Source organism: Barbus barbus (genome assembly GCF_936440315.1).
Source record: "Barbus barbus genome assembly, chromosome: 15".
In the NCBI taxonomy this organism is placed as follows: Eukaryota; Metazoa; Chordata; class Actinopteri; order Cypriniformes; family Cyprinidae; genus Barbus; species Barbus barbus.
This window is the reverse complement of record NC_136743.1, coordinates 9,357,824-9,502,002: the sequence shown is the minus strand read 5'-3', so window position 1 is coordinate 9,502,002 and position 144,179 is coordinate 9,357,824. Positions and strand designations below refer to the sequence as shown.

The 144,179-nt window shown below is 37.9% G+C and overlaps 4 protein-coding genes across 4 annotated transcripts in view; 2 read left to right on the top strand and 2 right to left on the bottom strand.

Moving 5' to 3' along the window:
- The window catches only part of LOC306880786 (calsyntenin-2-like), a 222,906-nt gene extending 202,381 nt beyond the window's left edge, over nt 1-20,525 (top strand). Inside the window, exons 9-17 of the mRNA XM_079434551.1 lie at nt 2,462-2,624; nt 7,351-7,517; nt 7,777-7,925; nt 12,729-12,937; nt 13,386-13,553; nt 15,387-15,532; nt 16,397-16,520; nt 18,070-18,257; nt 18,665-20,525. Of these exons, the coding sequence (XP_079290677.1) occupies nt 2,462-2,624; nt 7,351-7,517; nt 7,777-7,925; nt 12,729-12,937; nt 13,386-13,553; nt 15,387-15,532; nt 16,397-16,520; nt 18,070-18,257; nt 18,665-18,868 (1,518 nt within the window). The 3' untranslated portion in view covers nt 18,869-20,525. The remainder of the gene's footprint in view (nt 1-2,461; nt 2,625-7,350; nt 7,518-7,776; nt 7,926-12,728; nt 12,938-13,385; nt 13,554-15,386; nt 15,533-16,396; nt 16,521-18,069; nt 18,258-18,664) is intronic.
- A 23,415-nt stretch (nt 20,526-43,940) lies between these two features.
- Nucleotides 43,941-93,552, bottom strand: LOC306881283 (SPRY domain-containing SOCS box protein 4-like). Its single transcript, XM_079435295.1, has 3 exons — nt 93,137-93,552; nt 80,329-81,208; nt 43,941-45,074 (listed from the first exon to the last, which is right to left on the bottom strand). Exons 2-3 carry the CDS (start codon nt 81,032-81,034, stop codon nt 44,947-44,949), a joined length of 834 nt encoding a protein of 277 aa, XP_079291421.1. The 5' UTR covers nt 81,035-81,208; nt 93,137-93,552; the 3' UTR covers nt 43,941-44,946.
- LOC306881915 (GTPase IMAP family member 4-like) lies at nt 56,280-64,764 on the top strand (the record flags this gene model as incomplete). The annotated part of the gene is made up of 2 exons (XM_079436272.1): nt 56,280-56,403; nt 63,877-64,764. The coding sequence occupies 2 exons, from the start codon at nt 56,280-56,282 to the stop codon at nt 64,641-64,643; spliced, it is 891 nt and encodes a 296-aa protein (XP_079292398.1). The 3' UTR covers nt 64,644-64,764.
- A 28,232-nt stretch (nt 93,553-121,784) lies between the features above and the next one.
- On the bottom strand, nt 121,785-143,469 carry LOC306881222 (solute carrier family 25 member 36-A-like). The gene is made up of 7 exons (XM_079435206.1): nt 143,014-143,469; nt 136,354-136,518; nt 134,746-134,823; nt 132,076-132,176; nt 127,117-127,183; nt 126,475-126,764; nt 121,785-124,354 (listed from the first exon to the last, which is right to left on the bottom strand). The coding sequence occupies exons 1-7, from the start codon at nt 143,052-143,054 to the stop codon at nt 124,161-124,163; spliced, it is 936 nt and encodes a 311-aa protein (XP_079291332.1). The 5' UTR covers nt 143,055-143,469; the 3' UTR covers nt 121,785-124,160.
- Nucleotides 143,470-144,179: the final 710 nt, after the last annotated feature.

Below are 144,179 nucleotides of genomic sequence, written 5' to 3'. Positions count from 1 at the left end.
AGATTTTTTTTCAGTTATTATTACATTTACATTTACATTTATTCATTTAGCTGACGCTTTTATCCAAAGCGACTTACAATTGCTATATATGTCAGAGGTCGCACGCCTCTGGAGCAACTAGGGGTTAAGTGTCTTGCTCAGGGACACATTGGTGTCCCACAGTGGATTCGAACCCGGGTCTCTCACACCAAAGGCATGTGTCTTATCCACTGCGCCATCACCACCCTATTATTGGGGGTTTTTTTGTAAATTTTATTAATTTTGGTATATACTGTACTTTGTCATTTTTATATATATATTTATGTTTAGCTTTTTTATTTTTAGTTGTTTTAACTTCATCTTGACAATCCTAATGTGGTACTGATGCAAAACAAAGTAAGACACATTTCAATGGAAAGTGTCAATAATTTGGGTCTCTGTTCACACAGTGAGTTCACACATGGCACAGCACAGTGGAACAAAATGCCTCAGGAAAAGTAAAGTTGAATCATTTTTAACTTTGTCTTGACAGTCTTAATGTGACACTGATGAAAAAATAGTAAGACAGATAGTACTCTTCAAAGTTGTCTGTCTGTTGCCAGTGTTTTAGTATTGTTAATACTTTTATAGTATTTATTCATATTTTGTCATATTTTGGATAAAATCAAATGTATTTTCCAGTAGTTTTAGTCATTTTATGATGTTATTTTGATTATTTATTTTTAAGTATGTCTGTTTAGCTTTAGTTTGTTGCTCAGGCAACATTTCTAAGTTTTTCATGTAATATATACTTTATTTTTATTTCAGTCTTTTTAATGTAGCGTTTTAGATCATTTCGATTTTTAAGAGTTTAGTTAACTATAACAACACTGTCTAGCACATGTAATACAAATAAATAAATAACAAAAAGAGAACATGAATGCAATAAAGCATTGTGTAAATTGCCCCTTAATGACTAATTCATCAGTATTCCTGTTTGCTATAAAACTAGCTGACAGGTATTTCATTGTGTAAAAAGTTTCCTTAAAAATATGAATTCTTGTAGCAGCTAAGCAGTTACTGTGGTGTTCATGTGACCAATGCAAGTTCATATTCGGCTTGCGTTGTACACCAGTTCTCCTTCCCCTTCCTTTCCCCCGCAGTTCCTGTCTTCTTTCTGCTATTCTCACAAATAAAGTGCCAAAAGTTCAAAATACTACAACTTATTGCCTCTGCGGCTAGTAAAGCTTGAAAGAGTGAGGCAATTAAATGCACCTGAGATCTTTAAGACTGTTTCACCATTATGCTGAATTCTCAGATGCTATGACTCTCAAAGTAGCAGAAGGCAATTTATCCTCAACATTTACATATTTTTCTATAGGTTTGCTTTTGGTCCTTTCTTTAACAATGTGTACACATATACAGTTGTTAACTATGACCGTGTAAATGTCAGAAAAGATCAATTATGAATTGTAGAAGAACTTTAAACGACTCTGATTGGCTTGCTTTGATAAGTTTAAGTGATCTGATGTTTCTCATACTCGTAAATCTTTGTCCCTATAATTAGCCTCTGATTATAATTACACCTAATTAATGTAATAGGACAGATGACAAATGATGAATAGTATAGCTAATGATGGCAAATTAAGTTATATTTCTGTTTCATTAAGGGCATGTGAACGTGAACTGAAAACCTAATGATGATCATCTTAACCTATAGAAGCACTGATATTATTCAGATAAGAACGAAACCTGATGGACTGACTGGAATTGTTCCTTATATATAGCAACAATGTGTCCTATTTTTAGTTTGTACTTTAGACTGACCCAAAAATTGTTCTGGGAAAGTTTTACTGTGAATCTTAACTCACAGTGGATCAGTTAAGTTGCTGATTAGAGGTTGGTTCATTTATGAAGGTAGTTTTGTATTGTTTTGTTTCCGTGAGAGTTTTACTGTGGATTTTAACTTACAGTGGGTCAATTAAGTTAAATACTGGGTTAAATACAACCCAGTGCTGGGTAAATATTGGACAGAACACATGCTTGGTTGTTTTCAACCAACAGTTGGGTTACTGTAAATGTTTAACCCAACCTTCTGGGCAGTATCCCAACCGCTGGGTCTAAACAACCCAATCGCTAGGTTCGTCCATATTTCACCCAGCACTGGGTTGTATTTAACCCAGCATTTTTTAGAGTGTTCATTTATGAAGGTGTGTTTTGTTTTGTTTCTGGGAAAGTTTTACAGTGAATTTTAACTCGAAGTGGGTCACTTAAGTTGTTTAAAACTTTTAAGTTTAAAAATAACTTAAAACACACAGACACACACACATTTAGAATTCTACTTTCTTTTTGATTTTGTCCTGTATATGTATGCGAAAAAACATCTCTAAGAAGTGAATCCAGTTTGCAGATTGAACCTAAAATCAGTATTTGATAAACCAGCAATTTTGAAGATGTGTTGTTTTGCCCTGTTAACTAGATTTAAACTTATTCTTGTCTCCAGATCTGTGATAAAGAGTGGCATTACTATGTCATCAATGTGGAGTTTCCTTCAGTGACGCTTTTCGTAGACGGAGTGACATACGAACCCTACCTTGTGACGGACGACTGGCCCATCCACCCCTCTGAAATTGATGTACAGCTAACCGTAGGTGCCTGCTGGCAAGGTGAGACCATTAAGCAACTGTTTTTTTGATTATCCTTTGAAAAAGAGGATTGATAAAATGAAATGTTGGCATAACTGTGGTTTGGATGGCCCAGACACAGGAGATGATGAATCAGCATCCACCGGTTTTGAGATGTGATCAGATGACTAAGAGATATCTACATTATTGATATGACCATGTGAGCACGGCAGCAGTGGTTCGAATACCAAGAGAGAGGCAATGTGTTTGGCCCTAGGCTACCCTGATTCCTTATTACATCAAAGAGACTCAGGCGTGAAAACATCAAAAAAGAAACACGGCCTGTCAATTTCAGCCTTTTGAAATGGAGCTAATGATTGCATTTGAATGGGGAGACTGTCCTTAACATCGCTTTCATGAGCTAAATAATTAAACAAGCCTCTGAGAGAATGGAGTCACGGCTAAATCATTGTTTTAGGCGACAAAGTCCTAAATTCTAACTCTTCAGCACCATTTTACATTTCTTTTCATCCGTGCTGATTGAGGATTATTCTCTCTTTTTCACTGGCATTGAATTGTGATTTTTTTTCTTTTTTAGAAGAGGTCCATAGTAAGGATTAAGAGACCCTGAATGGGGGACAAGTTCACTTGCTATTACATCCCACTGAAGCTGGTCTAAGCTCCACTAAACCGCAACTGATAACTTTTCAAGCCATTAGCGGGCAAGATTGCTTCTCGCACCCTGTCCATTTTCACTCCGTGCAATCAACAACGTAGCGACAAACAACTTCATAATGGAAAGCGAGGATGATATTTGTTCAGGTCAAATTGAGATCCTTGTCTTCTCTGGGGTAGAAATGGGGTTTGGTGGCCATTGTCTTGACGAGACATCAAATAGGATTATCTGTTTTTTTTCTAAAGCTTTGTTAGCACATTAACTGATCCATTGTGCAATTTAAATGAGTTTAATGTTAAAATATACCAACCCTTTTATTTCTATGCAGTAGGAGTGAAATTCTACACTTCAAAAGTTCTGGATCGTAAAATTTATTTTTAAGCTGAATAATAATAATAATAATAATAGTATTGCAATTTAAAATAACTGTTTTCTATTTTAATATATTTTAAAATATATTTTATTCCTGTGAGTTTTCTGCAGCCATTATTCCTGTTTTCCGTCTCACATGATCCTTCAGAAATTATTCTAATATGTTAATTTTGGTGCTCAAATAACTTTTTTTTATTGTTATTATTATTAATTAAAAATGGTCGTTTGGCTTAATGAAGTGTGGGAACTGTCAAATAGTCTTTTTCAGGATTCTTTCATGAATGGAAGGTTAGAAAGAACAGCATTTATTTGCATTTATCTGTGATTATAAATTGATCCCCTTTGCTTAATAAAAGTATAACTTTCTTTACTCATAGTGATCCCAACATTTTGAATGGTACTTTGTTTTTAAATGAACTGTTAAAGAAATCAATAGGAATATATCTTCCAAAAGTGTAAATTCTGTCATCATTTGGTAAAAAAGAAATGAGCATAAAAGTGTCCTTAAAAATGATCAATTTACTAAATGATTCATGATCATTTTTTGGGGAACTGTTCCTTGAAGAATAAAAACAAAGAAAAACGTTTTAAAAAGGCTGCTCTATAATAAGTGTGTATAAAAAGAGATAAATAAGGCAATTACTGAGCTGCTTCTTCTCAGTAACAAATTACTACTATTTTTGGTTATAATGAGAAATCAGAGGTGCTAATCTAAATGTAAGGTCATGGCGGTGCCTTTTCCACAGGGCTCAGGATGTGTTCTGCTTGTTATTGTCTGTCATGCAGCTACTGATCGATACAGATGTGACGGTGACAGCTCTTATATGCCATGCAAAGACAGCAGTCTCATTAGTGCTTTTGTCCTTTAGGGGGAGCACGAACGAGAATGCAAATGTTCCTCTGCTGTTTCATCTGTGGAATAACATTTAATTGAAAACATCTGTCAACTAAATAATTTAAAAACAGAAGCAATTAAGCACTGGAAGCACAGACCCTTATTGTGAGGTTTTAGGAGTGACAGTTTTTGCTGCATCTGGAGCTATTAGACTCCCCAAATCTGCCAGCTCATCAGTCAGCGATGTATGGGAGGGAAAACAGCAGGTGTTATTGTGACAGGTATTGCTCTTACTCTAACTCCCTCACATTTTTTTTTTTTTATCAAGGCTCCTATTAAGAAGGTCAGTGTAACCAACTGTTCATTAATAAATAAATAAATACAAATAGATGATATAAAAGATGCTGTCATTCAAGAAAGAAAAGACAGGCGACAACAATGATCGATGAAAGTAAAGAAGACCAGTAGCAATTCACTGTGCAAATGTTACAAAAGATGTCACCTTAATTGGTTACATTTTGAATGAAGAACATGTTCTTCATCTAGAATAGTGAAATTTGTGGTGAAAAAAAATACAATACCCATAATGCATTACAGAAAATTCCACCAATCAGAGACGCAGTGAGCAAAGTGAGCTCCGCCCACTCCTATGAAAGCAACGTGAAATACACAACCGAGTCTCCCAATGATATAAAGCACTGTAAGTCATTAACCAAACCAATCAGCTACGATGTGATTCACAACAATACAAACTTTGATTTGAAGCAAAAAAGTATTTTAAAAACGTACAGAACTGGATACTTGAAATGAGAGAAAGAACTACAATCCCATGAAGAATTGTGACAATATAACTATATTATACTATACTATATATATAGTTCATTACAAAATATGCAAATTAAAGGGCTCATATGACGATGCTAAAAATAACATTATTTTGTGTATTTGGTGTAATGCAATGAGTTTATGCGGTTTTAGGTTAAAAAAATACATTATTTTCCACATACCGTACGTTATTGTTGCTTCTCTCTGCCCCTCTCCTCATTTTTACAAAGCTCATCAATCTGAAAAATGAGGTGTGCTCTGATTGGCCAACTATCTAGTGCGTTGTGAATGGCCGAATACCTCAAGTGTGTGATGGAAATGTTACGCTCCTTACTATATTTGGAAACACACAGCATCTCCACAACGTGGTAGGGGCAGCATAATACTATGAGAATAAAAGTTATGCCTTATTTCTTTGCCTAAACATTTGGGTGGTGTTATGCAAATCGTCCAACACAGTGATGTAGATATGTTGTGGCATGTTTAAATGAGGCATTTTAAGAAGGAGTCTTAACTTTTAGAAAGAATATATCTTTAGGTTTGAGACTTTAGTTTTTGCAACTTTACGGATCTTATCTATGCACAAACAGCTTGTTACTCTCCAAAGACAAAGTAAAACTTGAAATCGCATCATATGACCCCTTTAAAGGGTTAGTTCACCCCAAAAAATGAAAATCATGTCATTTATTACTCACCCTCATGTCATTCCAAACCCGTAAGATCTTCGTTCATCTTCGGAACACAAATTAAGATATTTTTGATGAAATCCGAGAGCTTTCTGACCCTCCATAGACAGCAACATAACTACCACGTTCAAGCTCCATAAATGTAGTAAGGACATCATTAAAATAGTCCATGTGACATCAGTGGTTCAACCGTAATTTTATGAAGCTACGAGAGTATGTTTTGTGTGCAAAAATGTATTTTTATTCAACAGTTCCTTATTATACGTGTTGGTTACGGTTGAACCACTGATGTCACACAGACAATTTATCGATGTCCTTACGACCTTTCTGGGCCTTGAACATGGTGCTTCTTCTGTTGCTGTCTATACAGTTATGCGACAATATAGTTATATTGTCGCAATTCTACAATGAGATTGTAGTTCTTTCCCTCATTGAAGTATTGAGTTCTGTATGGTTTTAAAATACTTGCAATGTTGTGACTCACTTCGTAGCTGGTTGGTTGGGTTCAAGACTTAGTGCTTTAACAAAGATCCAACTCGGCTGAAAAAGTGGACAGGCATTAATGCACAATTGGACACAGCTTGATTTTCAATCTGTGATTTAAAAAATTCTTTAAGTTGTGTTGTAACAGAAGTGTCATCCAATATTTTCTTCTGTGTTGTGATGTACATGTGAGTGAAACATTACGAAAAAGGAAAAAAAATAGGTGGTGGGGGCTTGGTTCTATCAATCAGTTGTTGATTGGATAGGGCTAGATCTGAATGGTTGTGAGAAACGGGCAGGGTTTAAGCAGAATAAATGTTTGGAGAAGTCTGGCGTAAGTCAATACTCTGCATTTAGAAAATAAATGAAAACTTTTAATAAAGTGTTGTTTATTTTAACATTATTTGATATTTGTATATAAGCAGAACAAATACAACACTTAAGGAATATCAATACAGCACTAGCATGCAAGAACTGTAAATTATAATAATAATATTAAAATTCATATGTATTCATATTCATTCATATTCAGTTTATAATTTAACTGACGTCTTGCCACTAGCACATCAGAGCCTGTTTAGTTCTTTGGATAAACGGCTGAATTGCACACACAGGATTGTGGGTTATCATAGCAAAGCAAAGCACAGCAAATAATACAAAAACATTTATTTTTAAAACCTAGCAGATGGAGGCATTTCAGTGGACGAGTTTGTCTTCCTACCTCTGAATAATGCCAGATAATTATTTTGACATTTTGACACACATGCACACAGAGTGTCACTTAGTTTCTAAATATCTTTAGCTTTTGTACAATATATTTTGTTGCTACTGACTGCAAGTATACGTGTGCATGCATAGTATATTCATGATTTGTAATGTGTTTGTTTACAGGAGGAGAGGTGACCACTCCACGGTTCACACAGTATTTCCGGGGAAGCCTCTCAGGCTTGACTATCCGACCTGGGAAGATTGCAACTCAAAAGGTGATCTCCTGCCTACAGGCTTGCAAGGAAGGCCTGGACATCAGCTCGCTTGAGAGTCTGGGAAAAGGCATAAAGGTACATGCGCACATGCATATTCATACATATGCAAAGCCTTTTATTGGAAGGATTATAGGCATTCCATTCTTTGTCCATCTCTTTAATATCATCTGAATATATTTGAGAATCCTTTGACATCAGTCATTCCCAGCCATCATTTATTCATCTATATGTAAATGTATTGACTCGTTCATTTGCTTCTTTGCTTTTAGGTTTTTTTCTCTCTCTCTCGATTATGAAAATTGGCTCTTTCTCACACTCTCTTGATCCCTCTCAGTTCCACTTCAACCCGGCTCAGTCAGTGCTGGTCATGGAGGCAGATGACTTGGAGAGCATCAACACAGCCATGACAAAAGTTTCCTACATTAACTCTCGGCAGTTTCCCACTCCCGGTCTGCGCAAACTCCACATAACAACTACAGTCCAGTGAGTACTGCACTAAAAGTCAAAAACATCCCATAAAACATCACAACATCAGCTCATAAAGGCCTTAATAGATAACCCTGCAATATCTCTACAGGATGAATACTAAGTATAGGAGTAAATATTCGAGTGAATGATTAAGTGTAATTAGCTTGCATCTTAGGGGTTCATTTAAAGTGCTTTGAATGTTTGATGATCATTTTATTTTTTTAATCCCACAAGCTAGTGTTGTTAATAAAAGCAAGACTAGATGTTTATGAGTGAAGGATGAGCAGCAGCAGAAGGCTTTCTCTGATCAATACTACAGAGCAAAGAGATGAGAATGTAGGGTTGCCTTGGTTACCGAAAACATCTGTCTTACATTGCATGACTCTCAAGTACCTGTATGCAATCTGGCTCTGCTCTTAACTCATATCCACATATCCCAAAGAAACTTACCCAGACAAATTTGAGTAGAGGTGAAGAGAAAATGTTTAGAGTTTTTCTCAAAAGAGTCAAAAGTGTTGGTCTACTGAAAAATATGTGATTAATTTGTCTTTGTAGTCAGGATCACGATCTCTGCTTGAATTCGCACCGAGGGACACGGGTGACGCGAATTGAGCGACACGATTGCCGTGATGCACGATATACACGTGTTCAGTACAAGTTGAAAAATTTCAACTTGGGTGGAAAATTTGCATGACGCATTGTCGCTTGAGGCAATCATCGAAGAGCTTATTGAAATGTCCAGTTGTATAAAAAAAAATGGTGTGTTTTTATTTGCATGAGTGACGTGAAAAACATCCCGCGAGTAAGATTGAGCAGGGCAATGCAAATACTCGCTTTGCGTTTAGTGTGCACACCATTACAGTATTTAACAGATGATTTTATCAATTTTATCCACATTCATATTTCAATTAAGGCATACAATTTATCAGTTCATGTATTCCCTAGTAATTGAACCCATGACCTTGGTGTTGCAAGTACCATGTAGTGTTTGAGCTATAGATTTGAGCAAAGCAACTTGGCTGAAGCTATTATTTTCAGCAGCATGCAGTGTTCTGGCAGTGGTCTTGTGTCTGTGGATAATAGACAGGCCTGCTGGTGGTGATGACTGTAGAGAGACCAGCTGAAGAGAACATGAATGGCCATGATGAAAGAAAATCTGCTGTGTCAGAGAGCTAGCCTTGTCAGTACAGCACAAAAAAAATAAAGATACTGTCGCACAGCACGGGTCAGAGAGTGACAACACTGCTCTGCACAACACATGGCTGAAAGGAAATCACACAAAAATGACTATTCTGTCATGATATATTGTTCCAAACCTGTATGACTGACTAGTACAATGTCCATGCTAGGAATAGTGACCATGATGCATCCACTTTCATTAAATTGAAAATGCAGTCTGGACATCCAGTCTAAACATTTTCTTTTGTGTTTCACACAAAGCCATTTGGAACAACATAAGGGTAAGTAAATGATGACAGAATTTTTATTTTTGGGTGAACTACACAACAGTGTGCAGTATATTGTATAAAAACACTGTACTATTACTGCACAGCAGAGCAGAAAATGGTGCAGAGCAGGACTTCCTGCTGTTAATGTGACATCTAAAGTACAGTAATAATATGCAAAGACTTCACAGGGGTTACTTCCTGTCTTATTTTAACAATGATCTAACATTGTTTTCTCTCTTTTATTTCTTTTCTCTCACTATATCGTGCTCTCTTGTCTTATCTCCACCAGCCTCTCACACAATAAAATGCTCAGAGGCTTTACTATCGAGCACTTCAGGTCAATAATTAACGAAGATGATGGTTTGATGGTTCTTGTTTATTGATCATTACTTGGACTTCCTTTCATGTCCAGCATTTTAGTCTCCAAAAATAAGAAAATTGATTTATTTTGTAGATTTCACTCTCCTCTAATAAATAATTGTGATTCAAGCTCCTGATTTAAATACCTACAATAGCTTAGTTATTGAGCTGGAAAACTTTTCCATGACAAACTCTTTTTTTTTTTTTTCTCTCTTTTTCTTTATTTTGTTTCGGATGCAGCTTGCAGCAGAGAGCTCTAGAAATGATAGTTAAACTCAACTCTGTCTCATATGAAACTTTGTCTGATTCAATAATATTGAGTCAGTATTTTCAGATGGTCTATTGAAATGAACAAATTAAAAAAATATTTATTTATTTAAGGCTATTCATTTTAGTAATTGTCCAAAATAATATATTTAGTTATTCAATATCTTCAAATAAATGCAGGATTTTCATAAACATAAATATCTTCTTCTTTTTTTTTTTATTAACCGTTTTCAACACTCATAATAATAAGAAATGTTTCTTTGAGCACCACATCAGCATATTAGAATGATTCTTGAAAGATCATGTGTCAGTAATGGCTGCTGAAAATTCAGCTCTGCCTTCTCAGAAATACGTTGTTTAAAAATATACTGAAATAGACAACAGTTTTTGGAAATTGCAATCAAATTTCAGAATATTACTATTTTACTATATTATTATTATTATTATTATTATTTTAATGCAGCCTTGGTGAGTGTAAGAGACTTTTAAAAGCACAAAAAAAATCTGACCAACCCCAAACTTTTGAAAGACTGCTAGCTACATTCCCAGTGTTTTGTGGGTGTCCTTTTCCCTTTGGAAACGCTCATTTGATTGTCAAGGGTGAAAGGATCGTGTCATCTGACAGCAGTCTAATGAAACCTACTGGATCCAATCACACTCGTCTGATACGTACCCAAATGAAACTTTACCGTTGAGAAAGCGAGACCAGGAGAGAATAAAAAGAAGAGAGAGGCTTCTACACTTGTCTAGTGTGCACTGGTGAAGAGCATTGCCTAAATAAGAACAGACTTCCCTGGTCGATAGTGGAGTGAGCCGTAGCTCTTGTAATAGCCATAGTCTGCCTTAGACCAGCTCCCAATATCCTTAAATCAGCCCTGTAAATAAACCAAGATTGTTGGCCTTTTTCACAAATCCTTTTTAATGAGTGAGCGTACTCTTGACTACTTTCTTTTAGTACGTAGCTCAAGTCAACCGAAGGGAGACACTTTTACACATCACAAACTTGCCACTGTCATTTTTACTGCAGTCATTAGACGTAATTGTTTTGTTGGTTCCACACAATTTTGCGCTCCCCTTCCTTCTCATTCGAGGCCATTCTCCGTGGCGACTTGAGGGAGAGCGTTTAGGCGAGCCGTGCGGAGGAATTACCTCAGGGAGATAGCGCACCATCGCTCGAGCACGGCTAAGCATCACTCCACCCGAGACGGTGGCAGAAAGCGTGTTGTTGTCTTGAACAAACAGATAGTTCTTAATTAGTGGGCGAGTATATAAATTAATTAGTAAACCAATGAGTGCTCTTTAGGGCTCACCCTTGAAAAAGAGTAATTACTGGGTGCATCGTGAGAAAGCACACCCTAAGACACTTTATTTCCCCCTTTCTCCTCACATACTAGCTTTAATGAAACTGGAGGGACTCCAGCAGGTCTGTGTGCGAGTCTGTTGCAGTCCACGCTTCAGCGCCTCGGTCTTAATCAACACTGCTTCTGACTGCCATACCAACTTCTTCAGCTGGCATCAGGAGGAGGTGGCACCAAGCTGAACACACCGCTCGTGTTCTCGCAAATATTTTTATCGACTCGCTGCTTTAAAACTAACTATGCTTTGGCATCATTAATTGGTCCCATGATTGATTTCACCTGTGAGGTGCAACTTTGCTGGAGTTGACGGAGACAGCCTGAAACAAAAGTTAGACACTGTAATCATCAACTGTCCAAACACTCAACTGAAAGAAAGTTTGTGAGTGTCAGTGCATTTTAATGGGCTCTTACTCAAAGTGAGATACAGAATTTATTTTGGGAAGCAAGAGTGTTTAATTATTTGTGGTGTTAAATAAAGTGTTTGAATGCATAAAGGGGGGAATTTTACTAATAACTTATTCAATTCCTATTTCATGTATTCCTCATAAATATTGTATGTGAGCCTCGCCAATGTTATTTACATAAACATCTGTTAATCATAGGTTCAGGGGAAAAATGTATTATCAACGCAAGTCTTACTAAAGGAAGACATTTTATTTTATTCATTTTTTTATTATTTTTATTATTTGTTTTAATTTTCCATTTATTACAGTAAGTGACCCTGTATGCATTAAGAACTCATTTAATTCCAATTTTCTAATTTAATAAATCTTGTACGTGAATCTCTATATTTGCTATAGGTTCAGAAGAAAAAAGAAACTTGTATTATTTCCCCAAGTCTTTCTAAAGGAAGCCAAATTGACACATATGCATTTCTTTAATTTTAATTTTAATTTTCCATTGATTACTCTTAATGACCGATATAAATTCCTTTTAATTTCAATTATTTTAGTTTTATTTCTTCATGTACTGTATTACTTAAAATGTTGGTTTGTAAATTGTTGAAAAAAATATTATCCTTGTAAAAAGCTTTAAGTAATTACTAAGTATGTTTGTTTGTTTGTTTTTATCATTATTGTCTGTCTTTATTCATGCGTACACTATAAAGTCAAAAGTTTGGACATCTGAATAAATGATAAATGATGAAAATCATGATCGGTAGGTGTGTCCATTCCCTCATAAATATGGGTAAATTAATTTTGCCGAAAAGCAATTTACAGAATGTTGTAGACAGGACAGAAACAGACATTTTGAACATGACTTATCCCATCAGAGCCTAAACTATGTTTTAAAAGTTATTTTCATGTCAGTCTGTGGCCCTATGCATCCGTTCTAGTCTTCCAATAAGTCTCTTGTTTCCCTTCTCTCTGTTTTGAAAATTGTAGGTGTTTCGGGGAAGATACGTGCATCTCCATTCCAGACATCAGAGCGATGGTGATGGTGCTGCCGCCCAGTGAACCTCGGATCACCATTGCTGGAGTGGAGCGGCTAGTTTGGCCCACGGCTCAGCTCCGAGCCCCTGTCGGGGTGGCCCTGTTCAAGGACATACACATCATTAGTACCGTCACCAAGACCGACGCCACCTTCAGCATAGGTGATAGATGACTCACTTTCACAGCTCATATATTAACATAATCTCACTCCTTTGCATTAATTTATTTCAGAGGTGCCACAGTTGCACATTTTGCCTGTAATGTAATCGTATAAACGTTTTAGAATATTTACAGAATTTTCTTCCCACGGATTCCTCTCAGCGTATTTTTATTTTTTTAATAAGGGTATAGTCTATTATTATGAAGATTATAAATGCCTTCTGCTGGTTATTACACTGACATTAAGTCAATTGTTTTTTATTAGTGTCCTTTTTCATTTAAAGTTCAACAAAAGTGTCTGGCTTCTTTTATAGAATGCAGAGCCAGGGGTAGTGAAACAATAAATCATCGAAATTAAATTCATACACAATCAATGGTTGTTTGTGGATACGGCAGAAGGTCATATATTTGCCACTGTGTATTTGTGCCTGTGTAACGGTGTGTGTGTAGTCCGCAGGCCTGGTGTGCTGGAGTTGATGCATAACCTGGATTATTGTGATGTGCTGGTGATCGGAGAAGAGCTGGACCCGGAGCAGGAGAGTCTGGAGATCCACCACAGCTCTCTCTTGGGCAAACATCTGGATGCCACTAACTCTACCTCTGGCATCTCCATCTATGGTATGGCCGACCACATGTCTCGATCTACTATACAGCCATCTGCTGCAGGAATGTTTCTCATAATCTCTTTTTCACTCTACTTTACAGTGACTCTTTCATTTATTGTTTATCCACAGCTGAAAGCTTCTTCCCTTTGTTTCACCTTTATATCGGTTCTCAATGTAGAAAGGATTTAAATCTAGAACTTTAATGTATCTGTAGATGTTTAAATTCTTCAAACAGACATTTATTTTATTACAGGAATCTTGTTCTCGTAATCAACCAAAAAACGGGAAATTTCTCATCAATTACATATCTGTGGAACACAAAGGAAGATGTGTTGAAAGCATGTGACAGCAAATAAGGATCATGTTCCAAAATGACAAATAAGTACCATAAAATCACCATTAAAAACTGTGTGCAATATTTCAAATGAACTGTGTGCTATATCCAAAGCCTTCTCCTGCCAAACAATAGATTTGTGTGAGGAACAGACACATTTATACCATTTTTCACTGAATATCTTACCCTCTGCTGTCAGTATACATTTGTACAGGGACTTTATTGTTTCTGACTATTCATGTGACTATTCATATCATGTGACTTACAGTTCTATCTGTTTTCAGTAATTATGCAAAGCTGTCATATGGCTTTAGAAGACTGGTGATACATTACGGTTCAAAAGTTTGGGCACAGTAAAATTTGAATGTTTTTAGAAAAAAGTCTTCACCAAGGCTGTATTTAATTGATCAAATACAATACAGTAAAAACAATAATATTGAGAAATATTATTGTTTTAAAATGTTTTCTGTTCTAATATAAGTCAGAATGTAATTTATTCCTGTGACTTACAAAGCAATGCTACATTTTCAGCAATCATTACTTCAGTCTTCAGTAGATGATCCTTCAGAAATCATTTTAATATGCTGATTTGGTGCTCAAGAAACATACTGTATTATTATCCATGTTGATAATGTTCACAGATGGACGCGGCTGTGATTTAGGTTAAAAACATATTCATATCAAATGATCTGTTTAAGACAAAGCAGTAGTGATCACATAATAAAAACAGTTACTCACACTTGTTTGTTGCGACATTATTGTTGGATACAATATAGTTGTCACAGCACCGTCTTTTAGTTTTAATCTTTCGGAAAATCCCGCGTCGAATTGAGCATTATTTGTAAACGAATCCACGGTAAAATAAAGTGAACAAAGGACCAAGTTCTTACTGACATGGTCTGGAACTTTATTAAAAATAAAGATGATCCATTCTTTCCTAATGTTGGTATAAGAAGGAAGGCAATGCAAAGACTGTGCATTTGCATTGCATTGTGGGGTTTTTTATCATTATTTTGACAACCCAGATTCCCACCAACTAGTTATCTGCAGAAAAGTGAAGTATTTCTTTAAAAACTATGAATTTATTAATAAAGTATATATTTTTTAAAATCCTTTTTCTAGCTCCCATCAGTGCTAAAGTAAGGTTGTGCATCCTTTGAACATTTAGGTTTTTTGGGGGGGTTTTTTCCCAAAAACGTTTAATCTTTTCCAAAAAAAAAAAAAAAAGTTTTGATCTTTTAAAAGTCACTCTTGATTGTACTCAAAAGCCTTTAACCTAGATCCTGCTCAAACTCTTGAACAGATTTTTGCCTTCTATCAATCATTCTGTACATTTGACTTTTTGCAAGCAAATTCAAATCACTCTGACATTTCATAAAGTGGTTTTAGAGTTATTACAAAAAAAGGTCTAAGACCTCCTACTTGTTCACAGACTCCATGTTGAGTGTCTCCTCTGTAGCTCTTTTGTCCGAGTAGACCGAGTTCCTGACACTGGTCTTTCTTTGGTCTCAGGTGTGGACTCCATGGCGCATTATGAACAGGCCGTCAGGCAGGTGAGGTACCGCAACTGGAAGCCTGGCGGTCTGTCTGAGAGAAGGTTCCGGCTCAGTTGCTCTGAACTGAATGGACGCTACACAAGCAATGAGTTCAACTTGGAGGTCAGAGACTGCCTTCATACTGGGCATGGCTTCTTATTCTTTTTAGCATCCATTCACTTAATCCCCTCTTTCAATTCCTGCTCTTCTTTTGGCTTTTTTCACTTTTGGACTCCTAGTACTTAAAAGTTAGCTGTGCACTGCTCTCACAGAGCCTTGACTTTTGACTGTTGATTTCTGATTAAGAACTGTCAATTAAGACAGAAAGAGACCATCTGACTGACATGTAAAGGTTTTTTTTTTTTTTTTTTTGCAATTTATGAATGCAATAATAAGCCGGGTGTTATTAAAATGCTAGCCTATTTAAAGAATGGCTCATCGGTCTTTCTTATTGATAATACAGACTATACCAAATAAATTAGAGGAAATTGGGACATCTGCATCAGTGGGAACACTTGAAATGAAACCAGCTACCATGACACAGTACTTCAAAAATATAGTGCAGTGTGCAATATCCTAAAATTCACAGGTTTAAATTTAAATGGTTATACTTCAGGTTTTTTTTTTTTTTTTTTTTTTTTTTTAATTACTACAGTATTGAATTGATATCATAATTAGTGTATTTTCAACTGTATAATATTTGTATGTATTATATATAATTTAGTATTGCATTTATAATTCATTTATATTAATTCATTTATATTTTTATATTTAGAATATTTTCTATTTATATTTGACATTTTATATTACTAAACAGGCTCACTAATTTACAGGTTCACTTGTAATCAGTCCAATAAATATTCATTCATTCATTCACTCATTCATTTATCCATCCATTCATTCATTCTTGATGTGGCCATAAGGTCAGATTTTCATTCTTCCTGTTGTCTCTGAACTGTGTTCTGTTCTGTTTGTCCCGCCTCTCAGATTGGAATAGTGCACAGCTCAGAGGCCGTGGAGCATGTCAATCACATGGCTGTCCAATCCCAGAATATGAGACCTGTGCATCATCCACTGGTTGTCCATACTGTCAACTCTGATCACATCTCAGGTAAAGTCAGCCTTGATGCCTCTTTATAAAGCTCATCCACTCCTGGTCATGCAGTCATTTTATCCTGTATGACACTATTGTGTTGGAAATGAAAATGAAATTATTTATTTTGTGAATAATATGTTGTTCCTTTGTTAAACAATCTAACTGAATTGAACTGTAAAACAGGCTTTGAGAGAACAGTAAATGTGTCACAAAAACTATTAATCGGAGAATTCAGCTTATAAAAAAGCAAATATGCACACACATGTGCATACAAAATCCGCACACTAGTCTAAGCGGACAACAAGCTCTGGAGACCGTATTGTTCGTTTGAAGAAGCTTGGGAAATTACACTTACTCTACCAGCTCACGCACACACCAGGGACACCAGCGATCTCCCCAAGGGCGCACAGAGCACAGCTGACTGCAGCGAGATGGAGCATTCTGCTCTCTGGACTGAAGAAAGAAAGAGGGAGAGAGATGACATGCTGCTTTAGGAGAGACATGGAAAAACAGCAGGTGGCACTGTGACCTCATGCTCCCAATCCTGCTCTTGCTGACTGCAAGGTCTCAGTAAACGACACTGTTCTTAAAGTGAACTGTGCGAAACTGTCTTCCGCTGTCAGCACGGCTAAATAAGCTTCACCTCAGCCACCTAGAACAGACCTCCCTTAGAAAAACACTAAACGACAGTAATCCGGAATTGTATTGATTTTTGTATGGCTGAGTGAATCATAACAATACTATGAATATACATAATTGCAAGACTAGAGCTATAAGTGGCTCAAGGTCATGCATTCCAGTTATTGTACTACAGTTAAAAGTAAAGCAGGGTGACTAAAACACCCATGCATCTCTCTCTCTATCTCTTTCTGTTTCTCTCTATATACTGTATAAACCACTGTTCAAAAGTTGTTGTTTTTTTAAAGAAATTAATAGTTTTATACAGCAAGGACACATTAAATTGATCCTAAGTGACTGTAAAGGTACAGTACTTAGGATGTAAAAAAAAAAAATCTGTTTAAAAAAACTAAATGCAGCATAACTGTTTTCAACATTGTTCAGAAATGTTTCTTGAGCAGCAAATCAGCATGTTAAAATGATTTCTGAAGCATCATGTGACACTTAATACTGAAATAATGATGCTGAAAATTCAGCTTTGCCATCACAGGAATAAATTAGGCTTTAAAATATATTTAAATTTTAAATAATATTCATATTTCATTCTATCACACAATATTACTGTTTCTACTGTATTTTTCGAATAAATAATGTAAATAAATGCAGCCTTGGAGAGTATGAGACTTGTACACATTGCTTGTATGAAACTCTGGCAATTTCAATATGATATAATACAATTATCAGTAAATAATTACATTATTATTATTATTATTAATCACAATAACAGTCTTAGTGGACTGAAGCAACTAATAGAATAATAGAATTCAACAGATTTGAGCATGTTTTATTAAATCTGGATTATAAATTGCTGTTTGTACAGTAAAATGCCACAGCTTGGCAGTTTGGCAGAACAAGATAAATGATGTCTTCACCCATGTGTCATTAGGTACTCCTCCTGCTGCGACAGTGGTAATCGTAATGTGCATCGCCGCCCTGGTGGTCATTGTGGTCTTTGGCATCTACCGCATCCACACCACACACCAGGACGGTTCAAAAGAGGACGAAGAGGGAAGAAAAGACCCAGAGATGGACTGGGACGACTCCAATCTTAACATCACTGTTAATCCCATGGAGGTCAGTATGTGCATCATTGGTAAAGACAACTGTTAGGGAAACTACTTTGAAACTCTAGGTTGTGAGTTTTGAATGAATAGAATGAATGCATTAGAGAGTCTAAAGCATAATATTTATTTTGAACACAAAGAATGTTCGTAACCAAACAGTTGATGGTAGACATTTACTTCCATAGTATAGAAAGTCAATGGTTACCCGTCAACTGTTTGATTCTTCTTTTGTGTTCATGAGAATAAAAAAACTCGTGCAGGTTTAAAACAACTTGAGGGTGAGTAAATGATGACAGAGTTTTCATTTTTTAATAAACTATTCCTTTTACAGTAACAACACTGCTCTATATTGTGTGGAGTTTGACTGTTTTAATCATGAAGATGATATAAATAGCATCATTCTGTTGTTGGTTATAGAGCATTGATGGGACTCAGATTGCTGAGGAGGTAAGGGAGGAGGAGCCAGAGGAAGAGGAGGATGAAGACGAAGAGGATGATGAACTGGCAGGAGATCTCTCTAGTGCTGAATCTGAGGACAGTGATGAAGAGGAAGAGACTAACATTCAGAGGGGAAAAGTGAAAGGAAAGCTTGAGTGGGACCCGTCAACGTTACCCTATTAAGACACGCACAAACACACACAGTCGCTCACACACACATGCATACACCTTCACACAAGCAAGATTCACATTCAGGCATAGACTTGTGCGCGCACACACGTACACATATATACATCAAACACTCGCATTTAATGCCCTCTCACACGTACAAAGGCCAGAATTTATTGCCTGAAAAGCTGTCACACATCAGCCTGATTTTGACTCTTTCCAACACCCACAAAAGGCATCCTATAACGCCATCTGCTGGTCAATATTGGGAATCGCACCCCTCAGTCCAAACGCTGCAAAGCCTGTATGTACTTCAGTAGTATAAGCTGCAGTGTCTCAGTAGATCCACGAAAAGGAAAGATAAATCGGCACAATGGAATAAATTGTGAATCAACATCTCTGGGATGGTTTTTATTTATTATTATTTACGTTTACTGTTTTTAATTTGTTTCATGTTGATTAATCAGATGAAAGTCTAGCATCATGATGCTTTCTCCCTTTCTGAAATACTAAACTCTAATATTTGACAGTGTGGCTTTGCCTTCACCATTTGTTGTCTTCAGAGTAACATTTAATATTGCATTGATGTGCAATAGTAAATACCCAAAAGTTGTTTTTGCAATGAAAGTATATAATAATTATATTTTCTTCATTTGAAATCTAGCAAATAGGTTTATTTTAGATTCTCAGAGAGATTTAGATTGAGACGGTTCTCTTTCAGCAAGTTATACATAGTAATGAGACATTTAAAAACAAAACAAAAAAAAAAATTCAAACTTTTTTCCTTTTGGGAGGGGGTCTGTACATTTTTATATGCTTGTCTTCTGTAAATAGGGAACTGTAGAGTAGTTGAATGGTGACTCCGATTCCTCGCGTTCTCCTGCATCCCTCACAGCCTGTTTGTGTCCACACTTGCTTGCTGAAGAGGAAGGTTCCTCCTCCTCCTCTCTCTGTCTGTGTTGATCTCTCTTTTATCGTTCATTGTGTCCTCACCTCAACCGCGGATGGGTTCTCCCTCACTTCAGCTCAAATAGATTTGTCTAAGTCTCTGTAGACAAAGGCACTTTTAAACTATTAAAAGAAAGAAAATTGATCAGTGGTGTTAGCCTGGGGCTATTTTGGTATATTGTGAAGGTTTTTGCTAACCTCCCCACAGAGTACAGTTCAATGAATTTTTTTAGGAAAATAAATGTATGAAAACTACCAACAAAAGCCAAATCTTGTGAAAACTGAGGCTTTTGACAGTTTTGATTTCCAATAGAAGAGTAAAACCAGAGCAACTGTTGATGATATTTATGTTTTTCCCCCCTTGACGTGCATATATGAATATGTGCATTTGGGTTTCATGTAATGTCTGTTACAGTGGTTAGGATTTCTCATGCCATCAGCCAAAACGTGCTTGTGATGTCAGCTTTGTGAGACATCCCGTTCCCCCTCCGTCCATCTCCCACACCTTTCATTCCTATATTTCACTAGTCCTTTTTACCATGTGTGTTATAGAACAGGAACAAAAAAAGAAACTTTTAAAAAGAGCAACCCTGTAAAATCACATAAGACTATTCTTTTGTATATGTTTCTCTCCTTTTGTTTTGTAAAGGGTTTTTGTTTAACTTCTTTGATGGTCACTGCAGCACTTTCTGTACATTGACCAATAAAGACTTTCCTTAGAATGAGTGAAAGTGTCTCTTTCCCATTCAAAAGTAGATTATTCTACTTTTATGTACAGTTTGAGGACAAAATGAGTGTGTATGTAAGTGTAGGTAACTATAGGTTGAAGTGTTTGCATGTTAATTGTTCACAGGTGAAGACAGAAAGGCTTAATATGAGCTGGTGTATCCAGTCGTTATGTGTGAAGGCTATATGATATCTAATAACTTGTAAAATTAATTGATTTACTTTCTCTATATCTCTCTGCAAAGACCTTTTTCTGCATACAAATTACTCAACCACAAAGCATGACATTTCAGAATCTAATGTGTCAGTTTCTTTTATTAACATTATGGAGAATATCAAATGCCAAATTCTGTGTAAAAAAGTATATTTAGGGAATATTTAAATTGATCAAAAGGTGTGCACATTACAAATACATCACAATACATTTAAATAGTAATACATACAATTTAAAAAGACCATCAAAGAGAAAAAAGTAAATGGCCACTAAATGAAGTGTGGTCATTTACATTATCAAAGACCCATGTATTTTTCCGGAGGCGCATGTAGACTTGATCTCCTTTCTCTAGAGTCAAAGAGATTGAGTTAGATCCTGTATCAAAGCGGTCACCTAAAGGATGATTGTAGACCGTTATCATCTGTTGTCCATTTTTAAAGAGTCTTAGACCCATAGGTTTAGATGAGCGGTTATGTCCAGAGAAAATGAAGAAATAGACGCCATTAACAGGTGCTATGAATATACCTGTAACGAACACAACAATTCACTGACATTTTTATTCTCGTATAAAAACACTTTTTATTTTTACAAAAATGTAGTTTTCAGAGTGTGATTTTACATATTGATACAGGTTCAATATAAGAACACATACCAGTGGTTGGGTTGTAAGCTCTTCCTTCATTGACAAAGACATCTTTGTAAACCAGAGTTATCTCAGTGTTGAAAGGTCCGAGGTTACCTATGGGTCCAAGTGTGGCAGCAAATGCCACTTTATATTCTGTGTGAATCAGAGATTATAGTTTGCTGAAGAATAATCATGTAAAATACTGTATAATATTACAATTAGCTACACGTCTCATAATAATCTAAATCTTTTCATTGGTTATACAGTAGTTTGAAAATGCTTATGCCAACTGCTTGCTAGTAGGCCTAAATGATAAATTTAATAAGCATGTGTTCTGTAATTTCTTGGCACTCTTATTATCAACAGTGGGGCAGTGTAATGGTGGTGAGTAAAAAAAACTCAATAGGTGTAACTAACAATTTTTTTTATCCATCTAAAGGAATTTTTTGCTCTATTTTTTATTTATTTATTTTTTCATTTTGTGAAAGGAGAACAGACAGGAAGTTACCTTTTCTCCTGAGCTGCTCCAGCTCTTCCTCAGTGGCCTGCAGTCTGTCCATCAGAAAATACACAGTGGATCTCAGCTCTGCCAGCTCAGAGTGGATTCCTGTTAGAAAGTATTGCTGAAACTCACCAGAGGCCAAAACAGCACCTCTTTCCTCTACATTCAAACGCTCAGTCCCCTCAGCCTGCACTTCGTTCTCTTGCTGCGGGACCTCAGACATACAGTCACAGCTGAATAGGAGAAGCAGCAGTGGATACAGAATGGTGTGGGACATCTTTACCTTAGGGTTTTGCAGTCACACCACTTGAAATCCTTCTCTTTTCTTATGCTGGCTACTTCCTCTAGCAATTACCAGAGGATACAAGTACTGCACTGCAAAGGTTAGTGAAGAAATGAATATTACTGGGTTTCTGTAGATGGTCCCCTACAGCCCTGCACAAGATTCTACAGGTGTTTCAGTTCCAGAAGTTCCTGCAGCTCCTGATATATCGCTGGTGGATTGATGTTTAACTCGTGACACACATTTCATGAGGAAATAAAGCAAAATATTTGTATGTATTGCAGGTAAAACGTGGTCATGTTTATAGGAAACGTATATAAACTGTTTTGCTGATAGATAGATGGATCAACCATTCAGTTCATTTATATGACTTACTGAATATATATAGTGCATTTTATTATACAAAAAGAGATTAAAATCAAACAATAGTTACTGGGTACAATGTGAAAAAAAAAACAAAGATCAAAGATCAGAATGATTTACAGTAGCACAACAAACGGAGGTTTAATATTTAAAGCCAGTAGTAGACTACAGAATAGGCTGTGAGTGACACCATTTGTTAATTATATTTAATCAAATTGTAATAAAAAGTTTTAGCTTCTGATGGAACTTTTGAAATAAAATAGGTGCTGTCACACCTACTAGCTGGAGTGCCCAAATGGCGATTGTAGCTCTGTGTAGCTTTGTTTTTCTGTTGGAATCTCTTATTATCATTCTCTGTTGTTTGAACTGCTAAATAACTTAATTATAACCATATTTCCGATATTATCTCTCAAACAAACTTGTAATTTTTTGCTTTTAATCTAAATCTACATAAATCACTAGTGCAGCGCGTTGGCATTTCATTAGCCTGTTAGATTGTCATTCGCGTTTCCATTTAGGGAATGGGGGAGCTGTGGTTGGGCGGACCCCCAGCTTTAGAGTCTTCAGTGGTTTATCACCTCCATCCGAATAGGCGATCTATTTCTGCATCCTCTCAGATTTCGCTGCCGAATAAAATGGAGCGGCTGACTGCGTCGATATATCAGAGGATGTATAAATACACGGGGCAGTCTGTGTGCTCGCTGAACGTGGTTACTTTACTGTCAGCGTATCAAGCAGAGATTTTGGAGGAAATGGGATGGCAGTTGGAACCCAGCACTCTGGGACGAAATTTGCATCATGAATGATCTGATTCTGCACTCTTCCTGCGGCGCAGTTCAGTGCTGTGGACTTATGATTGGCAGTGTCAGGTGATAGAGCGTTATGGCTAAACCTGTCAGGCTTGGGCGACACGCCGAAATTAGAGGTAATGGATGCTGCTTATGACCCTAATAAAGGGTTGTTTTACCCAGCCCTCGAGAAAATGAGGGAAAACAACACCCTCAGGAGACAGGAGGATGAAGCTTTTAAACTCTGTTTGCCATGCAAAGCAAGTGCCGCGACCACCCTCTAAACCACCACGACAGGGCTTCTCTTTTCTGCCCTTCTCTCTCCGCCCGCAAAGGGCTGGGGAGCAACTCTAATGGGCAGAGCTGTGAGCGGCGTGTGGCCTCTGCAGCTGACTCACAAACATATAAATTATTTAGAGTTGCTAGCAGTGTGGTTAGCCCTGAAACATTTTCTGAGCTTCATCAAAGGGCGGGGTGTGTTAGTGAAAACAGACAATTCCACAGTGGTTACTTGCATCAATTGACAGGGGCACACGCGCTCCCTTCAACTGCATCAGTTGGTGAGGCTGATCATGTGGAGTGACACAAGGCATTTATCTCTCAGAGCATCTCACCTTCTGGGAATTTTAAACAGAGGGGCAGATCTACTGTCCAGAGGAAACCCCTGTATGGGGAGTGGAAACTCCATCCTCAGGTGGTGAACCAGATATGGCAGAGGTATGGTCAGGCAGCCATAGATCTCAATGGGGGGGGGTGGAATTTACCACCCTCACCCAGATAGGATAGCTTTCTCGGCTTGGCCCGTGAGAGGTGGAATTTGAATGCAGCAGGTCTGCCTCCATCGATCATGCATACTATACAGAGTGCAAAAGCCTCCTCTACTCGCTCACTTTATAGCAATAAATGGCGAGTCTTTGAAGACTGGTTTGAATCATATTGTCCCTTTTCAATGCTCAGTGAGGGATATTTTATGCTTTCTTCAAGATTTTCTAGATAAGAGGAAGGCTTTCTCCATCATTAATGTGTATTCAGTAGCTATTTTGGGCGCTATGATTTTTCATTGACCTGGCCATTCGGATTGACAATCTTCTTCGCTCCCGACGTCAACTCGTTTCTCCTCGGCTCCAGTCGGCACTACAGATTCATTCTCTGATCCCGAACCCATGCAGATCGGATTCACTCACCTCAGTGAGGAGGAGAGAGAGAGACACATTCGTAAAAATCTGTGTCTGTATTGCGGACTCTCAGGACATATGAGGGCTACCTGTCCCACTTGTCCATCACGCAACCCCCCGGCGGTGAGTTCTAATTTGAATCCATCCACTGTACTAGAAATACCAGTCACTCTAACGATTGGCGGGCAAATCACGGAAACTTTGGCTTTGATTGATTCTGGAGCTGCGGGAAATTTCATTGATGCTAGTTTTGCAAAGACTCACAACATTCCTCTTGTCCCTTGTTTATCTCATCTGGCAGTGGCAGCACTAGACGGTCGCCCGCTGGGTTCTGGCCGAGTCCAATCCATCACGAGGACATCCAATTATGTGTTGGAGTTCTTCACACCGAATCCATCAAATTATTTGTTTTCCCATCACCGCAGACTCCAATCATCCTGGGATTACCCTGGCTAGAAAAACACAATCCTTCGATTTCCTGGTCCGAAAGACAAATTACTCAGTGGTCAGAATCCTGCCGACAGAATTGCCCCCTTTCTACCTCAACCAGAAAGGTGACGTACACGCCCAAATTACAACTCCCTCCTGAATACCACGATCTCGCAGAGGCCTTCAGTAAAACCAAAGCCACCCAGCTTCCACCGCACAGAACAGATGATTGTGCCATTGACCTTCAACCAGGTTCACAACCTCCCAGGGGGAGAATCTTCCCTCTATCCCAACCTGAAGCACAGTCTATGAAATCGTATATTGAAGAGGAACTCGCTAAAGGATTCATTAGACCATCCACCTCACCTGCCTCTGTCGGATTCTTTTTTTGTCAAGAAGAAGGATGGGGGACTTCGTCCTTGCATTGATTATCGAGGGCTCAACGACATAACCATCAAATTCCGCTATCCACTACCCCTGGTCCCAGCAGCTCTAGAACAATTCCGTGAAGCAAGATATTTCACCAAGCTAGACCTGCGCAGCGCCTACAATCTCATTTGCATTCAGGAGGGTGACGAGTGGAAAACTGCCTTCTCCAACACAACTGGGCATTATGAATATCTTATGCCGTTCGGGCTTGCAAGCAGTCCCTCTGTGTTCCAGTCATTAATTAACGATGTCTTCAGAGACATGCTTAATCGCTGGGTCATTGTCTATATCGACGACATTCTGTTTTACTCAAAGTCATTCTAAGATCATGTCAAACACGTCCGAGCAGTCTTACGTCACCTCATAGACTATCACTTATACGCCAAAGCCGAGAAATGTGAGTTTCATGAAGAATCTGTGTCTTTCCTCGGCTACATGACCAGTGCTGGAGGGGTAGCTATGGAGGATAAGAAGATACGAAATGTAGTCAACTGGCCTCAACCCGCCACACTGAAGGAACTTCAGCGCTTCTTAGGGTTTGCTAACTTCTACCGGAGGTTCATTCGTAATTTCAGCACAATAGCAGCTCCCCTGACTTCCATGACAAAGAAGGGGAGTCAACGCCTTACCTGGTCTCCGGCAGCTCATCAGGCCTTTCAATCCCTCAAGGAATGATTTACCACCGCACCCATTCTACATCATCCAGACCCAGAACGAGAATTCATTGTAGAAGTGGACGCCTCCAGCACAGGCATTGGAGCGGTCCTTTCACAACGTCAGGGCAATCCACCCAAACTTTATCCCTGTCCCTTTTTCTCTCGCAAACTCAATTCCACCGAACAGAATTACGTTCGAGGAGTGGCATCATTGGCTCGAGGGAGCCAAACACCCTTTCACTGTCCTCACGGATCATCGGAACCTTGAGTATCTGAAATCAGCCAAGAGACTCAATCATAGACAGGCGAGATGGGCACTCTTATTCACAAGATTCAACTTCAAAATTACTTACCGTCCAGGCTCACAGAATACCAAGGCAGACGCACTCTCACGACTCTACGAGTCCTCTACCTTTACTCCTAATCAAGAACTCATCATCCCATCCTCCATCATTCTCGCACCTATTCAATGGGATACCATGACTGAGATCACTACCGCCCACAACACTGAACCTCCACCAGCCGAGACTCCACCTAACCTCACATATGTGCCCCAATATCTGCGACAACAAGTCCTAAGTTTGGTCCATTCAACCCCCAGTTTTGGACACCCAGGTATAACAGCCACACTTCAACTAATGAACAACCGTTTTTGGTGGCCTTCTATTCAGACTGAGACGATCGCTTTCATAAAGAACTGTCACATGCAACATCTCCAAGTCACCTCACCAATTGGCCGCTGGTCTGCTCCATCCATTACCCATTCCTCAACGTCCATGGTCACACATAGCCGTCGATTTCATGACGGACCTACCAGCATCGCAGGGTCATACCACCATTCTCACTGTTATTGATCGCTTTTCCAAAACCTGCCGTCTGATCCCTTTACCCAAGCTGCCCACAGCCTTCGAAACCGCCAAGGCCCTGTGTAATTACGTCTTCAGGTTTTACGGTCTTCCCGAGGATGTGGTCTCGGATCGAGGTCCTCAATTCACCTCACGAGTATGGACAGCTTTCTGCCAGAAACTCAATATCAACATGAGTCTCACTTCCGGTTATCATCCCCAATCCAATGGCCAGGTGGAACGTCTCAATCAAGAACTCACTCGAGTCCTTCGATCATACTACCACCGAAATCAGTCCGATTGGAGCCGCTACCTATTCTGGGCCGAATATGCTCAAAATTCACTCTGCAAACCTGCTACTGATATTGTTACGAATCCTGGCCATGCACTTCAGTTTACTCACCACCAGAGGTCACCCGTTCACCACAGTGACTATTTTCACTCACAAGCACATTGGACTCCATTTCCCACCATCCATTGCACTCCCTAATCACGCACAGCTGTTCTCAATTATCACACCCACACCTGATCACCATTTCACAATCACCACCACTCTCTACTTAAGCCTGGGACTTGCTCTTGCTCACCGCCGAGTATTGTTAGCCTGCTACCTTACAAAGCGTTCCTAGTTTTCATAGTCTTGCCTTGCCTTGTTTTCCTTTCCGTGTCTGACCCTGCCCGTGTTTTCTGGATTTACCCCTTTGCCTTGCCGTTTGGACTGTGTTCGCTCCCCGTTTGGATTATTGCTTTCGTTTCTGGATTATCTCTCTGCCTTGCCCCTTTGGATACTGTTCGCCGATCGTTGACCCACGCTTGCTCCACGGATTGCTGTGTCTTGCCCTTGCCATACCTGTTTGCCACTGTCTGACCCTGCCTGTTTCTGACCATGTTTAATAATAAAGCTTTGCATATGGATCCGCATGTCTCACGTCTCGTCAGCCCCGTAACAGATATCACACCCTTCCAATGCACTCTGGGATTCCAACCCCCTCTCTTCCCCTGGTCGGGAGCCCCCTCAGAACTCCCTGCCGTCAACTCATGGTTACAAAATAGTGAGGAAACATGGAATGAGGCTCATACCCATCTCCCGAGAGCAGTTCGTTGATCAAGTGAACAAGCCAATCGTCGCCGGCACATCAATCCCAATTGGCTGTCCACTCGGGACCTTCGTCTATGGTTACCCTGCAAGAAGCTCAGTCCCAGGTACGTGGGTCCATTCAAAATCTTTAGACAAATAACTCCTGTTTCATTTCGTTTGGCTCTACCTGCCCATTACCGTATCTCACCCACTTTTCATGTCTCTCTGCTCAAGCCCGCTGGTGGTCCGAGAGGAGCGGAGGTCCATGAGGAGGCTGGTGACCAGAGGGCTCCTCCCATCATCATAGATGGCGAGGAGGCATATCAAGTTTGAGAGATTCTGGACTCTCATCCCCGGGGCAGGATACTGGAGTGTCTAGTGTCTATAGTGTCTAGTGGACTGGGAGGGGTACGGCCCGGAGGAACGGTCATGGGTCAATGCAGAGGACATCTTGGATCCATCTCTTACCGTAGACTTTCATCGAGATCACCCGGATAGGCCGGCTCCGAGACCCCGGAGTCGTTTGCCTCTTCGCGTCAGGAGCCGCTCACAGGGGAGGGGCTCTGTCACGAATTCAGCCTCTGTGGCTCCCTCCGATCACCACCAGAGGGAACCCTCACCTGAATATTAACTCTGTCATTCGGACTCCATTTCCCATCTTACCCCGTACCTGAGACTGATTACCTGCACAGGTGTTCCCTATTGACTGGTCTATTTAAACTGCTCCTCCCTTGCTCTCAGTGCGAAGTCTTGTTCTTGCCATGCAGACATTTCTGAGCGGTTTTCCTGTGTTTGTTTTCCTGTTGCCGACCTGGACTGTTTACCCATTGCTGAAAGAACTCTGCCTGCCTATTCTGACTCTGCCTGCCTTGTTGATCTGTCCTGTTATCTGTCTGCCGCCTACCCAGATCTCTAGTCTGAACTCTGTTGATGATTCTGTCCTGCCTACATGGTATCTGACGTCTGAGATTGACTTATGCTTGTATGACCATTCTTGTGAATTAATAAAGCTGCACATGGATCTTAACGACACTGCCTCTGCGTTACACATTGCACACTAAGTCTGAAATTTTCGCACATTTAAAAATAAATACGACCTCACGCTGTGTCAATCACGTTTACACACTGCCTCCAAAACGTTCATCTGTCATAAAACAAATTTGGATCGGGTTCGATTTTCTGCATTTTTCGCATACGTAGCATGCATTTTGAGAGGTGTTTTGACAATTCAGAGCCACCGTACAAGCGAACGGCAAAATCGAGAATGGGGACTGTCAAGTTCATCCACTTCATCTCGCAGTGCAAAGCACTGTAAAGATCCTTGCGCACCGAGTTCACAGAAATTACTGGTCTTCTTTTTAATATCTGGCTCTAGTATTGCTAGCAAAGCATCAAACTGAGCAGGTAATAATGTGTTAATATTTATAATGTTTTTAATACCATTATAATGTGCTTTATTGTTCTCAGTGGCATCTACGCTAATATTAGTCTGTTTTATTCTTATTCTGAGGTCACCGTAGCCACCAGATCCAGTTCCTATCCAGTCTAGATGGTGGGTCAGCACCTAGAGATGATCCCTACAGGCCAGAATGTCAGCCATGTCAGCTAGATGAGGCCCAGAGACCGATCCCCTCCGAAAACCTTCTTGGCCATCAGAACAAGACCACGGGAACCAGAGGTTGCCCTCAGCACAATCTGACCTGTGTTACAGGCTGGAATCAAACCTGCTGGTTTCGTCTGGCCAGAAGAGAACTGGCCCCCTGACTGAGCCTCGTTTCTCCCAAAGTTTTTTTTTTTTTTTTTTTTTGTCACCGATGGAATTTTGGATCCTTGCCACTGTCACCTTTGGCTTGCTTATTTGGGGACGCTTGACTGATTGCACAGACATTGGAAGAGAGCTGAACTGGATGATGACATCACTGAATCACCAATGAACTGACTTTAACTGGAAAAATGACTTGTTATTGTCCTCTTGCATTACTGACAAACTATTTTCCCGTTTGACTCTGTAAAGATGCTTTGACACAATCAGTATTGTATAAAGAGCTCTATAAATAAAGGTGACATGAATTTATACACTGTAACGCCTGTTTTTTTTTCTGCCAAATTTTAAATATGTAATTGTGAACTGTAGTAATATTTGTAAATGTTTGTTTGCAAACATTTTGTTTAGCTAGTTTAGTTTTTTTTAGTTTATTAAAGTTTTAACTGATTTTGGCAGTTGTATTACAGATGTATTATTTGTCAACTGGAGATTTAAAAGGACAGTTCACCCAAAAATGCAATTTACTGACCCTCCGGCCATCCAAGATGTAGATGACTTTTTTTTCTTCAAGCCTGTATGTTTAGTCTGTATGAAAAATGTTATAAATGCAGACTGTTATTAAATAAAGGCTATTATGTGTTGTAATGTGTGTTTTTAGTGACTGATAGACACCAGTTAATCATTTTTAATAATGTTCATGTTCACGTTTAATGATGTTCTTTGCAGAAACAACTTTGAAAACCAGAGCAATATCAGTGAAGGGTCCAATGTTTCTTGTATTGGTGGACAAGTAAAATATATTCTTTCCTCATTATGAGTTAAACATTAATTTTAATTAATCTGTTGCACTGCAATAACCAGACAAGACTCCAGACAATGCTTTTGATATGCTTTATTCATGACTGGGAGTATCTCACACAAGTCACAAAGAAAATACACCGGCAAAAAGATTTTAGAAGTTTATATAGGATAGGTACATGAGCAAAGATAGCATGATATGTTTAGGCCTATGTTATTTTTCTCTAATATAACTGGCTCCTAATATATGCAGTTTAGAAATTCACCTTCTTTGTTACTAGGCAGAAGTAAATTTTGAAATTTGATTTGCTCAGCTTGTTGCTTTAGTTAAAATGTTTAAATATTAAATATTCAGACAGCAGTCTAGTACTTGTTCCTTCTACATCAATTGTTTTACCACACTAACTTTAACCAGGACCTTTTAATTAAAATTGTATTTCTTATGCATATGAAAGAATAAGATTTTAGTCTTGCAAGCAAAAAGATATGTTAGTTATGACATTGAGCTTCATGAATTTAGTATGATTGTCAAAGAGAAAAAAGTAAATGGATAACAAATGAGTTGTGGTAAATGTAATTATCAAAGACTCATGAAGTCTCATGGAGATGCACATAGACACAATCTCCTTTCTCAAGAGTCAAAGAGATTGAATTAGCTGTTGATTCATAGCGGTTTTCAATTCCAGTCTAGTGTCCCCCCCCAGATTCCTCCCGGACCCTGCTCTGCACATTGTGTGTGTATCTCTTATCACTTCAGACGTTTGGTCTATTCGACCGTATGTGCCCTGCAAAGCGGACATAACAGGATATAGCGCCATGATTCCAGTTCGAAGCAAGCGTATACTGTATGTTCCATTTAAAGGGCATTAGTGTGCGAGTTGTGAATTTAATTTAATTAATTTTTTATTTATTTTTTCAGAGGTATATTATGTTACACTTCATACTTCTCTAGTACTTTTGTCTGTGTGTGATAGGATCCTTAGTCCTATTAACAACAGGGAAGTTCAGAGATATTTTTGATACCTGGGTTTCCGAGTTGGGCGAGCCATAAACTTTAAATATGGCAGAGGAGAGAAACATAGCAGTAGCACTGTAAAGTTTTTATTTTCTCATAAAATCTACATTGCTTTCTCCTGCCATTACAGTAATGTATATTTGCATACAGTATGTACTGAACACAGCGAAAATAGCATTTATTTGACCGAAATTTAGAAATCGTCAGCCAGCTGAATACCTATAGATATCGCTGAATGGGACGCTTAATTTGATTCAAAACCTGTTAGATATTGACTAAATACAAATCTATACCTTTTGGCTTAAATAAAATTTCCTCAAGAAACAGGCAAAAAATGAATTGAATTGAATGGTGGCTGTCCACTACTATTTCTGGGGGTTTTTTTGACAACAAAGCACTTGAACATTAAAAACTTGTATTACAACTTCAGAAGAGGGAAGTAAGTTTCCGATAGCACACGATCGCGGCATTACAATTTTGCAACTATGCAGAAATTTTTTTGGAGTGCTATTCGGTAAGGCTGGTTCACACATTGACAGTACACATTTTTCCATTCCACTACGTTACTTGTTTTTCTTGATTAAATTCACATCTTGCAACTTTTTTAAGGTATGTGTCACGAATCCGGTCTGTGGCCTTCCGCCCAATAGCCAGCAGAGGTCGCCTCTCCATCATATTGACTCTCACACCACACCGCACACTTAACTACAATCAGGGGTGTGAAGTAATGAATTACAAATACTCACGTTACAGTAATTAAGTAGTTTTTAATCAGTAATTGTACTTATTTTGAGTAGTTTAAAGTTTTTTTTTACTTTTACTTGAGTACATTTTAAGTGATGTATCGGTACTTTTACTCCTCTATTTTCCTCCGTGTGTGGTCATTACATGCTTATTTTAATTTTATTTTTATCCATTTATGTGATTGGATAGAGAGATAGTAATCAGTCTCGTGACTTTCGTCAAATCAATGTGCATAGAAAACTTTAACCACCAGCAGCTTCATCCAACAGTTTGAAGGGAAGGTGTTTTTAAAAATCCAATTTCTGAAGGCCCAAGCTCCAAATGCCAGTTCTGCAGCAAAATGTTGTAGCACATTATGCAAACCCACGAGAAGAAAGCTGTTAAACAAGGAGGTATCTGTTATTTGAAATAAATGTTGCAGATAAAAGTCAAATAAACAAATTGTAAAATTATTGCATTTGCTTGTAGGCTAGCCCTGGCTGACTGATGTTTAACTAATATAGGCTAGTCATTGATGTATACATGTATAAAGCCTTCTAGAGACCGCTTGATTTCAGCAATCCTATAAGATCAATGTGTGACATTGTATGAGTCTAATAAACTTGGTTACAACATGCTTGCAGACTGTTCGATGATGACACCATATTGACTCGTACACTATGACGCACGTTACTATAGAAAAATAAAACGTCATCGGCATGTGCTAGTAAACAAAAAGAGCATGATGATCACACTTTTGTAGTTTTTATGTGTGCTGAAAAAAGTGGAAGCAGCAAAAGAGGACGGAATATATAGCCTATATTTGCTTGTGCTTTGATGCTATTAAAATATTATTTTCTATTGTTTATGTCCAAAACGATAACAATAGAATACCAAAAGTCATAACAACCCAATGAACTACAAAAATAAGAAAATGTATTTAAAGCTCATACTTTCTTTGATTCTCTGTGCTTTGTTTTTATGAAAAAGAATGTTTTTGCGAGTTTTTGTTATGGACTAAATGCTCTAGACGGCTTGCATACAGCATTTCTTTTTGTTTCAGCGAAAAAGTGAATTTATTTATACTAAATATAGCACTGTCAGAAGTCTAAAATTAATAAAATAATATATATATATATATATATATATATATATATATATATATTTTTTTTTTTTTTTTTTTTTTTTTTAATTGGCACATGTTAGTTTTCTAATCCATTATACTTTTCCCAAAGCCTTAAACATGTATGATTAACTGACATTGTATATGACACCACTTGTAATGACTAATTTTAACTGGGAGATGGCGCCCTTTAACTTTCTTGTAAATATAGAGATGGTCCTCACTGCAGAACACAAGATCCAGGGGGTGAGGTTGGCTCCAGGTCCAACTCCTCTCACATTATATACACCTAAACCTACCCGTCTCCTCCCCCTGATCCCCAAACCCACCCATTTCCACCCCCTAGATCTTTGTTCTGCAGTGAGGGGCTACTGTAAATATAGGCAATTGTTTTTTTAGAGAGTATGTGTTGACTCTTGAATGCCTCTAGAGGTCTCTAAATAGCCTATTACAGTTTTTCTCAGTTGCTTTGGTGCATTTCTCAGATCAGAAATGAAATTTTGTTTTGAACTACTTGTTCAACCTCCACATCATCTAGTCACTTGTGCACATCATAAAAGCAGTTTCTCATTCTTTTGAACAAATTGCGATTGCTTTGGTACATTCATGCAACTGATTATGTACATTTGTCTGCTGTTTCCTACATTATCAGTTGCTATTGTCACGTTGCTCAAAATGTATTATATAGTTCTCTGTACTATTGTCTTACCCCTCAAAACATCTAGTCATTAGTTCATCGTATAAGTCATTAAATGCAAAATGGTTGATCTAGTTGTCATAAACTGTCAAGCATATTTTCTACACAACTTTTTGTAAATTTACCATGAATTGTGCAAGTGAATCTTGACTCTCTTATTAAGTAAGAGAATATAGGTCACCCATTTATAAACCAATTCTCTGAAATAGCTCAAAGGTGCATTTCATGACCCTTCAATTGGAAAGCACATATAGACAGAGGACAACACAAAAGTTACAAATTCTGACGATGGATGAACATCCAGAAAACGATCAGGGTCAACAGCCGACACATATGAAGGGTGCAGCTATTGGCTGCCCACTGCTCCAGGTGTGTGTTCACTACTGTGTGTGCACTTGGATGGGTTAAATGCAAGCACAAATTCCGAGTATGGGTCACCATACTTGGCCACACGTCACTTCAAGAAAAAAAAAATCTAAAAATTGGGAGATCGACCATAATAATTCAAACATTTTGAAACAGTCTCTTTCAATCAATATCCCACAAACAGTAATGTGTATATTTGTACTTTTGAAAGGAAATATGGCATACATAAGAAGTACAGCCTTCTGCATTTCAGTACACTAACTGTCATCCAAACTGTTGCCATAGTTTACATCAGGTAATACTACCGTAACAGAGTGCACTGTTACACTTCACACTACTTTACATGTAATACATTCGTACAAAAATAAATGTACTGTGTAAATACAAATGGTCATATACTTTTTTTTCTATGTACTATTGACTCTTCTCAACAAATATCAGATTTTTTAATAGAACCTTAATTTCCATGGTTGACTGTCATGGTGAAAAAACAACTAAACATTTTGACCAGTGTGGCTCACACAATGACAAAAATACTTTATATTTTGGTGGCCTTGGCCAAATTACTGACACGATAACTAGGTTTTGAAGCATATTAAATGTTTTGGGTGAGTAACGACATTTAGCAGACATGCAATAAAGTTCTGAAGTTCCAGCAAACAGTTGTGACATTTGCACTCACAGTTTAGAGAATTTTAAGACTGTTTCGAAAAATGTCCCAAAGCAATTGAGAAAAACTGTAAGAACCCTTAAAGCACAGCATATGAAAAAGCTCAAAGCAGGATCTCTTAGTCTAATAGCGCACAAACAAACAAAGAAATCAATGAATAAAAAAATAAATCATGGTGACAGTATATATAATGGTATATGCTGGAAATTGCAGAGTATATTAATTAATTCAATGCACTGAATTAAAGTGCTTTAAAAATAAAAGGTTATTTTTTCTTTTCCTTTTTTCTTTATTTTGTAATTGTATTTATTTATTTATTGAAACTAGATGGATGAAACCAAAGGGATTTTTTAGAAAGACTTTGGTATTCAGCTTGCTGTTATTTCATTTTATTTATCCATTTTTTATTATGTTTTTGTTTGTTTGTTTTTGAAGCATTTCATGGATATACTGCATTACAGTATTGCAGCACAGTATAAATTCAGACTGAGAGAGGAAAATGAGTGACAACTCCGCAGGTTCAAGTTCCACAGCAGTCTACATGAGTCAGAAGTGGAAATAATATCCCAGCATCATATTGAAAGAAAGGCACTCTGTTCTTCTAATGACAGCTTGTGATGCATGCTAATTATGGCATGTGATGTAAAATCATAGCTCTTGTGTCTTAACCCATGACGAGGAAGAAAAAGAGTGGTATAGCCCACCATAGGGTTGTCACGTTTTTTGCAGCATGCCAGTCCTGCTACTCTCCTGACCAAAGTCCAATCTGTCACGCTGTCTCAGCCTCCAGAGTACTGCCAGTCGTTTACAGCTCACAATTTATTACACTATTAACTTTTATTACCATTGCAGCACCACCATCCACTTCTTCATACAACGAGCAAGGCCACCAGAGTTTGAATCATAAAAACGAGATATGTCACCTTTTACAGTGCACATGTGTCTCGGGGTTCACGCTTGACACGCTGTATGCATCAAGTCTCATCACGATATAGGCCTACGCCGTGAAACCTTATACACTGTAAAAAAAAAAAAAAAAAAAATTAAGGCAACCAGCTTCAGCAGATGTGTGAGTTCTCTCAACTTATTTTTGTAGGAGATTCTCAACTTTTTGTTGTATAAACTTAAAACAACAAGTTGAGAAAACTCAAAAATCTGCTGAAGCTCGTTGCCTTAAAATTTTAAGTTGACTCGACTTCTTTTTTACAGTGTACATAAAAGCAAAAATTAAGCCAGGCTTTCTGAAGCTTTGAATCAAATGAACCGATCAAAATCTGAAGCGTTCAAAACCCCAGCGCGCTCTGAATCCGAATATTTTCAATGTCATGTTCCATAAAAAAATGTTTTCATTAAATCATTGACTTTTCGAAACAGAATGTAACAAAGCATCGTTTACTGATATCAAATAATTTGATTATTCTGTGCTCTGAAGCATGGATTCAAAACAGAAGATTCGAAGTGCCCATCACTACTTTTTGGTATAGGCTGTCTTCCTGTTTACAAAGAAAAAATGTTTTTGAATGCTTTTTCTACGCATGCGCATATGTGCTCAGCCAGAGTGTTTGGTAGGTTAGACCTCATTCAGAATTTCTCCTGGCTGTGAGAGCTAATTAATCTAATTTAAGCAGCACCAGCACAGACACAGATGAACCCAAGGGCCTGCTTTGTGTTTTTCAAATTAAGAGGACTTTTCTCTGTGTCTGCGTGGAGTCATTAGGGGAAGGGTTTTTTGGGAGAAAGAACTGAACAGCGAGCAAGTCATATCAAAGCACATCCCTAATTCAGTTGAATCTTGGACAACACGACAAATTGAATCTGCTGCACTAGCTTAATATGAATAATATTCCAATTCTTTAACTCTGAGGTCCAATCTGGTGCTGAATAATAAATGGTCACACACGGGCTAGTTTAACATTAGCACTCATTAGCAAATGGCAAAAATCATTAAAACAAAGCCATGATAACCTGTTATGTTTAATAGGGAATCATTTGGTGAGGTGACATGGAAGATTACGCCTGATGTATTTTTATAAAGTGGCTAGAATGTTTTAATGCATCGGATTTCATGAAGAGAAAGGAGGTGTAGATGGAGGAGATTCTCCACCCCTCCCTGGTTGTCCACTGGGCCATATTGCAGATGTCAGAAATCCACCAGACACCGTTCATCAATCTATTTTTTTATGTTGTCTCCCTATTTCTATGGCAACCCTTATTTTTATTTTATTTTTATTTACACATTCATTTATTTGTTGTCAAGTTTCTTAGTGGTTCTTCACTAAAGAACAAATCAGCATTTAGTTTTTTGTTATAGTTTACAAGCAAGCATGGATTTTTTTTCTAATTTTATTACACAATTCCCATACATTTATGAGCAAGTTAAGCATTAGGGTTATTAATAATATATTTTTTAAATTTGTCCACTATTATAATAGTGCACTTTTTAAACTAGAATCAATACCTACAAAAAATGATTATTATTAAAATAACTAATTATCATTTTAAAATAATAATAATTATTATTATTTCTGATTTATAGGTTTAACAAAGCACAATTAAAATCTTTCCAGTCCTTGCTATATCATGGCCCTAAACAATTGTCCTACATGGCTGCTTTGGACCAAGTCTGGAAGCACTAAATGAACTCAGACTAGAACGTAGACACTTCCAGAATACTCTTTAATGCTGCTTTTGCAACAGGGCTCTCAAGTAGAGCTGAGAAGCTAAACAGGATCCGGGGAGAGTGGAGAAGCACAGACATAATAGATGGATCACATGCTATTTATACAGGCTGGCTTGTAAAACCAAGCGTGAAAGGAGAGATAATGAAGGAGAGTGAAGGAGGAAGAGAACATGTTGACTCGCGCTAATCTGTTTCATCTCTCTGTACACTCCCTGTATGTTTTTCTCTTAAGATGAAGAGAAAACCACACAGACTCATTTTCAATCTGAAGATCAAATCCTTACATTCACCGGTTCAATATTGGGCCATGCTTAATCCAAATCCCCAATATCTCCTCAGCCAATAGGAAGCTAGCGCTGTAACTACCCTGACAAACAGATTTTGCAGTGTTAGCATAACAGCACAGAGCTGTTTAATCATGATGTTAGTTTTTAGGCCAACCAGAGAAGGCTAATGGTTTTTAGAGCAATGGTTTTGGGTTTATAACTGAAATAAGTCTATTGATTAGACACTTTCTCACTTACGACTACTGTACCACAAAGATGTGAATTTATATTCTATATTCAAGATTCAAGATTCAAGATTTGTATTCGTCACATACACAATTATACAGAGTATAACCAGCAGTGAAATGTAAGTCAGGTCCGCTCCAAGGAAAGAAATATGAAATACCATTCAAAAGTTTGGAGTCAATTAAATTTTTTTAAATTACAGAAAAATGTCAAATAAATGCTGTTCTTTTGAAGTTTATATTCATCAAAGAATCATTAAAAATGTAACATGGTTTCCACAAAAAGATTAAGCATCACAACTGATTTCAACATTGATAATAGGAATTCAGCATACTGTATTATAAAGGTAAGCATAAGAGACAAAAATGACTGACCCTAGACTTGAACAGTAGGCCTAGTGTACAGTATTAGATGAATAGCTATTTTAGTCCCTACTTGCAGTAGAATGTAACATGAAGCACGTCTGAGCTATGGCTATGTATATTTTATGTTGTAGTACAAAATAGAGACAGTGGGGTAAAGTGTGCTACCTCTTGTTTTAAATGTCCATATACAAAAGGAAGCAAATGGCAGAATTTTCCAGAAAAAAGCAAACATTTCATTAATTCTGTGGTGAATTTTGTAAATAATTTATGTGAATGTTTAGTATGAGAAATTTCAGATGTTGCTGTTTAGTTGGTGCTTTCACAATCACAACTAAAGAAGATATTTATGTTAGCATTACCCCATGAAGCATGTTTTCCTAAGGAGTTAACCTAAGGCTGATGATACATGGCAACTTTTTTGAGCAATTTTGCCTGGTAACTTTTTTTGAGCAATGTTTTTTGGGCACTTTCCCACTGAGAATGGGTAACAAATTTCTATCTGAACACTTTAGATCGGTCGTAGGCCCTGTGTCTCACCTGGGGCCTATTTCATAAAACAAGTTTACCAAATAAGCCAGGTTTATTTCAGTTAGTCTGATGTATTGTAAGATGATTTGGTTCTAAATAAGTCAGACTAACTGAAATAAGCCTGGCTTATTTGGTAAACTTAAAGGCCCCCGGTTACCTGTTTACGGCAACATTAACCAAAGTTGCCCAGTGAAACATCGGCCTAAAGGCTGTGACACCAAACTGACAAAAAACAACTCGATGAAAGCTGACTGTGTTTGGGCTAAAGGTTGTACTTGAACACACTGCAAAGACTGCAGCCAATGGCTAACTAGCACTTACTTTAGGTTCTGCATATACAAACTGTTAACAAAACAGTGTTTGCTTACCTTTTTGAATATGAATCATGTTGATCATTTGGTCTTTAATTTCCATGCTGTTATGACAATATTCACTTATTGGAATAAACCCTAATAATTATTTTATCAGTTTAGACACCATACTGAATTTAAAGTGCCCCTATTATGGGCATATTTTGGTTTTGGGAGTCCCCAACAACAGGTTGACATGCATGCAAGGTCAAAAAACACTTTCATTGTCTTATAATATGCATTTATTTTTTTACCTTACTTGCTCAATAACTCCCAAACGATTTGCTCAACGATTCATTTTTCCAAACCCCTCATTTGCGTGAAGCTAATCTGCGGTGATTGGTCGATTTCCATTTCATCATGCCTGTAATGCGGTTAAGGCTAGAAGGGATACGTATGGAGCTACTGGGCATGCGCACATTATTGTAAGGGGTAAGTTTAGGGTTGGAGTAGGTGTAGATGTTAATAAAACACAAACTAATAGGTAGAAAATGAATTTCATTGTTCGTTTCCGGTCGGAGCTGTATCCCTTCTAGCCACAACCAATGCAATGCCTGATAAAGCAGCATTTGTGAGCTGCAGTGCTGCTTTGTGTACAGCGTTACTGGGGAAACTGATATTTTATCGCTCCAAAAGCGGCACCCAGTGGCAAAGAATGAATTTGCATTTTCATTCAGACCAATGCGAAAAGACCAACAAGTGGGCGGGCAATATGCTAATGTTTCATGTTGACCTCAACATGAAACGGCTTGGGATTCGTTTTAAAAACGACTCGTTTCAATGATTCTTCGACTCTTTCATTTGAGAGACAATAATTTTATACACGGTGCACTTTCAGTGTATAAAAATTCTGTATGTTTAGAGCTGTTTTTTACACTGCATGAAAGGTAATTTTCAAAAATCCATAATAGGGGCACTTTAACACAGATGCGGCTGACAACACATCACGTCTTTACAATGTATGGTCCTATCCAACGCTATCTCACGACCAATTCGTACATATTTTACGAGATGGCTAATTCGTACGAATTTGTACGACCTCACTCATACGATTTTGTACGATTTGTCTAAACCCCAGTGACAGGTAGGTTTAGGGGCGGGGTTAGGTGTAGGTCATTCGTACAAATTCATACGAATTGGCAACTCGTAAAATACTTACGATTTTGCAAAATTGTATGAATTTGTATGAGTGAGGTCGTACGAATTCATACGAATTAGCCACCTCATAAAATATGTACGAATTGCCGTGAGATCCAAGTAGGGCTCGCTGCAGCCCACAAGATCCAGGGGGCGTGGTTGGATCCACATCTAGGGGGTGGAGATGGGTAGGTTTAGGGGTGGAGATGGGTGGGTTTAGGGATCAGGGGGTGGAGATGGGTAAGTTTAGGTATATGTAAGGTGGGAGGAGTTGGATCTGTATCCAACCACACCCCTGGATCTTGTGGGCTGCAGCGAGACGTTCCTCGTGAGATCGGGCTGTCCTATCATGTATTTATCACAACTCACAACTTTCAAAACTGTTTTATGGAGGATTTGTCTACTCCAAGTTGTTGTTGCTTGTTTGTTTTTTTGTTAAGCTGAGCCTATCAGCATCATCTCTCTGACCGTTTGCCAGATGCCATATCAACATGCTTACTCGGCCTAAAAAAATATTTTATTGATTGTACATTAATACACTGAAGGTTTTAAATATACATTTTTCACCCAGGCTGTCTCTCAAATAAATAATCTGTTTTTCTAGTCTTCCTCCTTTAACAGAGATCTGAGTTATGGCACGAGATGCAACGAGAACACCAGAACAAAAGGCGCCAGAGTTTTCTCAGCAGAACACATTTTCCCGCACCGTTTTCTTGTACCCTCAGTGATATTGTGACCAGCACAGGCCAGGATGCACCTGCGTGTGGAAGCTGAGGTCGTTTAGGACACGAAGATCTTTTCCCCAGACCATCACTGCCATCGGCTCCCTATTTATACCCTCATTCTCTCAGCCGCACACCTACAGGGAAGGAAGCACATCAAGGAAGTCTCGCTTTTTTTTTTTTTTTTACACCCGTCTCCCAAGGCCTCTCATTGGTGGATGAGCTCTCGCCCACCTATTTACACCCCGGTAAGTTAAGGAAATAGCCACTGGCCCATGTCTACACAGCATATTGAGAATCACACCGGGAGGAAGTCAGTACAATACCCATTTCCAAGTATTCCAACAATCGCCAGCTAATGATGAAGGACATAAAACATAAACAACCAGTGATTCCCAAGCCGTTTCGTGAGCATTTGTACACAAACGCAGACACTTTGGGCCATTCTCTGAAGGCTGGAACACACGGAACAGTCTGTTCCCTTTGGTTGAACATGTTTGTTAGTGATTTAAGACCAGATTGGAGGGAAACTGAGAATAGGGAGGATCAATGTCCTGGCTTAAACCACAGCCCCTCGTTCGCCATCCCGATGCTTTGAACGGGGCGCTATCTCTGTACCTGTGCTCTCGGATCTGTGTTATTCAATTACATTTGAGCTCATTCCAAATGTGAAAGAGAGAAGCCAAGAAAAAAAAAAGTCAATTTTTATGCTGGCGCGGAAGGACAGTGCCTTGCCGTCTAACATTGATTTCCAATAAGACAGTCCTAACATGTCTAGATTCACTAAAACGGGGTAAAATTAGTCCAAATCACCCTATTTCAAGCAAAGGATCAGTTTATACATTCTCCATTATCTAAAAAAAACACTTAGAGATTGTTATCCTTAATGGAAGAAGTGCAAAGGCAGTATGGAGTTTCTCTCCAACATTTGTACGCATTTAAGATTAGATTGAGTTGGATTACTAAGGTATTTTGCAGGGAGTTAAATTTTGCTGTATTTGGCCGCGTAGTCGTTCATGTGGCTCGCCAATGTATTAGATTACGCTAATACTGTACATAAAACAAGTAAGCTTCACCAAGATTCTTGTGGGGAGAAGAATTTCTTGAAGGTAGTAGTGTGGTGTGTTAGTCTTCAAATAATCTTTACCCAAAGTTCTGTATGTGGGACAGAAGTTTATACCTGCTATAAATAATACACGTTATACTGTTAGGACCTCCCAACTCATTAGATATTATAATTCTATGGGACATTTGGCCATATGGGCCAACTGTTACTGGCTGTATGAGCCAATTGATTCACACCTTTACAAACAGAGTTGATTGTGTCTGAGGGACAGTCACAGTGTAAATGCATTCAACTAAAGTTAACCCATATATATGTATAATCCACATCTAACATTTAATTCCCACTTATGCACTATATATTTAGTGTAAAATAATGTGATTACATAAAATAAAACTATCTTTAAAAACTCTGGTGTTTAAATGTATTTGAAACATTAAAACAGAAATAAAGTAAAACGGTAATATTGTGAAATGCTAAAATACAGTAATTGTAAAATAACAAATAAATGTAAAATCATTTTCAGTTTCTAAAGCTGCAGCATTGAGTGTCACGTGATCCTTCAGAATATATGATTTGATTGCTCAATGATTTGGTGCTCAAGAAACATTTCTTATTTTTATCAATGTCGAAAACAGTTGTGCTGCTTGATATTTTTGTGGAAAAGTTGATAGGTCCTTTTTTTGTCTTCTTTTAAAGAATTTTTAATTCTTAGATGAATAGAAAGTTCAAAAGAGCAAGATTTATATAACAGAAATATTTTGCAACATTATATTTTTAGTCATTTTTGATCGATTTAATACATCTTTGCTGAATATAAGCATTAGTTTCTTAAAAAAAAGAAATACTGACTTCAAACTTTTGAACGGTGTAGTTGTATATGTAAAAAAATAGCATTAGCAAATACCATAGAAAGAGCATGGTGTAATGTATAATTTCTTTCTATTTTGCATTCGACTACTAGATTGAATACTGATCTTTTATGGTCATATTTTGTCTATTTAATCGTTTACTTGTCCTACAGCATCTTTGAATCATCTTCATTCGAGGGCCTTTTGCAAAAATTGATATATGCTATAATTGTGACGAATGTGATTAATCAGCATATCATGTAGTTTTATTAATTTGAAAATGTTAAGGGTATTTTAGGTGAATGACTGAGTGATTAAGAACACAAGGTTGGTCTGGATTACTGAAAGCACCTGCGGTTAGTGGCTGTTTAAAAACCTCCCACGAACCTGAGCAGAGCGTGAGAAGAGTGATCCAATTCTTCACAGATTTAGGTTAGATAATACTTTTCAGCCTCAGACTGTGATAGAGTGGGAGTCAGACAGGAGAGAGAGAGAAAAGTGGGAAATGAGGGAACTCTCAGTGGAACGTTAGCAGAGAAAAAGAAGTGGTGTTATGTAAATAGGCCCTTCTGTGCTCAAGAATGCACATTTTTATTCAATGAGAACGCTGAAACACATCCGGGCATATTCTGACTCAGAAAACACTGTCGACAACATCCTTCTCATTCACTTGGCTTTTATTCACATTTCATATATGCTAACGCTAGCAAGATCTTTACATTCCACTGTGTGCCTCGGAAAAACCAGACTTCTATCTGAGCGTTCAGACAGAATCATAATAATATTAATAATAATAAAAGCAGCATCTCAGTTTAAAATAGAAAGCCATATGTGACGAGTGTATGATAGTGATTGATATCTATGTGCTCGCTCGCACATACTCAATTCATTAAAAAGGAACTAGAACCTGATAAATAAAATTAAAAGATAGCCAAACATCTTGATAAAATCATCATCATCAACTGAAATCTCACACGGACAATAAAATCAGATAGAAAAGTGACTCAAGCCCACAGAGAACAAAAAGAAGTGAAATCCGTATATGATTGTTGGTCGTTTTCGTGCATACGCGCATGTTGTCCTTGGGAATACACATACAACCCAGACAAAAAAAGGGAGAATGGTTGCTGTCAGTCATGTAACTGTCCCCTGGTGGTCCTATGCCAAGATACCTTCCAGGGTTTGTTTCTTCCGCTGAGGCTCCCGTGTGGAGGATTTTGACTCGGGAGGCGGCTGAGCCCGACCTGCGGCCGCCTCGGTCTCCTGTGTCCGATGACTGTGCTCTGCGGGCTTTACACCCAGGGAAAGAGGAACAATTATTACTGTGGGCTTTCAAAGGCATCCCAAGGTTAATGTGCTTTCTGTCGTATTCTCCAGGGCGAGGCGTACACCCTGAGGCGCTGCAGGTCTGTTGAGCTGCCGCCGCTCTAGCCCTGCGTCACACTGTCCCTCGAGCGTCTTCCAAAGCCATCAATAATTTAAACAACTCATAAAGAAGGGAAAAATAAAAACGGAAAAACAAACAAACAAAAAAAACTAACTTAAGATTCCACCAGTGAGCCACAATGTAAACATTTTCCCTCTGCAGCCTGATGGTGGCGCTATAGTAGCGCCTCAGGCTTCCTCTCTGTGTCCGTGTGTGCGTCTCTACGTGAGGGCCCGTGCTCTCACTGGTACTGGAGGTAATTCTTCAGAGACTGGGGCAAAGGTAATGTCTCGATCTCCTGTAGACGCTCTCGTCCCAGAGCCAGCCGTGCTGCACGTCGACACAGGTCCATCAGAGGGAGAGGCTCCGCTGGAGAGAAGAAAGCATCTGTTAGAACTGGATTCAAAAAGGGAAAATTCTAATGCACACAGAAAATTCTGTTATCATTAATTCCCCTCTTTTTGTTCCAAGCTTCAAAAATGACACTAAAGCACCATAAAAGTAACATAAAAGTGTCCAAACAAGTCAATGCAATACAATACAAATTGTGTGAGATGTTAATGCAAGATCTGCTTTGGGTCAACGAGTTAAATTTGAGAAGCAAATAAATGCAATTCATGAACAAATCATTTAGATTGATTCCTTGAACCAGCTCAGTTGATTCATTTCACAAGATCTCCAAAAAAAAAAGAAAGAAAAAAAGATAGCTTACATAGCTAATGCATATTCATATATTTTGAACGAATCATTCTTTTGAACTGGATATTTTCAATGAATCAGTTGATCTGGTTCGTTTAATTTTTTTTTTCACAAACTGGACCAATTTCACAAACAAATTATTCAAATGGAGTCTGTGAACTAGATCAGTTGATTAATTGAAAAGATACATTTAAAAGATTCCTTCCAAAAAAAAAAGATGCAAAATCCATAAACATAGATCCAACACAAAAACAGTTTACAAATGGGACCAATTTATGAATAAGGGTTACCCCGAATAATCGATGAATTGATGCTTCTATAGGAGCCACATTCAACTCCCAATCTCAGTCGAATATTCGCGGGTGTTATGATCATGCCATTTTGGCTAAATAGGGGTGCTCAAATCTTTGATTTCATATAAAACTACCAGTTTTCGCCCAATAAGTTCATATACAGCCTATTAAAATAATGGTGTAAATAAGAATCTGAAAAGAAAGAAGCTTCAAATAAATATTTTAACGTGCATGAATAAATCCAACCAACCCTACAGATTTAAGTTTCACTTTCCATAATCTGTGACCGACAGAGGATCTTGGCGGCAGGGATTTAAATCTTGAACAAGACTCAAATTGACAGGCATGTGAAAGACTGGATTTTTTCGATCAGGTAGGGTACAACTTACCGATTTCAAAACATTTCAGCTGGTTTATGTGTATATTGTGTATATATTATCTAGGGCTGCAACAACTAATCGATAAAATCGATTATTATTGATAATGAAAATCATCGACAACGATTCTCGTTATTGTTTAGTCGGGACTGCCCACATGCACGTCCAACTTCAGCCGGTCTCATCAATTTACAGCACTGAATAACGCATTTCTATGGGCAAAATGCAGAATGAGATTTTGCGGGAGAAGTACGTGATTCAAGCTGCCCAAAACATGAGAATTATTTATTTGAAGCTTTAAGCTAACTTAATGCATTAGCGTAATAGCTTGCCCTGTCAGGTGCTTTGACAGATGCGTGTGCGTCCTCAGCGCAAACACTTTCAGTTTACGGTCATATCTTAATCTGTAAATGTCACAAATTCACGCGAGCATTTCCGTTTTTGCATACAGTTCCGTCCTGACATTCGGGGTTAAGTTTAAATCTTTACTGAATGAGCGAATTTACTGAATTGTACTACCCACTGTTTTAATGGGAGGTAGCACAATCTCACAGGGTAGCACAAATCGACAGAACACGGGGTCGGCGCGGCGGGCGCGTGAACGCGCGTCAGAGAGGGAGACAATATTCAGCGCAAAAATATTCATTGTGATGAAATATCTGTTGTTGAACGTGCACGTATTTTATGAGAGTAGGAACTGTAAAGGGATAACAGCGTGTAATCTTCTGAATATAAATATCAGACGCTTCCTAACCGCCTTTTACAGGATAAAGAAATTACAGTATGTGACTGATCAAAAAGTGAACACGTGTTCCTGCAGAACATTACTCTTACCTGTTGGTTAACACTGAGTTTGTGTTTTTATTCTATATTTATTATTATCTTAATGTTTGATGAAGCGATTTAAACTATAGTCCTATATACAGTGCTTAACAAATTTATTAAAACAAATTTATGTAAGGTTTATAACAAATTATGTCAGGTTTGTGCCACTGCTGCTCTAAACTAACAGTATTGTTGTTTACTAAAATCATTGCTATCTGTATTGGTTAGTCCTTCAATATGCATAAGCTCTTTAGTAACAGTAGGCTATTTCTAATGCTGTAATATAATTATTGCTGTTATCTGAAAGAATGAAAGATCTATGAAAGATTTTTTCAGATACACAATTACAGTCAAAAATTACCTAAACAATGCCAGTAAGAATGCATGCTGTTATGAAAGGCAGGAGGCCATTTTCTTAGGGTTTGGCTGACGTTTAATATTAACTATCTTTTAATCAAAACATAAAACATTATTTCCCCCGCTTGTATCTGCGAGTTGTCCATTACACATTTTCCCTGTGTGTTAACGTCAGTAATTATGACTGTGACTGACTTGACTCTTGGTAATGTATTTTGACCACGCCTCCAAACATATGATTCGACCATCAGTCGAATATCGGCAAGATTCAAAAATTCCGATTCGACTATGAAAATCCTTTTCCCCGATTCTGTGAACCACATTGATTGATTTACTGAAAAAAGATTGAACCAATTCATGAACAAAACACTTCAATTCCAGATCAATTCCATGAACCAGATCAACTGATTCACAGAAATGTTTAGACTCAAAAGAATGATTCATTCATGATCGGATCAATTTGTGAAGAAATCACTCAGAATGATTTCATGAACTAGATCAACTGTTTCATTGAACGGATTCGACTCAAACGAATTTGTTCACAAACTGGACCAACTCATGAACAAAACATTAAAATGGATTCAGTGAACCAAATCGACTGATTCATTCACCAGATTCGACTCAAATGAATGATTCACAAATTGAACTCCCTTATGTTTCCCATACCAGATACACATTTTCAGTAAATAACAACTTCTTTTCACTTCATAACTTAGATGTAGAATGTCTCACATGATACTTCAGAACAGTTATAGTCATATGGACTACTTTTATGAAATGTTTATTAATTTTGTATCCGTTTTGAAAGTTTAGAACCTTTGTAAACTGAAATAAAAAAAATGAGCAGTGCAATTCTTTAAAATTTATCCTTTTGTGTTTCACAGAAAAATGAGTCATACAGGTTTGGAACAGCATGAAGGTGAGTAAATGGTGACTGGATTTTCATTTTACAGTAAGCTGTTCCTTTAAAAGCCTCAGTGTGTGATCGACCATGTGATTAAGTGTGTGTGTGTGTGTGTGTGTGTGTTTGGGCATCTTGCTCCTCTACATAAGCTGACAAAGCAGTTCAGTAATGCATGGATCTTGCCACTGGAGCTCGGTATCCATCAACAGAGCTGCTGCCTCACAGAGGAGTCTACCGCCACCCATCTGCTTTGAGTCAGCTGCTGCTCCAGCCAAGATTTCATACCGACAAACACAAAAACAGCCACGACTCCATCTGGACAAGATGCCACATCTCCTCTGTTGACCATTGGGTCTTTATCAGGACCTGGGCTGATATTACTAATCAGATCACAAGGATGGCTGCAAGAGTCAGAGCTCGTTCCCTCCCGCCGGCCAATCAGAGTAAGAGATTGTGACAGGCTAATGGTTAGTAGTAAGTGTATGTGTGGCTAACAGTCAAAAGAGGAATAGTTAAACAGCTGCACTGGCACAATGCAAGCACCCACATTGAATATTTATAGCTGTGTTGGAGTCCCACACAGAACATGTCGTGAGTTATGTCTTCCTCCGTCCTGGCAGCTGAACTGAAGGCATAAGCATTGTAATGCCCTCACATAATGCACATTTTCACCACAACAAGAAGTTAAAATGAAACAATGGATCCCTGTGGAGCCCTTCACAGACTGAAATGATTTAATGGCACAAAGCAATGGTTTTTCAAGCTTAAGTTGTTGTTTGTCAAATCAAAATTTTGTGTTGCACTCGGTGAGCGTGAATACTTTTAATGCACATTTCTGTGCCTCCAGCGTCACCAAACAGAATTGCAAAAATGTTTTCAGCTTTCCCACAAAAATCCCCATAAACACTGCCAACATCTAACACTTTCTTAAAGTTAATATTTAAATACAGGACTGTTACATCTTTAGTAAATCTCCAAATAAATGCATACATTCACTTTTTTATTCAGTATGTGTTATTGTTGTTGCATGATAATTGATACACAATATATCAATAATAACAATCATAATCACAATTAATATTACTATTATTGTTATAACTATTACTATTAAATTTTATTATATATTATTAAACACCATTATACCAAAATATAATTTTCTAAGGCCTACAATCGCTTTTAGTGTTACAAAATTATTGAATATTTAAATTTTACATATAAAATAAATTAATTTAATTTTATAATACAAATTATATGTGTAATTTATGCTGTTGTATAATGCCTGATAAACTGTAATAATAATAATATATATATTTTTTATAATATTAGAATTATTGCTATAATATAATTATTTTTTATTATACACATTACACAAATATTTCATGTGTCTGGCCAAAATCAAAATCAAGTATTTGAGAGAGTGGTAGAATATTAAAAATATTACTGTTGTCAAATCAATTGATCAAGTGATTAATGGCATTGTTGAAATAAAACGTTGCATTTACATAATATATATGTGTGTACTGTGCATATACAGCTGTATATATATGCATATATAAATACAAACGTGTGTGTGTGTATATTTATATACATATATAATATATATAATTTATATTAAATACATAAAATTATAAGTTACATGTTTCTTAAATAGATACATATGTGTGTGTATTTATACATATATACATATAAATATACACAGTTCTCACACATAATGGAAGCACAAAGCTTTATTTTGGATGCGATTAATCACGATTAATTAATTTAACAGCACTAAAAATATACATCTTTCATCAGTGTTGCCACCACAATAATGATGTATAATTCAGTAGCTAATGAATGATTTAATTAAATCAAAGCAGACTGAAAATATAACTTTCTGATAGCAGTAAAACACCCACTTCCTTCTAAATATATTCAGTAAGAGTCACATCAACAGTAAGTCCGGCATGTCTCATAAAGAGGCAGATGGCAAGTGTAGATGGGATCCAGCTGTACCCAGTGGGTGGGTGCGGGACGGGGATGAGAGAGAGAGAGAGAGAGAGAGAGAGAGGTGACTGACAGTCAGGGTCAGAAGTGACAGATGGATCAAAGCACGGACACAGAGCTCTACTGCAGTAAAACGGAATAATTTTTCATTTCCAGCCCACGTATAAACACCCAAAGGCCAGCGAGCTCAAGGTTAGTCTGAAGACTGTAATGACGTCAGTGAAATACACAACACACACGGTGACCTGTCACTCGCTGTGATCCTCAGGCTGCTCCCCGTCGCCACTCAATCCCATTAAAGCACTGCCTACAAGCCGCATACAGCAACAAATCATACTGATGTGAGTTATACACAATAAATGCGATTACATGGTTCGGATATGTCAATGTAATTCCATTGTGCGTGTTATCAGACTCTCGGAACAACCTAATAAAATGGCTGATAAAACCGACTACAGCAGTTCATGCCGGGAGATTTTGGTTTTCTTCCCACACAGCAGCAGTCAGATTGATCTCCACATGACACACACACACACACACACACACACAGGATAGCTCACACACATAAATCTATATAACTACAGTATATGGTTAAACTGTACTGCTAAAAACGTAAAATGATAAATGAGTTAGGAAAAAGCAAAAAGGTCTGACAGCACTAGTGAGTTTTTTTTCTAGTGCAAATTCACTCTCTACATATTTCTAATGTAAAGAATAGTTAATTACAAATAATTTAGCATAATTTGAGTAAAAAGTTGAAAAGGAAAAACTGAACTACAGACTACATGCCAGATGAACAAAAGATACTTGAGGAAAAACATAAAAAGTGATTTAAAGTCACCCAGGAAGTCAAGCAGATAGTCGCTAACAGAATTTACATGAAGGTCAGGTGAAAGATGAAGCCTATGGGAAAGTTTTTAGCATGTTTTTGTTACTTCTCAAATGTTTGTATTTATATTTGTTAAAGACCCAGACTATTAATCTTCAAATATATACATTTCCATCATAAAAAAACAGTTTAAAATAAAAATATTTAGTTAAAAAATATAATATATAGTTTTAAAAAATAAATAAATAGTTATTAATCAATCATTTGTGTTCCTATTTAATAAATAAATATTTTTTGTGTGTTTTTAAACAAAAGGTAATGCAATAAAATGAGCCTTAAAAAGATGTGACCTTTTATTAAAAATATTCTAATATCTTTAATATAAAAAAATAATTAAAATAATTTCCACCACAGAATGAAAGACGCCATTTCCCTTTTTTTCATGACAGTTCAGGGAGGGGGAAAAAAACGAGTGAATTATTCTATGATACATGCATATTAACTGTTCACATTGTTAGCAGACAAATCAAATAAATTGTCGAGAGTGTGAAAAGTGTTTTAAGAACAACTTCTAAAAGTAATGGACCAAAAGTGCCCATAGCGGAGAAACACACGTTCATTGTCTAAAACTACTGTGAGTGATGGCTCTCCGGTGACTGCGTCTACACAAACCATTCGGTTTCTCTACTACCACTAATAAAACACAATATGTGACACATTGGAGCCCTTTTTTGAACGTCCATGTTTAACAAATCGTCAAGCTCCAGCACATGCTAAGCTCCTGAACGTCTCCTAATAAATGAGTTCTGGTACAGATGAGGAGAGAGTACTGCATCTATTTCAGTCCAACACAGTTTTATGATCAGTATTATTGTTCCAAAAAGCAATTTCTTCTGGTTGCAAGACAAGCGGTGGGATTCATACGGTAAATATCAAAGCATCACATTTTGTAAAATCCAATTAATTCACCCTCCGTACTCACAAAAGGGGGTCTGACACTTTCTACGACCTGCGCCAGGGGGGTGGTGGCACGTGGAACCTTCTGGAAAAGCTTTGCGCCAGGCTACAGAAAGCAGCCTAAGAGCAAACATTCATAGAGATCAAACCCAATGGTGTAATTCGATTAAATCATTGTGAACTGATTAATGTCTATGGCTGATTAATTGAAAGATTTGCGGTGGTCATGTCGAGAGGCCTGTGATCCTCCCACAGAACGAGTGAGTACACAAGCATTCATTACAGCATAACACCCAAACCAACTGCAGCTCCGTCTGGATGAACTCTCTCTGATGTGGGTTTTGCGTTCCGGCTCAAACATCGACTCAATAATCATTCCACCCTGAGTGATTCATTACTAGCGTGAGATCTGGGATTTTTTATGAAGGCAGGCCGATCAAAAAACCCCTCGTTGCTTTGGTAATGATGACGCTCGACCATAAATGATCCACTTAGCTAAATCAGGTGAAACACCCAGGTAATTAGGTGTAGATGTACTCCCAACCTCGTATTAAAACACACTGTTGTGGCTGCGGTCATGATGGAAGCTTTACTGCCCTTGAACGTGGTGACTCATAAAACTCACGTTCATTAATAATTCAGTTATGTAACAGGGAATTTTATTATACTTAGGCAGGCCAAGTATATGACTAAGCCTAATGCTAGTGATACTTCAGAATATGAAGTTTAACAGCAAACAATAGAACCTGCATGTTTCCAGGAATGCACACGTGTCTGTATGAAGTTTTGTGCTGTACAGCATGTAATCTGTTTTACAGCAGAGAGTGGAATAAACAAACCTGTTTACTGTACTTGTATATAATGTAAATTTACTGTATCAAGGGATTACCTGGATGACCAACTAATGGTCCACAATGCAATGCAAAGCCTGAAATTACAAGCAATAAGATAAGTACAATGTAATAAAGATACAAATGAAATAAGCGGTGTTTTAACTTTTTCAGGTAGTTAACAGTAGTTCAAATAAGAAATTGAACAATCAAATGTAAAAATAAAAGACTTCTTAGTCTTCAATCTACAGACACTGATTATTATTATTAAAGCTACACAATTTATTCAGTCAAGAGCAGTGAGTGATTTTATCTTTGTCTTTCGTTGTACGATTAACATTTATGACATAGACAACGGCAGGAATATTAGACTGCTGTCACTTTAAGACCTAATGCACATATCTAATTTGTGTGTATTTGTGTGCCAAGATTCAAGATTTTTTTTCTACAGCTTATGGCACTTAACTTAAACATCAAGTATGCTTTATTTACTTATTCATGGATGTTTCTTTATTGCGATAATGTGTCAATAACTTTCAGCAAACCTAAGCTGCACAGTAATATTTAATATTTATATTCTGCTAAATACACAATGTAGCGATATCTCTATTGATACACAGCATTAGATTGTCGCCATGATATATATTATGTGACAGATGAACTGAAAACGATATCAACCATGATTTTTAATTAGCTCTTTGTTTTGTCAGAAAATACATTTTGAAAGAATACTGGATTAAAAATAATAAAGCATTTCTGAGATAATAGCTTGCCATGAACTGAACACGTAGGATGAGGTCATAAGTTCATTAGTCTCTGGTCCCAAAAGCTGTAATTTTCCATAGGAAGTACTCTTAGAAAGGTCAGTGATGATGCAGTGTTCATGAGATGCTGTGGGTTAGTCTTTTAAAGCGTAGTCTCACTCTCTCTGACTGTCTGTCTATAGTTCCTCCCCTGAGGCAGCGATCTGTACACAGATTCACACAGTGAGGTCAGCACGCCTGACCCCTGCAGCTTCAAAAGATATGAACACTCTATGGGCATGGCAGACAGCCAAAAGAGCAAATACCTCGAACCTAACATGTCCATGGACGCACAAAAGGTGACGATGACCAACATTTGCTCAGAAGCCACCTGATGACTGAGCCATTATGTTTCAATTAGTTGAATTAATCGACCAGCTCACTGCATCCAGTGATGGTGCCGTAGGGAATTTATATCAGCGTACAGAAATGAAAATGTTTCAGACACTCCCTCAGAGAGCTGCAGACCAGAATCTTCTGGAAGATAAGAATGTTAACATTTTACACTTCAAGAAATCCTCAGAAGTAACAGCCGACCGAGATTGGCTCCTTGTTTAAAACCTCAAAACAATTTTTAATTCTAAACATAAATTTAATTCTTATTAAAGAGATGCAGTCAAAAATGAAAATTCCGCCATCATTTACTCACCCTTATGCTGTTTCAAACATATATGACTTCTATTTCAAAAAATATTTTGATTAAAAACAAAAAAAACATGGCTTCAAAATATTCATTTTTGCCCATATAATTTAAGTTACTGGTTGTTTTGGACCCCATTGACTTTCACTGTATGGACAGCTGAAACATTCTTAAATATATTCAAATTTATCAGAATTGTAATTTTTGGGTGAACTATCCCTTTTAGTCATACAAAAAACAAAACTAAACCATCAGCCTGTTGTTCAAATCTGACAAGCATTATAAAGCTTTTAAGCAATATTAAAATTTCATTGTGAATCTGTTATTGCATTAGGTATTTTTTTTACTATTCACAATGTTTTACAGAGCTATTCGAGGCTAAGAAATCCAAGACACATCACTCGGATCCATTTCAGGCACTGCGGATCCCCATCTACATACATAATGACCACCGAGTTTTCACAGAGTCAGCAAAATTGGCTTATAGCCGAATATTGATCGTGGCAGATGCCAGGTAAACAGCTTTGTCATGATGACAGGGGGTTGCAGAGGGCACATGGGGAGGGAAACTCTCTAGCAGGAATGGATAGTTTTGTAATAGACGGATTCATCATAGACTGGACTCGTGTCCGGAAATGGGCTCCGATGGATGGCAGAGCCTCCTTTTTGGAAGCCCGATACAATATCCAGACAGGATGTAATGGAGCCAGATTTAGAAAACTGACAGGGCATTTTTATGAAATGTGTAATATGTGTTTCAGTCAGCATTGAATGCTAACACAGGGCCTGTTTAGTTTAAAACTGCAACTTTAATCAAAGACACACAGTATAAACAATACAACTGGGAGCAACTGAGATATACAAACACACACAGGCACACATGTAGGAACCAGATACACACCATCCACCCACAGATTCCCAACAGCACTCAGACAAAGTTGGAAGCACAAGTTTATATTTCCCAAGTCTCTGAGCAGCTGAGAAACGAAACTCAGATATAGAGATCCAAATGCGTCTTGAAGTTTCAATGACTAATCCACAACACTGTATGTAGATAATGGAAACGTAAGATGCAAAAAATCATTTGGAGCTAATTTAAAAAGATAGTTCATCCAGAAATTAAACTTCTGTCATCATTTACTCACCCTCATGTTGTCCCAAACCATTATGATTTATTTTTTCTGAGGGACACCAAAGAATATGTTTAGAGAAATGTCAGAGCTGCTTTTGCCCCCCAAGTCTTCTGAAGCTATATGATGGTTTTCTAAGAGGAACAGACTTAGAAGTCATTAATGGCTGAAAATCTTGCCTTTAAAAAAATAGCTTGACAACTGTGGTCACCATTACATTTCATTGAATGTAAAAGAGCAGCTTGGACAATCTTCTGTAAATTTTCTTGTATTCCTCAGAAGAAATTCATTCAGGTTTCAAAAGAAGTAAATAAGGATGAGTAAATAGCAGAATTTTCATTTTTGGCTTGTTTACTCCACTTAACTTGAAAAAAATAAGTGTACAATTAAACAGTAATGCATCAACCAGATGTGATCACACAAGGACAAATTAGCACCAAAGCCTATGACAGCCGTAATTCACATCTTCAAATATACCAGATCAGCAAACCGTTAATATGCTCCTGCAGGAGAATTGACTTTTAGACACTCAGATAATAGTCAATTTAAGACATAAATGAGTCACTACATGCTAATGTCTGCCGCAGGTAATGAATCACGGGGCGCAGCGAGAATAGCGGGCGTCCTTTCTCTGTAGACCTGTGGCTATAAATGAACAGAACCAGAAGCAAATTCAAAGCTTCCCACTTTCATTATTCTAAATCAGGAAACTCTGAATGATTCAGATATTAATTCTGCACCTTACTCATTAGCATTACAATTTTATTGCTTCCTTCCAGAGAGGGGTGGGCTAACTTAAAATAGCTTTTCCCTCTGAGCAACAAAGGTGAGTGTGGAACACCCTCTGTGTGTGAGCTTAGAGAGGGGAACAGAGAGATTCATGTTTGTTTGCTTTGGGATTATGTTTGAGTGTACGGATCAAGACGAATCACCTTCAGCGGATTATGAGTGTGCTGTTTCCCCTCAGTGTCACGGTGGGACAAATCCATATTCCAACACGTTCTCACTCCCAACTCGTCATACTGATGCTTGATCAGGACCACTTGGCGTCGCCTTTTGACAGTCAAGGTACCCCTTTAGCGTCATTTTTTGGCGTGCAGGGTCCTCTGTTGCTTTCAGTTGTTTGTCTTAATTTAATGGTTTGCATGTATTTGTAACAAATGGAAATAACTTTATATAAATTTATGCTTTCATTGGAGCACCTAACCGCACCCCTACCATACACCTACCCACTTCTGAACAATACAAAATTCGTAACAGGCAAATGTAAGTGCAGTCACAGGTATTTATTGCAAAAACGTACCAAAAACAAGCAGTATAAAAGCATTACAAACAAGTCGTGTTGCATTCCAAGTCTTCTAAAACTATACAATGTCTTTATGCGAAGAAGAGAGTAAAACATAAGTTTTTAAGGATCGCTGAAAATGATCCTGCTCCGTTAACGTGCTCACATCTCATTCAAAAAGATACTCCCGTCCCGTGGCATGATGCAATCGGTCACGAGACACAACGCTGACGTAAGGCTTCTTCTGGCGGCATTTTTTGAATTTGCGCACAGACTGCAGCACACAGGATGACCTTTACGGCGGACAGAGACGGCGTTCGTGTCTATTCCTCTCACAAATCAATCGTTTTGCCTCGGAAGACTTGGAATATTAATATTGTTTTAATAAATTATGATGGTAGTTGTATCTGCCTGTTATATCTTGTGTTTTATTGACAAATGGTAGGTTTAGGTGCAGGGGTTAGGTTACGTGCTCATAAATGTTTAAATACTGTAATATAAATAAAACCGTTGTGACTGTTTACATTGAAAAATCACAGCCCAATATATATGAAATACTGGCAATATCATTACCCAATATATAATTTAATCATGACGATAAAATTCCCAGTACCTTTCAGCATATCGACACTAAGGGTTTCTTAATAAAAGCAATGTAGGACCCTGCATCGAAAAATGATGCTAAAGGGGTATCCTGTGCATAAACAAAATTGACCCAAGGGGTCCTGACCAAGCGTCAATATGTGACGAGTTGGGAGTGAGAACATTTTTTATATTCAGTCTCTAATGTTTCCCATCAGCCTTGGACAATTCTGTATTACCCAAGGCCCAGTATTGAGTTTCTGAGAAATCAAACGATGGCTGCTTGAAATTCTCCAAAAATTATCAGGCCATTTTTATTGTTGTGCTCTTAACCATCCCTGGCATTAATAATAGACTACAATTGACCATTACTGTTTCCCGTTATGTTTTGCCACATTTGAGTGTTTCTTTCTGCATGATTAACCTTGGTAAACAATGTACATCAAATACCAAGGGAGAAAATCTTTAAAGCATTAAATTCAGATCGATACCAAAATAACTAAAGTTCTAGGTGGATTCTTCCACTTTGTACTGAATGCTTCACTTGCTCGCTTTCCTGAGCACTGCAAGCAATATCGCACAATAGCAATAACTTTGGATCATGAGAGAATGGGTAGCGTTTCGTGGAATCATGCATTATGCAGCACTAATGCAAGTTTTATGTGGTCGTTACACATGAAGGCCCATATGAGCCTCAGTGCAGTAATGGCTCCGGCTGAGATGGACAGAAAGGAGAGTGATACGGTCACCCTAGCCTTCAAATGCCTCATTTGGTGAGCCACACTATACATACAAGCAATTACATCTGCCATATGTACTGTTAGAATACTGTTTTATAAGGATCATCAAGTGACCAGTCATATTAACCTGATGCATGCATGAAAGTTTAAAGTTCAAATTGCAAACATGACTTCACTGTGATGAGTATTTAAGGCAAAATTGGTGATATTTGAAAAATCAAGACAATGACGCACCTTTAAAAGTGTGCGTTGTGCACTTAGAATATTGGTCTATCTCAAAATGTAGTGAATTGCCTACAGAGCATTTTTAAGCATCATAATCTGAAGTGTTTAGAAATAAAGCCCTTTAAAATTGCAATAAAGACCAAAGGTTTTTTGTATTATGCTTAACATAAAAAACAATAAAAGACAGAAAACAATCATAACATCATATCATACAATCATATGTGCACTCCTGACTCAAACGCTATTCTAAATCATAATTATGCAGCCTTTTAAGATAATTAAAAATCTTAGATTGACCTTAGATTGAATCTTAGATGATATTGTGGAAAAATATCAAAGACTGACAAATGACCTTTCATTCAATTCTAAACAATTTCAATTAAAATAGTTGAATGTAATTAAAAATGATTACATTTAAATGCTAATTGTAAACTGAAATAAGCTTAAGTTGAAGTACTAAAATTAGAAAGTTAAAAGTTAAATATAATAAAAAAAGACAAAATCACATAATAAAATGACCAACTTAAACTAAAATAATAATTAAAACTAAAGCGAACTCAAAATATTAATAAATATTACAATAGTATATAAATGATGAGTGAATGAGCGCTGCAAATCGCCCACAATTTCCCTTAAAAGTCAACTGCCTACCTAGGCAGCTCACTAAGCTTTGAAAAAGACCTTATGTCTGGTGCATAAAGTACACGGATGCATTAGAGATTAGACTAAATAACGCAGCAAAAGCCTGCTGGCACTGGCAGAGAAGGTCTGGGCAATATTAGACATTATAAATGAAGCGGCATACCCATACAAAACCCGGACAAGCTGTCAAGCGCTTACCACCTTGACATTTAGCAGCATTCACTGTGACAAATGGCTTACACTTTAAATCTTTGAGAGAGGTACTTCTAACCACACTAGTAGGGCTCTGTAGATGCAGCTGTTATCGGTGATCTTGCCATAGTAATGCCATTGATTTATGACAAATGTATATTTCAAATACAAGTGTATTCGGAAAAGGGATAATGCCCATGGGAGGGAGTACATTAGGGAGAGGAAGCTTTATGAAGGCCCATTAAATACCTTTACCCAAAAATGAAAATTCTGTCATTTTCTCACCCTCAAGTTGTAACCAAAAAGTTGACGGTAGCCATCGACTTCCTAAATATACTATGGAAGCCAATGGCTACCGTTGACTGTTTCATTACCAACATTCTTCAAAATATCTTCTTTTACGTTCCACAGAAGAAATAAAGCCACACAGATTTAGAATGACCTGAGAGAGAGTAAATGATGACAGAATTTTCATTTTTGGTTGACAATCCCTTTAAAAATACAGTGTAAAATGTGACATTTTCTAGAAGCTGTATTACTGTACATGATTCATTTTATTTTTAAGCCGTAGATAGCACACAAAGGCTAATGTGCATTTTGGCACAATGATTAGGTGGTAGGTAATCCTTTACTGGATAATTCAGAAACCATTAGAGTTCACACTACAAATGTGAACATTTTGAACTCTGTTTATACCTGTATTCAGCGCTGACCATTCATGATCTGATCATCTGAGACGGATGTTAATACCAGATGTTAACAGTCTGGGGAAATATCCAGGAAACTGCGCTGAAACATAGAGCCATGACACAAAACAGGACAGTGTGTGTGTTTATACATACTGTAAGTATGTGTGTGTTACTGGGGGAGGCGAGGAACACAAGGAGTGTGTGACTGTGAGAGCCATATTATTTTGAAGAGGCCTCTATAGGAGCAACACAAAGATGTGAAATTCAAGACACTCTGCACCACATATACCCAAGAAATTACATATTTGTCAGAACATACTGAGAAATACAAAACTCTAAAGTCAAGACCTGATGCACACTATACTCTCAGGAGAGGAACAACCTGAAACTGAACTGAACTGAAGCTGAAATTAAATAAAATACAAATATTAGATGAATAAATGTACATTTAAATGAAAATTAGAAACTGAAATAAGCTGAATTCTGAGTACTAAGATTGCCAACAATAAAAATGAAATAAAAATGAATAAATATATTTACGTGACAAAAGCCACATGACTACTAAAAGTAAAACTACAACAAAAACTGCAAATATAAAAATAAATCCAATTCAAAATATTACAAGAATACTATAATAGTATATAAATAATACTAAAATATAAGAAAACAAAGTCTGGGGTTGAATTTACTAAAGAGTTGTACCACTTCAGTGCTTATTTAAGAGCAAATGCATGCGTCTTATTTACAAAGCACACAACATTTGTTTCTGCGAGTTGCATTCAGTACCAAATTTTGAGGCATGTTTGTACCTTTATCCAATTTGTATAATTTCTCTGAGCTAAAACAATGCAGACAGTATGTCCAAATAAACCCCACTAATAGTGAATTGTGAACCTGAATTCCTCCCTCAGAGCTGAAGACACTGACTTTTGAATTATACAGAGATTAAATGTCTCGCTTTCTCACACACACACACACACACACACACACACAGCTGGAGGGTACAGCAACACTTTAGCACTGCAAAAAAGCAGCTCTCCTTTAAAGTTCATACAGTAAAAAAAAATAAAAATACTCTCCAAAGAGAGTGCGAAGTCAGAGCAGTGCATGCTGGGATATAGCTGCCATGTGTCTTGGCTCAGAGCTACAGCCCACAGATATTCCTTCCTTATTCCTCTCATATCTCTTTTCATCTGTTCTCTCCTCCCTCCTAAAGAAGCGAGTCATTCAAACTCAGATGCCATCGCTCCTCCGCCAGGCCTCTGTTTACATATCACTTCACTTTGTCTTTCACGTGGTGTTCAGATCCTCCTCTGGGGTGAGTTTAAATAAATTACCGCAGTACTGAGAGGCAAGTGACTGTAAAGAAACAGGGAAGTGAGCAGAGGAACAAAACAGCACTAAAACACATTTTTAATATCACAACAATGCCACGAGTTCTTAAAACAGGACAGCATGACTGTTAGCCAATCATTTACCAGCTACGATTTAGAAAACTCACTCATAGAGTGCTAAATTAATCCTAAAAACACAACACTGCAGTAAAACACAACATTTACTGTTCTTGGTAACAAATATGTGGTTCCAAGCTGTAAGTCTGGAACATAACTTCCTTAACACCAATGACTTCAGCAGTAAAGCACAATTACATCCGGACAAACAGAGTTAAAAGAGGTTTCAGAAAGCGATGGATACTTCAATGACTTCTTTATTTTTTTAGTAGTTTCTTGTGAATATTTCATTACACACAGTATGTGGCCACACTTGAACTTTTAAACTCCTAAATCTAAACCAAGATAAAAAATCTTATACCAATTTATTTTTTTACATTTTTATTTTCAATTGCTGTCCATGCAGTTTTAGGACATTATATAAATTTAGACACTAGATATTGTACTTGTAAACATTCTTTTGACACACCGCGGGGTGCTGGACTATTTAAATGAACTGCGAAATAAAGATGATTCAAAATGGTAAAAAAAATTACAAAAAATAGTGATCCGCTACAACACTTAAAATATATAAATATATTATTATAAATATATAAAAAAGGTTAACATATCATAGCATCATTAACAGTATCAAACACCTTAAAATTCTATATATTGTACAATTTTCTAAATGTTTATTGTTGTTAAGGTTAATAATCCTATTAATAATTAGTAATAAAATCAACAATCTGGTCTATTATAGGGCAAAGGACAACAGCAACCGGTCACGTTTTGCACAACCTTTAATATTTACACCCAGATGTAATGCAATATATTGCTTTTAATATTACTGTTATTGAATGTCCTTGTAGTGAAGGTAAAATATTCTCTCTGTGAGATTTCACCCACTGGACCTTGTTAAGGAAACATGAGCAGAATGAATTCCTGTGTAAATCCTTTACAAATCCATTCTTATATAAATTGTCTCACTCAATTGAATGTGACAATTTGCACAAAAACGGTGTTCTGTTGGTGTGTCATCATGAATAAGGCTCAGTGTTTATTTTGTTTGACTGGAGAGAGAGGAAGAAGACATTTCAGTCACGTTTTGCCACATTTCGTCTCGTGGCCTTGATATCAGTCATGTGACTCTACAACCAAAACACCCATTTCACTTCCAGTTAGTGTTGCTTTGGTCAACGAAAATTATGACTAAATATCGTCATCAACGAACCTTTATCACGTGACAAAAACGAGACGAAACGAAAATGCTGGTCATGTGACGATGACAATAACTAAATGTATAATGCAATATTGTTGACAAATAAAAACGAGACTAAATATGGTTTACAAAATAAAAACTATGCTAAAATGTCTCTTCATTTTCATTGACTAAAACGAGACGAAACTAAATGTTATAACGTTATCGTTTAGTCGCGTTATTATTATTATTTTGCAGTATTTCTGTTTCCGGTGTCTCACTTCAGGTTGCACTGCGCAGATGCAGACGACTTCACTTCCTCAAGCCCCACTCGCGGCATTATTTTGAAGACGACAACTAAGTTAAGTCTGACACAGAGAAAGGGACCGATGGTCGGCCAGCCGGGGTTCGTCTTTGGGAGATGTGTGTGTACTTCTAAAATGTTTGGTTAGTAAAATAAATGTAAATTCAAATCAGAGCGTCTTCCGTGTCTGGAATGAATGTATTCTTGAGTCTATAAGGTAACAATAATATAATAAGATAACCTTGTTTGAAATGGGTTTGTTTCGTCTATACTACTAGGTACTTAGACTAAAATACAATTTTCATTGACGAAAACTAGACTAAAATGTCATCAGTTTTCGTCGACTAAAACTAGACTAAAAAGAGTATGAACGTGACTAAAACTAATAAAAACTAAAATGACAGCTTCACACAAAGACTAGACTAAAACTAAAATTAAAACAGGCCTCCAAAAACACTACTTCGAGTCACTTCTGAAAAACACAACATTCAACTGACAAACAGCATCCAGCCTTTCCTGCTTTGTATGGCAATATAATAATAAACGTAAATACAACTTTCTTTAGTTTATAACATGTCCCTACCTATATATAGCTACAAATAACTCACACAATAAACCCCACTCCCGTGGGTGAGAGGAACTAAAAGCTTATCTGTAGTTGTGAAACCAGAAGTAGGAGGAGATTTCTGGTCCTTCCCTTTTCATGTAAATGACCAGATCAGTGACGAACCTGCACATACCGTACGCCTGTGACAACCTGTCAGATGGACTCGGACTGAATTACAAGTATACTGAAAACACTGCTATTAATGGACAACAGGAAGGAAAAAAATAATGGTAAGACTTAAGTCTGGACATTTTTATTTTTATATTTTATTTCTATTATATTTAAATTTATTTCATTTATACAATTTATATTTTACATTCTATTTTATTTTTCACATTAGGTAGAGCCAGGCTATGCAAAAACTCTGATGGCAGAAATACTAAATTTGAGTGAAATATGTTGTTTATGTGGTTGTAAACTGAATATGCAGGGTTTAAAAATAAATAAAAGTCTCTTTTACACAGGACTCAATCTGCCATGTTTTTAAAGTTGTTTTTCTTTTTAAACAGTCACTAAAACTGTATTTTTTTAAATTATTGTAACATTTTTTTTGTAAGTGCCTCATGCTATTAGTGCTCTGTTTTCTATTCAACATTGAAGAAAATCTAAATCTAATTAACCCACCAACACCTGTCTTCCAACAGGCAACGGCCAAGTTGCCCCTGCTCTGCGGTTGCTAATTATGGGGCAGAAGCGGACAGGAAAGAGTTCAGTGGGCAACACAATCCTGGGTCGGGATGCATTTAATACATGGGGTGGAGCAGACAATGCAGTAGCACATGGAGAATCTGGGGGCCGACAGCTGATGCTCGTGGATGCCTGTGGATGGGGCACAAATGAGAACCTGTTCCCTAAACAAGAAAAACTGGAGTTAATTAACGCCCTGTCACTGTGTGAGCCCGGACCCCACATTCTGCTTCTGGTCATTCCCTTACTGTACTTTAGCCACTCTGAGAAAGCGGCCCTACAGAAGCGCATGGAGATCCTCACAGAGGGCGTGTGGCGCCACACCATGGTCGTGTTCACCCTCGGGGACCGTCTGCGCAACTACAGCATACAGGACCACATACAGACAGCTGGGAAGGATCTCCAGTGGCTAATGGAGAAGTGCAGGTATAGGTACCACGTTCTTAACAACAAGATGCCCCAGGACAGACAGCAGGTCTCTGGTTTACTAGACCGTGCGGAAGACATGCTGATGGAGAACGGGGGATGGCACTTCTCTCTGCACATGTACTGCAGGCTGGAGGAGGAATGGAGTCGGAGAGAAAGGGAAATGAAAGAGAGAATACTAGAGAGACAAGATAGAGTGGGGAAAACCAGTCGAGGACTGGCTGTGGTTCCTAATCACAGTCAAAAAGGTGGTGTGCATGTGAACGATACTCTAGTGAAATTGGTTTACCACGGCTAACTGCTGCCAAACAAAGCTACATGCTACAAGTGAACTTCCGTAAATATGTTTCATCAACAAAGATTTTAAGTTAAAACATTTGTATGTATGCCTTCCTGCAACTGCTCACCACTTCTCTTAATTTATTTCTCATTTCACCAGCAACACCTTTTTGATTTAATCTTTTTTCAAGATCATTTTAAGTGATCCTGTGGTGTGACAAATTATTAAACATACAAATATATATATTTTTTTATTTATTAAGTTAATATTTATTTACAATTAAACAATTATTATTATTATTATTATTAACTTAACATTGAGGTCCAATAGTTGGGTCCATTGATATTTGTTACAGTATTTGCTCATATTTGTTAATATTAATTAAAAATAATAATAATAATTAAAATAAATAAAAAATACAACTGTTCTTTGTTAGTTCATGTTAACTTAATTCCATTAAATAATATTAACAGCTACAACTTTTGATTTGAATAATGAATTAGTAAATATTAAAACTAAGATTAATACTAAGATTGTTACCAATTATGTCATATCCACTACACACATTTTCACTCAAACACTGTTATTTAAAACTTAATGTGAGCCTGTATTTATATAACAACTCATTGTGGTTAAAGAAAAAAAAATATTGTAAATATTTTGTGCTTTACGATATAGATTACGAGTTATGTAATATCAGTATGGACACTCACCGGAGAGGGCAAATTCAAAGATGATACTTTACAACATCTTACATAATGATGTAGATTATAAAACAATGCAATAAGGGTAAATCATAGAATACAAAGGGCTCTCATTGCTTCCAATGATTTGTTTATGACAATTGTAAATAAAATTTGAATGTCTTAAGATGTTTTGTACTATTTGCTTGTTAGAACCCTTACAATTAATTTTACTTATCCATTCATATTTTGTTTGAATTTAAACTTTCTGCTTGCATTCTACAGGACAGTATTAAAAGGAATAGTACATTTTAATTGTTCACATTTTGTCATTATTAACCCACCCTCATGCCATTCCAAATCTAAGTTTCTTTCTTACGTTGAACACACAAGAATATGTTCTGAAGACTTTTGAAGAACCAAACAGTTGTTGGTCCCCATTGACTTCCATAGTAGGAAAACCATGGAAGTCAATGGGGACCATCAACTTTTTGATTACCAGCATTCTTCAAAATGTTATATTTTATGTTCAACATAAGAAAGAAACTCATACAGGTTTAATAACATGAGGGTGAGTAAATAATTATACAAATTTCATTTTTGGGTGAACTATTTCTTAAAGAAACCGAAAAGATATAGTGGACTAGACTAGAACATGATGAAGGCCAGAAAGATCCGGTGTCCTCATGAGCACAATTGCAACCTGGACAACATGATTCATTCATTTGATTAACTCAATTTACCATCTGATGTCTCTTATCTAGTCCCTGTTACTCTCTATGTGCATGCGCTCATATCTCTAACCTTTACCCCTCTGCGACGACACTTCTTCATTTGGTCATATCCAAAGACTCCCCACCCCTGGTGTATTAATACTCTTTAAAGTGACTGATGGTCATGTCATCACAGCGCAGTCGCTTTAATTGATATGCAATTTGCACGTTATCTTTATCTGAGGAGGTGAGTTCCTTTAATGTGCTACTCAGGATGAGGCATTTCATTTAACAGATCAAAGCCAGAGAGCGAGCGAAGCGTTAGAGGCCCTACTTTCAAAGTGAAATTCTCTCTCGTCGTCACACGGTGTCAAACATCATCTCGTTACGCTTGGGTAAACAAGCCTGAGTGCAATGATGAGAGAAACATAGAAAGCAGCGAGCTACAGTCACTGCTTGTCTCGACCGTACAAGCACCCGCCGCCACAGATTCTACCAGTCATTCTCATTTGCATATGCTGATAATTGCTAATTTATGCGTGCGAGTGTAATGCTCCTGCTGGCGAGGATGTTGTAATGTATGGGGACAGTGAAGAGACAGGTAAAAGTCTCTGTGGATGGACTGTCTTCATTTCAGGGCTCTCTTACAGACACTCTGCCCATTGAACCAGGTGATCTACTGACCCCTTTTCCAACCGCACGTCACTGACCTTGAACAACAGAACTGCCAGACCCAGTTACAACATGTAACAGAGCCAGACTGAGTAAGTCCCTTAAAACCCTCTAAATACAGTCAAAAGCCCAGTCTGGCCAGGGTGGGAGACCAGCTAACAAGCCAGTTTAGGTTGGTCTTTCTTCAGCAGGGTAGTCGGATTTGACTGAGAGCTAAGATAAATGATGACTCTGCATAGGTGAAGGAAGATAATGAAGCCATCATTAGAAAAAGGCCTTTCTCTCAGCATTTGAACCTTTGCCACCAGCTCTGCTCAAGAGCACTTTCCAGTTGGCAGCTTTTCTCACACTGTGGTCCAGGTAATCAACAGGTTCAGTTCAGTGATGATTATAAGGGGTTCTGTGCACTTGACAACACTGATAAATTGCATAGCTTGTACCCATGCAAAGCAAACAAAATGTGTACATGATGTACAAAAAGAGTTGGAGGAAAGGGTAATGGCTGTAAAGAGAGGCTCCCATGGATTTTAGATCATATAGCAGAAGAGAAGTGAGGAGACAGAGAGAGAATCGATAGATCAGAGAGCAAAATGGCAGTGAGAAAGAATATGGACACACTGTTAACGTGACCTGATGGAATAAAACTGGACTTTAAAAGATTGTATGAAGTATGGAGTTAAAGCTGAGACTTGCACTTTTTAAATGCAAAATAACATTTTCTGTAATTTGCATACACAGCTGAGTGCGAGTCATCAATCTTTCTCATTCAGTACATTTTGTTAGTATGCATTAGCTCATAGATTACCCTCAAAACTTACAGACATGGACAATACTGCCAAAAAATCCTGTTCTTAATGAGAATTTTGTGCAGTTGAAATACCTGAAAATCCCTGAAACAAGATAAATTTACGTTTACTTTATTTTTAATTAAATCTTACACCGAAATGTCTTACTGCATCTGGGAGATTTTTTAATTTGCTTTAAGCATAAATGAAGTTAAAAATCTGCCAGTGCTGCAAGACATATTACAACTACATGAAATAAACATTCTCTAAAAAGAAGTATAAATATTTACATATCCTACATATACTGTGCAGTGTCGCTTCAAGTACATTTTTCTCATTTAAAGGATTTTAAATCATTTTAAGTAGAAAATAAGTGATTAAAACTCATTAAAAAGGTTTAAAGGTCAAACAAATCCAATTTTTAATTTCACTGGGTGTTTAAACTTGCACAGTTTCTCATAGTTAATGAGGAAGATGCAAAAAAAGTACAGGCGGAGCTGAACTGCACCACTGATTCATCTATACATTTTATCCATGCAACATGTTGCCACCCGGGTCACCTTGAGCTTCTATATACAGACTTTGAGCAGAGTCAGCATTTGAAACAGCCACAGAATAGCAAACAGCTATAGTGTAGGTGTAAGATTAAGAGCATAATGATTTGCCTTTAAAGAAGAGTCCCGCTAATGATTGAACACATCTACAATAGCAATACACATGTCAAAAAGGTGCACTGCTACTGGAGTCAAGCCATTCTCTTCAAAGCTATTTTTTCAGCATAGACACAGAATACCTAGATTCTTCTTTTAAACTCTTCCAAATACATCAATAGTACTTCCACCTTGGAACAAATAACACAATGTAAAATATCTTCTTCTTTCATTCTGAAAGACTGCCACACACACACAGCGCAATGGAAGTCAAGGCCTGCATTTAAAACTGTGGATAATAACGCTTAATATAATCCAAATGTCTGCGGTCACCCTGTTCTCTCATTTGTGTGGTCAGGCTTACTGTTGGATAAGTGTAAGGATGAGAAATGGCCAGATATGATGAGCTGGAGTTAGTCAGGAACCAGCATGCGGTCTTATTAACAGAGCCCACTGCCTCCACAGCTCAATCACTGAACATACTGTCTCTCTTTACTTTGTCTTCTCTCACTCTCTGCTCTCCCTTTTGTCAGTGACCGAATGATGTCTGTTTCCACGGAAACTCCTTCAGGCAATTAGGTGTGCAAATATCGCAGAGTGGTGCAGAAAGGACAGAACGTGCTGAAAAATGGGCTGGGGAAGGAACAAAGCAAGAATCAGATTCCACTAGTGGGTTCAAATACAGGTTAGCGGTTACAAGCCAGTGTAGCCAAAGCTATTAAGCTATATAAACAACAGCACGTGACTGATAAAGTTATTGAGCAGTTGGTGGTGTAATAAATAATTGGCTGTCATTTGTTGGGTTTGATCCAGAAGTGTGCATGAATAACGCTTGACGTGTCGCAACAGCTTGGTTTAAGACCCTGCAACTATACACCAAACAAACAGCTTCTGTCTATCATTTGTTTTTCTCCAAAATAAGCCTTCAAGAAGATTACCCAAGATGCTTAGTAAGCCACCGGTGGAGTTGTTGTGTGCGCACAGGCAGATAAGTCCCACAAACTGCACGGTCAGCAATCGTGAAGGTAAGTCTCATTTCGAACCTGAGGTATTGAGCCAACCTTAGGTGCCCTATCACACAGTAATGATATGCTTTAATAACACACTTTCATAACTGTCACATTTCCAGGGCAGGGGAAAAAAAGACATCAAGTCACCACGACAGGCAGCTTGCCAGCTGTGAAAAAAACACTCAAGAGTTTCTAAACATCTCCTGCGCTTCTCTCATTGCATTACAGAGGTATTCTGTACATGTGCTTAACCTCCCCTTGACTTCACTGTATGTGTGTGTATGCGAGTGTGTGATTGTTGTACTGTAAGGATGAATGTAACAGCTGTGGGTGAGGCTGCGGCCTTATAGTGTTAGCTGAAACTTGATCCAGCAAACTAATCCTCTAATGACTGGCTCTCAATTAACATGGAGCCAAGCTGTTTGTCCTGAAAAGAGTAAGGACCACTTCTCTGTCCTCTCTTTACCTCTTTATCCATCTGTTTGTTTCCTCCCTACTTATGCCAGGTGCTCTCCATTTATGCCCAGTACCAGATGGTATTGTGGATAGACAATTATAGCATTGCCTAAAAAGGAAACCTTATTTTTCTCTTTGAACTAATTAACTAAAACTAAAGAACTAACTAACTAACAGACACTGACGGTAATTTACACTAAGACACTTGGCACTAACTAATTAACTAACTTACTAAAAAAACATACTGACATTAAATGCACATTGTAACATGAAACTAACTAACTAAGATACTGACAGCCATTTACATTCAAAGACACTTGGTACTAATTAACTAACAAATATACTGACATTCATTTACAAGCTATAACAAAATAACTAATTAACTAACATTCTGACATTTACATTCTAAGAGGGTTGGAACTAACTAATAGGTACAGTCATTTACATTCAAAGACACAACTAATTAACTAACAATTATACAGCCTACTGACATTCATTTACAATTGAAACTAATTAACAACTACAAACTGTCATTAATTTACATTCTAAAAGTCTTGGAACTAACTAAAACTAACAGAGACTTACAGTCATTTACATTCTAAAACCCTTGGCACTGATATACAATACAAATTAAACTCTAACTAACTAACTAACTAACTAACTGACTGACATTAATTTGCATTCTAAGAGTATTGCAATAAACTAACAGATACTTAGTCATCTACATACTAAGGTACTAACTAACTAATTGATACTGAAAGTCATTAAAGGGGTCATATGATGCGATTTCAAGTTTTCCTTTCTCTTTGGAGTGTTACAAGCTGTTCGTGCAAAGATACGATCCCTAAAGTTGCAAAGACTAAAGTCTCAAACCCAAAGAGATATTCTTTATAAAAGTTAAGACTTGTCCACGCCCTCCAAAAACGGCTCATTTAAACACGCCCTCACATGTCTATGTCATGGTGTGGGAAGATTTGCATAATACCGCCCAAATGTATACGCAAAGAAAGAGGGCGTGATTTTTATTCTCACTGTAGTATTGTTGCTGCCGCCGGCACCATGTCCTGAAGACGCTGTGTTTCATTGTGAAAGCGAAACTACTTTGTTTGGGCTTCCAAAAGAGGACACAACTAGAAATCAGTGGTTAAGTTGTATTTACAACACTGTTCCAGAACAGTTCAACCCAAATATTTGAGTGTGTGCAGCGCATTTTACGGAGGACTATTTCCTGAACCTGGGAGAGTAGCCTACAATGATAGCTGTGCACAAAGGCTGTTTCTCTAAAGTGGGGCAATTCCAACTTTGCAAGGACTGTCTGGCGCTTCTGACTCTCAGCCTGTAAGTATGTTTTCATATTTAAAGAATGTGCCACTGACTATTCAAACGCGAGGTTTGAGCAGTGTAGAGTAGTTTGTTGTTTGTCATTTCTCCGATCACAAATGCATACATGGGTTTACGTGGCGCGATGCAACGCAACGCGTAAAAAGACAGTACAAGTCATTATAATTAGTAATTATGTCCCCACTGGATGCAACAAGTGCCTCGTTTATAATGGGTTTTATTGTTTTTGTCTCGTTTTGCCGGGACACGTCATCACAATACGGTAAGGGGCGTAACATTTCTGTCACGCGCTTGAGGTATTCGGCTTATCACAACGCACTGGATAGCTGGCCAATCAGAGCACACCTCGCTTCTCAGAACGATGTGCTTTGTAAAAATCAACGCGTTTCAGAAAGGCGGAGCATAGAGGAGCAACAAAAATGTACAATATGTGGAAAATAATGTATTTTTTGAACCTTAAACACATTGCATTACACCAAATTCACAAAATAATGTTCTTTTTAGCAACGTCATATGACCCCTTTAACATTCTAAGACACTTTGTTTTAACTAGAATATTATGACAGTAATTTACTAGACACTTAAGACAATAATTAACTAACAAACATATACTGACATTCATTTACAATCGAAACTAAGTAACTAACTAGCATACTGTAAAACTTACAGATATTTAGTCGTTTACATTTTAAGACACTTGACACCAACTAACTAGCAAACTAAAAAACATACTGAAATACAATATAAATTAAACTAAGTCACATTAATTTACATTTTAGGAGCCTTGTAACTAACTAAAACAGATACTTACAGTCATGTACTTTTTAAGACACGTGAAACTAACTAACAATCTAACTAACTTATACATACTTACAAATATACTGACATTCAATTACATTTAAAGAGTCTTGACATTAACATACAAACCAACTAGGCTAACTAACTAACTGATATTGACATTCATTTACATATTCACATTTGCCTCGAAAATTGCATTATTTTTCACATAATTTACATCATTACAATACCTCTCTCCAAAGTCTGGCACAAACGGCTCGATTAGTTCCGGTTTGATGAAGGCACGCCTTCCGAAAAACAAAATGTGTTGTGATTGGTTAGATGTCCCAGTGCTTTGTGATTGGCGAACAGCTTAGATGGCGTTTCAGTACTGCCCCACCCCTTGCCAAAGCAGCAAGTTTATCAATGTGGCCATATCAATTCAGACCTCGAGAATATTGAACTAGAGGATCACACAGAACCTTAGCACGCACGGATATTGCAAGACATATTAAAGTGGTAACGTTATTCTTGTTTTTTTTTTTTGGCTAAATCATGTTTTAGATCCGATGTCAACAACAGCTTAAAAATAACTGCATTGACTATGTACAGATAAGTGCAACAGTAATATGTATTATGTTTATTGTTCTTTAATTCTAACATTATAACATGAATTGCAGTGAAACTGTTATACAGTTGAATTTATTTATACCATAGTCCCACAGACCGCATATATATGCAAATTAATTCTGTCAGCAGGAGGTGCTGTTGGAGTAGAGATCAAGGTTTCCCCGGTAACGCTGTACACAAAGCAGAGCTTCCCTCAAACACTGCTTTATCAGACATTTCATGCAAGATGAAATGAAAATTACATCCAAAATTTTCTGAAAACAGTCGGTTTCCTTCAGAAATAGAGTGATATAAAAACACCCGCACCGGGGTTATTTTGAAACGTGCAGTGCTCAACCAAGCGTTCTCCCCACCCCCTCAACCGTTCGAATTTCCATAGGCGGGATTTATTTTTGTGACATCACAAATACAGGAAAACAACTTTGTAGTCAAAATGAGCTGATCGTTGTAGTTCTTGAAAAGGGATTTTTTTAAAACGAAATATCTCCCTTTGGAGTGGACTTTGAGATTTGTAACTTTGTAGATCTTTTACACTGACTAAAATTCAAAAAGTGAAAAAGCATAATAGGACCCCTTTAAGACACCTGGCAGACTAACATACTAACATGTTATTTTTTTCTTTTACCTTATTACCTTTTATTTTTAATCATATAGGCCTACACAGCATGTTTTCCATTTCTGTGAAATACTTCAACTCAATTAATTAGTCAATTGTAATGAATTCTCCATATCAATATGTGTCATATTAAATAAATGTCATCACAACATTTTCATGGCGAACAAAAAGTTTTTGTTCAAACATTAAATGTAGTTATGCTGGGCGTGATGGCATTCCTTGAAGTACACTGGAGAACCATGTAAACTCCAGGGTACGGAATGACATAATGAATATAATAAGTGCCATGGTGTATATCAAAGTACAATACTATCATCTGATATCATAGCAGTACTATGGCAACATAGGCTATTCTTTTAGAGGAAAAGATAAGTACATCTGAGGTCACTATACTGTGTCTACAGAGACACTGAACCTGCAAATAGATAAGATTACACAAAGTTATGATGAAATGCTCGATAATAGATAAAAAGGGAAATTCATGACAGGATTACAAATATCTGGGGCATTTTTGGCACTTTCAGAGTCTTTTATTTATTTATGCCTGGTTTACAGTTGTTTATAATGTAGGATTCACACTGCATTCGTAAGCTCAGTTCATGTGTGACACAGCAGGTGTCCCCATCCCGCTGCTGACTGACAGATGCTGATGGGCCAATTAAAAGGCATGACAGCATTGCTCTGACTCCCTTATCCAAATGCTAATTTCCCACAAGCCTCTGGATTAACACACAAAATCTGAGCCAGCTGCTGTCATCTGCCGATTAGAGACAGAAGAGGAGAATAAACACACATGCAAACACACTTGGGCTGCTTTCCAATTTCCATGCTATCTGTCTTAAAACAATAAGCACGATTAGACTTAATATGTCTCGAGTTATAGTATCTTGAATACAGTGTTTGACGAATTCATGAGAGCTTTTTTTTGGCAAATATTGATCGCAATCCATTATTACTTTCTGGTGAACATCTTGACTATGCTGGTCCACCAGCTAGACCAGCACTACCTATCGGTACCAGCATGAAAATTCTGGTTTAAGCTGTTTTTAGCAGGGCATGACAGCCTAGCGTTTAGTGTAGGTGTTTTAAGAGACTCAAACATCAAAGGGAAGAATATAATACAGCTTAGCAAACATAGCTTAGGTTTTAAGGAACAGATGTGGCCCAAACAGCACTACTGAGTCACACACACACACACACACACCCCCAAGAGAGCCTGACGGTAATCTCTCCGATAAGATGCAGACGACCCTGCCAACTTATTAAGCGAGTGCCTCAGGCCAGCAACACCATGCAGCGCTAACCCACTGACCCATATAGCAGCCCTCTCCACTTAGCTAACACATCTCACACAGACAGAGAGACATCACACTGTCATACGAAAGAAGAAAAAAAAAAACTTTATTATAATGCTCATTTGTAACATTTTGAATTTATTGTTTGTTATTGTATAAAATATTATTAATATAAATACAAATAAATAACTAAATATGAAATAATTTTTTAATGTTGTAAAAGTATGTTATAAAGGGTCTTTACATTTTTTTTCATTAAATTATTATAGAAAATACATTATATAGGCCTATTATCAAAATAATTAGTTTTGCACATCCATCCCAGCGCTCCTACCACATTGTTGCATGTTCCTGTATGGGCAAGCAGATTCAAGGGGACAGTGGGACACTGCGCACATCTCAGGGATTGTGTTTACACAACAGTCGGCTTTTGTGTCTTTCCTTGTTCGTTTGATCACAGACTGACAGTAATTATCTATGTAGCACGCGTTCTACATTCTCTGTATACCTGCCCTCGTCTCGTCCTCTCTGTCTCTCTCTCTCTCTGATGCGGAGACTGAGAGAACATGCTATTGGAGTGGGAATGTGGATGAGACGCTATTGTGTGATGAATCATAGCTAGAGCTAATTGGTGTTTTAATCCCTGACAATACAGGGCACAGTGACAGCAGCCTTCTGCCAGTCAGAGAGCAAATGAGAGAGAGAGAGAGAGAGAAAGAGAAAACACAGACAGATAGAAGCTCTCCGCCATCTCTCAATTATATCTACTCTGTGTTACACATTCACAACGGGGCGATGCATGTCAATTTCCCGCTCATTTCTTGGTTGGACGCTGGCAATTAGTGTATGTTTATATACAGTCAAACGGTTCTCTGTTCATCTTCCTCATTACTAATGGCATAATGGCACTGGATGTGGAGAGACTGGTTGGCTGACCTCATAATCACAAAGACTTATGGGTCATAGACATAGCATTGAGCGATGCAGCATGTAATATGGTGAACAGTGTCACTGTCTAGTCCTTTCTGCTCACAATGTCAGGCATCCACATGTCACATGATCCTTCAGAAATCATTATTTGCTGATTGTGATTTTCAGGATATTTTGATGAATAGAAAGTATTAATGACAGAACAGCATTTATTTAAAATAGAATTTTTGCTAACATTAAAAATGTTTATACTGTCACTTTTTGGTCAATATAATGTGTTGAATAAAAGTATTATTATTATTATTATTATTATTAATCTTACTGACCCCATCGTTGAACTTATTCAGGTAATATGTTACCTGAAAACTGTAAAATGTACGACACAGGATTATTTTAATCAAGGCTGTCAAACAAGATTAAAATGTATCTTCATTTCAAGCCATTTTAATTCTACTTATTTAAATTTCGATTTACAGTTGGAGTTCCAGTTTGCTACTTCAATTCCAATAGAACTTGAATTAGACCTAGGGGGAAAACAAATCTAAAAATAATTCAGAATGGTGTCCAAACATACAGACAAAAACAACAAGACACAACACACCGGTCAGTAGCTATGTTTCCATCCAAAATTACGAACTAAACTTATGCGGAAAACTGGAATATCGCTTTAAAAATAGTGAATAAAGCACTGTTTCCATCCAGTGAGTTGAAGAGAACAAAATAGTCACTTCCTGATTAACTTGAGCTAAATATCACAAAGAAAATTTTAATTTGCTGCAGTAGGAGAAGGCGCTTTATATAATAATGTTTGCATACAAAACACTATGAACTTCAGAGCGTGCAGACCAAACGCGGTCATGTGATCTTATTTTCGGGGCCTGCTGTTTGGGAGCGCAGTCCTGGGAGTTAATTACAACGAAGCTGTCAGTCCTCTGTCGTGTGTGTCTTGTGTTCCTGCCTCTTGTGTCCTTATTTGGTTTGTTTCCTGTCCTCGTTGAGTGTGATTATTAGTTAATTCTTGTCAGCTGTGTTTTAGTCATTATCTGTAATTATCTTGTGTATTTAGTTCCTGTCTGTTCAGTTAGTTTTTGTCTGGTCTACTCCTTACTCCCCGGTGTTCCTGTGTGTCAGCCCTTCCTTGTCTTGCCCTGATGTCTACATTAAAGACTATTAATTTGAGTTTCATCCTCGTCTCGTGTTCCTCGTTCCTCCCCGTTGTGTGGATAGAAACTTAGCTAGTGAAGTCAATCTACATGTATAAAACAACAAAATAAAATGCAGAAAAAATGTGTAGTCAACTACACAGTCCTCTCAACAATGGAGATCTAAACAGAAATGTGTATTAGCTATTCACCACCACTAAAATAATGCTACAGCAGAAATTTAGTAACAATTCTAGATAAGCTAATCATCTAGTCACACAGGTGCACTAGTTGCCCATCCTGACCCATTCCAAGCATGTGTACCCAGTGTGCACAGTGGTGAGGCTTGTTCAGGGCCTGCCTGCTGCTTTTCATTTGCAGTGTGATGAATCATAGCGGAAGTGATAAACACTATTCCACTGCCATGCGGATAACTTCTCAGGGTGCTGTCACTCACACACACGGTACACAGACATGGGCTCCACCTAGGCAGAAATGTGTCTTACTTCTCACAGTTTCCTTGCTCTCCCTCTCTCTCACACAAAACCTGCACTCGCCTTCTCAGAATTTGTACGCACACACCCATAATCAGACACAAATAACATCTCTTTCCCACACTCACACTCGTCTGAGTTCCTGTTCTCACACAACCAGTGGTTTCAGGCTTCCCTCACAGATACTGAAGTATTCTTGCAGAGTTCCTCTCACTCACATACATGCTATTTTCACTCATATGAGTGTTATAGGTGTGGCGTCTCAACTTATTGAGCTGCCTACTATAATGTCTCATAACCTAGAGAGCTGTCTACCTAGAAAGCATTTCTAGACAATATAGATACAAGCCTATGATGCCCAAATGTTTGATTAAGCAGCTCACTAGGTTTTTAAAAACTGTGCACATGATGCCCCAAAATGCGGTCTCACTATAATTTATGAGACATCAAGCTTATTACCCAAAACTTCCGTCCAATTAGGAAGCTATTTATTTATTCCTTTAAAAATGATGTCTAAGTAGCTCACTGGGTACTGACACAGTCTCTCTCTTTCTCGTGTTTACATTATCTCTTTCTTTCTATCTCTCACAGTCTCTTACCCTAGACACTTTAAACTCATAAGTATCTATTCCAAGACCTATTTATCACAGAGGAGTCTGATTCAGTCAGACAGCTCTGAGTGTGTGTGTAATGAAACTAGTTTGCTATTGTCCGCTGAGATGTGTAATAAGTCAGTGTTGGAAGCATGCTTGCATATATATTAAAATTAAGCCTGGGGTTTAGACTGTGCTGCACATATCTAAAAATGTCACAGCTTACATTTTTTTCGACCTTACTGCATTCATTACCCATGTTTCTCTCTATCACAGTGGCTGCATTCCACAAGGAAAGGTGCTTAACAGCCTCCAGCACGTGACTTAAAACGTGCAAAACACCTAAAACGTGTATATAAACCCACAATCCTCACAGCAAATCTGAACACTACTTTGGAAACCGCAAGCGTCCAAGTGCAGCTCAGTGATCCGGTCCAAAGATGGCTTTGCCAAACACCTCTTGAGATTCACAGAATTCTCTCTCTTTCTCTCTTTCAAGCATTACACATTGCTTCGCTCATTTCATACAGTTTTCCAGCAAATAAATACATGCTTACTAGAAGCTTTGAAAAGATTTCAAACGGTCTTAGGACCACTTACTGAGTTGCTCTTTCCATCTGAAAGGGAGAAAGAGGGCTCTTTCAACTTCAGAAGAGGGGGCTTTGAGAGTGTCCCACTCTGCTCTCTGTCCCCTGATACGGAAACACACCAAGGAGGAGGAGACTCTGTAGAGCGACACCGAGGCCAAAGCAACCTAATCCATATAAACAGGGCTGAAATGACACTGATAGGATTCTGCTTATGGACTTACTGGGTTGCTTATTAAATTAATACTTTGAAGTCCTTTACAATGAAAAGTTTTATGAAGGGATATCGCGCTTTTATTCCTTCAGCATTGACAATTCAATCACCGAAGTCAAACGTCTACAGGGAATGAGGCATTTCATTTGTTGTGAAAATGAAATTGATTAACAAAAATTGTCAGTTCCCCAAAAAATAACAGGGAATTTTGTGATTGTAATTATCAAGAAGTTTATTTATTAATTAAACATTGTTGCCTTTTATCATACAGCTGTTGCTACTTTAAAAAAAAAAAAGCAAGTTACTCAGTATTTTACCATAAACATTCCAAATTTTATCATTTATTGAAAAAAATACTATTTTAAATGTCAAAATGTTTTTTTTTTGTACATACAAAGAAAGTCAATAAGATCCAATTTCATTTGGACCAGAACGTTCTTCACAATTTTTCTTCTTTTGTGTTGCACGGAAGAAATTAAGTCATGCAGGTTTTAGAACGACATGAAGCAGAGTAAGCTAAAAATAAAACATCCACAGGTATGGATGTTTGAACATGGAGTTTCTTTCATGGAGAAACAGCTAAATCTACCAGATGACTCTCTGAATCTCTGTTCACTAAGATGTGAGGAGAAAAAACACCTTGAGGTTGTGCTTTCAAATAAAGCTCAGAGGGTTACAAAAACATGCCTGTGGCTTTAAAATGCCGTTTTACACAAACTCTCTGGCTTATACACACACAGCGTCTGCCTGGCAGGAGCGGATTAGAAAAAAGTGTTTACACAACACATGCTGATGATGGGTGAAGGAGAGTTTCAAGCCTTTACAAACACAGAGGCTCAGTGTTTAGTCTTGTGAATGGTGTGATAGCTCTGAGTGCTTGAAACTAATACATAATCACTTGCACAAAACACACAATATGCAACCATACATACACCGAACTCATAAGCATGTTTCCTGAGAATATCAAAATGAGAGCTTCTACTCATTAACATTAATGCGACGTGAGTTGTAGAAAAGAGCTAAACTAACCAGCAATGTTTTGAGCCTTCCTGCCTCCACTGCCATTGTGTGTTTCATTGTTCCTGCACATTAATAATGAATACATGCCTGCAGCAATGCCCAAGCTTCCTGAGGGACATCGAGAGAGAAGAACTAGACTCCATCGCTTCACATTATGGTCTTGAACTAACAGGACAGAAGACAAGATGCAGTTCTCAGGCTCCCTTTACAGGCTAACTACATCTGTATGTTGAAATACCAACAATTCATGGCTACATGTTCTTGACACCGAACAGTGTTGTTGTAGCTGAACTAGTAGAGCATGGCACAACAAGGTCAGGGTTTTGATTGCAAGGGAAAAAAGAAGGCTGCCTTATGAGTACTCTCCAGGAGAACAAAACATCTTAAACCTGCCTGAGCTGGTTTGCTGGTCAAGCTGGTCTGTTGGCTGATTTTTTAAGGACTTCTGGTGCTTTCCAGCTGGTCACCCAGCTAAACACCAGCTTGGCCAGACTGGGAGACTGGATAGACCAGAGGTGTCTAATCCTGCTCCTGCTCCTGGAGGGCCACTGTACTGCAGAGTTTAGCTCCAATAGTAATTAAACACACCTGAAGCAGCTAATCAAAGTCTTCAGGATTACTAAAAACTTCCAGGAATGTGTGCTGGCTAGTTTGAAGCTGAAAATCTGCAGGACATTAACACTCCAGGAGCAGGACTGGACATCCCTTGGCCTAGACTATCTGAAAATCAGCTTGACCAGGCTGGATGACCAGTTGAAGACCAGCCTGGCCAGGCTGGGAGACCAGCAAACCAGCTTAGGATGGTTTAAGACATCTTTTTTTCAGCAGGGTAAATGTAATTCAGATTTTAAGTAGAACAACACCATGAGCTAATCCCCCTGGAGAAATTTGTGGTTAATGCTTTGCTCTGGAGTAAACAGGTGATGGAATTGAACAAGCAATCTTCAGGTTTCTGTGCCTTAACCACTACACCACACCAACCTAATTCAAGCAAGTTTACAAAACCTCCAAGCTGAAACAACCTTTTCAATTAAGATCTATCAAACAGTATCAAACAACTATTCAGATATAATACTGGAGAAAGTGTATACTTACGATCAAGGCCATTGATGTAGCGCATTGTGATCTCACAGTGGCCCCACACTGCACTGACAATGGGGTACAGCTTTTTGCCCTTAAGGCCTCTGAAGGCCACTCCGAGGTACTGTCCGTCCACCATGAAGCTCAACGTACCCTCATCCATGTCCAGCACCACCATCAAGGCATCTGGCAGCACAAAGGCCTCTTCTGGCTCCAGGAAGCTTGGGTATGTGGGTGCAGAAGAGACCGGCCGGTTCTTACTGTTATGGTAGAGCTTATTACGTCCCAGGTCCCAGCCCCAGGACTCGCCATCACTGCCAACTAAAGAAGTGTAGCCCACCGAGTGCAACGGGGCATCTGCCGTGGCCACGCCCACCACCGCATGTGTGCCCCTTTGCCTAGCAGGCCAATGGATCCTCCAAACGTGGAGTCCTCGCGTGTATCCCACCTTTCCGCGAATGCCATCGGTACTCTGGGCAACAGGGTGCCGATGGAAGGTGAGTTTGTCGTCATCCTTGATGAAGATATTAAGCGAGCGGTCATCTGGGTTCCAGGCGTGTCGGAGCTGCTGCTCATACGGAGCAGGGGGCATATCCAGGAGTAGGTCCAGCCGGGCTGGCTTGAAGAAATCCGGCCCTCTCAGTTCCCTCCTCAGGGGCCTGTAGGACGGCTCCCCACGCACATCTACGGACTTGATGCTCCCCGAGATCTTCTGGCCCATGGCTTGGCTAGTTGGAAAGGGTTAGGGAGGAGGGGAGAGGGAAGGGGTGGTGCAACACAGGGGCTGGGCTTCTGGGGTCCGCCGTTACCTCATCAAAGCACCAAGATGTCAGCCTGAGGCCCCCAAACTCACGTCAGCGTCAACGGTGGCGAAAGTGCCAGTCTTACTGAAGCCCTAGGAGAAAACACACCAACATACAATGTCATTAAAACAGCATCAAAGAGACTGCAGGCAGGCATTTAGAACTAAAAGTGTGAATCTCAAAAGTGTTAAGGATAAAAATGGTAACAGAAATAAAGGAAGCACAAAAATAAGAAGACATGAAGATGAGCAGAAAGCGAGAATCATGGCCAACCGCAGCCAGACAGCGTGTAAGAGACTGCCATGGGGAAGGATGTAATAATGAGTGCTGCAGGTGAGAAAGAGACACCTTCTGTATGACATACAGAAACACTGAAGACGCACATATTCACATGACAAGACATGTCACCTCTAGCTCAAAAACAGCCCAGCTTATGTCAACAAACAGCAATAGAGACCCACACATATTGCATTTAAAAAAATCTTATAAATTGTATTCATTCTAAAGAGCTATAGCCACTTCAAACAAACGGTTTGAAACTCTGACATTTCAAGACATTCAATCACTTAGCGACTTTTACAGCATCATTTTGCAATTGCTAGGGTCTTCTGGGTGGTTCCTTGTTGGTCTGCGTGATTGCAAGCAGGCTCAAGTCAAAAGAGCCCAAAATCCACATGATATTCTCATCTCTAAATATGGCTTGGAAGTTCAATGTCTCCACCAATGTAAGATTATTTTGATTGTTATTATTATTATTTTATGGGCTTTTTCTTTTTATAGATAGGACAGTAGAGAGACCACAAGAAAGCACTATGAGGAGAGAAGGGACGGGATCGGTAAAGGACCTCAAGACGGGAATGGAACTCTGGTCTCCATGCGTGAGTGCAGTTGCACTGTATGTCGAAACACACTAACTATGAGGCTAATGGTTATTGTGATTATTTTGATTGTAAATCTGATTGCATAAAAGAGTCATTATTGGTCTTTGCTCATTGAAATGCACATTTTCAGGCACCATTGAAGTCTGTAACAAAAATGGCATTGGATAAGTTACATGAAGAATATGTGCCTTAATACTGCCTGAATAACTCTTAGTATGAGAATCAGCACTAGGGAAAAAATGGAAGCCAAAATACAGCATTATTTATTTCTAGGTTCCTGTGAGAGAAGGAAAAAGAGAGAACAAAAGAGAGAGATTCAGTTCGCATCAGCCTCAATGTCACAAAAATACCTCCACATTAAAAGCCCATTTCAGAGTGTGCTGGAGATGCAATACTGATGTATGAAATGTTAGCAGGAACTTCCTGCTACAGTAAGTGATGCACGGTCTTTTCCTGGAATAAGAAAGTCTCAACCCACATAGCAGCTCTACAAAAAAGACAGTTAGGGGATGTTTACATAAACAGTCTTATTGTGTCCGTTGCATCTGACCATTGCAAAGTATCTAACTGTTTCTTCAGCGCCATGAATGCAGTGTTTCAAAGAAGTCAAAAAGTTCAACTTTGAAAAACAAAGCATGATGATAAACAGCAGTATTTAGCTGTTTCCATATGTCAACGTTTATTTCACTACAAAAAAAGCAAAATGCAGCATAGGGAATTTCAGGAATTTCAATTCAAATAAACCAGTGAATAGTTTATCCACTTCATTAATATGAACCATTAAACAAACTGACTCACTAAATGAATTGAATAAGACATAGAAGAGTGTGTTTGATTACTAGCACACTACTGTAGCTTTTTAGGCTGTTTGTGTGATACAATTAACACTAAACAGTGTCATGTTATACTACTACTTTCAGAGTACAGCTCATTATCGGACAATCTATGATAATGTAAAAACGCCTCAGCTACGATACTAAAGTATGTAGGTGAGTTAGAAGCAGGGCTCTGAACCGGTTCAAGGAAACGACAAAATTTTGATTGGAACAGAACCGGAAACAGAAACAAAGTCAAATTTTATAGTTCCGAACAGAATCGAAAATTTGAAATGGCCATTAACCAGTTAATAACGTTATTTTATCGTTCCATTTAATATTTAAAATTTGCTGTCAACCAATCAGGAATTCAAGTAGCACAGACTATGCAAATGCAGCGAGTGGGGAAGTCGTGGCCTAATGGTTAGAGAGTTGGACTCGTAATCCAAAGGTTGCAAGTTCGTGTCTCGGGCCAGCAGGAATTGTAGGTGGGGGGGAGTGAATGTCCAGCGCTCTCTCCACCCTCAATACCATGACTGAGGTGCCCTTGAGCAAGGCACCGAACCCCCAACTACTCCCCGGATGCCGCAGCATAAATGGCTGCCCACTGCTCTGGGTGTGTGTTCATGGTGTGTGTGTGTTCACTGCTGTGTGTGTGTGTGTGTGCACTTTGGATGGGTTAAATGCAGAGCACGAATTCTGAGTATGGGCCACCATACTTGGCCATATGTCACGTCACTTTTCACTTTAAATGCCCGCCCGCGCTCAGCTGTGAACTCTAGTCGCAACAGCAATGAATTCTGCTACCATCTGTTTTAATGGGAGGTAGCAAAATCTGACAGAGTAGCACAAATCGTCAGAACACCGGCGTTAAGAGTTTATCCGACGACAGTGTAAGATGGATTCAACAGATCTTATGCACCTGCGGTGCTTCTGTGAACGGAGAAAACACAATAAAACTATAGGCTTACATAAAAAGGAATATATGCGCCTATACATTAAATATATTTCACGTAAATCATTGACAGATTAAAAAAACGAAAGAGAAAAAAAAATATGCTGAGTTAGTCCTACGGTTCATTGTGACGCATTCCAACATTCTCGGAAAGGAAAACGAGACGGCAGAAAGTAGTTTATTTTGCAAAAGCTTTACAGTTTTATTTGTTTTGCTATAGCTTGACAGTTTTGAATGATGTCTTGCATCTGTATAACCAACCAGCGTTGGTATGGCCATATCGCGCTGGCGCCTCACGAGCACAAAGATACATATTTTTGTGACACTGCAGCCAGATCATTATCAAAATAAAATACAGTTAAAGGAACGTGTAAAAAGTTACAGTGCTCCATTGTCCAATCTGTTGCGTTCAGCGTGACCACCGCCTCACTGTGCTGTTATTGCCGATGTGAAGGGGATGATGTTTTACATCGATGAAGGTAAAAGCCAATAAATAATATTTTAGTATACGTTGAGAATATGGAAACATTTAGATTCATGCCGAGTGAGAGAGGTAGGCATCAGTTTCACCTTTAATTTGTTTTTGGAATAATGTTTTTATAGCCTATAGGCTATATGCTTAAGTTTAGAGGATTTGTTGTGGAGAGAAACTAATAACTGTGTTTATAATGTTTGTAAACATTTTTGATTTACCGGCATTTTAGCCTACATCATTTCTGAATAATAGAACCTAATTCTGAATAAACACCAAATTTTTTTCCTCAAAACACAATTTTATACAAGTGGCGTTTTTTTTTTAACAATTTGCAGCAAACATTTTTTACATCTTAAAAAAATATATTTTTTAAAAATTTAAAAATCTAGAAAAGATGATGCTGTATTGGCCGTGACTAAGAGCAGCGGGTTAAGATACCATTTCTTTCTGTATTTTTTTTATTTTGCTTTTGTGTAAAGAAAACACTGTACTTTATTATTGTTATTATTATTATTATTATTATAGGCAAAGACAATTTTAAAAATAACGGTATTAATCGTTATTCTTTCTACTCTAACCGGTTTCGGAACGGTAACAATACAGAGGAACGCAGGAACGGAAACATTAAATATCGATTCTGCTCGGAGTGAACCGATTGACTTTTTTTTTTGTTTTCAAGCCCTGGTTAGAAGTGTCGCTTCTTATAGCTTCTCCATATAGCAGTGCTGAATAACATATTCACACTCAGTCAGACGAATAGTCATCAACGTGGGTCACCAACATAAAGGAAAAAGGTCACACATATTGTACATGGGCAGAAACACATCTCAGACAGTCTCAACACATTAAGGGGACAGAGAAAGAGAGACAGGAAACGAGAGAGCTGAATTCAGACGACAGGAAGGAGGGTAGCCAGACAGCCAGACAGTCAGAGCCGGAATCCTGGGTAAGTGTTACCAATATTAAAGGAAAAATAAATGAGGTCATGAAAGAAGTAGGATAGAATGTGAATGTGTGTGTGTGCGAGAGAAAGAATGAATGAAAGAGAGAGGTTGCTGCCCTAACATGCCACTCACAGCTATCATAACGTGTGCTAGGAGTCGAGGTGTTAGGTTTTCCGTATCGTATTTCAGAGCTGGAGAGGCTCCCGCGGCAGGGCACAAAGGGTTTCACAGTCTTGCTGCCGTGCAGAAGCACAGTAATGTGTTTCATTCAGGTTGTGTTTGGTTCAGAGCGTACACGTCAGTTTAACAAAAATTCCCTCATTCAAATCGCTGTAGTCACTAATAACTGCAATAAACACCGACACAAACATAATTACGCTGTTAATCTGGGAGTTGTAGACAGACTTTTAAACACTGTTCTCACATTAGGTAATTACATGAAGGCTTGTAAAACAAGGTCTGAGAAAAAGAAACACAAAATACACTGACGAGAGAACAAAAAGCTTTTTGTGGATCAATTCATTCCCTTAAACACCAGATTGAGCCTGAAAATATATAAAACTGAAAGTCCACATCATACCCACTAATATTTCTATATTTATGTTTACATAAAACCAAGTATTATTCCTCCTGTATCAACCATCGCCCAAAATAGCTTGACTTTTAACTTCAACCGTGTTGACAGCTTACAATAAAAAGGAATAAATGAATAAACAGATGGATGGAAAGACAGACAGACTGGCAGATATAGATAGATCGAAAGATAGATAGATAGACAGACAGCTGGTGTATTTCAATGCGTCACAGTAGCGTGACTGAGTCACGCCGTAAGACGGTGACCGCATGGCATGATTGTACCATGCCTTTGGGCATTACACTGCTGATATAAAATGCCAACGTCAAGCTGAGAAGTGAAAAAACCCCCCCAAAAAACACGTCCACTACATCACACTCGCTCTCCTCAGGGGTAATGATCCCAAACCATATGAGACACAACTAATGTAACTATAACAACCTCATTCTAATGGACCGTTCATGTGCTGTCTCCATTTGCTTAGCCATGCGAGACAAGACTACATATAAAAGCAGTCTGCCAGGGCCGTACGTCTCCGCATGGGAAAATGCCCATTTGTGCTGACTTATCTATTAGAAAAACAAAAGCACTCGGCTGGTGAGCGTGTCGCTTGGATGGGGCTGCTATGGCTATAAGTCAATGAAAAGCGAAGCAGAAGTCAAAACAACCCTGGTGTAATTGTGCCCTGTGGCTCCTCTGTGGTGTGATGTTTTCAATCAAGCCAAATGTCTTTTTTTGGGTTATTGAAATTAAGAATAAAAATCGAAACTGGTCTTCAATCTGCAACATTTTTGGATAATAAACATCTTCCTCAATTTGCCATTCCACACTCAAGGCTGTATTTGTTTTGCTTGTCCCATCATAAATATAGCGTTCTTTGTTTTCAGGCCAGCATAACTGAATTTTCCAACGCTGCGTTGCGTGTTTGGCGAACTCCCCAGGACTCAAGAGCTTGTAGCTGTTCTGCATGACTAGAGGAATGATAATAACGCAGAGCCCAGGCTGCTCGCTTAAAAGGCCTGAATGCTGTTTTACACAATAGTTAGGTCTGTCCATGCAATCTGATTGGCCGAAAGGCATGTGTTGCATCTTGGAGGACATTTACAGTTGAAATAAAATGGCATGAAATTATCAAGTGTGAATATACCCATTTGACTTAGCAAAACTGACAGAACCAACAAAAATCACAGCGTGGGTGGATGGATGAATGGATGGACACTTGGTCATTTCATGTGGTTTTATTCCATGACGGATGAACAAAATTAACAAAAAAAAAATACTATGGATGTCTATGGGACCCAATACAGTTTGGTTCTTCAAAATATCTTATTTTGTGTTCCAAAGAACAAACAAAGTCATACAGTTTTCGAATGACATGAGGGGGAGTAAATAATGACAGAATTTTCATTTTTAAAGGATTATCTCTTTAAATAATACACATCTGAATCTGTGGAGCTGCCCTATGACATGTGTCTGTGTGTTCACACTGTTTAGTCTACTGGCCATTACTGTGTACATCCTCATCTGAATAAGTTTATGCTTCAGCACCCGTCAGACCCTCAGCAGGGCCTCTTTCTTGCACGCTGTGTGGCACACGGGGGCTTGCGTTTCCCTTCAGGAGGGTGGGGGGGGGTCTGTGATAAAGCAAGAGACTGGTGCCTGGCCCCTCGCCTGCGTTACCCTGGTCACCAGAGACGTGATGGACACGCACACCTCTAGCCACCGGTGGCTTTGATGAGTAGGAAGTCAGGAACACACATTCGCCATCTGTTGTTTATCTTTGCATCCTCTCGCTCTCTCTCTCTCTCTCCATTTCACCGGGAACATCTCTCTTTCCTCTGCAGCTAGTGTCATTCATTTGCTCACACTTTCTGTTTCTTGTTTCTTAACTCACTCCCAGCTGGATAATCAAGTTAAAACCAGTTTGAAAAGGCAGCTGGTCTAGACTGTTGATTAGCTAGACTGTCAGACCTCAGACCTGGTTTCTAGCTAACAAATCACCTCAGACTATCTTAAAGGATTAGGTCATCCAAAAATGAACATTTTCACTCATTCTCATGTCCTTCCAAACCCATATGACATTCTTTCTGCTGTGGAACGGGAACATACAAAGAGATATTTAGATTTTGTTGTACCTGGCTGTATTTTCCATACAATTACAATGAACGAGGGCTATAACTTTCAAGCTTCAAAAAAGCAGCATGAATGTGTCTCACTGCACTGCTATACTCACTGATATTCTGAACAGCTGCTCTAGTTCTCCTTGGCACAGTCATGAGAGTTCATTATAAGATCTGTGAATAAATTGTTCTTTTCATTCAGAGCTTTTTTTATGAATTGCTTGCATTTTTAGTTTGAATGATTAACTGCTCAAATCATTACTGACTGAATGATCTGGCTGCAGTAGTTAACACATCACTGGGGGACATTTTTCAAAGAATTTTCAGTGAATAACCACCTAAATTTTGTTATTATTGTATGGCTTTCAGAAAAAAAAAAGAATATTTTTATTCAGCAAGTGACAGTGAAGACATTCATAATGTTACAAAGGATATCTGTTTTAAAAATGCTGTCCTTTTAACTTTCCATCCTGAAAAAAAAAAAAGTTCCCACAGTCATGGTTACCATAAAAATATTAAGCAGCACTACTGTTTTCAACATTGATAGTAATGTTTCTTGACCAAATCAGCTTATTAGAATGATTTTGATTGACTATGTGACAGAAAACTGTCTGTAATGTCAGCTGAAAATTCAGCTCCGCCATGCCAGGAATTTCACTTTAAAACAGAAAGTAGTTTTTCTAAATAGCAATAATATTCCACAATATTACAGTTTTTACAGTATTTTTGAGTAAAAAAATGCATGAGGAAACAGAATTCTTTAAAAAAAATATCTTACCAACAAACTCCGGCAGTTTAGCGAATAATGAATCATATGGTTCAGTTTTATGGTGCTTTTGCAACCTATTGAAGCTTGAAAGTCTCATTCTATACAGTTCTCTTTTTTGTTTTATGCAAGACATTTGTTGAGCAATTAACATTTTTATTCAATTCATAGACCTGCAAAAACACCATCTACAAGTACCTGTTTTTTTCCAGCAGCGCTAACATTGTATTTTTGTCCATCTTTTCTCTCCGTCTTGTTTTCCTCCCCACCCCCACCCTTATCAATATCCCTGTCCCTCTCTCTTTGTCACTTACACAGATGGCAGATCAGTAAAGCCCATGTCCAGCGCTCTATCATTCAGAGGGCACAGGACAGACAGCCGTATGGCCACATGTCCCCCCTGCCTCGGTCCACCTACACAGTCCTAATTAAACAGACCTAGCCCATGGAGACACACTGCCAACATACACGCACGTGAAGTGAGAGAAATGCTCTCACACAGGCATCTGTCGAAGCAGGCCTTGCTGTTTTTCTGTTCAGAACATTCTGGAATAAAGTATAAGCCAACGGCCATGCTTAGTAATAAACATTATTAGACGTTCGCGCACACTGGGTATTAAGTGTGAGTATGTGAGAGAAAGTTCTCCATATGACATGTCCTGATGGGCAAGATGTGTTCTGAAGTGACACACAAGCAGATGAATCCAGCGATCGCCCTTGGAGCCTGTCACATCAAAGCGTAAATAGAGACTACGAATACAGCCGAGACAGGATAAATGTGAACCTTACGACATCGCTGCTTTCAATTAGAAGTTAGATATCGGTTTACAACGTATGCGCGGCTACTCATAGCAACAAAACCCCCTCACACGACACTTTACTAATTTTAATTTTAACCCACACCTCGTCTGCACACTAAAATACCAGTCACACAGAGCATAAAAATAAAATATTCTCAAACATTCAAGACATCAAATGTGACAATGTTTCCTAACCAAGGTAAGTAATTTTTCTGTCAACGCTAAGTGCATTTACAAGCACTTTAAAAAGACGATTTTAGTCAGTTCATCCTTTTAAAGTGTCATACAAACACTTTATCTGGACTGAAGTCGGAATAACAGACCTAGACAATGTAACATGTAAAAAACATGTAAACTTACTGAAATGTGTGATGTGACAATCACAGCCAATCAGAACATGGATTTGGAGGATTGGGATTTTCACAACGATACCCACAGTTTAGGAATAGGTACCCTGACAAAATGTCCTGTCTTCTGTTGAAGTTGCTGTTGGTTAATTCATAAACTCAGATTAGCATGTAAAAGATTGCTTTAATAGTTTTTAGCTTGATGTCATTGAGCCTGGCTAGGACATGCTGTGAGAGACAAAAATCTCATTCATACTTTACCAGAACAAAACAAGTCAACGTGAAACCTACCACAGACTTTTAACATTTAAAACATCCAAACCTATGTGACAAGGATGTGTTACTTTACATCTAATGGTTATTACTTGTGGCCATTTTGCCTTTATGTCCTGTTAATGTATGCCTTATTCCAGTTATCCCAATATAAACCCCTGTTCAATTTCTCTGTCTAGCAAAACAAGCTTGTATTACAAACTAACACAAAACTATTATATTGAATAAACTATGGCAGATTGTGTGCATTTGTCACCAAAAAAGCTATTAAACATCCAAACCTACACTACTATTGAAACACTCGGGTCGGTAAGATTTTTTTAAGTTTATTTACCATGTACGTACTTTATCCATGTGATGGCAAAACTGAATTTTCAACCATTATTTCAGTCTTCCGTGACACATGATCCTTTATAAATCCTAATATGCTGGTACGGTGCTCAAGAAACATTTCTTATTATAACCAATGCTGAAAACAGTTTGAATTTTTGTACAATTTTTGTAAAGCCGTTTCAAAAATCTCCCATACAAGATACAATTGTATTTCTTTCTGTCTAGCAAAACAAGTCCATATTATAAACTACCGCAAAATAACAATGATAAATATCACAATAAAACTCCATTTAATAAAACACTGTCGACTTCAAGCATCTATTTGTCACCAGAAAGCCAATGAAACATCCCAAACCTTTGTGACAGGGCCATGCTAAATCTGATTTTCATTAAATGTGACTTTTTCTGTACTTCCTGTTAATCTGTTCCAAATATCTCACAATATAATTTCCCATTCAATTTCCCTGTTCCTAGGAGCTCAAAAGTCTTCAGGCGCTGCAGCGAGAACATCAGATGCAGCTATGTGCAGGAAGAGTGTAAATATAAGACACAGCCATTGAAGTCCAGGCTTTCTGACAGCCCAAAAGCCATTTATCACTGTGACTAAATTGTCCACCCCCAACCCAAAACCGGTAATCACACACTCACACACATACAAACACACACACACATACAGCCTTGTGGCAGATGTGCTAGCCCACCTCCTGTCCTTTCAAACCCTTAAGCAGCCCGGACACACACACACACAAATGCTTCTGGCACTAATCCAGTGGCCCTCTCCAAAGGAGGGACATTGAATGTTTAGGCAAATGGTTGTGTAGCTCTTCACACGGCTAACAGCTGAGCTCTAAGCTCTCCCAGAAGAGCCTCTCCCCACAGAGCAGCTCCAGTCAGCTCTTTCCAGCCCACTGCTCTCAGACAACACACTCAGTGATTAAAGCAGTCTCACTGCCCTCCTCGTCCCACACACACACACACACACACACACACCCTGTGCCCCTGTCCCACACTGCTCGCAACACACACATGCCGAGATCACTCACAAAAAGGCACATGAAATCATCATGGTTTTTGGACTTGCACCATAAAAAATTAGCATAAGCTTTTGGTACTTTGGCTTATAAGGTAGTGTGGTAATTTAGGACATGTACAGTTGGTAATACCATATAAATATCACCTTTTGTTAATATGGTAATTGCTCAACACTGTGGAAAGTGGCATGACATTATCATGCTCTTTGGACATGGTACCACTGTACATTACTATGGTAATCTTTAAGCACTATGGAATATAACTATTAACATGGTGTTATATTATAAAATATAAGTATTAGATTAAAAAAAAGAAATGTTGCCTGGGCAACTGAAAAAAGTTTAATTACTAAAATGACTAAAACTGAAAAAAAAAAGATAAATAGAAATATAACTAGGACAAAAGCGCATAAAATTATTTAGACTAAAATGAAACTGAAAATATAAAAATAAAATCTAATGCAAAATAGTATGCATTTTAAAATAGTATATAAATAATACTGAAATAACACAGATAGAATTGTATTCCTGTGTATTTCAGGGCATTAAAATGCTTCTTTTTTTTTTTTTGAATGGTATGGACCATAGTAATATTAAGGTTTATATCTTTTTGAACTGTAGTATCCCTTACAAAAAAAGCACTGTGTTGGTACCACAGTTCAGTGATGGCATTCATTTCCCATGGTATTTTTCCAAGTATGTTTTGGTACTGTGATATATAAAAGTAGCATTACCATGATAACATCATGGTAAAATCTTTCAGAACTTTCAAAGCGCCACAGAATGACCGTGGCTTTGTAATATCATGACTTTTGTTTGTAAAATCTGTAAATGTAAAAAAATACAACGGCATTACTATCTGATATCACCACTGTACGATGACCCCACCACAGTACTTCTTTGTAAGAGATGCCCCACTGCCCTCAACACAAAAACACACACACAGTCTGTTCCATAAACATTTCCCCACTGGACACACAGCCACATGCGCGCAAACAGACACATGCAAATCCACAAGCCGCGTGTGCACACAAACATGAGGGACACAATGAAAAGCATTCAAATCCGCTCCCTGGGCTAAGAGTCAGCCAGCGCTGTGGGAACGCTTCCTCTGAACACCAAACCAGAGGAAAGAGAAAGACAAACGATAGCCGTGACGTGCAACTCTGGGAGGAGAAGATCCAGCCGTCCTCTAATCACCTTATCTGATCGTGCACGGCAGCTGAGAAAACACAAGCTGCGGGTTCAGGTGAAAATACTTCTCTTTCCAACCCACACAAGCACACTATCCTCAAGAGCAGGACCCGGGCGCTGTTCCTACAACCCCTCTGCTGCATTCAGGGGTCTCGAACCCACTCGCTAGAGTTCAGAAAGTATTAAATGTGTGGAAATCCCAAGTTTAGAAACATCACGGGCAGCTGTAACATCCAACACAAAGAAAAGACTGTATCCCTTCTGAGTATCCTTGCCAGGGTGGATCAAACCTCAATTAGAGGATCAAACCTCTATTAGAGGAGTAAAAGACAACAGGGAATGCCAGAGAGCGGGAGCTAGAAAGAAAGAGTGCACATGAGGTAACCCAAACAGCCTAAAGCAAGAAGGGAAGGAATGAAAGATCACAGGATAGTTTCCTCACACAAGTAAACACACATCAAGTTCTTAATTTTACACTCAAACACACACAAACACATGCCCCTTACACCGACCCGGTTGCGATGGTCTCGCTGGCAGAACTCCCCTGTTGTTGCCCGTTCAGGGAAAAAACCGCTGGAATAAAGGACGAAAGGAGCTCCTCTCTTTGTGAGGAGCGCACACTAGTTCTTTCTCTTTTCTCTGCGTTTCCCTGCTGAGGAAGGAGAAAAGAAGCTTCTCCCCAGAGACGTAACCCCCCCACCCCCTCCCTGAGGTTAATCCCAGCCGTGGCAGCCTCCGTCCCACTCTGCACTCCTTACTCCGTCCTGTGTTGCGGCTCCGGCTGCGAACTCCAGCTCGGCGGCCCGAAAGAGAGAGAATGGGAAGGAAAGAGAAAAAGAGGGAGGACAAAGAGAGAGAAAGAGGACAGACACCAGTGCGAGCAGCAGCATGAGAGCTGCCTCATGATGAAAGGCGATCCGCTGATCTCATCAAGCAGGGACACCAGGCAAACAGAGAGAGGGGAGGACACGCCTCTAACCCCACCCCCGACTCATGCATCCTCCTGCCTACAGTCTTTCACACTTTCGGCTCAGCCAATCAGCTGAGAGCTACTCATAAACACTCATGCTTTGAGTCTCCAGCCTGTTACCTCCAGTGCTCAGATATCTGTTTTGAAAGATAATCTGACTCCAGTTTGAGTGGCAACAACTTTTTGATGATTTACTCTGTTTATGTCTGACATGAGATATTCAATTTTAACATTGCTTTTAGGAAAAAAAATTGCCCTTTGGCCCAGGACCCGTCTTCCCTTGTTTCACAGATTTGCTTGGTGATTTTACTCCTGTTCAAATTGGAAAAACAAACAAATAAACAAACAAAGAAACACTGTAGAAATTATGGCACAAATTATATAAAAAACTCAAGGAAAGCGAACCCGTCCATTTAGGAATGTATGTAATTATGCTACTAATTTTCTGCGTAAAACTTGTTCAAAATGGTAGTACACTGCTAGTATGCAGTATAACCTAAAAATCAAATAAAATAATTTTAATTCAATAGTAAGAATAGGAAGAATCTCTCTTTCCTTAATCATATACGCAATGTTTTATTTATATCGCAGAGAACCCTGGTAATTATCAAATGGGTTTTTGATATACAGTAGTATGCACACATTCAGACAACAGATAATCTCACTATAATACATATAAATATAAAATAAGAATAAAAAGTAAAACACTAAATAAATGAATAAAAATACAATATAATAAAATACTAAATAAATTGAAATAAAAAAAATGCTAAAGTAACAGATAAAATAGAAATTCAATAAAATAAAATACTAAAATAAACCAAATGTGGGTTTCTTTAGTGATGCATGCTTTTCTCAAAAATACATCAAAATGATTTTCAGTAGGTATGTAGCATACATTTATTAATTCAGCAGATGCTTTTCTGCCAAATAGCAACCAAATAGCTATTCTAATACAATCAACTGGATGTGTACTGCTTGGAAAAAGAAAGAAAAACCCTAGACAAGTCTATTCTGGTCTGAATAACTCTTAGACAACATTTTGCTAACTAAACTTGATCTTTACCCACTGTGCTATACTAACCCCACATCTTTAGGTCAAACATTTAACAGGCACACTTCTCAGTCAAGCTCCAGATCTTGAATAAACAATCTCTCTCCGTCCTCCAAGCCCTTTCAAACGCGAAACACACTCAAATCCCTCTGAGACACCCTGAATGTACTCAGTCTTTCAGGGTGACGTGAGTTTCCTGACCATTTCCTCCAAGGCCACACACAAAACGAAAGGTCTGCAGCAGTAAAGAGAGAGAGTGAGTCACTCTTGCACTACCCCCTCTCACCTTCTAGCTGAAAACTCAATCAGCCTTTTCAAACATACTGACCTCCTCTCTGAGGAAGCTCAGTTGCCATGAAAACATACACAGTCGTGTAGGATCAACTGCACCAGACGTACTTTATGGTCATTTCCCTCTAAATATACAAGCCACCTAGTTGAACTAAAACACAACATTTTCTTCCAGCCAACTGGAATATGAACAAGGATGACTGAATATCCACAAAGGATGGGCCTGGTTCCTTTTTCCACCCTCAAGTTATGAGGTTCCCAAATGAATGAGGTGGGTTTCTCTCTTTTGCAAGTCTACATATCATCATCTGCAAAATGTAAATCTGCACTTTGAAAAGCCACTCATATTAACCAGCCTCATGATTTTAAATATCATTCATGTTTGAAGCACAAATTGTGCAAATAAGCTAAATGTGTATATATATATATATATATATATATATATATATATATATATATATATATATATATTTTTTTTTTTTTTTATGCACTTAGCAGACACTTTTGTCCAAAGCGAATTACATTGCATTCAAGTTACAGTTTTTACATTTTATCATCTCAGGATGAGTCATTAATCTATATATTAATGACTCATCCTGCACTCGCTCATTTTCACCAATCTAATGCGCTCTACAACAAGAAAACGCTTCCCACAAACACCATCTACTTATAACTAGCAATGGAGTGTAAAAGTCAGGTTCTGGAAGTAAAGATCCTATACATATTATCCATAGGAGAACAGAATTCGTAATAACTTATAGATGTTTAAAAACAGACTTACTATGTGCTTCAATGTTGTTCATCGAGGGTGTTTGTTTTGTTAAAGCCACCACCCAACATTTTTTCAACTTATTTTTTAAATAATCATGTTAAACAGTAGAATTCCTGGTGAAAAACTACATTACCCATGATTCCACCAAGAAATCTCCACCAATCAGAGAATTGAAACATCCAAATATGCTCTTAAACTACTCAAATATTTACATTTACAAGCATTTTGACGATAAATGTCATTTTTATATTGTTAATTGTTTTTTAAAAACATACTTATATTTAAATAAATAGTTTTATATTTATCCTTTTGTCAATTTGATCACGTCATTCACAATGCTTCTTGGAATGGGACTGCAGTTCTTTCTAGTTCTAAACTAATATATAATGGGCAATATATAATGCCCAAACTTCTTGTTTCAAAAGTAAACACAGGGACGAAAACTGCACTTATCAAGCATCTTGCCTCGAGCCTCTGGTGCAGCGGGGGTTTAATTTGTGAAGTGAAGTGTCGCTTCAAATTGCAGCTTCCAACCAAACTCCTACCCATTACTCCAGCTTTATCTTTCATTGTCTTTCTCCTCTCTCTTCTTTGACCCAGTGCTGTGGCCGATTGTGTAAATTGCCTCCTCGTTTTCTGCTTCAGGGCGTTTTAACACTTTTGGGCCAGCATGTGGTGGGGGAACAGGAGAGAAGGGAGGGACTTGTGTTAATCTATCGGACAACAGGGGAGACCCCCTTCCACAAAGAGATAATGGCCCAGCGGACCGGGAGGGGGGCTCCATCAGAGTGGTCTTTGTATAATAGAGGGATTTAGGAGTGTGGGGGGGTAGGCACACCCCCCGGCGACACACGTGTCACAAACAAAGCCCCGCAATTGTCCGAGCACTAGTGCTGGAGGACAGAGAGGTGAGGGGTGGAAAGGAGGGGACGAGAGGAGAGTCAAAAAGGAAAGGATGCTCCAAAACTGCCAGATGGCAAACACACAAGTGAAGAGAAACAAGAGAATGAGAATGATAGAAAGAGTGCGGGTCGTGTGGTGACAGATATGATGACACATATTCATAAAGCAGACATTAACAAGCACATAAACTTCAGATTAAAATTACAGATCACACGTACAGCACACACGCATACAGATGGATGAATCCAGGAGGAAGCAACTGTATCACCCTTCTCTTTGTGTATGACACAATAGCCGCTTACATCAGCATGTGGCGGCACATGGAAAACTCTGCCACCCCCCTCTATTCGGGCACTCGGTGCAAACAGACCAGCTGGATCCACACTGATATCATTCACTGCACCAAATACACACAAAATCATCTGCACACAGACATTTTACTCAGAACCCACACACAAATGTTTTTTTTTCCTGGTTACAATGTTTTGTACGTACTGTCAGAACATGTAGTACTACATTTAAATAGTTATTAAGTGTATTTTAAAATATATTATATTTAAAATATGTTATATATACAAATGTTTTTCATTGTTAGTTCATGACGCCTAATGCAACTATTGTTAAAAAAAAATCACAAACTCTTATCAACTGACTTTATTTCAATTTAAGCTGTTGACGCAACAATTAAAAATTGATGTTCTGTACCTTTCTGTTTCCATCAGCTGTATTGCTATTGAACATTGTGTGTTCTTTATGAGCACTTAGAAAGTCAGATTTTGATTCAAAGCTTTTTGGCTCAAATTGAGTCATTATTAGTGAGTCACTGAATCATTCATCAAACCAGTTAGTTAAAAGTGACCAAAAAGTTTGAATAATTTAAAAATAAAAAAAGCAGGACTAATAGAGAGAGAGAGAGAGAGAGAGAGAGAGGTTTTTTTTTTCAATCTTGTCTACTGCTGGGCATGACATTTATCTTCAGAAAAAAGACAACATAATAGCCTACTTGTATATAAATTATAAGTCTCACTAACATTTTCGCATCATTTGTTCAAAAACACATTTGTTCATGAAAAACTATTTTATATTAAAGCTAACTTGTTCTTTCAAAGTTCTTTCATATCATAGAACCACTTTGCACACACACACAAAACAAAACAGTTTTACTCTGAAAGCCCTCACTGAAATCTTTTATATCGAACTGGATCTCATACTGGGCATCTGTGAAGAGGTTGTTTTTCCTGATTTCCCAGAAATCCTACAGATACAGACATAAAGATTTGCACATTTGTCCACAAAAAAGCAAAAAATCAGACAGGATAAACATACACACCATAGACAGCCAACAAGACAAACCACCATACAAAACATGTACCTAAAAACACACTCCAGACAACAAACACAGGACATTCCAAATAAAAACCTCTCAGGACACAATCACAAAAACCAACGCGACAGACAAACTCAAACCACAGACACCACTAAAACACATGACATCACCTTCCAGTTGCGAGAAACAAGCTCATTTAAACGCTGCTCATACAGACACCGGTCTAGAGATCCGGAAACAAGCGTCAACGCTCCATTTGATGTCTCTCTTAGCTTCGATTCGGCTGTGATGATTCTGCAGCTTCTCATCAATATGACGTCTGAATGTTCAGAGTACAGCATCAGGCTATAAATTTGGGAAGTGAACAGAATCAATGCCTTAAGTGGTGGAGAAGTGGCGCAGAGCTTAGACGGCAGAATGGGGGATAAAATAAATGATACATTTGGCATGACAACCTTCCTCCCTGCCAAAATCTTTCAATCTCCTTCCTCTGTTCCTTATATTTCAGCCTCACTTTAATCTTCCATTTCAGGTACAGATTCCTTCCTTTATGAGTGTGTTCAATTTCAATTTCCCACCTCTACCGTCTGAGGTCTTATACAGCCTTCAAATGATGCCAGAATAAGATATTTACGAGACGAGGACAAATGAACATCTCAGTGGTATATTTAGTTGAGATACACTTCATGTTGTTATTTTTCTATTTCAAATAAATGCTTTTTATATTCATATAGGAATTTTGAATAAAATTCATCACAGTTTACCAAAAAAATCATTGAGCGCCGATCAGCATATTAGAATCATTTCTGAAAAATCATGCGACACTGAAGACTGGAGTAATTTGTGAGCACAATAACTGTAACATCTCAATGAATCAATCACCCACTGCCTGACTGAACAGAAGGGGGTATGTTTTTCGTTCAGTTCGCTGTGTGAGTCAATCTTGTTCACAAGGAGAGAAAGAAGGCAGAAGAATTATGAATATGTAAAACATTAATGATGACCCACACAATTATATTAAATGACGAAAGGACATAATTGAAACAGCAAATATTTAAGCTAGTATTATGTCGTTGTTGTTTTTTTTGTAGCATGATAAATGTCATGCCTAGCAGTTAATGGAGGGAAGAAATTACAGATCTGCTTTGTTGTGAGAATGCTAATGATGCTAAAACACTTTTTCGGAAGTCCATTAGCAGACTTGAAGACACACATTTGTAAAATAAAAAGATTGTTTCAGCCACAGACATGTTGTGAATAAATCAGCTGTGTGGAAAAACAGTTACTATGAATAAATGTGAACAAATTGGTGAACTGATTCAGAAGATTTGATTCTGTGATGAATCAAAAGTCACAACCTGTGTAGAGAATCGTAAGAGTTTACAGCATTTCCATGCCCTTTCATTTGAGGTCATGTCCTGTCTAATCTAAATCATAATGTCCTTGTCTCTTATTGAGGTCCACAATAGTGACAGTGGGGGTCTCTGTCTCCGAGACTGTTTGTGAGGTCAGGGGAGGGCTAAGAGGCCAGGGTTTAATCAGCTTTATGGCCTGTCATTTATCTCTTTTCCCCCGATGACCACTGTGACCCTCATGGCAGCTGTTGATCTGTGTGTGACCCTAAAACCACCCACAATAAGATGATCCACCCTGTCCCATTTCCACGCCCACTGGCCCTAATACCTCAAACACAAATTTGGGTTAATTATGAGGATAAAACTTACAAAGCCCCACATGCACTCAAGTGGAATGGATGAGATTGGTATACAGAAACAGTTGCACATTTAATTTATTCGAATGAAGGGAATATCACAAAAACAATTTGCAAATAAAGCAGCACTTCCATCTCATGTACTCAAGAGAACAAAAACAACTTTCAGGCAAATTGCCGTAAATTAGAAATAGAAATGGAAGCAGTGGCCACTAGAGAATTCACTTTGGGTCTTGTATTTCTAAACATAATAAAATACCTTAGACACATTAGAGCATGCAGAACATGCAAACATTTTGTCGAAATTCATGTTCGGTGGCAGATGTCTGGAGTGAGAATGTGCCAGACAGTTCTGGGAGATGCTATTAGCCGTCATTTTGGCCAATCAACTGCCAGTAATGACCAGATGCAATGTGTTTGCTTTTTTTATTGAGTGAATTCAGTCACTTTTCTTCCTAAACCATCACTGCCATATAAGCAGCAGCTTCATCAAACCTCTCATTTACAAGCTTTGTACCATTTTTAAATACTTTTTGTAGTATTGAATTAATTATAAGTACATACTCCTGTAAAAAAAAAAAAAAAAAAAAAAAAAAGATAAATGGTTGCTTTTTAAATTTCAAATAAATGCTTCTCTTTGAAATTTTTTTTTTATCAAAGAATCCTAAAAAAAATACATCATAGTTAAGCAGCACAACCATTTTCAACATTTATAATAAGAAATCAGCATTTTAGAATGATTTCTGAAGGACCATGTGATACTGAAAACTGAAATAATGGCTGCTGAAAATTCTACTTTTCTATCACAGAAATAAATTATATTTTAAAATATATTCAAATAGAAAAGTTATTTTAAATTGTATTAATATTTCATAATATATATGTATATATATATATATATATGTATATATATATATATATATATATATATATATATATATATATATATATATATATATATATTTTTTTTTTTTTTTTTTTTTTACTATATTTTAAATGTATTTTCTTGGAAGGCCTTTACCTTTTGGAATATGTTTTGTTCCAGAACCTCTGTAGGCAGCTCTTTAGGTTTTGGAACAAAGCAGCTCTGTGCCCTCTTCGTAACCTTGCAATAACATTAATTCAACTTAAGAACAGAAACAACTCTTCTGTTCCAGTCAGGCATTGTTAAGGGCTTATCAGGCCAATAAACAGAACCTGGCAGAATTTTTTAATTTGCAGAATGTGTGTGTTTGTGTTATTCCAGTCTCCTTTCTTTTAGTGTTATCACCACAAAGGCTCTGTTCTGTTTAAGCCAAATAGCCGGCATGTGTTGTGGGTGTCGGGACTTTGTAATTCAACCCTGGGCCCTGACATACAGAGAGTAGCGGATGGGATGGCTGATTTGCTAATTCTATCTGCTGCTATTTCTCTCGCTGAAATATTCAGAGACACAAGGGCTCCTGTTACCTGCCTGGCCAGCAGACGAGGGCCTGCGGATCCATTTTCCGACCACAGCATCTCCAAGGGCAACAAGTACGGAGTGTGTGTCGGCATGTAAGAGAGAGCTCACATTTGTTTGCAATGGTATATGCATATGCAGAAGGTGTAGTTTCCTCTCCTCTCGCTCTCTTACGAATGAGTGTGTGTGGTCACTGTTGGACATTCTCAGAGCCCTTTGCATTATTTATTCTGCTGCTTCAGGTCAATATAATCAAAAGGCGCCCGATATGTTCAGTTTACGCTACAAGCGACCATTTTGAGGCCTTATTTGGTCTCATCTGGCTTTTATAAAGCAACACTCCTCAAAGGGCACAAAGGGACGTACTTAAGGGTCTCCACAAACACGGGAGGGCCAAACTGCCTCTAAATATTACTATAGACACAAGATAAATAAACTCGTATTCAATTCTGATCGGTTACCTAGTTCCACCCAGATGTATTTCATTAATTATAAAATAATAAATCAGAAGTAATTCCCTTTTTTGAGGCCACATGTAAAAATTTACTTCAGGTTTTCACCTCTTACTAATAAGAAAATAAATGTTTAAAAGCACTTCTGAAAATCTGTATTCCCACCAGAAATCCATTAACCTCATGGTACCAAAACACAAAAGCATACCTCGATGATGCAATGATCTTTCTAACTCCTTCAGAACATCAAAAAAAAAAACACTGGAAAAATGTATAGCCAGCATGGAGATTAAATGTTATTCAAAAAGATTCTGATGAAAAGGCCAAAATGCTAATGATGCGCAAAAACATATTAAGGGCTGATCAATGAATACACATTTGTATGCTTATTGGACACAGTGAAGCACAAAAGGCCTGATTATAGACTGAGCTTGTCACCGTCAACCTTCACTTTCAATAATCTATATCGCTCTCATTGACTGTGTGAATGAACGTGCATCTGGGAATGGATGGAAGGTGATTGTCACTCCAAACAGCATGGCTGGAGCGTCTGCTGTGTCTGAGCAAGACACGTACTCCATCATGGTTAAAGGAATGCACATGTAAACAAACAAACACGGATCAGAGATCACCAAAGGTCACATGCCTTCTTCATGCAGGTCAGGTCGAAAAAATGAAGAGAAAACATTTATGCAGAAATTTTTGCATTTGCACCAGGAGGGAAATAAGTTTTCAGTGGTGTATGAGCATAAGCTGATACTTCTTAAAAATATAATTGTTTTATGGGAGGAAGTGAGTTTTATGATGACAAATTAGTGCTGTTATTGTTAACTAAAACTATTAAACATGTTCATTTACTGAAATAACACAGGTAATGCTTTATTTTAAGGACCAGTTCTCTCTATTGACTAATTGCTTATTAGCATGCATATTACTAGCATATTAACTTTTTATTAGTACTTAGAAAGCACTTATTAATGCCTTATTTTGCATGATCATATTTAGATCCCTTGATCCTACCCCATACCTACAGTAAACTTAACTACTTTATTAACTATTAATAGGGAGGAGTTTTTTAAGAAAAAACTCTTCGTTGATAGTGATGTGTTCCCTATTCTAAAGTGTTACCAAAACACAAATATTAGATGGAAAAATTAAAAGAACAAATAAGAACATAAAAAAATGTTGCTTTGAGAACAAAAATTAAAGTAAGAAGTTAATCTGCTAAAACCAAAACTAAACTAAATTAAACTCTTTAAAAAAAATATACAAATGACAAAAGCACAAAACAAAATTAACACTACAATTAAAATGAAAATTGAACATACAAATAAAAGCTAATCCCAAATATTAATACTATAATGTTATCTATATTGCCGTGCAAAGGCAAAAGACCGTAACTTTGATTTTTGTCGAAAATTAGTTATTGATTTTTTGGGACATTCAGGACATCCTTTATCATGTACATAAGTATCTTGAGTAAATTTCGTTGTTTTTCTGAGAAAATAATGGGTCGTCACAACTGTAACTTGAAAAAGCCCCGGAGAAACCAAGGCAGAACACCGTATAACACCAGTAACGGCTCTTTCGCTTTGTTTGGAACGCTCAAATTGAGTTACGCCATTCTGCCTTTGTTTAACTGCGCGTCAAAATGAAGTTACGGTGCCGCTTGGAGTTATACGGTGTTCTGCCTTTTTTTTACTGTCCATTAACGTCTGCCCCATTTTGATTACAGTGTAGACAAACGAATAGGATCGCAATCTACCAAACAGCTCCATATAACAAAGCACTGTAAAGAGCAGACACCTTGGCAGCAATACATAATCGTGAATAAGCTTTAAAGATTTTTTTTCTTCCCTTTTTGTAATGCAGATTATTCACCAGGCTGTCACTTCTAGTTGGATGCACGTGTACTTGAATGCCGTAGCATGTAGCATGATCGGTCATAAAATCAGTAGCCTAACAGTTCGCAATTTAATCCATATAAAGGTAGGCCTTTTCTTGTAACCCGATAAAATCAATCCATAGCGCTGAACGTCGTCGGAGATGTTTAATCCACAAGCATTTCTGAGCATGCCTGCTTGCTGGCGTCCATATAAATCCACAAGTCGTTCTTTTAGGTTAAGCTATTTAATTCAAGTCAATATAAGCAATTATGCTATGTCTAGAATTATTTTACGTTACTGAGCATAGCAAATAAATTGGTTGCAAAACGGTATCCACTCACATGTTTAACTTTTAGTCTGCTTGTTACGATAAAAAACCCCCCAAAAAACATTAAAGGATTAGTTCACTTTTAAAAAAACTTTTGTTGATAATTTACTCACCCCCATGTCATCCAAGATGTCCATGTCTTTCTTTCTTCAGTCGAAAAGAAATTAAGGTTTTTGATGAAAACATTTCTCCATAAAATGGACTTCATTGGGACCCAAACGGTTCAAGGTCCAAATTACAGTTTCAGTGCAGCTTCAAAGGGCTTTAAACGATACCAGACAATGAATAAGGGTGTTATCTAGCGAAACGATCGGTCATTTCAAAAATAAATAAAGCGGGCGTTCGTGACGTCACGTAATACGCAATTACGTGGAAAAGGTCACGGTTGAGGTAGGCGGAAGTACCGAGTCAGTAGGCTTTTTAATATTAAAACACCCAGGATACGCACACGAAATGGGCATTTTAAACGATAAACTGACACAAAGACACTTGAATATGTGTATATGGTCCTCCTTCCACACATTTGTAAACACTGACTCGGTACTTCCGCCTAAGTCAACCGTGACCTTTTCAACGTCATTGCGTATTACTGTCAGGGAACTGTTGTGTGTCTGTCATGTGTTCCTGCCCCTTGTGCCCATATTTGGTTTGTTTCCTGTCCTTGTCATATGTAATCATCAGTTAATTCTTGTCTAGCCGTGTTCGTCTCATTAGCGTGTGTATTTAAGTTCCTGCCTGTTGAGTTTCGTGCTGTCTGGTCTACTCGTTACTCCCCGGTGTTCCTGTCTGTGTTTTGGCCCTGCCTTGTCTTGCCCTGCCTTGATGTTCTTCAGTAAAGTATGTTCTTTGAGTTTATATCCTCGTCTGCGTGTTCCTGGTTCCTCCCTCGTGTGTGCACCGTGACAGAAGACCAGACCTAAACAGTAAGCGGCGCCCCTTCACCTCGTTTTGTTTTCCGTTTTTTAAAAGTCTTTTGTTTGTTCCTGTTTTTGGTCTGTCTCTCGTGGCATGGAAGTCGCCACTCGACATCCCGCCTTAGCCCACTGCAAGTCGGCGTGGGAGTTCGGCGGGATCGCCGCGAGTGTCGCGAGTCCGCTGGCCGCGAGCCCTGCAGTCTGCCGTTCGCGGGAGAAGTTCGCCGTTGTCCGCGGCTCATCCTACCCGCCGATCGCAGGAGATATCCGCCGCCGTCCGCGGCTCCCAACCTCGCCGCTCACACCGAGCCCGCCGTTCGCGGGAGTTCACGCCGCCGTCCGCGGCACACCGAGCCCGCCGTCCGCGGCACACCGAGCCCGCCGTTCGCGGGAGATCACGCCGCTACCTGCGGTTCACCCAAGTCCGCCGTCCGTGGGGAAAGCCAACCCACCGTCGGCGGCTTCACCGAGCCCGCCGTTCGCGGGAGATCAACACTGCCGTCCGTGGGGAAGTTCACGCCACCGTCGGCGGCTTCACCGAGCCCGCCGTTCGCGGGAGATCAACACCGCCGTCCGTGGGGAAAGCCAACCCACCGTCGGCGGCTCCCCCTATGCATGCCGCCGGTCCGCCTCTGACTCAATGCCCGCCGGTCCGCCTCTGACTCAATGCCCGCCGGATTGCCGCTGACTCAAGCCCACCGGATTGCCGCTGACTCAAGCCCACCGGATTGCCGCTGACTCAAGCCTGCCGGCCGCCGCCTCTAACCCTCTCCGTGGATCTAGTCCACACGTCACGGCCAGGAGAGCCGTGTTTGTGTTCGTTGTGCCCACAGGAACATTTTAAACTTACCTTGTCGTGTCATGTCTTGTCCATGGAGACTCGTTTGGGGCAGGCGGCTCCTTGAGTTGTGGCCATGGAGGCCAGTCGCAGCCGCTTGCCCCCCCTGTCGCAGAAGTGGAGGAGGTTGCTGAGGGACCCTGTGAGGGCCCCTGACTCCTCGTCATGCCCAGAGGAAGCCTCAGCTTCCTAGCCAGCCCAGGAGGGCTTCTGGTTCCTGTGGGATGTCTTGTTGTGTTTGTCTGACCCTGGAGGGTTTCATGTCGTGTCTTGTACTGTTTTGTTTGTCTAGCCCCGGAGGGCTCCTGATACCCCCTGGATTCCTCATGGAAATTTTGGGGGGGGGTAGTAGAGCTCTGGGTGGAGTGGGTGGGCCGAAGAAGGATGTCATGGCCACAGTTACCACCTGCCATGGCCTCCTGAGCTCCCTGCTCCGCCATGGGTCCTGTCTGTCTGTTCCGCTCTGGAGGTCCCCGTCCTGTGGTCCGTGTCTGTCCTGAGAGGCCTCCAGAGCGCCCACCCCCCCTCCCCGATGGAACTGTTAAGGCTCGGGACGAGCCTTTCGGGAGGGGGGAGTTATGTCAGGGAACTGTTGTGTGTCTGTCATGTGTTCCTGCCCCTTGTGCCCATATTTGGTTTGTTTCCTGTCCTTGTCATATGTAATCATCAGTTAATTCTTGTCTAGCCGTGTTCGTCTCATTAGCGTGTGTATTTAAGTTCCTGCCTGTTGAGTTTCGTGCTGTCTGGTCTACTCGTTACTCCCCGGTGTTCCTGTCTGTGTTTTGGCCCTGCCTTGTCTTGCCCTGCCTTGATGTTCTTCAGTAAAGTATGTTCTTTGAGTTTATATCCTCGTCTGCGTGTTCCTGGTTCCTCCCTCGTGTGTGCACCGTGACAATTACGTGACGTCATGAACACGCATCACAGAACAGAGCAAGGCGAGCATTTGTGCTTATAAAACTTAAACTTTTTCATTTATTTTTGAAATGACCGATCGTTTCGCTAGATAAGACCCTTATTCATCGTCTGGTATCGTTTAAAGCCCTTTGAAGCTGCACTGAAACTGTCATTTGGACCTTGAACCGTTTGGGTCCCATTGAAGTCCATTATATGGAGAAATGTTTTCATCAAAAACCTTAATTTCTTTTCGACTGAAGAAAGACATGGACATCTTGGATGACATGGGGGTGAGTAAATTATCAGCAAAAGTTTTTTTAAAAGTGAACTAATCCTTTAATACAGTCACATTACTATATGCAACAGCCAATTTGAGTAGTAGATTTTATACAGGTGTTACTATAACGATTTTGTAAATGGTGATCAGCAATCAGATATTTATAATGTAGAAGTTACTGCCTTTTGCCTTGGCCTTTTGCCTTCTCACTTTTTGCAGATAATGCAAAGGCGGAGTACATTAACTTCAAAATAGGGGTAATAATCAAGTTTTAATGTAGATAATTGTCATTACTAAAACATCCAGTGTCCTACCTATAATTAATTTGGCTGGACAAGTAAAAAACTTTAAAATACTTTTTCTCAGTTTCACACTCTAGCGAGTTAAGGTCTTTTGCCTTTGTAGGACAGTATACAAATACTAATATAACACTGTTAAAATAACACTGCTTTTTAATTAAAATAAATACACTGATTTTCATTTTGTGATTTCAATAAGGTACTTAAATTTGCCTCAGACTAGATGGAAAGATAATATTTAATATTCTGAAGCTTTGTTTAGCAGTGGTAAGGACAGAATTTAAAGCACAACTGCTGATTTGTACATTCATAAAAGGGAGCGTATTGTAAATCTATGTGAAGGTAAAAGCATCAATATGAAATGGCTCCACAGAATTTTATGGCTTAATTTTAATGCAATTGACATTGATATGTTATTGAGCTATTCATCTATAATTTGTTTTGTAAACCAGATGGGCATTTGCAAGGAAATGTGTGTTCAGGTAACAAAACAAATTCATTAGGCTCATAAGTTAGGGCTAATCAATGTTCAAAAATCATTCAAAATTTCACACTGAAGAGAAAGGAAAGGAAATAAAGGATCTCGTTTTCATCATGACCCTGAAACCTTTGTGCAAAGAATTTTTATGTTTCCATGACAACTGTAAAATGATGGCATGGAAAGATAGTAGCAATATGCACGGTGAGAATGGCTTCCATGATATGGAAAGATAAGTGTGGTGGAGACAGCAGTGAGGGAAAAGTATGAAGACCAGAGGCAAAAAAAGTAGGGCAAATAAAGAGCTAGGTATAATAAGTGCACTACAGATGTCTCATGTCACCTCACAATGGCAGCACTCACCGATGAACAGGTCTGTCAATTCACTGCTAAATTTCCCAAGGGGCTCTGCAACAGTGCTCGGCTCTTCCAGGCCCCTGGTGTGTGGAGCGCTGGGGGTTTGTGTGTCGCCTGCTCTACCTGAATTTACCAGTGACGAGCACTGCGCAAACTAGGTCACGGGGTACGGTCAGCGACATAGAAGTGCTGATGACTCCCCTGATAGTACGACTGGGATAAAAATGCAGGTTTGTGGCAGCTTGATAGCTGTGTTTCTAACCTCTTGTCATCTCATTGTAAGAGCTTCCTATTTTTCTGTGCACTGTATACTCAAGAGGTGTCAAACGCAGCATAATGCTGAAATATAAGTAGGCTCTTTCAAAGTGTCACAGACTTAAAAAATGCAACAGAAATTTAGCACAAAAGGACATTTGGTTCAGATTTTTAAGTTTACTCACGACGAAGGGTTACTTTAAAAATGTATGCAAAGGTTCAGAAATTTGGGGTCAGTATTTATGTGAATACTTTTATTCAGCAAGGATGCATTAAATTGATCACAACTTTCCATTTAACAAAAAATCCTACAAATAAAATTATTTGATTTCTCCAAAAAATATTAAGCAGCACTAATTTTTCAACATTGATAATAAATAAATGTTTACTGAGCACCAAATCAGCATTTTAGAATGATTTCTGAAGAATCATGTGACACTAAAGACTGAAGTAATGGCTGCCAAAAATTCAGCTTTGCTACCATAGTATAAATTATATATATATATATATATATATATATATATATATAAGAACACATTTAAATAATAAAAAAAAAAATTACACATTTGAACAGGAGTACATTAGAAAATTATTATTATTACTACCCTATAAAAATACTTAAAAAAAATTAAACGGTTTATGTTTTACAAACTACTATTTCAGTTTTTTTTACATTTTTACACATAATTGTTTAAATGTCATTTCTTTGTAATTATTTGTCAAATTTACTAGCAATTTCTGAATGAAAACAGTTTCAAATTTTCTTCCATTAATCATTTTAAGTTATTAAGAAATCACTCTGTAAATATGCAAGTACCCAAATTCAAATATGAAATTAACATAATTCACCTGCTTTTAATTTAATTATGGATTACTTCAAGGCGAGATTAATTTGACAATGTATGTAATTTTCTTAATTGCAAGCACTCCTTAGACAATAAGTGTGTTTACACGTACAACAAAACACCGATGACTATCAAAAATCAGCCCATTGTAATTCAGAAAATAGTTAACATAAGATTATGAAATTGTCTAGGGTTTTCTTGGTTTTGGCATCAACAATATGTTTACTGTACATGACACATTGTTAGGCTATTAAGGATAAGCAAAGTATAATCGTGCATGTAAACACTAGTGTTGCCGCTCAAACAAGCAGTGCGCCACAGACAGCAAGTATACTTTTTGAGAAAAATATCATATGGCTTACTTGATTAAACTCAAATAGGAGAAAACAATACCTGCCAAGTCACAATTCATTTCAAAGAGCATTGCAGGCATAAAGGTATGTGTGTAATTTGGTGGAAAAGTAGGGAACAATAGACAAAAGTGCTGCCTATGCAGTTCCCATGTCACATTTGGCAAGCACCTACATTGGTGAGAGCACTTCATTTCTTTCCTATAGCAATTCCCATTTTCAGGAAATGTACAGGTAACCTGATTGAATCTTTTTTCAAATCTTAAATGGAATACTGTAACCTTTTTAAAATTACATTACGACATTCCAAGTATCCTGTTACTTCTCAAGTATGGGTTTATCACATTGTTGCATGTATCAAATAACACCTTCCTGAGAACTGTAAATGCATGACCATAATAGCTAAGATAACGCATTACGCATGAACTAGCAGGTGGGCTAACAGAGAACCATTATAACTGCTTGAAGACCATTCCCCAGGTCATTTCCACATCCACCGCAGGTGAAAAGGACTTGATGAGGGTTATTCAGCAATGAAATGACACAGCCTGGCAGTTTTCTTTTGAGAGAGTGGATAGAACTGGTCCTGTTTGTTCTCACCTGCTACAAGCGTATCATTTTAGATTAGCCTTGACTTGAACTGTACTGACTTGACTCTTGTGTTTTTTAAGGAGCACTATGTGAATTGTTTAACTCATAGGAACATGTATACTTAATTAAAATGAATTCAGTGACTGAAAGTAAGAGGAAATGTCTGTATGTACAGAGAACAGACCGTGAAATCCTGGTTTTACCTTTCTTTCGATAGCTTTTACATTCTCTCCATATCCCTATCTCAAGCTCTTCTCAATCTCTTTTACTTGCTTGATCTTCACACGAACTGACAGCTATCGTCTCTTTCTCTCTCTTCCCTGAAGCACAGTGGCATGTTGCTAAAGGTGACCCAGCCTGAAATCAATAGGTGCTGCCTGAATTAGTCAGAGACATATGAGGTGGACTGTAAGCCGAGATTCAGCAAAGCTATCGGCACAAACAAATGCTGTGATCGTTCTCTCATCCTCTCATTTTCTGTGTGCGGGAAACCACTGAATGATGCCACCAAAAAGTTAAGCTTAAAGGGATATTCCATACAAAAATAAAAATTATGCCATCATTTTCTCACCCTCAAAGCCATCCCAAACCTGTAGTGCTTTCTTTTGTGAAACAAAAAAAGAAGATATTTTGAAGAACGTTGGAAACCAAGCAGCATTAGAGCTCACTGATATTCATATGGACAAAAAAGAATTTCTCAAAATATTTTCTTTTACATGTAGCTATGTTGTAAAGATAGAAAGTCCTACAGGATTGGAATGACATGAGGGTATTAAATGACGACAAAATTTATCAATACCAAAGTCGGATTGGGATTATGTGTGTATGTACAGTGCTCTCCATAAGTAGTGGAACAGTAAAGACAAAATTGCTCTGTTGGCTGTGGAGTCAAGGCATTTACAGATATGATTAAAAGATGAATATGAGACAAAACTACAGAATGTCACATTTTATTATTAGCCATTTCAACACATACATGTTTTACCAAATAAAAAGAACAGCACTTTTAGAATTCATTCCACTCATTGATGTGAGCATAAGTATTGGGACAGTTGAACATAAGGCAGATATAAAAGATTAAAAGCTATTATTTAGTTGCAGATCCCTTGCGCACAATCACAGCAGTGAGTCTGTGACCCATAGAATCACCAGACTCTTGGTCTCATCCTTTGAAATGATTTTCCCAGCCTTTAATGCAGCCAATTCCAATTGTTGCTTGTTTTGGGGAATTTCTGCCTTTCCTCTCCAGCTGGTGAAATTCATGTTCAATCAGATTTAAATCTGGAGATTGATTTGGGCAATCTAAGACTTTCCATTTCTTTACCCTTATAAATTCCTTGACTGAACTGGCAGGGTGTTTTGGGTCATTGTCCTGATACAATATGAAGCACTTCCCAATTAATCTGGTGGCATTTTCTTAAATATTGGTAGGCAAGATGGTTTTGTACCCTTCTAAATTCATTCCGCTATTGTCATCATCCATTAAGTCATCAGTAAAGTTGAGAGGGCCTGTTCCAGAGACAGCCATACATGCCCATGCCACGACACCACCTCCACCATGCTTTACAGATGAGGCTGTATGCTTGGGATCATTTGCAGTTCCCTTTTTTCTCCACATTTTCGCTTTCCCATCACTTAGATAAAGGTTCATCCTTGTCTCATCGGTCCATAAACACAGTTCCAAAACTCTTCTGGCTCACCTTTGTGCTTTTTTGCAAACTCTAATCTTGCCTTTCTATTTTTGGTGCTGGTCAGAGGTTTGCATCTTGCTGTGTAGCATCTGTAATTCTGTGTCAAAGTCTCCTGAGGACAGTATATTGTCAGAGCATCACCCCAGCTTTCTGCAAGTTGTTGGTGATTTTACAGACACGTCTTTTAGGATTCATTTTCACAGCTTTTATGATTTGTCTGTCATCAACTACTGTTGTTTTCTCAGCCGATCAGGTAGTTGTTGGTTGCTGGTGGTTTCCAAACTCTTGATTTCTCCATGCCCTTTGTTTTGCTAGAGCTCTAACTGACTTCCTCTTTTCTTTTAGCATCCAAATTGCTTGCTTTTCTCCCAAAGTCAGCTCCCTCGTCTTCATCCTGGTTTGTGTGTCATCATCAAATGCAAGATTCAGAATGCAGAAGTAATGATATAACTGATACAACACATTCCCTGCTTTTAATATCTGAAGAATTAATGCAACAGGACACAGCTGATCACTTAGAAAGACCTGTGAGGCAACTGTTCCAATACTTATGCTCACATCAGATAGAGGGATGAAACTCTAAAAGTGCTGAACTTCTTAGCTGGTAAAACATCAATGTGTTGAATCACCCAGTAATAAAATGTGATATTCTGTATTTGTCTCATATTCATCTTTTAATAATTTGTAAATGTCTTGACTCCACAGCCAACAGAGCAATTTTGTTTTTGATAGAACAAAAACAATGCATGATAGAATGATAAAACAATTCAGGAATATATGTATGGATGGGCGGATGGATGGATGGATGGGTGGAATAGGAGTGGGATGGGATGGGATTGGAGTGGGATGGATGGATCGATGGAGAGGGATGGATGGATGGAGTGGGATAGATGGGGTGGGGTGGAATGGATTGGATGGATGGATGGAGTGGAATGGATGGGGTGGGATGGATGGATGGGGTGGGATGGATGGATGGACAAAATGAAAGATAGAACAAAAATAATGCATTATAGAATGATAAAACAATGTAGGAATAGATGGATGGATAGACGGATGGATGGATGGACGGATGGGGTGGGTGGGATGTACTGGATGGGGGTGGATGGATGGATGGGGTGGGATGGATGGATGGATGGATGGACAAAATGAAAGACAGAACAAAAGACAGAATGCATGATATAATGATAAAACAATGCAGGAATAGATGAATGGATGGGCGGATGGATGATGGGTGGAATAGGAGTGGGATGGGATGGGATTGGAGTGGGATTGGCTTGGAATGGGACGGATGGATCGATGGAGAGGGATGGATGGGGTGGATGGATCGATGGATGGAGTGGGATAGATGGGGTGGGGTGGAATGGATTGGATGGATGGAGTGTAATGGATGGGGTGGGATGGATTGGATTGGATTGGATGGGATGGATGGATGGGGTGGGATGGATTGGATTGGATGGAGTGGAATGGATGGGGGTGGATGGATGGGGTGGGGTGGGATGGATGGATGGATGTACGGATGGGCAGATGGATGGGTGGAATTGGAGTGGGATTGGATTGGGATGGATGGATGGAGTGGGATTGGATTGGGGTGGATGGATGGATGGATGGATGGATGGATGGATTGGATGGGGTGGGGTGGGGTGGGATGGATTGGATGGATGGAGTGGAATGGATGGGGTGGGATGGATTGGATTGGATGGCATGGATGGATGGGGTGGGGTGGGATGGATTGGATTGGATGGAGTGGAATGGATGGGGGTGGGATGGATTGGATTGGATGGATGGACAAAATGAAAGATAGAACAAAAGACAGAATGCATGATAGAATGATAAAACAATGTAGGAATAGATGGATGAATGGACAGACGGATGGAGTGGGTGGGATGGATTGGATTGGATGGGATGGATGGGGGTGGGTGGATGGATGGATGGATGGATGGATGGATGGGGTGGATGGATGGATGGATGGAGTGGAATGGATGGGGTGGGATGGATGGATGGATGGACAAAATGAAAGATAGAACAAAAGATGGATAGACGGACAGATGGATGGGCAGATAGAAAACAAATAGAACAATATACAGTAACTATAGATAGAATATTACCTACAAACATCAGAGGGAAGAGATATTTGTGCTGACATACATCTATGTAGTGACTTCCATTGAACCTGTTCAAAGTTTAATTTAGCATATGATTTATTATGAAAATAGCTTGAATCTGAATCGCAACAGTTTATTTACCACAAATTATCAGCTGCAGGTGCATCTGAATGAACACACACACATAGACAGGTTCCTAATTGGGAGGGAAGGTTTTAATCCTTCTTACTCTCACACAAAATGTTAAAAATTTAGGAGTCAAATTCACCCCAGTCTGCCAGGTGAATGAGGGCCTAATAAGTTTAATAAATTTAGACCTAGTTTGCAGACACAACACAAGACAATACCTTCAGATATCTACTTTGAGTAGCTGCAAAAAGATCACATCAGTCAGTACTGGCGTATAGGCAAAAGGGGTTTTGACCCAGTTTTGTTCCCCCAAACGTGAACAAAATGAATGAATAAATAAATGAGAGGAATGTGCTGCGTTTGGTGAACTCTGCTCACGGCATTGTTAATGATTAATGCCTCTCCTCTTAAGGGCAGCTGCTTCCTGAGTGTGATATCACTCCAGTGCTGGATACAAGTGACGTAAGTGCAACTCAATCACACAGCACAACAAACTCTCAAACACACACACAACATCCATTCGCTGATATAAAATCAAGATCTGTCTACAAATAAATAAATTGGAGCAGTCAATAACACAAACCGACAAGAATGCACATATAAAGATGCTCAAAGACATCTAAGCAGTGAGCCATCAATAAGGCAAGCAATCACTTGTGACCTTGCAGCAAATGAAAGCTTTGCTGTCTTTATTTGAAAGAACACAGGCTCAGGCATCACAAACGCATCTCTTGCCCAAAATAGATGAATGATTTAGGTATACACACACAGACACACCTCATTTAACAGCCATCACGCAAAAACATCTCAAATTAGCCTTTCTTTCAGCAACACACTGACTTGCTATGTTACAATACGTATATCATGATAAACTATATTTATCTGGACACCAACATTAAAACCTAATTCCTTTGTCATCTAAATGTAAATAAGAACACATCTGGCAGCACTGGAAATAGTATGCCTTTATGCGTAATAAATGAACAGCACTAAAGAGGTCATATCATGGAAAATCTATTTTTTTTTAGCTTGATAAATAGATTTTTTATCTTTTGAAATTGAAAGCTTGCACATTAACAAAAGATCGACCACATGTCAACACCGCCTATTTGGTGTTTGGCGTGAAATGTGGCTCGCTCAGACACATGGCAGTAACAAGGAAGCAGGATGAATGCTTCCTAAACATCAGAAGAAGAAAACTGCTTTTATTCCACATTCCATATACAGTAGCCTAATTAACGATAAGGGTATCCTTCTGAATTATCCCAATATTAAAATTCAATTTAACACAAGTTGCGCAAAGAGAAACACAACCTGTGAATAATCACTGTTACTCATTTCACATTTTACATACTACTTCAAGGTAGGGATGCTCACTATATAAATATTCTGGCCAATAATTATTTTCATCTAGTGGCCAAAAACCAATAAATGGCCAATATTTAATTCCATCCCATTACAGAAAAAACAAACATGAACTTCACATGTGCAATTTCTGTAAGGGATACTATTTTGTCTAAATAAATGAAGGAAAAACATTCAAATAAAACACTAAAAATGTTTAAAAAAAATCTAAAACATTCTATTAAATTAATATTTTAAATGTAAAATAAAACACTAAAATCAGCCAATAATTTAAGCACCACAACATCATAATGCTCAGAGTGAAAAATAAATAATTATTTTGATATTTGCTAAAGATTACATTGTGTTTTAAAAGATTAACTTTCTTAATGAACATGAGGGAATGAGCATGCACAATAAAATAATACAATAAAAGCCAAAACATATCCAAAATTGACTGATACAAAAAAAGATAAAGATAATAACATCAGCAGATAACCAACATGGTACCAATATGTCAGACATGCCTAAAAGGTACAGTAGCAAAAATATCTCTGTTAAAAAGGGTGGAAATCACGAGTTTGACCCACCTTGTCGATTGAGCCACCAATGACCACCCCGACCTTCCAACCCACCCTGATCGACCTATATGGCCCTTCATATGGCATGGTGGAAGTTCTATAAAATTAAGCCCACAGCTATTGCAAGAAACGTTGAATAACTTTATAAGTGGACCCTGAGGAAAAAAATCTAAGACAGACCACTTAAAATTCTGAAAGTTATTACATGGTGGTTAGGCCACAATGACTCCTGGGTAGTATGTAAATTAAATCATAAGGTGTGGTCACATTTACCCAATGCTCTGTAAAATTTTCAAGCAAAATATAGTCATTTCAACAGAAAAATGCAGGTTTGGGCTTTTTTGCATGAGGGAGAAAAGTTCACACGAAATTTCCGCGCCAAAAAACTGAATGTATTGAAAGAGACTTCAGTGTGAGCAGTGCTTAATAAATTGGTATACTATAGCCAATGAAATTTTGCTGAAATATTGTTCCTATGACTGCACCTTCAAAGTGCTCTAATGAAGACAAATAACCCCAAAACATAGAAAACAAACAAAAGAACAAATCAGATCTGTTTCTGAGGCAGCTCGCTCTCATTAAGGTGTATGACCCAGTGATTTAAATATAGTTTAGTGGAGCCTGTGCCATGTCGTGGCGGATGTGGACAGGTTCTGTCAGGCGTGCTCTGTTATGTGCCTGGCACTTTCTGAGCGTCAGAACCACAATGTATGTCAGCATTGGGCTCCCAGGGGGTGAGGCTGCAGAGTGCTGAATGGTGCTGTTTGTGAGACTGGATGGGTGGGATTGGAGTGTGAATGTGTGTGTGCTCAGGGCTGTGTGGTGGCGTGGACTCTTGCTGAGCTTGCATCCCTCACTGTGCCTGACAGCGGTAGCTCAAACTATGCCTGCCTGATGAGGGAAAACAGTGAGCTGAAAAAGCACAGAAAGCTAAAACCAGAGAGGGAAAAACTGAAGCGAATAAAAAAATATCCAGCCCTTTCTAGCTGGCAAGGTTAAATGTTAAATAAAGAGAGTGTACTGCATTGTTAGGCACTACATAAGCAGCTATCTAAAACACATGTATGACAATAGCGTAACATATGATCTGAGAAGCGCAGAACAGGCCGGTGAGCGCTTTGTTTTCATCACAAAGACCATCCATCCTCTGACCCATCCTTTTCTGCCGTTACGCCTCAGACATATTTAGCACCGCCGGAAGAAAAAAGAGCCAGCAGTATCATTTTCCAACCAGTGTGTAATTCAGAGACCCTTTTATGCATTCTGCTTTGCTTTACTCTACCAGAGAGAGAGAGAGAGAAAGGGAGAGACTTTATATTGAGAGCCCATCTGTCAGTCTCTTTTCTGAATATATCCATATAATTCTACGTTATTACTCCCAAAGGGAAAATAGGATGAAAGAGGAAAAGAAAATGGAAAATGAACTGAAAGGAAATCGGCGCAAGTGTGAAACCTCAGTATGAAATTAAAGAAAGAGATAAAGAGAGGCATGTTTGCTAATAAGTACTTGGATAACTGACAACCTAAAGAGAGAAAGAAAGGAACAATTGTAAAGACATGGATTAAAAGAGAACATGTACATTGTCTAGCAAAATTGAAAATGGTCCTTAGTCACTGCCTAGCAGCACACATTATTATTAACTAAAAAATAATAATAAAAAAAAATAGATGAAAACATTTTCGAAACCTGAAATCAAATTACAATAAAACACAACTGAAACTGAAATATATTTTCATTACTCCAAAATTAATATTAAATTAGAAAGGCCAAAACTATTATTTATGAAACATGTAATTATCATTTTTCAAGACTAAAATACATTTTAGTACTCCAACGCTGAAATAAAAAATATAAAAGACCACATAATTCATGTTTATTTTTAATATTTTAAAATGAAACTCTCTCTCTCTCTCTCTCTCTCTCTATATATATATATATATATATAAATAAAAGACCAAAAATAATCATGATTATTTTTTTATATTTTTAAATTAAACATATACATATATATATATATATATATATATATATATATATATAAACTAATAATAAACTTTTTAAATGAGACAATAGAAATGTAAAACTACATGATTGAAATGAACAAAAATAAAGTATATTGAAAAGACAAATTAGCAATAAAATAAATTAAATAAAAAAATTATTAAACTGTTTTGAATTTACTTTAGTAATTCAAATTCAATTACTTTTTCGAAACTTTAAAAACACTCGTGCCCTGGTGCTTATGCAGTGATTCAAGTTCGAGCCTGTTTCATAACATTTCCAATCCTTCACATCATTTCCTGTCCTCTCTCCTCTGATACCAAAAGGCCTCTCTCTATACCAAAAGGCCAAGATGAAAATTGTAAAAAATCAAATGAAAGCTCAGAGAAACAGCATCAGCAGCTGTCCTAAGATCACCGGACTCCGACCGGTAGTGACTAGTCGGTCTGTTCAGGCAGACAGATAAATGGGCATTGTCACAATGGTGCAGCCTCCCTCCACCCCTTATGACAGCGCATCCGTCGGTCTCGCAGAGACAACATCAAATTATCCAAATTAAAACGGGTTTAACGCAGCATCTGGCCCCATCCCTAAGGACCCCAAAACAGCTGAGCTCAAAGCAGACTTCTTCAAAAAGATGTCCCCCTCGTAAAACGTAGACCACATCACATGGTACGATGCCAGCCAAAAGGTTCATATGGCTCATTCAGATCAGTTTGTAATATAGGCCTATTATGCTGGCCCATATCAGGGCTATCAAGGTACATCTGGTCCAAGATCATTGTAAGACGATCTATGTGCAGGAGATGAGGTGAGATAGAGGAAATCAGCTCTGAAAGCATAAAATTGACTTTTTGTGCTCACTTTCCCTTGAACGTCTCATAATTCACACTGTATTTGTACATAAGGTGACAACAGCCAGTCACCATAATAATCTAACATGTCAGCGATCTCTGTATATTACATTCAGCTCTTGGTATCGGTTATGTGTTGGTACTACATGTTTATCTCTAATCTAACTTTGTAATGTGACCTCTGAGTCTGAATACTTCTTTCAGCATTTGGTATGTGTTCTGTCCTTTGATGTTTATTTGTTTCTGTTCCTTAAACCTGACTTTTAAAGCAACCTTGGGTGTTGGAAAGACGATAAATAAAAATTATAATTAATAACAATGGTTTTAAAATACTTTTTTTTACACAGAACATCAGAAGTCATGATCTATTCAAAGAAGAAATGTGCATAGACAGACTTAGGTAGATAGATAATCCTCAGTTTCTCAGCACAACAAACTCATATTTAAAAAATAATTAAAAATTCTAAAAATATAACTTATTTTATTTGAAGACGAGCCTTTTCTCATAAAGAAAGTACATTTCAAAGGACTCTTACCTCACTGAAACAGCTTGCTCCCAACATGATGGAGTCTTGAATGACAAAAGACTTTTAACAAAGTAACAAATGAATGCGAGGAATCCCCTTCATCTCAGTGAAATCCCACCAGCGGCACATTCTCCTGAAGGGAAAAACATTTGCATTTTCATAAGGACTCGATAGTCATCCAGCCGACACAATGATGAAGCGTTTATCTGCAAATGGAGAAGCGACACAGATAACATGAAGGGAGGAATGAAACTATTTAAACTTACGGGGCTGTCTGCGTCCCTCTGAATATGATAAAGAGGATACATGGAGAAACTGAAGTAGCCTATATTTCAGCCATTCCGTGTAAAATAACAATGGGTCAAAATTATAAGTGAAATTAGATTTCACAATCGACTATGGGAACCGATGCTTGACGCAAACACAGCGCAAGGAAGGAAATAATCCACATCTAAACGTTTTGTGAGGAAATCAAACAAAACCACGTGCACGCGCGAACGTAGCCATAAGAGATAAAGAAAGCGCGTGTGGCGAGTGAACAGGCCTTCTATTATTAATTTGTTATAATAAATAATTATTATACACAGTTTAACTGTATGATAATAATTATTTTAAATTAATAGGAATTAATTTATCAGAAATTAATTAAATTAAAATAGATTAATAGAAAATATATTGCTATTCCCAACACAATAAAGATAGACGTTACATTTGATCTCCCATCATGATATTAACATGTAAAATATATCACCATTAGGTCCCTTCTCACGGCATACCCATACTAGATGGCGAATCAAGGCCACGTTTTTAGAACAATTAATAAAATGTGCTTATAGTCTGGCTTTGGAGACTGCACCTTCAGTGGCTGGTATCCGACCTTACAAATGAATTTAAAATAGACCTTTCTGTGGAGACAAGAAAGTGGAAATCAATCATGATGTTATGAAGTGAATGGAGGATTTTCAGTGTATTGATCTACATGAACTGTCATACTATAAGTGGATTGTACCGACACATTCTATACTTGTCTTTTTGCATAATGTACAGTGACTTTGCAGTGTGTCTTAATGGCGAGCAGTCACGTGCTTGTCATGTAAGGTGATTTACAGTACAGTCATTAGAAACATTTCTCCTGGAGCAACACGACTTTGAAGGCTTTGCCTGTTGTGAACACAAAGAGCCATAATATTAGTAACTCAGGTCATTAGTCACTCCTACATGGATTAAAGCAACACACACACACACACACGATTTTCTCTCACTGTTCTCAGCGCACATACATACACCTATACACAACATAAGAGCCTTCATGTCAAGGTGTTCTGCAGTCATGTTTGCACAGCTGTTTGCCAGTCTGTTGTGGCAACTTAAGGTTTTTATTTGCACGATGTTGGAGTGTATTCTCCAATATACATCGACTGAGTAACCTGGGAAGTTCAACAGGGACATTTTTAATTGTGATGTGAACTGATTTGTAACAGTCCTGAAATGTAACAAGTATTAGCTTTGGGATTATTTTGCTCTTTTTCATGAAAAAGAACACACAAATAAATAAATAAAACCGAACAAACAGCAGTTTTGGCCATGGTCATGTGAACATACTTTATGTTTGGGCTTTGCTGCCATCGTCTGGCAGCTCCGACGAATAACCTTTATATTTGAACCCATACACTGCCGTTTGGAGTCAGTAATAATAATAATAATAATTTTATTCAGCATGGATACATTAAACTGATGCATCAAAATTGAGAGTTAATATATTTTCAATAATATGTAAGATTTCTATGTCAAATCTGCTCATTTTATTCATCAAAGAAACCTGATTTTTTTTATTTATTATGGTTTCCACACAATATATATTATGTTGAAACCATATATATGTCTGCATAATAAAATAATGTTTCTCATATTCAAATAATTTCTGAAGGATCATGTGACACTGAAGACTAAAATCATGACTGCTGAAATTCTGCTTTCCCATCACAGGGGGAAAAATACATGAATACAGAAATATTTTCAAATATTAAAGTCATTTTAAATAATACAAATATTTCCAAAATATCGGTTTTACTGCATTTACTTTCAAATAAATACAGTCTTGGTGAGCTTAAGAGACTTTTAAGAGACATACAGTAGATTAAACTGTGATTTCTGGTCCTTTGATGTATTCAAAGAATAGAAAGAAAAAGATACTCCCTCAGTGTTTGTTGGTCACCATAATACCTTCATCTGATATCAACAAACCCAGTTTGGATTTTTATTTTGGTCTATTAAAACTCTTTAGCCTTTAAAAGACACTAGAGACAACATGGGTTTTCCATTGTTTTTATTGACAGTTTGTACAAAAAGAGGTATGATAAAAATCACATAACCAGCAAAGAATAGGCCACATTTACCATAAAAAACAACTAGACTTAAAAAAATAAAATAAAAAAAATGCAAAAGAACAAAATGAAATGTTAGTGTTGGTCATGTTAGACTGTGCAATACAGACACCACACATGAAAATCGCTGAATATGCCATTAAAAGTTAAATGAAGATGAAATTATTATTCTAGACCACTGTGTTCAATATTTCTGTCAATCGGTTAGGCTCAGTTAATAGAATGTTCAAATCTGTCCATTCAGTCCAAAATCGACACCTGAATATTCCAACATCACTTTCTGAAAATGCCTTTTTGAATTTCTTCGTAATGCCATTAAAGTCTCTGTGAGACTGTGAAGTGCATTTATTGAATGCAAACTTAGAGCATCATGCATGCATGTTTGCAAGAGATCACTTTCTAACACAAGGGCATTACGACTTCAGATACAACACAACTATTTTACACGCTAATTTTACGAATCCAACAATAGTCTAACTATTCTAATTACACTAAAACATCACGCCCGTTTTCCAAAAACAAAAGCTTTAATCAATTAGAGCAATATTTAGCAAATCGCTGACTGAGATCACATTAGCTGTGACGAGAGTCCAGCATTAATTGCATAATATCTGAAGATGTTGTGTGTATTATGAATAACAAAATCCAATGTGTGGTGATGAGCATTACAGCACTCCAGAGCTTCATTAGCAGCATTATAGATACCGATGACTTAGAAAACTAAATGGACTTGAACTGGACAGAAAAGACATTGAAATGCATGAAAACGCAAAAACACATCACTTCTGCTTATGAATGATGGATGCTACCAAAACTATGTATTTGCTGCTTGAAGAAAAAAAAAATATATATATTCAAAGATACTTACAGGACCATAAGAGGCTTTGTATGGGATCTACCAACGTGAGGTTTAATATAATTACCTTAAATCATAATTTTAAGCCCACATGTTGGTAACAAACTGTCTGCGGAAATGTGGATAATGTCTAAATCATTAACATGAACAGTTTGAGATCCTTCATATCATGAGGGTGTGAAAGTACAGACAACAGTAATGTAAACAAACAAGCGAGATGAAAACACTTGGAAAGAAAAAAAGAAAAAAGAAAAAAATGTGACTCCTTTTCAAGCAATGAGTCCAGGGCCAGAATGAGGAGTGATTAAAAAAAAAAAAAAAAAAAAAAATTAAGATATATAAAAACAAAGATAACATTCAACCAAACGAGTTTCACGACATCCTTCTATGATAAACAAATGCAGTTATTCAAATAATACTACTGCATAATCAGAGGACTTAAGTTATGAACACTGGATATTTGATCTGCATACATACTGCATACACATACAAGAATATCCTTCACTAAAAGTTTAGTACACTGAACTGTACAATAACTTCCAAAGGAAACTGTTCAGCAAAATACTGTCTTGCTTACATAGTAATACAATACAAGATCGAAATTGTTCCAAACAGAAAAAAAATAAAAAAGTTTTGCGCAAGCCCAGACAGGCCACAAAGTGCATAAACGGTCAGTCAGAAGCCACTGTTAGAGGAATCCGTAGGGTGGGAAACAATTCTGCAGCTTATATTTCCACTCAAAAGTGGAAAAATGACTATTGCCTTACGACGAATAATGTCGCCACGACGTGGCATGTTGTTTGTAGGCAACATGCTCAGGGTTAGCATTAGCCACTACCATTTAGCCATCAGTTAATTCATCTCTGGCTCTTGCTGACACCTGGGATTCAAGTAGAGGCTTTGCAGCAGTGAACGGTGGCGATAAACTCGAGAACGCTCCATCTCAGTTAAAATAGGCCCAGTGACGCAAGCAGGACAACATCTCCCAATTCAAAAATACCACCCCAAAGTATATACTATACTGATATTAGGACTAGGGTATGATCATCGAAAAAACACACACAAAATAAGTATGGTTAAACTTAACATGAACCTAACGAAGAAACACTTCAGTTTGAAGCACATGAGGGGCCACGGATCACGTGACCATCAATTTAACAACAGCAAATGACCATTTGTGTGCGGACAACCATCTGCCAGTTTGGAAAGAGTGGAAGGTGACCTCTAGAGGAGAATGCTTGCACTAACAAATTCTGGAAAGGCAAAGCGTCATCTTTATGAAATGGTGAACTAAGAAAAACATCATTTATAGTAGTGCTATTGTGCCTCATCTGAAAAACACTTTCTTGTGCTTCCTTTTTTTTTTTCCTTCAAAGACCTTGAGTCATTTCAGATCTTGACAGGTTTGTTTTTCTTTTATTAAAACAATGGCTCAGATAAAATGATTTTTGGAAGAGCTTTTTTTTCCCAGCCAATTCAGGCTTTTGTTTTTTCTTCAAGCATTCTCCTCTTTGATTGTCCTTTCAAAAAGGACTTTTCGTAAAACATTTTGAAGCACATGGACAGACAGCTTTAGCGTATCTGTTCACCATCGCTCATACTTTTTTGAAATGCTCTCCAGTCTGACAGGCTTGAATCCCTCTGGTTCTTGGAGACCATAGCCCCCCTTTGGGGGGTCTGGGTTGACAATGCGTTTCTAGGATTTGTTCTACTTCCTTTGGTCTAAGCCTGGGACAATCTCTCTCTCGGTCTCCATCTAGCATTTGCTTTCTCACCCTGTTCGTCTCTCTCGCTCGGTCTCTCTCCCTCTCTTTCCTATTCTCTCTCCGTCTGTTAACCATTGAGCAGGTAGACCACCAGCTCATAGGTGCACATCATTATAGCAGTGTTAGGGATCTGTCGGACCAAGTGAGTAGTGAGGCCTCGGTACAGTGCTCTGTAACCCTCCTCCCGGACCACCATATTTAGAGTTTGGAAGAACGAACGATACTTGCAGCCCTCCTCACGTAGTCTGGTACGAATAACCTCTGTCATGGGAGAGAGAAAGAGAGAGAGAAAGTAAAAAAAAAAAAAAAAAAAAAAAGTGTATTTCTTCGTTTTTTTTTTTATTTAATACAAACCTTTTTATTCCATATTAAATTTAAAAAAATTTGGAAAATTCAACTGAAAAATACATTTATACAATTACTTGCATAAAAAAATGTATATTTACAAATCAGGACTTAGAGGATATTAATGGATTGAGGTTCAACATGACTGTTCAAGAATATACATGTTAGAGCTGCACAATTTTGGATAAATTGAGAATCACGATTGTTTTAGTTTCAAACAGAGATCACGATTCTTCCACGATTCTGAACTAAGCAAAATAACATGTAATTTACTAGAAGCTATGACAAAATAGTCTCATTCTATCCAAAAAAAGTTAAATTAATTTTAACTATTTAAATAATATTATTTATGAATAAATGACTCAATGACTCGCACATAAATGCTTCACTTGTTCCATTACTAAATGAATCAGCATTTTTAAATGAATCTCTTGAATGAATGACTCAATGACAAACACATTTTTTAACAGTAATTTGTCGCCACCTAGTGGCGAACAAAATATAATCAAACATTTTTTGGCCAGCTTGAAGTGAAAATTACTTTCAAATGATTTGCTATATTTTGATCACCGCCATAGACATCAGTGTTTATATCCAAACTAAACATTTATTCCAGTACTTCTGTGACAATATGAATGACAGTAAGACAGTAAGAAATAATACTATGTGTGGAAGAAAAAACGTGTTTGTGAAGCCGTTTCATACCTAAACATGGTAACTGTTCTCCCTGTGTAAGCGACAGCACAAATGCAGATTTGAATGTTCTGATATGACTTTGTCAAAGGTTTAATAAACTAATCGTTGTCATTTAGGAATAAGACCGCATGGCTGTTTGAATCGAGATCGCAATCTTTTAATGATTCATCGTGCAGCTCTAGAACATGTAGAACAAAATAACCAACAAAGAAACAATGAAACAAAAATAAAGGGGTCATATGACGCTGCTAAAAAGAACATTATTTTGTGTATTTGTTGTAATGCAATGTGTCTATGTGGTTTAAGGTAAAAAAAAAACACATTATTGTCCACATACTGTACATTATTGTTGCTCCTTTATGCCCTGAGAAGCGAGGTGTGCTCTGATTGGCCAGCTATCCAGTGCGTTGTGATTGACCGAATACCTCAAGCGTGTGACGGAAATGTTACGTCCCTTACCGTATTGTGATGCCGTGTCCCGGCGCGACGAGACAAAAACAATAAAACCCATTATAAACCAGGCATTTGTTGCATCCAGTGCGGACATAATTTCTGATTATAATGACTTGTACTGTCTTTTTATGTGCTGCGTTGCGTAAACATTACCATGTCTGCATTTGTGATCGGAGAAACAACAAACAACAAGCACTACTCTACACTGCTCAAAACTAGTGTTTGAGTAATCAGTGGCACATTCTTTGAATATGAAAACATACTTACAGGCTGAGAGTCAGAAGCACCAGACAGTCCTTGCAAAGTTGGAATTGCCCCACTTTAGAGTAACAGCATTTGCGCACGGCTATCATTGTAGGCTACTCTCCCAGGTTCAGGAAATAGTCCTCCGTAAAATGTGCTGCACACACTCAAATATTTGGGTTGAACTGTTCTGGAACAGTGTTGTAAATACAACTTAACCACTGATTTCTAGTTGTGTCCTCTTTTGGAAGCCCAAACAAAGTAGTTTCGCTTTCACAATGAAACACAGCGTCTTCAGGACATGGTGCCGGCGGCAGCAACAATACTACAGTGAGAATAAAAATCACGCCCTCTTTCTTTGCGTACACATTTGTGCGGTGTTATGCAAATCTTACCACAACGTGACAGACTTGTGGGGGCATGTTTAAACGAGATGTTTTAGGAGGGTGTGGACAAGTCTTTACTTTTATAAAAAAAAAAAAAAAATCTCTCTTTGGGTTTGAGACTTTAGTCTTTGCAACTTTAGGGATCGTATCTATGCACGAATAGCTTGTAACACTCCAAAGAGAAAGGAAAACTTGAAATCGCATCATATGACCCCTTTAACATAACGTTTACAAAAAAAAACAAAAAAGAAACCTCACCGTGAGGATAAGCAATTGAGGTGGCACAAGTCTTGGATGTGGCAGCAGCCAGCATCATTCCGACAAAGTCCGAAGCATCTTTTACAGATTCATCTTCATCATCCATGTTAGCGTTGGCCTTGGACTCAGTGAGTTTGCGTTTAATGCTTTCATAGATGACAAAGTGGATGACAGTCTCTGATATGCCAGCATAAGAAGCAGACATGCCCCTGTAGAATCCCCGTAACCCATCCGACCGATAAACCCGCCGGACACACTCAAATGCACTCATGCGCCGTTCTCCTCGGTTCCTGGAGAAAGACAAACACGTGTGGTAAATGTCAGAAATCTGGTTATAATCTTCCATAAAATATATTTTACATCAAACATTTTGAATGATCATGTGACACTGAACAATGGAGTAATGGCTGCTATAAATTCAGCATTGCCACAACAGGAATAAATTATATTTTCAATTAGACATTCAATTAGAAAACCGTAATTTTAAATAAAAAATAAATAATATTTCATTTTTTTTTGTATTTTTTTTTTTTTACTGTATTTTTGACCAGCCTTTATGAGTCTAATAAACTTCTTTCAATAACATGACAAAAATCAACCCTACACTTTTGAATATAGTGTACAGCATATAGTACTACTTACCTGGCATCAAGCTGCAATCGAGTCTTTATAAGCCAGATCGGGTTGGTAGCTGTGATGGCAGTGAACCCTGGGAAAAAGAGGTGTTCCAGATCAGGCTTGGAAGTGATATTGTAAGAGTAACTCAGAGCACAGGACATTCAGCAGGTCTAATGACTCTAAAACAGACAAACTTTCCCTAAAGAAACTCCACACTTCAGAGAAGTGCCGTGGACATCTGTAAAATATGCTTATGGCCTGTTTGTTCCAGTTTAAAATCTGAAATCGTTTACCTCCTTTCAGCACATCATATCAATCTCAAACACCAACAGTGTTATATGGACTACATGTTCTCTTTAGGAATGCCCAGCATTATTAACAGCGATTATTATTTGATGTCAGGGAAACCATTACAGATCCACTAGGCACTTATTTAATATTTTAGGGTAAGCCATAAGCACATCTTAGAGTGACCTCAGCAGTAAATAAGGCCTTTTAGCTAAAGCATTAAACAGCTTTTAATCTATAACAGGACTCTGAAACCAATGTAGCTTTACTTCTTAAATATTTAGACCTATCCTCACTGAATTAAATAGTATTTTATGGATCAATGAGCTAAATGAGATAAACATCTTTAGAAAAGAGTCTTAAGTAAAAAAAAAACACTATTCAGTTACATAACTGTAGCCAAATCACAAAAAAAAAAAAAAAAAAAAAAAGTATTTACGTTAGTCAAATGGTTGTTTTTCACAGCATGGGCACTGAATTATACCACCGCTGTGATTGTTGAAATGCATGCCATGTGAATCACCGCTGTGATTGTTGAAATGCACGCATGCCACAGTCTGGCAAGACTGTGTGATGTGACAAAATATTAGTAAATGACATTAGTACAACAATGGCTGAATTTATTTTATGTTTGCTATCAATGTATGTGTATGCAAATTAAGATTGTGTGTTTTAAGAGATTTAAAGAAATAGTTAATGCAAAAATAAACTAAATATACTCACCCTCAGCCCATCCAAGATACAGAATTTCATTCTTCATCAGAACAGATTTGGAGAAATTTAGCATTACATCACTTGCTCACCAATGGATTCTTTGCGGCAAATGGGTGCCGTCAGAATGAGAGTTCAAACAGCTGATAAAAATATCACAATAATCCACACAACTCCAATCCATCAATTAACATCTTGTAAATATAGACATATGTTTACTCTTGCTAATGGTGCTTGATCTGCAATATTATGGATGGAGAACTCAAACTCACAACAAACAATGGTTTGAAGTTTAAAAAAAAGTCTTGATATGGATTTCTTTCTTACAAACATGCAGCTTTTCACTCCACAAGATGTTAACTCGTGGACTGGAGTTGTGTGGAATATTGTGATGTTTTTATCAGCTGTTTGAACTCTTAATTCTGACGGCACCCATTCACTGCAGAGGATTTATTGGTGAGCAAGATGTAATGCTAATTTTTTACAAATTTGTTCCAATGAAAAACTAAATCATCTTCATCTTGGATGGCCTGAGGGAGAGTAAATTTTCAGAAAATTTTCATTTTTGGTGAACTATTTCTAATATGTGTGCTAGCAATGTATGAACAAGATTAAAAGCAACAGCAAAATATTCTGCCTGATGTTGGTGCGAACAACTGGTTTATCTATTCAACTGCAGCAAAATGAAGCACAAAGCCTGTGCTCGGTGTTGTGGGTGCACAAAATATCCCAGAACAAAAAAAGAAAAAGCATAAGACAACGGCAATTGAGGATGAAAATATTCATGTGCGTTTCTAACAGTACATTGTAAAACGTCAGTGTTTTCTTAGGCTAAACAAACCAAAAGAAGTCTATTGAGCTAGGGTAGAAGCTCTAGAGAGGGTAAGAGGCCTAAGGCAACTGACTGGTGTAGGGAGGGGGGGGATGACAGATCGGTACAAGAGAGTAAGAGAGAGAGAGAGAGAGAGAGTGTCTCTGACGAGTACTCACAGGGGAGGGGCAAAGCTCCTCTCCTCACAGCTGCAGGACGAAGCCTGCAGATATGGGGGGCAGAGCAGGCTGGCTCACAGACCCTCACGCAGGGTGAAAGCTACAGTAAAGGCCTAAAATAGACACAGGCTTTTCTGTACCACAGTCACAAGCAGCAGTCCACATGCCCCTCAGAGTCAAGTCAAACCCATGAGGGAGTGGAACACGACAATAAATTCTGCCCACCTCCCATTAAATCCCTCCCACCTCCCAACAAAGCCCCGCCCACCAAATACATCAAACAATGACCATTCCATCCCAAACATTTAAGAGAGTGCTTTCATTTTCCTTTCTTTTGGAATGGATAGACGTAGAAAGATGGTAAGCGAGGTAGAGAGAGACAGAGCAAGACAGAGCGAGATGAAAGTGAATTTTTGAGTTTTAAAGGACATCATTAGACCAGTGTTTTTCATTTAAAATGTAAAGGTACAGAACAGAGCTGATCTTGCTGAAGTAACACTATTTCTCTTGATTATATCTGAGCTTTAGCAATGCTGGGTCATATAAACAGCTACAAAAATCAAACTAGGATCAAAGTTTATATCAACAATAACTTTAAGGAGGGTCAGAGGCAGTGCATGTAAGAGTCCAATGCTAACCTTGTCGTTCCTGTTAGCAAAATCATTGCGGAGCACAATTTTAAAGCGGGAATTCTGGTAAGATTCAATCAAGGTTTTGCTATTTGAAAAATACTACTTGCACAAAATTACATGTCGAATATGTTGATGCATATTAGAGAGATTTTTTTTCAACATAAAAAAAATAAATATAGCTGAAAAACATTTAAATCACAAATTATATTATTAGGATAACAATTTTCAAAACAAGTTTTGAAAAGTATCTTACATTCAAACTAAAAAAAAAAAAAAAAAAAAAAAAAAATTCAGTAAAAACAGCAGCATTGTAAAATATTATTATATAAAAATATAATTAAATATTTAAAACTTAGAATTTAAAATAGTTTTTCTATGCAGTTTATTCCTGTGATGGCAAAGGTGAATTCTCAGCAACCATTACTCCAGTGCCACATCCTTCAGAACATTATTCATTCTAATATGCTGATTTTGTGCTTAAGAAACATCTCATCAATAGAAATGTTGAAAATAGTTAACAATTTTGTGGCATACATGATAAATTTTTTTCCAAAACTCTTTGCTTAATATAAAGTAAAAAAAAACAACAGCATTTATTTAAAACAGAAATCGGTGAAAATGCCATTTTTGATCAAATTAATGCATCCTTTGCTGAATAAAAGAATTAAAAAAAAGTTTGAATGTTAGTTCATTTCTAATATCATTCGCTTTAACATTTTTTCACAAATTTAATGTTCAGGTTTAAACTAAATTGATTTTCATATGCAGAGTTTGGACTGGTCTGTATGATTGCATCATTTGATTCTTTAGCGGACTAAAGTGGTTAATAGAGGCCTTGCTGTGACTTTTGTGATTTATATGATCCAGTCATAACCTAACCACAATGATGAACAATGTGTGGGCCATACATGACATGCATCAGATTGCAGGAACTGAGCTAGCGGCAACTGTAAACTGATGCTGATGCAGAGAGCCATTAAGAAAAAGAAACAAAAGTCACCTGTGCTTTTGAGAGGAGACAGCAGCACATGTAATGAATATTTCAAAACCCTGTCCCTTATCGGATGCCAATTTTCCATTGCAGGCCTTCAGGGACCTATATTTAACCACTTTTGTAATGTAAGGGCTGTGTGTGTACAATATGTAGTTTGTCAGGCCGTGTGGCCCCTCTTTCTCAACGCACAGACAGAACATGCTAGGAAAGTTTACGTTGCGACAAATGCACTTCCTGTCTCACAAAATAACACGACCTACATATACTGCAATTGAATGACAAGGTTAGCATTCAGGACTGAAATTAAATGACAAAAAAAGAAGTGCATGAAGTTTTTCACTGAATTTACCTTTACAGAGGGTTACAGACTGGCAAGGGGGCCATGTGTCAAAACTGCGTAATCACAAGGAGGTAAAAAAAAAAAAACTGCAAGCCAGCTACAGTGGCATTACATTACATTAATTTAAATAACCATCATCATTATTCATAATCATTATCATTAGGAGAATCATGATCATACCGGTGAGTAGAGACGTGACTACCTGAGGCGTCCCGATCCCGCCCGTGTCAGTCACGAGGACCGCTGCCCCCCGCGCATGGCACTCTACATGTTAGCGTAGCGCCCTGCTAGCGGCCGCTACTACACACAGCACAGACAGCGTGTGAAGCCAGACTGTTTAGTAGCACACTGGCATGTAATGACTTATGTCCTCCAGCCCTCAAAAGGTAGAAGAAAACAAAAAAGGAAAAAAAAGAAACTGGGAAAGGAAAGCACAACCCAAACTTCAAGGACCTTTTTTGCAATATAGCTAACAAGCTTTCAAGCGAATATAACATGCTTGAAATTTAGTCTATTTGTTTTAGTAGAAATGCTATCAAATTACTTTTTTTCAATTCAATTTTAAATGTATATTTTTACGGTTTTCTTTCTGTGTAGCCTACTTTTTACAAATTAATAATTAAGTTTTTCAATCTGTTTGACATACAAATATTTGCTGTTAATATGATTAGCTTCAAAAATGTCTGCTTCAAAGATAATTTTTTTTATCCTGAAAGTCTTCAATTGTGCTTTCGGTCTAAATGCTGTCATACCTTGAAACAGGTAACCCAAAACACCATGGCTAAATTCTCTCATTTGTACTAGATGGACACTAGGACAAAGCATTTTATCGTAATAAGGCTGTCATGGCTAAAAACAAAAGCGACTGACAAACATTGTTATAAACACCCCAATGATGCAATCTCTGGTTTGTGCACACTAAGAGGTGAGTATCATTTTAGTTCAGTGTGTGAAATACAACAAAAAAGAGCCAATGCAAACTTAAGTCAAAAATGCATTTACATGAAAGATGCAGCTGGGACTCTTACCTGCTAAACCAGCGGACAGCATGTGCACCTGTGTGGAGTCAGGATCAAAAACATTGTTCAGCTTCTCTTTGCATGTGGAGTAGGCAGCAAAATAAATTGCTCTGTGGACAAAACAGGAATTAACAACATTAATTGGTTTTGATGTTCTGTAATGTCTGACAAATGTATCAGAAGTAGAAGAAAAAAAGATGCATTTACTTATAGCGAGAACATACTTTTTTAGATGTTTTCACATGAATATTTTTGGGTAGAGCTAGGCCTGAATGTACATGTTCCCCCTCATTACACAGTTTTTAACAAAACTAAACAAAACAAGAAAAAAACATTATTTCTATGGTTATGTTATTTTCAATTAATATTTTAAGAGACGGGTTCGGGCTGACTATACATTATCCCAATTATTACAGTTTCTAACAAAACAAAACAAAAAACATGACAAAGCTATCTGGGGTGATCTGGGGGCAAAAGTATGTCATGCTCATCATATCATGTCCTGTATTAGCTACCAGATTTATTTTCTTAGACAGGGCAAATGCTGAAACACACAGGAAAAAAAAAAAATCACCAGGATTATTAAAATGAAAATTTCCAATGTAGGATTTAAGCCTTTCTCACTGGGAGTTTTTTTTTTTCCTTCGCTTTAATCCAGGTTACATAATTCCCGCACGCACATAACAAGGGCAAGTTTGAAGGTCTCACTGAGCAACCTGCCTACAAGCTAAGCAGCCATTTGTTTCCTGATGAGATGCTTATAAACACATGCTACCTCCCGCCTCTTCAAAACGACAACCAATCAGCATCCTTCCACATTTGACTGACAGCCAGTCAGAACCCGTTGTAAATATCTGCCAATCCTGTATTTTGGTGAATGGCTTAATTTGGCCATCTGAATGAAATAACGTGACCTTCACTAGAGGATGTTACATAATCTCAAAACAGATTCATCTAAAAACTGCAATTAATTATATATTTAATGTCACTAGGTGAGCATACACATACCAAGCTTTATTTTTTTTTTTACATATGTCTGCATTTAATCTTTACATAACGCAAACAGTCACGAGGCAGCTATTCCAGCTGTGACGGCAGAGGACAAACAGGATGGGACTGCTGAGAAATACAGGCACAGATGGAGACACACACACCTCCTGCAGCATGGGTGCAAACACTAAAATACAGACATTTTAAGTGGCTTAGTTGCAACACCATCTCCCACATACCAATTTAAATGCGATTAAACTGAACAGACATGCACATAAAGCTCAAGTGAATGAGGGCATGAGAGCTGCTAGTCTCTGTAGCATAATGATGACACACACACTGCAGTCAATGAACAAAGCACAACTGATTCATAAGGGAGACAGGGAATATTCACTGCAGTTATTGAGTCACTAAACTCATACAGAGCAGAGAATTCAATCACAGTCCCACAAACGCTACTAAACATAATAGCTTTATTTTTGTAAAATGCTGCATTCATAGTTCACTAGGTTGAGTGAGCGCTTTAGATTTAGGAATCCACTCTACAGTTGAGTTACAAGCTCTTGACTGTCAAGAACTAAGTGAACAGTGTGACAGAAGGCCCATAGTCAGTTTAGTCCGTAATAAGACAGTGATATGATCCCCTGGTGATGATACACTTAGATTAGAGCAATGAGATGTGACCAACGGGCCCCTTATATAACAGTCTGAGGGGGAAAAGCAATACTTTTTCTTTTCCATCTCGAGTGAAGTGAGGAAATACAGCAAACAGCGAGGAACACAAATCCAAAAACAAATGTTTATTATTCCATTGCTGAAGCGTAAACAGCTGACGAGTCAAACACATACATTTGTGACAGAAAATGAAAGTTCAGGCTAATAATTTCCAACGGATATAATCTATTGCTATCATACATTAACATCTTAGTTATTAATAACATTTAATTTAAATTTATTCTATATTAATAGAAGATGCAAGGTTTTTTTTTTACACACACACACACACACACACACACAGCAATAAAAAGCCTTTTGTAGCTAATAGAGTGCTAAAGTCAGGTTCCAGAAGTAAAAATCCAATTCACTTTTTCCCCGAGCGAAATGGATTTTGAATAACTTAAACCTTTAAAGATAGACTTACCATGAGCTATGAGGATGTTAACTGATGGCATTTGTTTATGTTGAAACCATCAGTCCACATTATTTCATCTTAGCTTTTAAATAATCATATTTAACAGTGGAATTCCAGGTAAAATACTACATTATCCATGACTGCATAGAAATGTCTATAAATCATAGAATCGAAACAAGCAAAAAGCTAAACAGAAACCCTTTGGCACCTGACATAATAGTTGCTCTACACTCTCAAACTACTTAATTCTATATGCATATTTTGCAATAAACGTTAAAATAAAATGTGTTTTGTTTGTTTGTTTATTTGAGTTTTAAATGTGAACTGTCATTTGAAATGCTTCATGGGAATGGGTTAAGAAAGTACACAATCTTCTACCAGTCTTTTTGCCTGATTTTTATTTTTTTTTTGCTTCAAATCCAAGTTTGTAATGTTGGTTTGTGACTATTTTAAAATCCCTATGTGAACAATAAATGACAAAAATACTTTCAGCCACTGAAAAATTGGTTGGGCACTGCTGCACTCTATAGCATTTGTGTTTTGAATATGGGTCATACCTGGATGGAGCCACTCCCACCAAGTTGGGCCCCAGGCCCCTAAAGAGTGAGCGAGGACCTTCTTTCTCCAGTATCAACCTGAGACAGAGAGGGAAAGTTAAAACAGAATATGTAAAAGAGGAATCCACTGCAGTGCATATGTGAAAGCGTAGTGGATGCTAGCACTCCTTTCATTATGGCAATAGGTGCAATATTTAACATGTTGTTGCCACGGCATTCATCATTTGCTTCACCATCTTCAATAACTTTTCCAGACCAACTGAGGGGTTTGAGAAAAAGCAGGTAATTGAGAGAAACAATGCCTAGCTGTACCTTAAATCAATTCTGTCTGCTGTGTGCAACTGCACACATAACTGTGTAAATTATACAGACAGCATTTTTAAAAATAGACCTCTGAAAATGTCATTTAGATAAACCTACAAAGGTTACAAATCTGGAAGGAGTTGTGCTGACCAGTATTATACAAACTAGAAAGTTAATGTTTTGCCTTCAGAAATGGACATGTTCAGATTATTCTAGAATTCCTCTTTCAAAAGTTTGTTTAAAAAAAAAATAAACACCGCATCTGTAAGTGATTTTCTCCTGACCTACTTTTCAAACTTTTTCCCTCTGATTCTGGAGTAATACAATAGTCATGAATAACACTGCTTGCTGGAGGCCAAAAAAAGTGCTTCCAATCCCAGAGAAGACAGCAAGACTACACCCAGAAACCATAGCATTGCCATATTTTGCCAGACAAGCAAAATACTAGCAAATGTGGCATTGCAGTATACTCTAGCAGCTAGACTAGTCTCATTCGGCCAAATAATAGAAAAAACAAAACCAAATTCAGAACATAAAATGTTTGAATTTAGTATATAACACCTTTAGTATATAACACCTTTATCTTACCGTAAATATATAAAACCTATGCTTTGTTAAGAACTTCATTTGGACAACTTTAAAAGGCGATTTTCTCAATATTTAGATTTTTTTGCACCCTCAGATTCCAGATTTTCAAATAGTTGTATCTTGGCCAAATATTGTCCAATCCTAACAAACCATACATCAATGGAAAGCTTACTTATTCGAAACATTGACACTTCAGACTGGTTTTGTGGTCCAGGGTCACAAATGGGATAGAGATGACTGGGCAAGTGACAGTGTCGTCAACTGGCTCAAAACATTATTATTGTTGGATCTAACAGCCAAACAGTAATAAAAGCATTCTGACTGCCCTTCATGGTAGGCCAGCAATCATTTTAGCAGAACATAGGAAGATGCAGGTATTCTGCTGGCATTCAAACCATTGTCCATCTTTCTCTCATTGTCCTGACACTCTTGCCTCCGTGGTCACTAAAGGTGGTTGTAATTTACAGTCAGCAAGAGGGACCCACAGAGAGACAGCAGAGAACAGCTTTGATTGCAAGTTCAAAAACTAGAATACTGTTGGTCATCAAGATCCTTTAAACAAGAGATTTCTAGTGTTTATGGTACCAACAAGTATTATTTTCTATAGAAATATGTTGCAGTGTTTTTGACAGTTTTCACGTGTTGTTTTTGAAACATTTAAAATGCCCTGGAGCATAATAAACCAGATTTTGCGTGGTTGGGTTTTGAAGTACTCACTTGAGACAGTGCAGAGGCCCCGGTGGGGACATGCGGGCCACACTGGTCCCATTCACAGTGCTGAGCTGAACCTCAGAGATGTAAAGAGTCACCGAAGAAGACTGCAGCCTCGTCTTCACCACCTCCAAAGGACATGTCAGTATTGCACCTACGGTGCCGCCACAGCTAGAGACAAAGAGTAAATCATTTCAAGTTAATTTTGAAAATCTTCTTTTTAAACCATTTCAAAATGATCAATGCAAGAAAATACAGAAGTAAAAATCATCAAGCATGATTTCCAGTTTTTTCAAAATGAATGCTTATTTTAATTTGTACACAACCTAATACACAGCAAATAAAATTAATACATATATACTGCTGTTTAAGTAAGAGTCAGTACGTTTTTCTACGATCTTTTTATGTTTTTGAAAAGAAGTATATTATGCTCACCAAGGCTGCATTTATTTGAAAAAAAAAATACACAGTAAAAGAGTAATATAGTGAAATATATATTTTTTAGAGTAACTGTTTTCCGATTTAATATATTATAACATTTTATTTCTGTGATGGCAAAACTGAATTTTTCAGCAGTCATTACTCCAATCTTAAGTGACAGAAATCATTCTAGTATATTATTGTTGAAAACAGTTGTGCTACTCAAATGTTTTTTTGTTTTTTTTCTGGATTATCCGTTGAATAGAAAGTTTAAAAGAACAGCAATTTGAAATAAAAATCTAACATTGTAATTTTTTTTTGTCATGTTTGATCAATTTAGTGCATCTTTGCTGAATAAAAACATTAATTTCATACAAAAAATAAATACAAATCTTGCTGACCCCAAACTTTTGAATTTGAATATTTTAATAAATGAAATCAGACATTTTGGAGAGATGATGCAAATGAATCATTGAACTGATTCATTAAATATCACATTATACATAACTCCTTTTACACACCACTATATTCTGGCATTTAATGGATTATGATTTTGTATTTTAGATGTCAGAGAGCATTTTTCCTTCTGCTGACATCCACAGTGATTAGACTTGTGAATGCAGCCTTGACTAACATCTGTATGTGGTCAAGTTTAACGTATTTGATTGTGTGCATGCACACAGAAGGGGGAGGGGGAAAAATGGGCCTAGCATTCAACAAGTCAAAGGTTAGGTCTAGACAAATCCCACAATCACCTACAAGAGGAAAAAAGACCTAAAACAGCTGAAATAGTGTATAAACCAGACACTTCTCATCATGATGGGTTTTCACTTATCAACTTACCAAGGATAGAAATCCACTACAACTGTTAAAGGTCTGACCAGACACCTGTCAATCATATTAATAGAAAGCTCCATAAACAGATTCCCTGCTTTTTTTATAATGTGTGCATAAAGTTTACAAAAACAGAACTGAATGTTGATAACCTGCTGACCTCAGAATTGAATTCCTGTATTCTAAACTCTGCATCTCTTAAGGTCTATTTTTTGTGCCGCCTTTCAAAAGACCGACCCACATGCAGGGAGCAGCTGTGAACTTTGTCCCAGATATGAAGCTCTCTGGCTTGTTGCTGCTAAGGTTTACACACACACACACACACACACACACACGCACACTCTCTGGTTGGCCAGTGAACAGTACGATCATGCAGAGCAAAACCCATTTGTACCCACTCCTACTAAAATGCTCTGCAGAGGCCTTTAGAGAAATTCCACTAGATTTTTATTATTCACAGATACTTACGGAATTCTACTCTTTAAAAAAAAATATATTGCATAAGGAGTTTTGTTTTTGAAAAAGAGAGGAAGTAGTCCGGGAAGAGAAGAAAGAAGCTGCATTTAATTTCTTCCGAAATTCAAGATGAAATGGGTGAATGCAAATGTTTCAAAGTGAAGTCCCCTGGTCAATGATTAGTAGTTTTGAAGCCCCAAAAAAGGAGTTTGCACTTGAAGTTTACACAGCAGTGTTCAAAGTGCTGTAACTCCCAGGAGAAAAGTAACAAAAATCTTGGCTAAAGTAAAATGTCCCTTTTAAACAGGACCTGAACCGAACTAGTCCAGTCAAAAGTCATCTGACCAAACTAGCCTAGTGGGTCCCACACAAGTAACACTTGTGGTGCTGTTCATGAACATGTACATTAACTTTTTTTTTTTTTTTTTGGTATTGTGCAATATTTTTTATCTGGCCACTTGCAATGTATTTGTGTAAATTAGAAGTCAGCATGAAACAGGTTCTGATTCTGAGCCTAAACTACTTTGTCAAAAACTAAAAAAAACTGCAATTTATAATGTGCAGTAAAAAAGTCAGAAATATAATGAAAAAAAAAGTGTTTGAATTGGCGATGGAGCATTACATATTCGTCATATTCTATCACTACTTATCCAATATTGGATAATACATTGCCAATATTGACTGACTACATAAAAATATGGTATCTAATTACAGCACCTTAAATATGCTCTCCCTACATGCATAAAAAACATTAAATATTATTTGTTCAATTCAATTCAAGTTTATTTGTATAGCGCTTTTCACGATGCAAATCGTTGCAAAGCAGCTTTACAGAAAATTAAAGTTTCTACATTACAGGTACATCTAAAAAAATTAGAATATCGTGAAAAAGTTAATTGTTTCTTGTAACTTATGAATATTTGAAAGTTTAATTTTTTGAAATAAGTAAAACGGCTGCCGATGTGCGCAGACGCCTCCTTTTTGCCTCTAACCGGACCGTTTTTAAAGTAAAGAATTTCAAAAGTTTTTTTGTTTTAATTTTGATGATTAGAGCTTACATCTCATGAAAGTCAAAAAATCAGTATCTCAAAATATTAGAATATTTACATTTGAGTTTCAATAAATGACCATCCCTACAGTATAAATTCCGGGTATCTCTTGTTCTTTGAAACCACAATAATGGAGAAGACTGCTGACAAAGAGGGTAAGTCACAGTGGGTCATTACTGAAAGGTGTGGCTGTTCACAGAGTGCTGTATCAAAGCATATTAAATGCAAAGTTGACTGGAAGGAAGAATTTGGGTAGGAAAAGGTGCACAAGCAACAGGGATGACCGCAAGCAGTGCCACAGGCTGATTGCCTCCATGCCACGCCGCATTGATACAGTAATTCATGCAAAAGGAGGCCCAACCAAGTATTGCATAGAAATGAACATACTTTTCAGAAGCTTGACATTTCTGTTTAAAATATCCTTTTTTTATTGATCTTATGTAATATTCAAATTTTCTGAGACACTGAATTTTGGGTTTTCATTATCTGTAAGCCATAATCATCAAAATTTCAAGAAATAAAGGCTTGAAATATTTCACTCTGTGTGTAATGAATCTATATAATATATGGGTTTCACTTTCTGAAATGAGTGACAAAAAAATATTGACCTTTTTCACGATATTCACATTTTTTGAGATGTACCTGTATATATAGCAGGGCTCGCAAAATCGCTAGCCCGACGTCCCGGGGCTATTGTGTTTTCCAGTCGGGCTACCAAAATATATCACTGCCCTGATACCTTAAATACAGGGCTCCCATGCAATGTTCCTTCTAAGCTGAGCGCGCTCTTCTTCCACCGCGGCCGCGCAGAAGAAATAATGTGCCTCGCGCACACAAAAATTAGTTGGGAAGCCATTTGATTGAATGCCGCCAGTAAAAGGGAAAGAATAGCAATGCTCGGGCAAACCGCTATAGAGCTGATGTCACGTCAGAGTTAGAACCAGTGAATGCGGTTTACAGGTTTCAGAACGATGTGCACCAAAGGAGTCGCTGTAGAAACTGAATACTTCAATGGTTGCGGTGCACTCAGAGACAACGCAAACGCAATGACATGTGAAATAAAACGTCCTCATGTATTAAAGAAGAGTGCTGGAAATAGCAGAGGATGGGCAAAGAACGGTAACAAAACTCTGAAACATGTACAGTCACACACAAGAGTATTGTACAAACTGTACTTCATATTCAAGAGTTTTTATCGATGTTTAGACAGCTATAGAATAAGACAGCTATAGAATAATTCCTGTTCACGGTTTTTTTTATATTTAACTTGACCTTGTTTTTGAGTCTTTGACTTGAGTCTCTTGCTCATCAAGACTGTATTCATTTCAAAAATACAGAAAAAACATTGATATAGTGAAATATTATTGCAATTTCTAATATTGGTTTCCTATTTTAATACCTATACTTTAAAATAGCATTTATTCCTGTGATCAAAGCTGAATTTTCAGCATCATTACTCCAGTCTTCAGCGTCACATGATCCTTCAGAAATCATTCTAATATGCTGATTTATTATCAATGTTGAAACTGTTGTGCTGCTTCATATTTTTTTGGAACCTGTTACTTTTTTCTTTGATTTAATAAAAAGTTTAAAAGAACAGCATTTATTCAAAATAGAAATATTTTCTAACAACAGAAGTCTTTACTATCAATTTTATCCATTTAACACATCCTTGCTGAATAAAGTTTTTAACTTTCTTTAAACTTTTTTGAAGTATCTTTAAAAAAAAAAAAGAAGAAAATTTCTGACCCCAAACTTTTTAATAGTTTATATTGTAACACAAAATGTCTATTTTGACTACACGCTGTTCTTTTTAACTTGATATTTTTTAAATATCACCGGTCCCAAAAATAAAACAAATAAAAAAGCATTACAACAGTTTCCAACATTGATTAAAAATCAGCATATTAGAATGATTTCTGAAGGATCATGTGACACTGAAAATACTGCTTTGCTTCACAGGAATTAATTACATTTTAAAGTATATTAAAATAGAAAACATTTATTTTAAATTGCAATAATATTTCACAATTATATTGTGAAATAATATTCAGTATTTTTATCAAATAGACACAGACTTGATGAGCATAAGAAACTTCTTTAAAAAAAACCCTTTATTGATCCAAACTTTTGAACTGCAGTGTATTGTACAGTAAAAATGTTTTCTCAGGTAACCTAAAATGTACATCATTTAGTTACATCAAGGGTCAAATTAAATATAAATAGCACATTAAAGTTAAAAGTTACACACTTTTTTGTGCGCGTGCTGTACAGGTCTGGTATAAAAATGCTTTTGCTCAGGTGCCAGAAATGTCTGCCCAATAGTGAAAAGTTTTGCTCAGCAAGAAAAACAATTAGAGGGAACATTGCTCCCACGGGTCCTTAAATTTGATACAACTAAATTTAAGAGTTTTTAAGGCCTTAGACAGATTTAAATACGTTAAATGGTATAAGAACTAATTTTTCAAATTGCCTTAAATAGATTTTTAAGAATTCTGCAAATACCTTGTAAATAGTAAAATAAAACTCTTTCCTTGATATTTATGTATTGAAAATGTTTTTGATTGACATTTATGGTCTTTATTTTATTTGGGCTAGTTAAATTAATTTTCGGGCTACCAAAATCTGAAGAGTACCTGCCCGATGGGCTACCAGGGATTTTGAAATTTTGCGAGCCCTGTTTAGTAATAGCTTATCAGTGGTGACTATCTCAAGTTGATGTCCATATGGCAGAAATGTACGGTAAAAATCAAGCAGTTAATTAGTCATGTAATCAAACAGACGTTGAACACTATTAAAAATAAATTTGTCATTTTTAACAGCAGTCATTGTTATTTGTCAACTACCCATTTAAAAAAATAAATAAATAAATAAATACTGCTTTGCACCGACAAGGGAATTTAATTTCCAATGCTGAGTGATTATCTATATCACAGAACAATTGATCGGTTTATCACTCAGTTCTTTCCAGTGGCAGAAGAGCTGTTCTCTGCTCACAGTTAAACTTATAGCTATAACTCATCACCAGTTATTCTGACACATATAAGGTATGAATTGACTAATCTGAAAAAATACCATCCACACTGTGACAAAACCCTTTTAACACAATGTTTTCATATATGACCCATAAGGGGATTTTGCCCACATGTTTTGCTGTTATTATAAGCTTCTTGTTAGACCTCTTATCACCCTCCAGGGTCGGAGTCATCAAATGACCTTCAGAGATATAAGCTTGTTAAAGAGAGATATACTCCCCTCATATCTCTGTTACATTGCTGATTGTGAAAATTAGTGAGGCAGTAACCTTTGATTCAAAGAGCGAGCAGAAAATGATATTTGTATGGGCCTCACAGACACAGAGTGTAAAAGATCAGTCAGGGACATGCAGGAATGAGAATGGAGTCAAAAATAGCTGTACTAATACTAGAGAGATCGCTTTCAACAAAGCTTCTGATTTGCTACAGGAAATGGTATTGCTTCAGGTTCACACTCAGCTTGAAGATTCGAGTTTTTCCCTATCTTTCATTTATAATCTGCATAGCAAAAAAACATGAGGGAAAGCATCAAAGCACCAATACTTCCTGAAAATCAGAAAACGGCCATGTCTAGAGACTTCAAGAGGATTCTGTGACCAGAGACGATTCTGAATCTGTTGCATGACCTTGCTTTCACAAATACAGCATCGATCATCTCTAGCATTGAAGACATGCTGAGAGAAGCTAGCTAACGTTAGATAATTCACAGCAATGTTGAATGAGCATATACCTGGTTTTCTGCATTTAATGTGTCTGATATTAAATTTTAAAGTCAATCAAGCCCAACTATAACGGATTCATGTCAAAGTGAGAGGCATCAAGTTGACAGCTCTGATAGATCAGTCTTCCTCAGGCTCGCTAACGTTACTCACCCTCCAGCAAACAGATGAACCAGGGTGTCCCTCTGACTCATCCTTTAGCATTCTCCGCACCCACACCCAGGCCTGCAGTGCGAGCAAGAGCCGGACAGCTCCGCCGAACCCGCTGCGATTCTGATGCACCGTTCAGTTGAATAGATGTGGATGAGGATAATAAAGCATACAGTTAATCAGCCCGACGTCTCGTGGGCGACATGCGTCGCGCGATGCGGCTAGCTCAGCCCGCTAACGGCTGTCGATGTGCGCAGACGCCTCCTTTTTGCCTCTAACCGGACCGTTTTTAATATATCACGATCTTTTCTTTAGAACGACACAGACAGCTGTAGGATATAGAGGTTGTGGTTGCAGGGGACGCGTTTTTGTGGAGCTAAATCCGCGTAGACTCGGTGGTGTCTGATTCAGAGGCTGCTGACTGAGATGGACAGCAGACTCGCTATTTACGAGCCAATCAGCAACCACAAAACAGAGGCCGCGATTGGTCGGTTTGCGGTGTGACGTCTCTTGACCCCGCCTCATCATGCTCCTTTCACATGATCACGCAATTGATAAAACGTAAATATTGATTTATCTCGTTTTCAGAGGTTAAGACACATATTTGCAAATGTGTTTATAGGGCGATTTAAATTCTGTCTGCTATTATAGTGCCCCAGAAACGTTAACTGGGGTTAGTTTAACAATACAGCGTCATATTTCTAGCTGTGAATGAATGAGGGCATTCATAGTGGGCTGTTCAGAAATATTATTTTTGGTGTATTGTGATAGACACCACTGACAATTTGTGTGTTATTATTAGGATTGACATGGACAGCCCGGAATTATTAGGAAATTTGCAAAATCTTTAAAAATCATTTTACTCAGTTCTACAATATTTATTTGACATAAAATATTTATTTGATATATCTCTTTGTGAGACATTTTCAGTCAAATAATAAATTAAATACAAAAAAATCTGGATCAGAAATGCATGAAAATGTTACAGCACTTCATAGGCAAAATAAGAATGGGAATACGTAAATGAATGAAAACTCAGAGGACCCGTGTCTGTCAGCTGACAGGAGTTACAGCACCACACATCTGGTTTCCTTACTAAATAGCTGAATTAAATGCACACGCCTCTTGGTTTCAAGATTAGAAGTGAACAAGTTCAGATCATGTGCATG

What these genes read in the sequence shown, in the direction of transcription:
- LOC306881222 (XM_079435206.1), bottom strand. Translation starts at nt 143,054, where the DNA reads ATGAGTCAGAGGGACACCCTGGTTCATCTGTTTGCTGGAGG. An exon ending in GGGCCTCTGCACTGTCTCAA is followed by an intron (nt 134,824 to 136,353) that starts GTGAGTACTTCA and finishes TCTCTGTCTCAG; the next exon opens with GTTGATACTGGAGAAAGAAG. An exon ending in CGATTGCAGCTTGATGCCAG is followed by an intron (nt 126,765 to 127,116) that starts GTAAGTAGTACT and finishes GTCTTTCTCCAG; the next exon opens with GAACCGAGGAGAACGGCGCA.
- LOC306881283 (XM_079435295.1), bottom strand. Translation starts at nt 81,034, where the DNA reads ATGGGCCAGAAGATCTCGGGGAGCATCAAGTCCGTAGATGTGCGTGGG. An exon ending in CTACATCAATGGCCTTGATC is followed by an intron (nt 45,075 to 80,328) that starts GTAAGTATACAC and finishes TCTTCTCTCCAG; the next exon opens with CGGAGCCTCTCCCTCTGATG.